The sequence below is a fragment of the Canis lupus genome, chromosome 30, assembly GCF_048164855.1.
Source record: "Canis lupus baileyi chromosome 30, mCanLup2.hap1, whole genome shotgun sequence".
Lineage (NCBI taxonomy): Eukaryota > Metazoa > Chordata > Mammalia > Carnivora > Canidae > Canis > Canis lupus.
The window spans coordinates 24,650,589-24,794,767 of NC_132867.1; the positions used below are offsets into that span (position 1 = coordinate 24,650,589).

Sequence of the window (144,179 nt, forward strand, 5' to 3'; positions counted from 1 at the left end):
ATAAAACACTATCAGAAAGTATGGAAAGGAAGGGCAGGGAAAAGGAAGGAAGGAAGGAAGGTAGGAAGGAAGGAAGGAAGGAAGGAAGGAAGGAAGGAAGGAAGGAAGGAAGGAAGGAAGGAAGGAAGGAAGGGAAGGATTCATTTTGATCTACAGAGACCCCAGCATACTCAACAAAAAATAACACAACTAGTGTGGGAATATAAACATGATTGGATATGAGACTTCTGAAGTTGGAAAAATATAACCTAAATTCTTCAAATCCTTGCTTTTAATAAAACAGTAATTTTATTGAATTACTGTTCAACAGTAATTTTATTACTGATACCTGGGTGGCTCAGAGGTTTAGCACCTGCCTTTGGCCCAGGGCATGATCCTGGAGACCTGGGATCGAATCCCACGTCGGGCTCCCGGTGCATGGAGCCTGCCTGCTTCTCCCTCTGCCTGTGTCTCTGCCTCTCTCTCTCTCTCTCTGCTTCTCCCTCTCCCTCTGCCTGTGTCTCTGCCTCTCTCTCGCTCTCTCTCTCTCTCTGTATCTCTCATGAATAAATAAATAAAATCTTTAAAAAAATAAATAAATAAAAAATTAAAGACCATGACAAAAACATGATGATTGAGCAAAGCTAAATTCACTGTTTGTGTGTTAAGAGAGATTTCCACCTTCAGATGTGCCAATAGTGTTTCAAAAGAGGATATTTAAGACAGGACATTTATAAGGTTTAGGGACATGATTTTGAGCAACTTAAGGCTAATTTTTCAAGGTAGAGAACTGGAATTTGGGTTTGGGAAAGTTCACAAGATGGTAGTTTAAGGCTTGGTGGACATAGTCAAATGCCCTGGGTGAGTTTGATGAGCAAACTATTACATTAAAAAGACAGCTTTGTTCCCAGATTAGCAAACTGTTTGCTTGAATAATTTGGTTAATAAAAATTTTCTAACATAGTGAGATTATTTACTGGTTTTCAGTCTGGTATTCAAACACAAGAATTTCCTGTAGCAAACCATTGATAAGTTGACAGGTGGTCTTATTTCTCTCTCTTCGTCCAAGTGAGATATTTGAGTAGCCTCAGTCCAAACTACTTCTCTCAAGCCTCAGCTGTCCCTTCAGCCATGACAACTTGTCCAATTCTCAGAGTTTTTAATTTCCTGAGTCAACTTTCCCATTGCGTATTCAATGTCTCCTTTTGATAAACACCTCAGAAAAAAACAAATGTGGTTGTCTAGAACAGTGACCCATATATTTCTTATAAACGATGGTTTTGGATTTTTTTCAATGGTTCTTAATTTGGTTTTTGATGATATTGCCATTACTAAAAGTCTACAATGAACTGTCATTCACAGAGAGAAGGACTTCTAGTACACATACATGCGTACACATACATGCGTACACATGTGTTTGTATGTGTGTGTGCATGTATTTCTAGTTTATATTAAAAGGTTGCATTTTCAAACTTACTGAAGAAAATATATACACCCTGTAATATGAAATTTTATAATTGTCTGAATTGTTTGGAATAATTTGTGTCAGAAAAAAGAAAAAGGTGCTTTTGTCTATCTCATGAGAAAGTCCATGTGCTTTTTAGATTCCAACAGGGGTGAGATAAATCATATACACTTATTTGGCTTCTGATTTGCTGCTTCAAAAAAAATGCTAAATATATCTTTCTCTTCAATTCAAGTAATTTTCCTTTTGGATGCATGCCATTAAAAAAAGGTGAGTAAAAACAGAACGTACTTGATGAAGACAGAATATGATGAGAGCTACCAATTTGGAAGGCATTGACTGAAATCTAATTTTAAAATGTAAAATCAGAGTAAGAGCCAAGAAAAGATCATTTTCATTTCTTTATATGCCCAACAAGTTCATGATTGTGACTTTATTGAATATTTAATGCATCAACTTCACTATTTACCATAGACTATTTTGAGAGCAGCTACAGCATCTAAAGATACAAAGCATCAAGTAAGTATGTGTCGAGAAGCCCTAGATGCTATTATAAGCATAAAGCAGAGATTTACCCTGGATATTCTTCACCCTAACTAACCCTTTATTGAAACATTGAAAGCCTCTAGTGTTTAATTATAGATTTCTAAGACCTGTTTGTAACATATGGGCGAATTAATATTTTTATAAATTAAAAAATACTTTGTACAGGAAAGCTTTGTGAAGTCTTCTCAGATTACATTTACTTCCATGTAATAAGCCCTTTACTTTAGATTATTTTAGCATTTATATATTTGGATCAAAGCCTCTATAATATACTTAATGGTGAATTGTCTTAAAGTTATTTTTCCATCATTTCCCACACATATGTTGTCTTTCTCTAGTTAGGTTGAAAACTCCTCCAGAACTAAATGTCCTCTGTGGCCCATTTTTTCCTCTACACTGAATATTATATCCCCACTTTATGAGTCACTCTTAAAGGACCAGCTTTTCCTTTAAAAATCCTGAGAGAGTGAGTTCATAGATTGGCATTTTACACTTTTAAAGAACATTCTAAACACCTCACAGCCTTGTTATAGAGCAACTCTTGGGGTTCCTGCCACAGAAAAATTATCATAAATCAACACTGCAAATGCTGGTCTGTGGACACATATAAGTGTCAATCAAAATTTTATGCCGCCTGACAAATAGAAAGAAATAAGGAAAGAGTAATAGATTTTCATGACTCTAAGGTCTGAAATGTAAAGGGTTCTGCTTTATTCTAAGATTATATTCATTAAGTGGTGATCTTAAGCATCACTCTCCAGCAAAGTATAGCAGCTAATTTCTCTTCTGACTGGTCAGTTAATACGAGCACCATACCAGGTGCTTAAATTTTGCATAGAACCCAGGGAGTGAATTATGCTTTTATCTAGTAAAAGTTCTTTCTTCTATGAAACAATTGGCAATATTAGAGTTTAGTTATTTTCTCTGTTCTTTTTTTCTTAAACACGGACTTAGTTGAAAAGCAAAATTGACAACGCTTTCTTAGTCCTCTCTCTCTGTAGCACAAAAAATAATTTTATAAACCAACAAAATCCAAAAGCCTGGGAGCCACATGAAACTCCTTGTTTCACCTCTCTAGGATCCCTTCTTTACAAAAGTAATGTGTTTATTGCCTAGCTTCCAAAATTTTATCACATTGTTCAGTTTTCATGCTTGCATAGTGTCCAGGAAATTGAACGGAAACAAAAGGTTTCAAACTCAATTTCTTTGCAAAATCCTAGTTGTCTAGAATTTGACATAGGAGTCATGCCATAGAACAAAATGGAAATAAGCACAGCTACTAAAAATAAAACTCCATCTGTAACTTTACACTTTATGCACCTTCTATGTACACTACTTTAAATGTGGCATCAAAAATTCCAGGTAGTGAGATTATGTTGAAGCATATGCTAATTTCTGCCTTCAGATACTCATAAGCATAGCTGTGCTGGTATATTTAAGGCAAAATATATTTTATTATCAGGGAATATATTATCAGGGAATCATAAAATCTTAAAGTCATCTAGCCTAACTGCATTAAGTTTGGCCACAATGCCTGTATTTACTTCCCTGGCCTTATTTATTATTTTTTCATGTATAATACTAGAATGCCCACCACCTCACATGGCTTCCCATTAGTGCCAAGTGTTCTAAGACTCTGCCAGAAATGGAAGCTAACTCCTCATCTATTGGCAACATCTTGATCTCTGGTTTGTCCTTAGAGTGACACAGATTGCATAGTTCTTGACCACAAATATAATCACATTTTAAATATCTGGAATACTATCATGTCCCTTGTAAAAGTTAAAGTCTTTTGGAAAATCTTCCACCAAGAATTGTGAGCCCTTACCCTAAAGCTGGTTTCTGTTCTGAACCCCAAGCAACGGAATGCGTTCTCCGAGAATGGTTTTAACTGTCAGTTTTCCTTGCAAAATTCCAAACCACAACCTTGCTTATGCTTAGGCTATATATTTCTGAGAAGTAGGACTGGATCATCTGCCTTGCCTCGTACATCACATTCTTATTTGTTGGTTCCTTTTAACTCATGACTAACACACCTGCCTGTAACGTATAAATCTTGTGCTAACTGCCAAAAGGTAGGATAATCTCACTTCAGGATATTTCAAACCCTTCATCTTTATTGTTTTGCCTTGTTTCTGTTTACATTATTGTCTTACCAACTTTAATGAGATATAATTGACACATAACACTGCATAAGTTTTAAGTGTACAACATGTTGATTTGATACATTTATATAAACCCTTTAATTTTCACTTTATTTTTTCCTTCTGTTATCAATCTCCATTATTCTCTTACTATCCCTATGAGATGTCATTTATTTTGGGATATGATGAAACCTCGAAGGGGAAAGTTATGCTGTCCTTCTATCTAAAGGAATGTCTTTAACAGAAGGCCTGTTATGACCAGTTGCCTATGGATCTTTTCAAACATAGCTTTTGTATGTGTAATCATGTACATGTTTTTATTTCCACATAGTAATACATTATACAAACCATTTTATACCTTTTTTACTATTAATATTTCATGAAGATGCTTCCATACAAGTACATACAGAGTGATCTCATTTTTTTTCACAATTTGTTACCATAATTTTAACTACTGAAATTCATTTAGGATATTTATGCTTTATTGCTCTGTCAAACCATGCTGAAATCACAGTATTCCAAATACTGTGTGTGTGTGTGTATGTGTGTGTGTGAAAGTTATAATTTATCTATACAATATAATCATAGATGTAGACTTTCTGGGTCAAAGATTCATATCTTTTTTTAATTTGTGAAGTAATGTTATGTTATTAATATAACAAACATTTTTTTTAATTTGATTAACATATCTTGGTACCATTCTGATATTTAAATAATATTTATTATTATTTGGTGTTTGTAGTCCTATATCAGTATAGGTTATTTTCTATCCTTGTCAAGCAACTAATTTGGAAATTTGTGATTCCTGATACTGTTACTATTCCCAACTTGCTATTAATGGAGTAAATCACTGAAAAACCTTTCAAACTAAAAGTGAACTATTTGGGGATGGGCTAATAATATCACCATAAGAGGTTAGTGGAAGTAGGATTATAGCAATAGCTGCACTCTTGTAAAGCTCAGAGACGTGGTTAGAAACTCACATAATGAGAGAATTTGTAGCTACATCAAAGAAGGGTGAAAATCTTATTCTTAGTGAAAATATTTTGAATTGTTAGGTAAGTCAAATCTCATAGGAGACCTCAAAAAGTGATTGAAAGAACAAGCAGAGCTGCTTTTCCTAAGAATAGATTCATTTTGTGTTTTGATTTCCATATAATCCTAAGAGGAGGAGCTGGACCAGTGTTTGATGTTGATCGTGTTTTAGCTCTAACCATTCTCCTTTGTTTCTTCTCCCATCCTCTTTTCATAACCAGAGCTTCTGCCAATCCTTCTGCTTCTAAGCAGTTTCTTTTTATTTTGTCAATTTGAAGAGAGAGAGAGAGATCACTGTACCTATACTGACAATGACTACACTTCATGGCAATTTCGTTTTATGTGTTGTGCACTCATCCAGGATGAAATGTTGGTAGAATTTCAGACACTTTAGCCAAGACACCAACACTGTGGGGTGATGTAAGGGCAGGAGAGCCTTAGCCTTTGTGAATTTCTTCCTCAAACTTTCCCTTCAATCCAACACCCATGTTCATTTTATTTCCTAAATAGCCCTCAAATCTACCCACTCTGTTTTCGTTTCCACTGTTTTCCATGGAAAACCTTGTCATTGTCTTCTTTCGTCTTCACTAACAAATCTCCCTGAGTCCATACTGGTTTCCTTTCTACTTAAAATGCTCTGGTGACATTCCTGTGCCCTGAGAATAAAGACTTACTAAACTAAAGGCCTTTCCCAGTAAGAAGAAAGCTGGAGCCCATCCCAGCCCCAGCACCACCACTCTGATTGCTCTGATGTGGGCTGGGGCACTGGGGCAAGATGGCCATATGGCTTCTTATTTAGGACAATTCATTACCTACCAGGAGTGTCTCCAAGTGTAGACATTCCTTCCCTGGGTGTTGTGGTTTAAGCCACAAAAAGTGCACCCAAGATTGTTTGACGTCTGTCCCTTCAAGTGTCCATAATGCTGGGACCCAAGGGAGGTGAAGGCTTTGTGGTCAAGCCCTGTGGCCTGGCTTGGTCCTGCTCTGTTGTTGAGGATGTGCAGAATGTGCTTTCTGAGTGCACAGTCCATGACAGGACTGCAGGCATTCATTTCATCTACTCTAGAGAAGGCAGGCAGAGTGGTCAGGCTTTTGTTGAACTTGAATTAGAAAATGATGTAAAAATGGCCCTTAAAAAAGCCAGGGAAAGCATGGGATACCAGTATATTGAGGTGTCCAAGTCCCACAGAACCAAAAGGGATTAGATGTTGAGGCACACCAGTCCAAACGGTGTCAACATCTCCAATGACTCTTTGTGTGGCTCCAAGGATTCCCATTTGAATGCACCAAGAAAGAAATTGTTCAGTCCTCAGGTTGAAAATTGTGCCAAATGGAAACACATTGCCTGTGACCCGAAGGGCAAGTTTACAGAGGAAATCCTTGTGCAGCTTGCCTCTCAGGAATTAGCTGACAAGGCCCTAAAGAAACATAAGGAAAGAATTAGGCACAGATATAGTGAAGAAAGTGCTCAAGAGCAGTCAGGAAGAAGTTAGGTCAGACTTGGATCCCCCTCTGAAGTTCATGTCCATACAGCGGTGGAGGTGGGAGGGTCTTATGACTGCCCTGGCACAGTCAGGGGGTATATTGGCATTGTCCAGCCAGTGAACCTGGAGAAGATGAGGTCTGAATAATTAAGCCTGCTTAATAGTGCAGGCTATGGGGGCAACAAAGAGTACTGCAGCCTTAGCAATGGCTACAGCTTCACCATCCATCTGTTTGGAAGAGACCTCAGGTTCTGTCTCTCGGGGATGTATGATCACAGATACAGAGATGGAAGTTCACTGTCCGTGGTACCACTGGACGTTGCGTCCACATGACAGAGCTGCCATACAAAGCCACAGAGAATGACATTTACAAATTCTTTCTCTTCAAGCCTGTGAGAGTCCACACTGGGATTGTCTCTGATGGAAGAGTGACCAGTGAAGTGGGTGCTGAGTTTGAAACTCATAAAGAAGCAATGCAGCAATGTCCAAAGACCTGGCCAACATGCAAAACTTATAGAGAGCTTTTCCTGAACTCCATACCTGGAGCTAGCAATGGGACATCTAGTAGCCAGATGATTCAAGGCATGAGGACATCAGCCCCGTCCACTTGCAGTGGCCTCGACAGCCAGCACTGTGAGTGGCTGTTGAGAGGCTGTTACTTTTATGGAGGCCAGAATAGCATGGGTGGATATGACTAGTTTGGGAGGAGCATTTTTGAGTTATTGCAATCAAATTTTCACAGGCAGCCAACAAGCAGTGAAAAGCAATTATTACTCTAGAGGAAGCTGTAGGGACCCATTTTGCACCGTGAGTTGTGAAATCTGGATTTAAAAAATCACCTCTTCAGGGTTTTCTCATGTAAACTTTCTTCTAGCATGTGATAATGAGTAAACTAAAACTCCTTTCAGCTTTTCTCAATTAACATCTTGGTGGTGTACTTCAGAGTGCTCCTACCTGACTTAAAGTGGTTTTAAGTACATTAAATGGATCCTTTTGTACCACATCCCTGTGGACACCTTGGTAAGGCATGCTTTTTTTTTTGGAAAACTCAAGGTGTTATATCCCTAATTGAAAGAGGAACATTTCTCATGTTTGTTTGTTCTAGTTTATTTTCATTTCAAATCTTTTAGGTTAAGTTGAAGCTTTTAAAAATAAGTTTGTTTTGAAAATTGAGACACATTGCTGATATTGTAGGAATTGGTGAGGCCTTGATTTAAACCTTGCTTTGTAGTGTGATTTCCTTTTGAGTATATTTTCCTAAGTGAAATTTGTCATAGTTTTCATTACCTGTTGTTTTTTCTTAAAGATTTTTTTTCACATACACAAAAAATTTAAATAATAAAATAAAGCCTAAACTAAACTCCAAAAGATGATCTTCTATACTGAATAATCTGGTCACTGACCAACTCTCCAGCTTCATATGGAACTACTCTCTCTGTCTTTTAATTCCCAAATCTCAAGGCTTCTTTAGGGCCTCCTGCTACTTCAAACTCAAATACGTAAGAAGGTATCAGCAAAAATGGCTGAGTCAAGACTTCCAAAACTTTTCCTCTTCCATAAAAGAAGTGGAAAAACTCACAAAGATTTTCAAAAATTAACTTTTGCAAAACTCTGAAAATTAATAAGATACTTTTAGTAATTCAAGGAGTATGTATTCAGGAAAAGTAATGGATTCTTGGTAAGAACAGCAAGCATTATAGTGATTTAATATGCCCACGTTGCATTCACCAGGTTCCAGTTCTGAGAAAGTCTTGAAAATAAACAGCCCAGAAACATAATGAAAATCTGCAGTCTTGTAGCCATTGGAGATGGCAGAGTGGGATCAGAGCTCCTTCAATATCTTATTCCAGAAAATGATTATTTAATTATCCAGTCATTCCCTGGAAGAACCAACCCCACTTGCAAGTCTGTCTTTAACTAACCTGACTCTGAGCACCGTGTGTGAAAAGTCGTTGCCCCAGTGCATTTTGTTTTTGATTTGTAAATCTTTTCTTTTCCTCTACCTCATTTACGATACAACTGCATAAAGAAATGATTATAAATCTATATTGCTGAACACATGGTGCATAATAATGGGATTTGTATGAAAATAACAGTACAAAGGGAAGCAGTGGGTAATGAGTTATAGAAAAGTCAAGTTTTTATATATAATTGAAATTAAGTTGATATTAATCCTAACTAGATTGTTATAAATTAAGATATTAACTGGACTCCTCAGAGCAACCACTAAGAAAATAACTCAGTAAAGGAATATATAAAAACACTATGATATGATAAATAACTCAAGTAAAAATGAGCAATTTTTTTCAATAATTTCTCTAAAAAAATACAAATGGCCAATAAACACACAAAAGGATATTCAACATTACTAATGATTAAAGAATGAAAATCTAAATGACAATGAGTTCGTATCTCCTATTTTCTAGGATGACTATAATAAAAAAAAAAAAGCTACCTGTAGTAAATGTTGGAGAGGCTACGGAGAAAATGGAACCATTACACATTGCTAGTGGGAATATAAAATGGTATCACCACAGTTTGGTAGTTCCTCAAAAAATTAAGTATAGGGCTACCATGTGATCCAATAATCCCACTCCCAATTATATGCCCAAAAGAATAAAAAAGAATGTTCCCACAAAGAATTGTACACAAATGTTCATAGCAGCATTATTTATAAGAGCCGAAAAAAGAAATAAGTCAAATGTCCATCGCCTGATGAACAGGATAAACAAATCCAAACAATTAAATATTACTTAGAATCACAAAATATTATTTAGATTTATAAAACATTATAATTCATAAACAAATGAAGTATTAATATATGTATGCTACAATATGGATTAACCTCAAAAACTTTATGCTTAATGAAAGAAGCCAGAGACAATGGCTCCATATTGTATGATTCCATTTATATGAAATGCTCAGCATCAGCAAATCCATTTTGACAAGGTAGATTAGGGGATGCGAAGGGGTAATCGGAAGTGACTGGTAAGAAACATAAATTAGGGTTTATTTACGGGGTGATAAAAATGTTTTGGAATTAGATAGTAATGATAGTTGCACAATCTTGTGAGTATACTAAAGACCACTGAATTGTATGCTTCGAAAAGGTAAAATCTCTTTTTACTCTATCTCAATTAAACTTAACTTTAAAAATGTGTATTATACCTCAGTTTCATAGCACTTGTCAGTGTTGTATTTTTATTTCATTTATAATCATTTAAAAATGCTTTTTCTCTTACTAAGCTATAAGCTTCCTGAAGGCAGAAATCTGATCTGTTTTTGATTAGTGTTATATACTCAGTGTCTAATTCAATGCATTACTCATAGTAAGTGCTAAATAAATAATAGTGTATTATGGAATACAACTGTTCATAGTGAATAAAGGTGATATGGCCCCAAACAATGTCTGGCAAATGGATCAAAGGCAAAAAGACTGTATGTTCAAGCTATGGTATATAAGATTCGCTTACATCAATCAAGTAGTACAATGTCTTTTCATCTCTGCATCTGATTCAGTTTATAGATTAATAATCTGCAATTCACTTTCACCTATGATAAATGCATTATTTAAAATCATTTCACTTGCGGTGCCTGGGTGGCTCAGTCAGTTGGGCAACGGAATTTTGATTTCTGCTCAGGTCACAATCTCAGAGTTGTGAGATTAGGCCCCACATTGGGCTGTGAGTGCTCAGTGGAGAGTCTGCTTTGAGATTCTCTCTCTCCTTCTCCCTCTTCTCCTCCCCTCCTCATGCTCTCTCTCTCTCTCTCTCTAAAATAAATAAGTGAATATACACAAAAAGTTAATATATAAAATCATTTCATTTGCTCAAATAGAATTTAGACACATAATCACAGGCTTCTGAAATGGATATTCTTTTCAAGGAAAAAAATAATAGACTAGAGGGTCTGAAAGTTTTTAGTAAACAATGTTAATGCATATAGAGTGAATATAATAAATGCAAAAGAGGCAAAATTCTATCATTTAGACCTGAAATATAAAATTTCTATAAATAAAAGGATATTGCTAAAACAAATTTTTGCTAAAACAATTTAAAAACAAGTTTGAATGTCTTATTTAATATATTTTTAAAGATTTTATTTATTTATTTATTTATTTATTTATTTATTTATTTATTTATTTATGAGAGAGAGAGAGAGAGCCAGAGGTTGCAGGAGGAGCAGAGGAAGAGGGACAAGCAGACTCTGTGCTGAGCACAGAGCCCAATGCCAGGCTTGATCTCAGGACCCTGAGATTGTGACCTGAGCCAAAACCAAGCGTCAGACACAACCTATTGAACCAATTAGGAGACCTTTATTCAATAAAGGTCATTCCGCATTTGCCGAATGAAAACCAAAGCTATTTGTATTAGAAAAAGAATACATACATTGGCATTATGTTGTTAGCTAGAATGTTATCCGTTCATATAACTTAGAAGATCTTGATATAATCTGAAAAACGATGCAGCAAGGAGACAGTTTCTGAAAACTGATTGGGTAGAGACTCATCAAAAAAAAAAGTAGAAATGTGAATCTACCCACTATCAAGTTATGAGCCAGGTGAAACTGTCTGATCTGGAGTAGGAAAAAAAAAAAAAAAAGATATCAAGAAAAGAACCACGGCTTCTTTTTGACTCTCATGCTGTCACCTTTCCTCTTTCTGCAGACTCTAGGAATATTCAGCATGTGCAAACTGGGCTCCAGGAAGAACAAAAGAAACTCAGACAGATAAAAGTAGTCAATGTATAAGAAATGTATCTTCCTGCAAGAGAGAAGTTTTGTACTGGGGTTCCCAAGGATTCCTATGACAAGTTTCTGAACACAGAAGGGATATTGAAACCCAGTTGATACTATGACATTTCCCGTATCAACAGCTACTAAAGGAAGCAAAGGACATTCAAAAGACAAGTCATTCTTCACTGATGAACTTCTGGGCAATCTAAGGATGAGTGTTTATCCCCACCACCAAATTTGTGAAGGCCTAGGGTAGACACTCTCCAAAAGAATCAATGAAAAAAGATTCTGGGTTCTGAGTATTAAGAGCAAGGGATTGAGGAACTGAGTTGTCAGACATCTAGGGTCATATGTTTTTCCAACTTTTTTGAAAGGAATTTAAACAGAAAAGTTCAAAGAACAATATAGCCACAACAACGCTAAGATGAAAAGGTATTTGACATCACCGAAAACAGGCTTTCTGGGTTTCATGTTGTATACATTCACTTTTGTTATGATATAAATTTTTTTATTTTTTAGTCGGCTTTTTATAACTCTGTCAAAACCATGCAGGAAGAAAATAAGCTGCCCGCTTCTGTATGGTCTCTATGAATCACTTCCTAAAATGTTGGGAAATCCATAAATTCATTTTAAAAAGCTATCATTTCTAGCAGTCATAGCAAGTAGTTTGCACGTAGTAAAGAACAACATAGTCTCCATCCTCAAGGGGATTGCAATATAATGGTGAGCCTAGAATATGGACATCAAAAAACAAGGCATTGACCTTATTAATAACAAGTCATATTGATAGAATATGCCCTTAATATGTATGATGTGATGAGAAGGACATTTCACATCTGTGTTCTCTTTCCCCAGAATCCATAATCCTGGTTTAAAAACATCAGGCAAATTCCAACTGAGGGGCATTCTACAAAATACTGACTAGTACTCCTCAAAACTGCCAAGATTAGAAGCAAGGAAAGTCTTAGCAACTGTCCCAGTCAAGAGGAGCCTGAAGAGATTGAACAACCAAATGTGAGGTGATGTCCTTGACAGACCCCTCGGAGAGAAAAAGTGCACCAAGTAAAAACTAAGGTAACCTGAACAAACCATGGACTTTAATTCATAATAGTGTATCAATGTCAGTTCCTCAGTTATAGCAAATATTCCATGCATAAGGTAAGATGTAAACAGGAAGACTAAGCATGGAGTATATGGGAACTATGTATCATCTCCAAAACCTTTCTGCAAGTCTAAAACCAGTCCAAAAATATAAATTTAAGCACATAAAGCAAAGGAATACATAAACCCTGTAAGAAAAACTCAAAGCCATAAATCTATGTGTAGCTTTTCATCTAGACTTGTGTTAATCAGATATCATCTGGGGTTGCTGTTACTTGAAATTTGTCTTTAGAATTATCTCCACTAACCAAACCCACTTTTTGTGCAAAACCTACTCTTGTCCCAAGATTTCTCAACATTTCCAGGCAGCTTCAGGACATCTGGTTAATTCTAGTTGCAAAAGTCCTTTTCTGATCAATCACTGATATTATTTTGGTTTTTCTCCTGTGACCAATTTCTTCTCTCCTTTCTGCTAAAGAATTCATATATTCCCTCATTCACAAATACCACTAAAACCTAAAAGTCATAGACAGACACCCCCTTACTCACCTCCCAAACTCCCACCCAAAAACTCAGCAGTTTCTAGAGGAGGAAGCTTGGATAAAATTAGATTGGTTTTTGTTTATTTGTCTAAATTGTTTCAATAGAGAAGCCCCTGGAGCAAATGCCTATAGTATTATATTCACAATGTTTGTATAGTACAGGTAAGTAACACTGAAAGTACACAAATGATCTCTTCCTGCTCTTTGGATAGAGAAGGTCATGAGGTTTCATGTCAGTAAATCAGTATAACCTGGGGGCCATACCAACAATGAACTCAGTATCTTTTCTGTAACACCCCACCACCACCACCACTACCAACAGCAACTTTCTGTTAATCAGCGTCCTGGTGGGAGGTGAGTCTTCTCAGAAAACAGACTATTTAAAGGCTTGAGAACTAAAAATGGATATGGTGATAGGGATCAACAAAACAGGGAAGCCATTGCTTATCCTAGGCCTAAAGGGGCAAGGAAAGGAAGCAGTGGTATCGGATCCAGGTGTTCTCAAGGATATTGAGGTTTTGCAGAATCCTGTCTTGAAGAGGAAAGGAGGAGGATAAATAGGCTGCATTCTTTCTCCTTCTTTCACCCACTCTTCTGCAAGTGCTTCCCACTGACCAAGTCCAGCTGGAAACGTAGAAAAAGAAACTCTACAGGAACCATTCTTCTGTGGCACAGAGCAGGGAGAGAAGAGCAGAGGATGGAACCATGAACCAGCACATGGCCTCACTGTAAATACCAAAAGCATTCGAATACAACAACCTTTATTAAAAATTGCCAGCCCCTCTTAAGAATGTATCTTGTATCCTCCCAACCATCCAACTTATTTCCTCTCATATCATCACTTGGAAACTTTAGCTTTCTACTCTCTGCTTGCTTCTAGGCCTCCACTGCCTTCTATACCACCAAAGAGCGATTATTGAGTGGTTCTCCAGTGGCCATTTCTTCAGGTTCTCTTCTTCTATAGTAAAGACATAGCTGTGACTTAGGAATTTCTAACTTTCTTGCTGCACTCTAGACTCTGGGAGAGGAGGGAAAGAGTAATAAAGTAAAATAAAACTCATTCCCCATCCACTGGAACATATACGTGACTGCTATCGATTTTACCTTCAAATATTTTTCTCTGTTATGTTGTCTAATGGAGAAAATTGAGCAAAAGCATGAAGACGGAGATAACTGTGCAAATGTACTCCAAAACTAACAATTGATGAGACCTTGGTATTTTTAAATTAAAAAAAATAAATTGGGCAGCCCGGGTGGCTCAGCAGTTTAGTGCCGCCTTCAGCCCAGGGCCTGATCCTGGAGACCCGGGATGGAGTCCTGCATCGCACTCCCTGCATGGAGCCTGCTTCTCCCTCTGCCTGTGTCTCTGCCTCTCTCTCTCTCTCTCTCTGTCTCTCATGAATGAATAAATAAAATCTTTAAAAAATAAAATAATAAAATAAAATAAAATAAAATAAAAATAAAAAAAATAAATTAACGAAAAATAAACATCTACTATAAAGCATTGGTGATGAGTTGAATGAGCAAAGCAACCTAGAACTTACTAACTTTGTATCCCTATTATAAAGGAAAATGTTTTAAAGAATCATAGTAAGAAAAAAAAAAAAAGGGATCCCTGGGTGGCGCAGCAGTTTGGCGCCTGCCTTTGGCCCAGGGCTCGATCCTGGAGACCCAGGGTCGAATCCCACGTCGGGCTCCCGGTGCATGGAGCCTGCTTCTCCCTCTGCCTGTGTCTCTGCCTCTCTCTCTCTGTGTGTGTGTGACTATCATAAATAAATAAAAATTTTTTAAAAAGAGAAAAAAAAATAAAGAATCATAGTAAATCATATGCTACCATGTGATTAGTAACCCCTCCTTTTTATAATGAAAGTATTAGTTTGGGCAATATTAATTGCTGGAATGAAAAGAGGTTTATTTCCCACTTACCTAATAGTTATTGGGCCATAGATGCATCCATTTACATAAAGACACAGGGACCTAGATTCTTTCCATTTTGTGGCTTTGCTATTCCTTAGAGCCTTCCTGTCATCTCATTTGGGCAATAGAGGGAAAAATCCATCTTTCTCACTTGGAACCATAATTTCTTCCAAGAAGCAATGGCACAAAACTGGCATACAGCAGTCTTCCATGCCCATTCTATTGGCCAGAACTCATGCATATTGTCACATTTAGCTTTAGAAACTAGTAAATGTAGGTTGGCTGTGTGCCCAAGAAGAGGAAATTGATTTTTGGTGGATAGCTCTATTACAGAAGGGTCATGAGAATGAATACTTAAACATTTAACAATGTCTGAACAATCATTTCACCTTTTGGTATTTAAAGTTAATATTTTTATGAAGTTAAATATGACAAGATAAAGTAAGCCTCTGTTTATATACGTTAATTTAAAATGTTCATGTTTAATTGGCATAGATTGAGCAAAATAATGTATCTTTACTTTAACGATTGGGAAGCAACTGGGACAAAATGTCCTACCATATGCTATTTTCCCATTTGGGCTCATCCCAGGGAAGCTGGGTTATGAAGCAATATCGACAATTACAATAACAGAATAAAACATAAAAGAGCATACCTTTATTTCTACCTATCTAGATAAAATAGTTTATTCTCTTAGTACTTCTGAAAACTAGAATAAAATTTCTCATCATTAATGAATTACCTTCAATCATTTAATTGGGAATAATCAAATATCTCTGCTAAGGAAAAGGAAAGAGTGAAATAGCCAAGCACTCTAAAGTTCAAGATTAGTAACCAATTCCTCTTTATACTTGCCCTACTTCTTGTTTAAGTAAGAATCATTAATGAATCAACATAAAAATCAATTAAGTTTTATCTGTTTTTTAGTAATATAATCAACTTCTACTCTGCTTTTCTAGGTCAGGCATTGTGCTATTTGGTGATCATAGATGTCTTATTAAGATGATAACCAAGGGGCAGGTTAGGTGTCTTACTTCAGCTCAGGTCATGATCTCAGGGTCCTGGGATCAAGCCCCAAACCCCACATTACCAGGATCCCCGCTCAGTGGGAGTCTGCTGGTCCCTCTTTCCATGTCCTTCTCCCTCCTCTTCCTCTCCTCTCCCTTCCTCTTGCTTTTTTTCTCTCTCTCTTTCAAATAAATAAAATCTTTTCTAAAAAAGATGATAACCAAAAGCTTATAGTTTAGTAATTGCTAATAAACTTTTACTATGTGTGTTGTGCCCAAGATTGCGAATTCAAGAAACCACCAAGGAGCTGACACTGATGCAAGTACACGAAGGTTTATTTACAAGCTCGAGCTTGGGTCCAAGTATACTCCACACAGCAGAGCAGGGGCTTGGACCCCAAAGTGGATTATAGCTGGGTTTTTTATGGGCTTGTCTAAGGGATTTTCAGAAGAGGTGGAGGAATTTTTTTTTTTTTTTTCCATTCCAATATGGGAGGAAAGGGTGGGGGAGTTTCTTAAGATCTGATATGGGATTCTCTGAGCTCTGTTGTCTTTCTGATATGGGAGTTCCTGCTGAGGGCATTCTGAGCTTTGTTCTCATTCTAATATGGGGCTTAACTGAAGTAAGGTAAAGTTCAGCTCTTATTCACAGGGGCCTAAGATGGCTGTACTTATGTTAATGCTAAATTTGAGGTGGAATGGCCTTAATTTTTCTCGGCCTCCACAATGTGGTTATTCGATCCACAAATATCCTATGGAATAGGTGCTATTACTCCCATCTTATAGTAAGAACATTTAGATTCATAGAGACATCAAACAACTTCTCAAGGTCTAATGATTGAGTTAGGACCCACACCCAAGTCCCTGGTTCATCCCTCTACTACATGTGACTACTGTTGCATTCTATTTGAAATGCACTGTACTTGAAACTTCAGTGTGGCCTGTTTTTTTTTTTTTGTTTTTTTTTTTTACCTTGTCTAATTTTAAATTTATATTTTCTACTGTAATATTAAAAAACAGTACTCATTATATATGTAGTCTTACTTCCAATTTCTAATATTGTATGTTTTCCTAGCAGGGCAAGCATGGTGTATTTTTCTTTAGAGTGTGGGGTTTGCTGACCTTTTCTAATGAGTAAACAGTGCCATCTTCTGTCTATGTTCTCATAAGCAGGTGGAAATACAGTCTGGAAAGACTAGGCTAGCAGAGATCCGTGACAGGAAGCAAGGAATCTGGAGAGTTTATCATCTTGGCAATATGTAGCACATCTTTGAACACTTGCAAAGAGGCTAATTGTTTGAAAGGCCTCTCAGGGCAGATTCGTGTGAAAAAAAAACACAGTTCTGTGTGATTAATTATCTGAAACCTTTGGATGTGGAAGGAAGAGGTAGGAGGCAGGAGGGAGACAGAAATAGGTGGCAAGTGGTTATAATGATTCAAGGTTGACATCATTGAAAGAATAAAGTAAGCAATTCTCTCATTTGTTCTATAATTAGTTTATTCATTCCCTTCCATATCCACCTTCAGAGAAATGTGCTTGATGTTTGTCACAAAAGAAAAAGGAAAAAGATAGAGGTGGAATAATATATTAAATCCTTAAGATTTAATACTAGAAAAAATACTTTCTCTCTCTGCATATTAAACACAATTGTCAAAACCTGGGCACACGTGACAGCTTATATAAATGTGAAAATCTAAGTTTGGACATTCAGCCAGGAAAACATGTTTGTTTTTGTTTTTGTTTTTGTTTTGCAGTTTTTAGGTATTTGTTTGCGAATCTATGCTATTTTGCAAAAAGTATTTTTAGTCTCCTCATACTTTCTAGCCATCTCATGAAAGAAAAAAAAATAGGTTAAGTTTTATCAAGATTTACATGGGTTCATTTAAATATTTCTATCTCACAGTGCTTACCTTTCAGGAATCTAGATGAGCTTTAAGCTTTAGGAGTAGCAGCTCCTTTCAGAAATGTTTATGATGAGGGCTCCTGGGTGGCTCCGTTGTTTGAGAGTCTGCCTTTGGCTCAGGTCATAATCCTGAGGTCCTGGGACTGAGTCCCTCATCAGGCTCCCCACTGAAAGCCTACTTCTCCCTCTGCCTATGTCTCTGCCTTTCTCTCTCTCTCATGAATAAATAAATAAAATATTTTTTTAAAAAAAGAAATGTTTATGATGTTAATCATGTTAACTGCCCACAATATAGTTGTTTTTCTAAGAAATTGGAAGAGATGGTGGGAACCCCCAAGGGAAGTAACTAACATTGCTGAAGTTCTCTTAGTCTGGGGAACTCCAGACAGTGATAAATCGAGAGCATGAATGAAAGGCAGCTTAAATCCATATCCGAAAATTATGGCTTCTGTGAGGATATTGCCCTCTATATCATAGTGCATATTCGGAGATAAAGCAGGGACAATGACTATGTGTGTGTAAAATAAATGTATAATTAGAAATTTCTCCATATTGCTCAATTTTGGGCAAATAATTATAATCTACTTCTTTATTATGTCCATCTGCTTTTCTCAGTCTTTTACCAAAATGATGTAAAGTGAGTTTTCCTACTATGTATGAGGTTAATTTTCATTATGTCAAGAGTTACTCCAAAGATTCTCCAAATCCCCAAACACATTTCAATTCATTTGAATTTGGGTTTTATGTGATGCTGCAGAGTGATCAGTGCTGGACAGAGGTGCTTGGACTTTGGGGGCTTAGTGAAATTAACAGACAACTTACTAACATGTCTCCAAGAAAGCTGGATATCTAAGATTTGAAATGTTATCGAATCTGAAGAGAATCTTTCATCCAATGCTGAGTATTCTATATGGGCATCCTTAACCCACTCCTAGTTGTCCCCTAATATCTCATTCTATTCAACATTAGCCAAGAGGTATCACACTTTGACTTTATGTTAAACACATTTTGGAAAACCCAGTATTACCTGTTTATTTGAAAGTCAACACAAGAAACTTACCTTTCTAGATTGGCATATCTATTTCTATAGATTCATTAATGTGAACATTTAATTATTTCTGTTTGCAGGACAGTCATCATGTGATACCACGGGCATAACATGTCAGCATATGACGTGATTACACTGATCTGAAAAAATGGATGTATATATTCATTTCTCATTTCATAAAACTGCAATACTCTCTACAATTATTTTTCTTTTAAATGAAGTCATTCCCTAAGCATACATAATGCAAATCATTATGAAACTCTTAATATCCTGTTGCCTCTCTCTGGCTGTTGGTGAGCAGGAGTAAAGGCAACAAGGGTTCCATTTGCTGCAAACACTCCAAATGTCCTTACACAGGTCCCCAGGAGAATGAAATTTTGTCATTACTCCGTGGCTGTGATGCCTTGTGATGGAAAAAACCCAGGGTACATGCCACAATATGATTGAGTAATTATACTGACCAGTGTAATTAGGCTTGAGTTTTAACCAGAAGCTCTCTCAAACATATGATAACCTTTTCATACATGAGTCAAGTTTGCTCTCCTGTGAGCTCACCTTTGTTCATGGCTCTGGCCCATCCTAGTCACTTCACAGGACTTTCTCCAAAAGGCAGCTCATTAGACCACTTGTGGTATTTTTTCTGACAACTGTTTATGCTTATATCCAACTTATCCTTATCTCCAATAAGTTTGATATATATAGATTGGACTATTATCTCTTGTGTTCTTATAGGTAAGTCACTTATATGTGCATTAATTTCCTAAGGCTGTCATAAATAAATATATACATTTATTTACTATAATAGCCTTAAGGTAAAAGTCCCATGGCCAGGGAAACTGGGAGTAGTGTTGGCATAGCTTCAGTCTTTGCTGACACTTGAACTTTACTGAATTAACTTCCCTTGTGTGTTCTTAACTCGGCTTTGTCCTGAAGTCAACAGAATGAAAATGACCATTTTCCATAATTCTACCGATACCTTCTCCTCTCTCTCAGTCTCTTGCTCTTTCTTTTCCCTCTCCCCCTTGGTCCATCTTTCTCTTTTTTTAAATGAGTAGCTAGTATAATTTCTCCTAAGTATTCTAATTAACTAGCCTCATTTCATTTCCAATTAACCTTAATGACTTTCCCGCTTGCTAGAAAATATACTCATCCTTGAATACATACAGCCCATTCAAATGTTGACTCTATCTGTTACAGGGTTATAGATTGTAAGCTTCTAAAGTATTCTTCCTCACTGAAATTTGAGAAAAGTGGAAGGTTATATATTACCTTTTATAAAAATAAAAGTGTTACCAACACCTAATAAGATATAGCTCAATAGACAAATATGTTGAAGAAAGTAAGTGATACATCATAGACTATAAGCATGGGAAATCCAGAGATAGTTGGTAGTTATTAATTTTCTAGTGAATATAGTGGTTTTTTTTAAAGCCTTTTTTTTTTTTTTTTTTTTTTTTAGTAATCTCCACATCCAACATGGGACTTGGACTCACAGCATGAGATCAAGAGTCACAAGCTCCACTAACTGAGCTAGCCAGGCACCTCGACATATTTTTGAACCACTCTTACATATCTTTAATTTTTTCTTCATTACGTCACTTTGACTAATGTATTTGGGGACAAAGTTCCCTCATCTTTAGGCTGCCTTGGACTCCTTCTCAGGATACCAATCAGTAACTCATCACAATTCATTCTACCTACAGTTTTCTAAGTAAAATAATAACAGTTCTATTTATTGATGGGTTGTATATATTAACAACTCTATTCGATGATAATACACACATATAATCCTATCAATGGCCTGGGAAGTATTAAGAAAATTTTTTTTTAAATCTTTTATTTTTTTATTTTTATTTTTTAATTACTTATGATAGTAACAGAGAGAGAGAGAAGCAGAGACATAGGCAGAGGGAGAAGCAGGCTCCATGCACCGGGAGCCCGACGTGGGATTCGATCCCGGGTCTTCAGGATCGCGCCCTGGGCCAAAGGCAGGCGCCAAACCGCTGCGCCACCCAGGGATCCCGTATTAAGAAATTTCTTTATGAAGAAATAGATATTCCAGTTTATTATAGTCCAAGCAGAGAGGTCAGTCTACCTCCCCAATATGGTGCAAAGCATAGTTGAGTTTCAAGACCAGGTATGCTATCTGACTTTAATGTTCTTTCATGTGCATTAAAATGGCTTGAAGACCACATATTAATTCTCTTCTTCAATAACTTTTTCCCTTAAACTATTCTTCTTTTTAAATAAGCATAATCTAGGGACTCTTGCAATCCCTCCATAGAAATCAGTAGTTGATATTTCCCATTAATCTCTGCATTAAAAATAACAAATTCAGAATTTATTTGAATTACATGGTCTTGATACAAATGCTAGTAAAGGAAGCCCAATGGCTCACACACAACATAATGCCTGGGTTTAACATTTTATCTGTCTTATTTTTTTATTTATCCTACATTACTTATACCTAATTAGTTTGATACATATAAATTACTGTGTTTTTATTAGTAAGTCATTTATGCATGTATTATTTGCTAGGATGGCCATAATAAAATGACACAAACTGAATGACTTATACAATACAAATTTATTTTCTCACAGTTCTGGAAAATCATGGTGCCAACAGTGTTGGTCTCTCCTGCGGCCTTTCCTGGGCTTGCAGATGGCCACCCTCATGCTTCCTATTCACTCACATGCTTGCCTTGCACACATGCCTCCAAAATTTCTTTCTGTGTCCAAATCTCTTCTAGTAAGGATACCAGTCAGATTGGATTAGGGCCTACTCCTATGACCTCATTTAACCTTAATTACCTTTTTAGAGGCCTTACTTTCAAGTACAGTCACATCGTGAGGTGCTGGGAGTTAGGGCTTCAATACATATATTTTGGGTTGGGGCAGCACACAATTCAGCCCATAACAGTTTGCATAATCAGAAAATTATAGCATAGAGTATTAAATTTCTATTTGTGTAAAGAAGGAAAATATTACTGCAGGTTTTGAAGCAGTTCAAAGAAGGAGGTACAATTTGATCTGGTAGTCAAGTTTGCAGTAGACAAACAGAAGATAGGTGATTTTTTTCATGTCAGGGAATATTTCGAATATGTGAGTAACATAGATGGAATATGAGAAACACTACTATGGCAATGAATAAAAGTATGCTGAAGCTAGGAAGGCTGGAACTAGGGATGGCAGGAGTTTTAATCAAAGAGAAATAACCACTGGTTTAACAAGATACGTCTGGGGAGTTTGGTAAGTTACAGCTACAACCTAAATGATAAAGAAAAAACTTGTAAGTCTAAGAATAATCACTCCAAAAGAGATTGAAACCAAGTAAAGCAAGTTAAATAACAACAGTAGCAGGAACTATGAAACCTATTGAAAAGACCTTATCATAAGCACCTCAGAATTATTTAAGAATTTGATGTTCCACAAGGAGTGGGAAGGGGTAGTGGAGAAAGCTTTCCAGTAAAGAGTTTCAAGCTTTCCAGTAAAGAGTTTCAAGTGTTTGTGGTGTAAAGCTTTCATGGGGATGTGGGCACAGCATCAAAAGCATCTCTCTTGTCCACAATTAAATCACTAACACTCCACTCCCCTACCCTTTGAGTTTCTCCCCAACTCCATAGTCTCTTTTCCTTTTATTACTTTTCTACATTTAGAAAAAGGAAGACCATTCATTTTGAGTCTTTCACAGATTTATTTGTTCTAATTGAGAGATTTCCAGTCAGTGGGACTTAGAAGCTTGAAACTGGAAGTAGAAGAGAGAGAGAGAAAAAATAAATATACTCAGTATTTGTCATTTCTTTTTACACTTCTTATAGACTTGTGCTCAACACTTTGTACACATTTTTTATCTTGTTGGCTTGCCTCATTGTTAACACTCTCACCTCTATACCTGGCTCTGGCTTCTCATCTCCAGGGAATAAAAAATAAGCACAAAAATATATACACACTTTTGGGTGGGGAATTGTGAAATTAAATTAATGGATTTGGCTTTCATTATTCTGTTGAAAAATACATTTTCACAAATGGAATAAATTTCAGTCTTTATATATAGTTGAGAATTCATCCTGATATGCTTAAACTGGAAAAGGAAAAACATAGGAAGAAGAAAATTGAAAGGACCTAGGATATTAGCATCCTGTTGAAATAAAAACAAAATTTGGAATTTTTTCCTCCTACCTATCAAAACATTCTTATGAGGCAGGCATTAAGTAGCTGGGTAACTTTATTAGTTGATGTCATTTTAGAAGAAAAGAAGATATGAGTGACTTTAGCCTGGGATAGTCACATAGAGGAGATCATTAAAAAGATATTTGATTATGCACAACCTATAAGTGTTCACTCTTCTAACATGCTTTTTGTGAAAATACACCAGCCTATGGGGACTGTTTGAAATTAAACAGTGGTTCTTTGGGAATAGGAAGGATTTAATACCCAGTCAGAATCCCCTTGAAGGCTGCTTTGGGCTTTGCCTGGGGCTTTCAGGAAGGAGCCTTCAATAGGGAAGACCTGCAAACCTAGCATAAAGTGCCCATTGAACTCTGAGGAGACGATTAACTCATTTAAAATATCTCTGAAGGAACTTTCCAGAATTTTGGAAGAGGAAAACTACCTAGTTTATATAGTTTTTACTAACTTCAAGCATCCATGATATCCTTTCTCTGGAGCAGAGTCAAAAGGGGTCATTTGAGCAGCAGGCGTATTTGGCCATCCATAGCAGTCTCCCCAGAAGATTACTTTGCCCTCCTGATAAGAGTTCTTTGTCTAGGGTTGAGGAGTCATTTTTAAAATTCCCATGGGGATCTTTTTCTCACACACTGAGAAGAGACATTAGAGTCACAGAAACTGATTTTATACTGTTTATGTGGAGTCAAGTATGTTCAGAATTATACATTTGATACTCTGTGGAGTGAGACTTGATGAAGTTTCTGAGGTCTTCACTTTATATTTGCAACAATATTTTGAACCGCGGAAGAGACAAAATAGGACCAGTCCTCCTGCCCCATCAGATATTATTTAACAGCCCCTAAAGCTGATTAACTCACTGTAAACTCTACTGGAGAAAGAACTGGACTCACCTGCTTCAAAAGGGTAATCACAGAAAAATGACAGCTGGGATAAACAAGTTGTCTGAGACAGTAGAAATGATTGCATTTTTTCTCTACTAAAGACAACACTGGTGAGTTTCCCCTTCTTGGTATGAAAAAGATGATTTTTTTTTTCATCTATATTCTAGTCAGTAACTATCCCATCAACCAAAAAGCCCAGAGCTTTTGCTACAAACTTTGGTGACATTTTGACTTTCGGCTCCTACTGAGATGCCAACAAATTTTGTTTAGAAAATTGACTTTCTCATGATGAAAACCCATGATAGAAAAGTGAGGAAAATATTGTTTTTCTCACCTGAGGAACATCAGCATAACATTTGAGGCCTCTGACTTATTTGTGAAAACCATTACTCTGTTCTCCTTGGTCATGTCTACAAGGCTAAAAATTATGGCCAAATACTTTTAATTTACAAAAAGAATAACATTCTTTTCTTTTTGAAGTGATTTATTTATTTATTTATTTATTTATTTATTTTTTGCTTTTTTTGAAGTGATACTTTGCATATGAACTTTAAAATAGTATAGATTTGTAATTTGTAAATTTATTATTCTTGCTTTTTCCTGCATTGAAAAAACTCCTATATATTCCTGAAATATATAACACATATCTTTAGTAATTAAAGTGTTTTGAAATACATCAGAGTAAAAGCAGTTTCTGTACATATAGAACGTGTCAGCATCTGCATAGTTTTTTTTAGCATCTGCATAGTTTAAAAAGAAATATTACCCCAGCTTTTATATAAAAAGAACAACACTTTTTTGACATTTAGATTTTCTAAAATAACTTGAACAGTTTAGATTTTAAGTATTAGGTATGAAAAATAGAAAAACGCTGCTCACGGTTGAAGCTTTAAGACTAGAGGATAAAAGTTATAAAATAAATGGCTCTGAGTTACAATAAATGTGTGACTCTAGAATTTCAACTCTATTGGACAAGGAACTTTACTTTGATACCCTAAATTAAAAACATGTTAAAATCTTTAGTTGGCTTACTTCATCATGTTCTAGGTATGTTTCATACTGTTTTAAAAAATTAGCCTTCTTTTTACCCTTGACTCCCATAGAGCTATCTTCCTATTTCCCATAATGAATCAGGGTTCTTAAAGAATTTTTCATATGTTGTTTCCTCTTTCTGATTTTGCAATCTCTCCTCAACTCATGCAAAACTGATTTCTACTGCTTCCATATCAGCAAGAAAGGCTTTTGAAAAGATTGTAATGTCCTCTATGATGTTCATTCCAATGTGGCCTTTTCAAGTCCTCATCTTTCTTGATCTTCTGCAGCATTTGACATGGCTAATCTTCTTTAGGAAAAAAAATATATTTTATTTTACATTTTATAAGAAAACACCTTTTGGTTTTGCTCCTACCATTCCAAGTCTTTAACATCACCTAAAGATTTACACGATTTTGTTTATATCACATCTCTGAGTTCACTCTGCATCGAATGCCATCCTTAGTCACCACGATCCAAACTTGCTTTTTTCCTTTCTGGAATTCACCACATTCTTTCTCAACTTAGATTGTTCACAAATATATACTAGACTAGAATATTCTTCACCACATTGTCCACATAACTAATTCCTTATCATCTTTAAAGGTCAACTTAAGTGACTGTAAAGGAAGACCTTTCCTGAATTCCAATTCAAAATTAGATTCTATCCTATTATCACATCTACTCATAGATTTATTTATTTGTTTTTTTTTTTTTGGTAACACGGAAAAATAATCCCTTCCATTCCTGTATCCCAGCACCTATCCTATTACATAGTAGGTACTCAGTAAATGTTTATTGCATGCATTAAGTATAGATGATCTCTACTTTCAAGGAATTTGGAATCTAATAATGGATATAAACAATAAAATTTGAATTAAAATGTATTATACTATTCTATTAGAAAATATACAGGATACTTTCTGACCCACACTTGATGAAATCCAAAGTGAAAACTAAAGGATAAACATAAATCAGTCAAGCAAGAGGTGTAGGTAAAAAAAATGTTTCATGTAGATGCAAATAAACATTGAAAGAGCCAATGGCAGAGCATATGAATAGCGTGATTAAGCCTTGGGTATATCACTACCCTGTATGTGGTAAAAGCTAGCCACTGAAAATTGTTTATCCTTGACATTCTTCAAGGAATGAAGAATGGTATGGTACTATCAAGTCTTAGTCCTATGGAGAAAGACTCAGAAGAGAGTAAGCAATAACCAAATATGCCTGTACCTGCTACTTTATGTCAGTGAAAAAGAAAAATACTATTGATTTTTTTAATAGAATACTTAAATACCATTTACCTACACAGTCCACAAATTATGAATATATTGTGTTTCAAAACTCATTTGCAAGTCAGTTTGGATATACCAACACATACAGCAACTAGTCATATCTTACTTTACCTAAGTAGCTTTTAAATCATTTAATAAATAATTGTGAATATCATATATCTAATGCAAACTGTATTAGAAACAAAGTTTGGTGCATTACATTAATTAGCTTATTTATATTCACCACAACACAGAATGGTAGATAATGTCATCATTCCTTTTTAAGGAGTGTGGGAAAGAACTTAATTAATGTGCTTAAAATCACAGAGGTTGTAAGGGTCAAAACCAGGATTTGGGCTCAGAGTTGTCTCATTCTAACTCTTCTGCTCTTGTAATGCCCGCCATGACTCCTTAACATAGTTGGGTCCTAACTCTCGATAACTGACACCAAAAAAAATACATCTACCATTGCCCCCAAAACAAGAGTGGAGTGTCCAATGATATTTGTCATGAATTCTGGACAGACAGGGAGAAAGAAGGAAAAGTTAGATTCTTTGGGAATCCAGTGTACTTTTAACTAGTTCTGTCTTTTTAAATTGTTCTCAGAGGGTGTTGTTGGAAGCAGCAGCATTGGCATCATCTAGATCTTTTTAGAAAATGCAGATTCTCAGACTATATCTCAGGCATGCAAAATCAAAGACTCTGCAAGTACTTCAACAAGCCCTCCAAGGGGATCTGAGATGGGCTAACGCTTGGGAATCACATCCTTAGGTCATTTATATTTTGAGTCTAGTATTTTGATGAAGATAGTGTCATGGGTTCCACAAGTGGGCAGAGTTTGGACCATAAAAATTATCTAATAGAGTCTCATTTCTCATATTTTCAAGGTATTAGAAAACCAAATATTTGCAAATTGTCTATCAAAGAAGTATTATTGGGGCACTTGAGTGCTCAGTGGTTGAACATTTGCCTTTAGCTTAGGTCATGATCCTAGAGTCCTGGGATCAAATCTTGCATCAGGCTTCCTTTGGGAAGCCTGCTTCTCCCTCTGTCTATGTCTTTGCCTCTGTTTCTCATGAATAAATAAATAAATAATTTTTAAAAAAAGATAAGAGAGAAGTATTAGTTACATAACTAAGTCACAGTTCTGAATTTCCACAATGCCCTCTAGCAATTCACACTCTCTTAGAAACTTGTGAATGTTTGGGGTGAGCAGGTTGGGAAGGGTTGGGTTAGTGGAAGAATGAAATGTGGCAACCATATCATGATGGTTTTCCTAAAATATTAATTTATAGGCTATCAGCTTCAGATTTTCATAATTCAATCTAGTATTCCCAACTTCATAATCCTAATTATCCAAGTCAATTAGTATCTTCCTCAATGAATTTTAATCCCACAATGAGAGAAGAGTTTCAAAGAAGGAACATCTGTGCATGTAACTCTCCCAAATCTCATTTTTTCTGTCCTCTTTTCTAAGCATCTTTAAAAGCTATTTATCTAACATTTCTTTTTAAGAGATCGTTAAAGCAGAATTGAACCTTTAAAAGGTCAATTTTTGTGGTACTTTCATGGAACATTTGAGATAAAAATAATGGGAGAAGCAAGTTAAAAAAACATACTACTCTAGTTTTTGTTTTTTCTTTTTGTTTCTAAAGCATGTGATTGGTAGAAGTGCTTTCCTTTTGAAAAATTATTATATCTTGTTCCCTTGCTTGTCCACATGATGTAGTGACTGTTTCGATCAGGTTGAATGTATCATCTCAAGATGGATTTAACTCCAATCAGATAAATTGGAATGGTAAAAAGCAAGAAATTACTGTAAATCTTACAGTACATTTGCTTTTTACATTTACGGTACATTCCCTATCTCTTTAGGGAACTAACTACTCATTTCCTTGTGTTCTCAAAATGTGGCCATTTAAGGCAACATAATTATAATAATTTTGCCAGCATTTCCTTCCTCGTGTACTCATTAACTTAGCTGGAATGGAAATTTAATAGATACCACTATGAATAGAGTCACACATTTTATATGTAAGTAATTACAAAGTTAGAGCAAAGTTATAACAAAAATACTATACCTATTTACCATTTAACTTGCTAATTAATTAGTAGAATTTAGAGTCAGGTCAGCCTATAGAGCAAAAGTATACTAACTAAACTTAAAAAACATCCTCAGAATTTGAATTTTTCTTTGATTCTAGGATCTGTTTGTCTTTCTATTGTTGAGGTAGTGTTTAAGGTTCAGGAAATATCTTACCTCACCATTCACTATAGCCACAAATAAACAGAAGAAAAAAATACATATAATTGTTTTGGTAAGATTATTATTGAGTGAACTGATAGATTAATGAATGAATAAATTAATATATAAAATACAATAAGGGGCAGCCCTGGTGGCTCAGTGGTTTAGCACAGGCCAAGGGCCTGATCCTGGAGACCAGGGATCAAGTCCCATGTCGGGCTCCCTGCATGGAGCCTACTTCTCCCTCTGCCTGTGTCTCTGCCTCTCTCTTCTGTGTCTCACATGAATAAATAAATAAAATCTTTAAAAATAACAAAATAAAATAAGTAAATGAATAGTCTTTCTTTTAGTCCAATTTTTCAGATATTGACCAGGACTACCCATACTCTCCTTCCCAAATGGCAAGCCGTTTGGTCATCTTCTTTTAGGCACTTTTCCTTTCTTATCTGTGGACCAACTGTCATCTTTCTTAACAGAGACTGCTAATATCCCTGTAACACCTCTAAGATGACACCAGCATTTGGTAGATTTTCTTGTGTGAATGATAGGACATGCCCTCAAATTCTAGAAGTGTTTGCTTAAAAAATATATTTAATCCTTTGGTGTTTACTTTTAGTTTCACTGAGCCAATGATTATCTTAAGCAAGCTAATCAATTTTTGTAATGGCTGATGAAATTAACAAGGCATAAACTAGCTCTCAATTGTCTGTACAGTAGAATAGCAAAGATACAAATAATCTGAAAATTAGATAAAGTCAAATATGCTATCTTGTACTGTAACTTTTGTCCAGAGATGTGTCTTAATTTTTTCATTCTTCCTAGGCCAATAGGCCATAGAATAATTTCATTTAATTGTAATAGATCAACTGATTTTGACTAATATTAGCACCAACTAATGAGCACAAGATATACACTAGATTTTTAATGTTTATATCATCTTCATGCAACTAAATTAGGGCCAATGAAAGATGTTAACAATTTTTAAGTAAATAGTATAATAGGGAATAGTTCCTGGATGTGAAATTGCAATATTCTACAGTTAACAGGACAAGTATTAAAACAAATTTATCTTCCACGGAAAGCAAAAAAAAAAATCAGTATGCTAGCAGTATGTTGGCTTTTATAATGAAGCTATATTGATATTCAATATTTTTATGGATAATCTACCAACTGAAATATCTAAATAGGTAAGTTAACTGCATTTATTGATTTCTCAGGAAGGTTCTGCTCCTTGTGACCTTAGTGATCACCACCTTTGTCATACTTACAAAGGTGCATTTACTATCCACATTTAATTTAATATGGACAGTGTCTTTCTGTTGGGTTTAATGATCTTAATTTTATAAGTAATAAAACCGGCAATCAGAAGTATTAAGTAATATGTCTCAGGACACATAAGTACAAAGTCGCAAAAGCCATGACTTAAACACAGGTCTATTTTACAGCAAATATCTCATGAAGTCCTACACAGTGTATTTGAGGCGTTCACTTCACAGAGGCCTTACTGGTTGCATTCATAACCGACAACACTGATGCCTTGCAAAGATGACTACTGTGGATATTACTTTCGGGCACACTTCTATAGTCTAAAATAAGAATGTAGTTCTCAAGCATGGATAGAGAGTGACTTCTGAATTCCTCTGTATGGCAACTTAGCCTTTGCTGAGGAATGGTTCTGGGCACTTTTTGTCATTTTTCTACATTTTCATTGCCAAGTGTATCTTTTGCAAAACACTGCAGGGTTTTCCTCTTGCCACAATGCAAATGTTTGCCTCCTTTTCTAACGTTAATTTTCCTCACCTACTTCCAATGTACTCTAAGATTTAGAAATGAAATACTGCCTGAAGCTTTGAGATATATAATCGAGTTAACTTTATCCCACACAGAACCTGTTCTCCAGGGTCCGCATAATCTTTCATATCTCTACAGTCCTGTTGCCGATCCACAGGAATGAAAAAAGAAGCCAATTCGGGAAAGAGCTGGTTCAGGATGTGCAAAGGGCAAATCCCATTAGAATGGATTTACAATTCAATTACATAAGGTCCAAGGTACTGGGCAAATTATTGAGCATATTATTTTATTAGAGCAAAATTTCACTGCATTGAGAAAAGAAGTTATTAGCTAGACCTTGAAAAGACAGTTAAAGATCATTGTTCTAACATGATTTGACTTGTTTATAAAGTATTTCCTAAAGCTACTTTCATCTGTCATAGATTGTTACAAGAAGTTTCATTTTAGCTTTTCAAAAAATAGGAAATTGCTAAATAACAATGGGGAGCCTCATGTGTATATTTCTGCTGAGCAGCGACTACATGTGTTTTAATTTGTAAGTCTATGAATACATAGCATTTTCTGAAAAATTACAACTCAACAGATAACGCATAATACATCAATATTTTATCTCAGTGAATAGAACACTAATCTCTATTCAAATTAATTTTATTCAAAAATTTCATACAACAAGGATTTTCTGTTTATCAACATTCTTACCAAAATGTATCCAAGAAATCAGTTGAGAAAGAGGTAAGATTGAAAAGGCAAAATAGTAAAACAATATTTGGAAATTATAAATAGCATGGTTCATATTTACAGTTCAAGTTTGTTTCCTTCATTTAAATGGATAGTCTTCCAGTTTAGGAAAAAAACAAAAGACATACAAAAGGATTAGTAAATCCTTGAAGGTGTTGTGTAGATATGTCTTGTGAGGAATCACATCACATTATGTATGGAAATATTTGACTTCTAAATGGAGCTACTGCCCAATTTTGAAATGAAGCCTTATGATTTTTTAGAGGCCTAGATAAGGAACCTGAAACTCCACATTGACCTTTCACTCATGATGTAAATTTTGAATTCTTTTATCATTTCTTATGGTTCTTTTCTTTCATTCCTTCCACAGAGGAGAGTTAGTGCTTTCCCTTCTAGTCTTTTCAATGAACTGAATATCAATTCTTGCTGTACATTTATTCACTCACTCAAAGAATCATTATGAGCTAGCCACCTTCTGGCACTGATGACAAAGCAGTGAACAAGAAAATCAGGTACTGCTCCCATGGAGCTTTGCAGAGAGGCAGGGAAACAAATAATAAATGAGTTTAAAAACTAATCAGAGGAATGTGATAACGATTGGAAATACATAAAAGGCTTTGCTAAAAGACAGAAAAACTAGTGATGATTTTGGCTTTGGTTTTAAGATTTTATTTATTTGAGAGAGAGAGCACAAGGGTGAGAGGTAGAGAGAGACGGAGAAGCAGACTCCCCACAGAGCTAGGAAGCCCGACATGGAGTTCATCTAGGGACTCCAGGATCATGACCTGGGCCAAAGGCAGACGTTTAACTGACTGAGCAATCCAGGTGCCCCTAGAGATGATTTTGAATTCAGCATTAGGTAAATTCTCCCTGGGAAGATTGCATTTAATCTGATGCATGAATTTTATGAAGGTTCCACAAATATTATAGAGAAATGGTCAATGTAAAGATCTAAGAAGGTATATGAAATTGGGACATTTAATAAAAGAAGAAATTCTAGTGTGGTTAGGGCGTGATGGACTTGACCTCGCTGGGCTTCATTTATATGGCACAGAGGAGACCATGACAAATTAAGGAGAAACTGCCATCTTTAAGATTAACTACCTCTCAGTCCCACACTACTGCTTTGGTCCACTGTTCGACTATATTTCCCAGCCTCTTTTGTGATCAGTTATCATCACATGTCTGAGTATAACTGGCAAAACATGCGTATAAATGGTTCATGCCATGTTCAGGTTTAACTTATAAAGGTGTTTCATGTAATACTCCGTGTTCTTTCCCCAAGCTTGATTTATATATTTTTTAAAGATTTATTTATTCATGAGAGACACAGAGAGAGGCAAAGACATAGGCAGAGGGAGAAGCAGGCTCCCACTGGGGAGCCTGATGAAGAACTTAATTCTGGGACTCTGGGATCACACTCTGAGCTAAAGTCAGATGCTCAACAACTGAGTCACCAGGAATCCCTCCCCAGCCTTGAATTAAAAGTTATTTGGTGAAGCAGACTGAGCCACAAAATGAAAGGAGTTTGTGTTACTAGTTTACTGTGACGGAAACCCACAACCTCACCAGAAAAGCTGCTTTGAACAACATGTAGACAAAAAATAAACCACTACTGTGTTAAGCCACTGAAATTTGCATGTTTATCTGTTATAACAGCTACTGTTACCTAAACTACTACAGTGAAGCATTTGGGTTTTACTCTAAATGGCAACAGAATATATCAATAGATTTCATATAGTATACTATAAAAATTCACATATTTTTATAAGTTTTTATTTATTTATTTATTTATTTATTTATTTATTTATTTATTTAAGAGAGAAAGAAGGGGCAGGGGAAGTGGCAGAGGAAGAAGCAGACTCCCTGCTGAGCAGGGAGCCCAATTCCAGGCTCCATCCCAGGACTCTAAGATCATGACCTGAGGTGAAGGCAGATGTTTAACTGACTGAGCCACCTAGGCACCCCTAAAAGTTCATATTCTAAATATTTTCTTGATAAGTTGTAGAGAATGGATTGGAAAGAAAGAAGAAAAAAGAAAAAAAAAGAAAGAAAGAAGAAAAAAAAAGAAAGAAAGGAAAGAAAGAAAGAAAGAAAGAAAGAAAGAAAGAAAGAAAGGAAGGAAGGAAGGAAGGAAGGAAGGAAGGAAGGAAGGAAGGAAGGAAGGAAGGAAGAAAAGAGAACAAGCAAACAAGTTAGGAAGTTAACAGAATAGACCCAACAAAAGATGGCAGTAGCTTTGTTGAGGCAGGTAATCTTACAGATGGAGGGAAATGAACACATTTTTGTATACTTTGAGGCTAAACAAACAGATTTTGCTGATATATTGGTGGAGCAAAGAGAAAGAAATAGAATTTCCAAGGATGCTTCTAAGTTTTTATTTTAAATTTATTTAAATAATAATTTTAAAAAATTAGAATTTTTTTTGACTTACAGAAAAGTTACAAAAATTGTACTGAGAATATTGGTGTACCCTTCACCCAATTTCCCCTGTTGCTAACATCTTACATCACTATGGTATATTTGTCACAACTAAGGAATCAAAATTTGTACATTACTATTAAATGCTAAACCTTATTTGAATCAAAATTTGTACATTACTATTAAACGCTAAACCTTATTTGAATTTGACTACCTTCTTCCCTAATGTCTTTTTTCTGCTCCGGGAAACAATTATATTTAGTTGTTATTTTCTTAGCCTCATTAGAGGCACACAAATTTCTTATTGTTCTTTGTTTTATTTACTTATTTGTTTGTCTTTGCCGGTCAGAGTTTTGAGATGTAGGAGTCAGGTATTTTATAGATTGTTTCTTCATTTGGGTTTTTCCGAAAACTTTCCCATGGTTGGACAAGGGTAATGACTATTATTTTTAGAGGGCAATCATAAAGATAAAATGCCATTCTCATCATATTATATCAAGGGTATGTACTAATGACTTTTCATTGATCATGTTAACCTGATCACCTGCCAAGGTAATTAGCCAAATTTTTTTCCATTGTAAGGTTGCCTTCTCCTTCCCATATTCTGTTCTTTGTAGACAAGTCGCTGAGCACAGCCCATACTCAAGGGTGGAGAGGATTGGTCATTTAAGCTCCATCTCCTTGAGAGGAGAATATCTATCTAAAGTATTTGGAATCCTATACAGAAGAGTTGTCACTCTTCTATATGTTTGTTTATTCTCTCATTAATTTATTAATTATTATGTACCATTAATAAGTATTTATTTTATACTTGGGGTATAATTCTCTACCACTTTATTTTCTTCCTCACATTATACCAGCTTTGGCGACTGAGAGATCTTTCACATTGGTTCCCATATCCCACTGACAAGGCCAATATTCTTGTTGCTTGATGATATTGTTACTTTTTGTCACTACAATGTGTGCCAGATTCATCTTGTATATTCCTGCCTTAGCTCTAGAATCAGCCATTTCTCCAAGGATCCCTATTTTATTTTATTGGAGAATGAATTTAGAAACCAAGACCTAGACATTCAGTGTGTTCATTGCTGCTGAGTTTTCAAGCTCGAAGACTCTCTGTGGATATAAAAATTTATGTATGTAGACTAACCCATGTATATATACTTATCTATACTTATGTATTTATCCATCTGAATCTATATTAAGCCAAACCTGAATTCCTGCTGATAGCTGAGACTCTAATTTAGTACTGCATTTTTATTCTAGCTTCCCTCTGGCTAATCTGCAATTTCCCTTTCCAACAGTGAGAAACCTGACACCCACCATCTGTCATCCATTTACTTATTTGTTTAATCCCAGGATTTATGTACAACAGTTTCAGAATTATCAAATTATCAGCCTGTACCTCAGTGAGAAACAACTATACCAACCGGAGTAGAGTGTTCATATGTAATTCCTTTTCACTTTAGCCTCCCAACTTCCATTCCAAACATGATTTTCCAATGTTACTTAAGTTAACACCTTAACCCCCACTGTCTTCAGTGAAGATGTGTCATGTGATTGTAATTATAGTTCATTCTTTTGCCACAATCTGCATTCCTTCCCAGTATCCTCTGACATTCTGGTTGAGTTCTTTATTTTTTTTTTAATTTGCTTATATTACATTTACTCTTTTAAAAAAAGATTTTATTTATTTATTCATGAAAGACACAGAGAGACAGAAACAGAGACAGAGGCAGAAACAGAGGGAAAAGCAGGCTCCATGCAGGTAGCCCGACATGGGACTCAATCTCGGGTCTCCAGGATCGTGCTCTGGGCTGAAGGTGGCACTAAAATGCTGAGCCACCCAGGCTGCCCTAGATTTACTCTTCATTGTGTGAAGTGCTCTAGGTTTTTGACAAATTTATAATGTAATGTATCCACTATGAGGACACCATACAGAATATTTCCAGCATCTCAAAATTCTCCTGTGCTTTCCCTCATCAAACACAACCCTTCCCTCCCCAAGGCTCTTGACTTGGGCAACCTGATGAATTGTAGTATTGTCTTTGAAATAGGGAAGACTATGAAATTATTCAGTTTAGATTTATTGAGTCAGATGGACTTTCATGACATTCAGGGTCAGGAAGTCATCATTGTACTACGCTCCTGCCATGACTAATTTACTCTCTGAATTTCAGTAGATGTGCCCTGGATGTTTCCAAAAGGGTGAGGTGGAAGAAGAAAATTATTGAGAGAAAGTACAAAAAGTTAAGTGAAATATAATACATGGCTTTTCTTAATTCAGAGAATATATTAAAACGTAGAATGACTATACTCAACGTCTGCAAGAAGGTAGATAAAATTTGTGTGAAAAATTAAGCACTAATTTTAAAACTCACTGGTTTCAGAGTCCTAAGAGAGAGCTCCAAACAAGCTTGTGCAGTTTTAATTGTCACTCATCATATCTAAGCCAGTGTCACCTATAAAAAAGTGTGCATTATTTTAGATCTACTTACCTCAATTAGCTTATTAAAAGATAGAGAACTTGGGATACATTTTAATTTTTATAAAAATAGGTTATGACTTTTAATTGTTAACCCTATTAAGAAACAGAAACACAGATGTTGTAGTCACTTGTAAACATGGATAAAACAATATTTTCCAGCGAGGACATCATATGGAAAACAGTACATATTAGCAATGTATATGATGTTTCAGACTAATTCTTAAAGAAGACAAATTATCTGTAGCAGTTCCCAACTGAATTCTCTTGAAAGCAGCAATTTTTCAAAAACTATATATTTTGGAAAGGAGGAAATAGCATCAATAGTATACTTAACTAAATGACTAATTCTCAATTTTACCATAAGCAATTCAGGTCTTAAAATTAACATTTGCAAAGAAGAAAAAAAAAACACAGATGATTTAGCTTCAAATTTTTCAAGGAGAAATATTATTCTTGACTTAATCTTCAAAACCTGACTCGTGATATTGACAGTATTAAGCAAATGACTTGTAACTCATGTGCTATGTGCCCACATTTGTGTGTGTGTGTGTGTGTGTGTGTGTGTGTGTGTGTTACATTTTGGAGACAGAGTGATTTTGTTGATAGATCTGGGACATAGAGCTGAGGGAGGGAGCTGCATGTACCTCAACCCTCCCACCTATGGTCCACAAACTAAATACTAACTTTGCTTGCGATCTGGCATAAGTGGAGCCAAATAAATACAATGCATGTAAGTAGTGGTAGTTGTGACTATGTGGGATGTCAGGCCACCACAATTCTCCCTGGCATGCTATAGGGATGAAGCCATTGCAATAGGCCTTTTGTCCTTGCCCAACAACAGAAAAATGATAGAAGTTTTGTTAGAAGGTACCTTTTTATATATCATTTTACATACAGTACGCATATCCCAGTGAGTGAGAAAAAACTTTGGGATGTTTCTAGGTAAAATATAATAAATTAGTCAGCAATGCTCCATGACATATAAAACATATAAAAATATCTGAACAATATTAGGTCACACTCAAAGCACATGTGAAAAATCAGAAGTGTATATTATTTTTTTCCACCATCAGAATCTGAAAATTTAAAGCATTATTTCAGTGATAGACGCAGATGTTACAATGATTAGTTTGAAAATTAGTAAGTAATTACTGGAAATAATTTGTAAAGTCTATGTAAGATTGTTGAATTATATGTATATAGATATTTGCAGCTTGAAAAATAAAATTACTGTTTCCTAAACCTTTCAGCCTCACACTACACACTGCTATAAAGATAAACAATCTCAGAAAGTGCCTCATAAACAAGTTAGCAGTAAAAGAGCTTCTAAATAAGAAGGTGGGATGTTGTAGCTCTAGATAGCTCTAGATAATGGCAGGAGGACAATATACTTGCCAATATACGTGCCAAATTCTGCAGCAGTCTTCTGACCTAAACTTACGGAGACTGGCAGTGGATCAAATGCTGGATGGGGAGTTAAGAAGATTGTCACTTCAGTCGCACATATGTGCCAAGGTTCTGTTGCCAAGAGGAGCCTCTATGTTTAATGAATCCAAGAAGAGAAGGGAAGAAAGGAGTGTCCTGACCATTTGTCCTAATTAAAGATAAAATGGGACAAACAAACAAACAAAAAAAAACAAAACAAAGAAAGGTTTTCATCATTCCTAATAATGATTTCTCAGCAAGGATGGTCTTGGAAGACTTCTTTTATCCCTCATGGATGGAATTTGAACCTCTTGCCTCCTCTGTCGACGGGGCTGCTATAGACTGAATGTGTGTGACCCCCACAAATGTCATATATTAAATCCCAACACCCATCGTGATGGTTTATAGGATGTGGGGCATGTGGAAGGTGATTTTTATTTATTTATTCATGAAAGGCACAGAAAGAGAGGCAGAGACATTGGCAGAGGGAGAAGCAGGCTTCCTGTGGGCAGCCTGATGTGGGACTCGATCTTGATCACAACCTGAGCCAAAGGTAAATGCTCAACCACTGAGCTACCCAGGTGTCCCAAGGTCGAATCCTTATAAATGGCATGAATGACCTTATGCCATAAGAGACCCCAGAGAGTTCCCCCATCCCTTCTGCTATGTGAGAACACAGTGAGAACATACCCCTTTATGAAGCAGGAAGTGAGTTCTTACTAGACACCAAATTTGCCACTGCCTTGATGTTGGACTTCTAGCCTCTGGAACATGAGAAATAAATATCTATTTTTATTAAACTACACAGTTTGTACTAGTTTACTCCAGAGTCTGAACAGACTAGCACATGGGCCTTCCACCTGGTTAGCTTCTTTGGACACAGACACAAAAGACATCTTACCATCAGTCCTGACACTGGGATGGGATATAACACGCAATTTTAGTATTTGAACATGACTATAACAGCCTGATGTTTTTCCTTCCCTATCTGTTTATTCCCCTGAATCATTGGCAGCTCCTAAATAAATGTTATATATTACAAATATCTGGCCCTTAAGAAATGTACAGGAAATAAACTCTGGTGGAAGAATGTAGATCAGTGTGAGTGGGCTGTGCCCTCAAAGAAGCTCTTTTGTAAGGCACAAGATAAGTAGCCAGATTTCTGTAACGGAAGAGAGGCCTAGAAACAGACCCAAGTCCAACTCTGAACAAGCAGATCATAAAAAATGCATTCCAATTATGGAACAAATAACCAATTATTCAAGAAATAGTGATATGACAGTTGGGTAACTCTTGAAGACAGAACTATATGTCATCCAGAGTGGGTTCTGAAATCAGACTCCGGACATTGTGAGTCCTATTTTTGCAATCTATTTGCTTGGTGATTTTGGAAAATTATTTTAGGTCATTCTGCTTCAGTTAATGCATCTTTAAAAAGAGGAATCTAATCTACCAGCTGAAGAGATTGGCAGAGTTTAATGACATTCTATACATATACACATACTTAGAAATGCACTTAACCGCAGTAAATGTGCCATAAATGTTAAATATCATAATTATTAGAACTATCAGAGCCACATATTTAAATGGATCAATGTTACATGTAAATATTTAATACAATAAAATAAAAGTTTTATCTTAGAATGAGGAAAGTTTTTCTAAAGATGATAGGAATCATATCACAGAATATGATAGAAAAATAGAAAAGAAAGGTAGGCTAATAATATTCTCTTAAAAAATATTCTCTTAGAGTTCTTGAGATTATCACAATAATAATACTATAAGGTTTTTAGTAGGTTGCACAGGGTAAGTCGGTGTCTTGTCAGTGTTCACTTAAAATATAATTTGTGAGAACTGGAAGAAAGGATGAGACAAAGGTGATAATAAGAAAAATATATTAAAACCAAAGTGGAATTTTTTACAATCTAATAATGGCAGCAATCATACGGAAAATTTTAAGGAAGAAGACACGTATGGGATTCTAGAATTAGAGGGCAAAATGTAACACTATATACATTATGGTCCCACATTATAAAATTATATTTTTGCATATAAATGTGTGTGTTTACATCCTTACTAGCAAATATATGCATGTATATATATACTTTATATATTAAAATATATATGTATTTTTAGAGTGCCCCTGAACTTCTACCATGAATATATATTAACATTAATATATATGAATCATTCAATCAGATAAGGTATCTTTTTCTAAAAAGATTTTATTTATTTATTCATGAGAGACACAGAGTGAGAAGCAGAGACACAGGCAGAGGGAGAAGCAGGCTCTTTGCAGGGAGCCCAATGTGGGACTTGATCCCAGGACTCCAGGATCATGACCTTAGCCAAAGGCAGACTCTCAACCACTGAGCCAGTCAAGGCGTCCCATCAGATAAGGTATCTTGATGTAAGAGAATAAATGTTTCTCTAAAAACAATGGCAAAGGAAAACTGTTAAGGTATTTCCTAAAGTTCAAATAAACTTGTCACCTCAGAAACAATGTCTCAGATTTTACCTTACTTGCAAGCTAACAAGTTAGCTCTTCATAGTTTCGTAGGTACTGGCAGAAAGGCATGAGTTTTCTGGGACAGAGCAAGGAAACCGTTTGTGACACACAGCCTTAGCACAGACCAGAGTAACATCCCGCCGTTGTTCTCTGAGCTGCCCTTCCCACAGAGCGACGTGGTGAGTTTGAGGCATCATCACCAGGGCAAACACTGGCATGAACTACAAGAGAAAGGCCCTGACATCAGGGAGCCCTGATCAGGTACTGCTGGCGAACCCACAGGACGTCCTCTCCAGGGAGAGAGGCGTTACCTTTACTACTCTGCAATTCAAATCTGCTCCAGGGGTAGACCCTTTCTCCCTTTCAAGTTGACTTACTTAGACAAGCATCCTAAAAACATAGTCTGGAGAGAATTGGCCGATAAAGCTTTTGTTCAGAAAGTCAGACCTGCAGAATAGGAGAGATCAAGGTAAAAATGTCTCCCATTAAAACCATTTTACTAATTTATAAAGACATATAAAGTGGATCTATTTGAAGGGACAAATTCAGTAAAGTATCCCATACAGGGACATTCCTGTCATAGATGTCTGACTATGCAATCTTTGTTAGCATGTACTTAAACATATGGTTTTGAACTTCTCCGTTTAGCTTTTTTTTTTTTTTTTTTTAACTGCTATTTCCATACTTTATCCATTCATGAGAAATGCCCTAAAATGTTTCTGGTGGTTGTCTGAATTTGAATCCACATTTTTTTAAGGACTTAAAAAATTAAATTATTGCTACAAAGTTTTTTTTTTTTTGACTGGAAATTCATATTCACTATAAAGATAGAGATCTTGGCCAGCTCTATTCAATACTCTAAATGTGTTTATCAGCCTTCATTGTATTGTTCACTCTTGTCCACAGGCACTGCATAAAGCTTAACCTGGACAAAATAGCAAACACGGCAGCATCAATGGTGCTGGTGTGCCTGAGGCCAAAAGGTAACAGAGATCAAAAATGAAAGCTTTTGCATATTGCGTTGAATGCAAAAGACTGGCTTTTGTTGTTTGTTGTTTGCAAAAGCCAAGATTTGTTTTGCCATTCTTCATTTCAAAAATGCATACCCTAAAATAATTGTAGGTGAAAAAATGCTATGCGTAAGAAGCAAAACTACTTCTTTTAACTTTATACCTGTGGTTTTTCACTCATTCAGAAATACATTATATGCTTGACCCTGCCCAATGGAAGACAAAGAATTGTACTTTCACTTATAATCCGTAGACATGGGTTTGGTTGACTGCAGAGAGCATTTTTTCCTTGATGCTGTAGGGCTTAATATATTTATTGTGGACTATAAACCATGGCAGAACTAAGAAGTCAACGCTAAGGAGGAAGTATGAGCTAATCTCTGTGAGCACGGACAGGCTTCCTTATAGTCAGGTGGAGTCAGGGAGAGAAATAGCGCAATACTTCGGGAAAGGAGCTTTGTGTTATTTCCAGCAGATGCTAACTTCAAAGGAATTGCAAGAGCGCAACATGAAATTGCTAGGTCTGCAATGCACAGCATTCATCTGAGCACCGAGAAGACCAAAAAGCCAAGTGTGTCAATACTATTCTCTCCTGGAAGCTGAGAAAGCAAAAAAGGCCTAAGGTTGGCATTGAGTTAACAAGATGACTATTTTTCCAGACACCATGAACCTTGTTGGTAAAGATTTAAGAGTGGAATTTGGCAAGATTCTCACTTTCCACATGAATCAACATATTATATTCTCTTTACTCATTCTCTACAACCTCGGTTTGAAATTGCTTACAACAGAGGATCATTAGAATATCCAAAGTATATTTTTCCAAGACATTGTGGATATAGCTATAGCCAAGTAAATTTTCCCGGTCACCTGCTTGGGTAGCAGTAAAGCCATAATTTGAGTCCCTAAAATAATGACTCAGTCCCTTAGCCTCCCTCCTTGGTGATAAAATTTTCTTTCAGCAACTCTCTGCTGCTGGGTGGACTGGGGAGACCCCGGGGCCCTGAGGTCCCCACCCAGCCTATCCCCCAAAATGCTGTGGGAGGCTCTTGGTCTCATCTTAAGAAAGAATTCAGACAGACCAGAAACAACAGTTGAGGAGTACAAGTAAAAGTGTTTATTAAAGCAAGAGTGCACTCTTACACACCTGGGTGGGGTAGTCAGGTGAGCATCCAACTCTTGGTTTTGTTTCAGGTCTTGATCTCAGAATCTTGAGAATCATGGGCTCAAGTCCCACACTGAGCCTCAGGGTCTGCTTGAGACTCTCCTTCTCCCTCTACCCTCCCGCTAATGCTGTCTCTCCCTAAAGTAAATAAATAAATCTTTAAAAAAATAATAAATGTAGTGAGAGTACACTCTCCAGATGAGAACATGGGCAAGGTCAAGAAAAAGCTGCACATTCACTGGGTCTGAGTTTCAATCTTTTATTGACAGTTGTTAAACTAGGATATGCAATATTTATTACCTGGGGGGAGGATGTTTGGAGAATAGGATTTCATATCTTTTTTCCCTTACGTGGTCAGGATTTCCAGTCTTTGTCTTGGGCCTTGTCTGGCTTCTTGTGGCTTTATTTTTGGATTGCTGTCAGCGAAGACCTCTGGCTTTGCCATAGAGCTAGCTACCACTTCCTCTTTGCTGGTCTCCAGCATCTTATTAAAATCTAACTGCCTACTCTAACATCTCCCCCTCTCCTATCCCTTTGTCCTGACATTTAGCTTCCTTCGAAAAACATGTTAGTGATTTATTACATACATTAGGTAAAAAAGAATGGGAGGTTTTCTTTTTTCAGGAAAGACTAGAATTTAAGCATTTATAAACAAGTATCTTTACAGAAATTAAGACATATAATTCTCTAAACTTTATTAATACCAATTCTTCTAAGCAGAGATGATCTTAAAATTGTGTGCACAGGAGGTCAAGGGAACAAGGGAAGGCAACACTGATTTGACTGAGCACTTCAGTGGGTTTTAATTCCTTGTTTCCTTTCACTAGTCTTGGGTACTCCTGTTCCCTGAAACCATGTGCAGCCCCTGGTAACTCACTAGCAAATTCACCTCCAACATGGTGCAGGATGAAGGAGAAATACCAGAATCATCCCCCTACTTTCAGAATTTCACTTTGGCTCTTTTGCAGACATTATCTTCATTTCTTTCTATTATTACTTAGGTTCCCCTTTGTAGCCTGTCCTAACTTCATGCCTGCTTCTCCATTATCCCACAAGTATAGACACCACAGCTAGATCTCAAACACAGGGTCTTTTGCTTTCTTTTTTTTAAGATTTTATTTATTTATTCATGAGAGACACAGAAAGAGAGAGACAGAGACACAGGCAGGAGAAGCAGGCACCATTCAAGGACCCCGATGTGGGACTTGATCCCGGAACTCCAGGATCATGCCCTGGGCCGAAGGCAGATAGATGGTCAACCGCTGAGCCACCCAGGTATCCAGAGGATCTTGGCTTTCTAATGCAATTTTTCTAAAACCACTCTTCGAGAGTAATATGTCATATTGACAATCACCTCCAATGGTGGCTATTAAATTCAAGTACCTAGGAAATATTGATCAGGTTATTTTTTTAGCAGACTTGCCTCAACTTTTCAAAATTCATTGATGTCTATGTGTCTGCTATGAGGTGTTCAGGGACTAGTTCCATGGACTAGTCCCTAGTTCAGGGACTTGTGTCATGGAACCAGCTCTGACCAAACTGCAATGGCAACATTTCTCTTTGCCAATCCCTCACCTCAGTTTGACGGATCTTCTGATTTCTCCATCCTTAAAACCTATTTCAGAAGAGTTTCTGCCTTCATGTTCCATTTTTAGCCACTTTCAAATGAAGTCAACAAATAACCTCATCTGCAAATAACATGTAGCATCAATTGTAGCCTCTGCTAAAATCATTTGTGTCTGAAACAAAAATTTTGCAAAAACTCTTCCTTCCCAACTAAGTAAAGAATTTTAAGAATTTCTAAAGAAGTATTTGGAAAAATAAATTTACTTCAACGTCCCTAAAACTAATCATCATAGGTGCTACCTTGCTCCACAATAAATTAGATGAATATCTTATTATATAAGAATGTTGCTCAATGTTTGTTTGTTTGTTTTTTAAGATTTTATTTATTTATTCACGAGAGACACAGAGCGTGCTGGAGAGAGGCACAGATACAGGCAGAGGGAGAAGCAGGCTCCATGCAGGGAGCCGGACATGGGACTTGATCCCGGGTCTCCAGGATCACTCCCTGGGCTGAAGGTGGCACTAAACCATTGAGCCACCCGGGCTGCCCTGTTCAGTGTTTTAAATATATAATCTGCTAATAATAATGGTCATTGAATCATCCATTGACTCATCTAACAATTGGTAACCTATTATGCAAGAGGTCTTATACAAAGTATATATGTCTGTGTGTATATATGTGTGTTATATACATAGATATGTATATGCATAATGTGTAAGTAGTTAGCTACGTGTTTAGGAGAAAATTGAATAACAATTAAAAAACCGTGGGGTACAGTAAGCAATGCCAGTTACATTGATAAGTGTATTCACTTGAATTTGGAAAAATACAAAATGAATTTTTGTTCTACCTATTTGTACAAAAGGAGCACTTTATTCTTAGAGATGTTTTATCTTTATTTAAATCTGCAGAGTTGAAATTGATAATTCATGCACTTTTATGAATTTATTTCAAGAGAGCAATTGTTGATTTGTTAGTTCCTTTTGTTGTCACCTTTAATCTCAAGATAATAAAACATATTTCAATCTTATTTTCATTTTACCCAGTTTGGTCTCTTCAAAATTAAATTGTACAGTCTTAAAATTCATGATACAAATTATGAAAAATGAGTGTGGAAAGTCCTCGGATACCATCAATAGGCAATTAGTCACAGAAAACGTGTGACAGAGATTTTAATATTTACATAGCACTTGGAAACATAGCTGCAGTTTGCATCAGAATCTCAATGTCCTGTCACTGATCTTTTTCTAGAGGCGATTAGTAAATATTCTGGAATATAATTTGTTTGTTTGTGTGTTTTTTTATTTACTTGAAGTATAAAGTTGTAGCTGGTTGAACCATTCACCGGGTTCAACCACCTACCGCTGGCAAAATCCAAAGGTAGAGAAACAAATGATGGTGAAATGAGAAAGGAATTTATTTCAGTGATGCCAGCACTGAGAAGACAGTGGACTAAGGTCTCAAAGACTGTTTCCCAAGTGCTGAAAATACTACCAGGTTTACATAAGGAAAGCGTGAGGCAAAGGTGGGGGGGTATGTGCAGGTGGCCAGTGCAGATGGGCAAGCCACGTGAAATCTGTCTCTGTCTTGGAGTCAATCAGGGATGGGACCTTTCTGGCTCAGTGCAGTCCATATTGCTTAAGGGTGTAGTTTTGGTTCCCATCGAGGGATGCTTTGCCCTCATGGTCTTGAAGTCAAAATGGAGGAGCCAAAGTCCTCTTTTATAACAAAATGAACTTTTTCATCTCTGTTTTCTAAACTGAAAAGAACATTTACCAGAAAGGGAGACAGAACATGAAAGACTCCTAACTCTGGGAAACAAAGTAGGGGTGGTGGAAGGGGAGGTGGGCGGGGGGGTGGGGGTGACTGGGTGACGGGCACTGAGGTGGGCACTGAACGGATGAGCACTGGGTGTTATTCTATATGTTGGCAAACTGAACACAAATAAAAAAATAAATTTATAAAAAAATAAAAACATTTATTACACACACACAAAGTATTATTCAAATGTCTCTTTCTTTCCATTTTGTGATAAATATATTGCAGAAATGGACTAAATAAATCCTTTGCCCTTCTCTATATCATGTTTGTTACTTATGGTTTTGAGGTGCTCTATTGAAACTGCTTAAAACCATAAAGTTGAACAAAAATCAAAATGGCCACACTAATGCTTCAGCGAAGGCTTGATTTTAAAGTAACTTTTTTCCCCTCTTTTGCAAACCTCCCCTACTCCCTTGTTAGCCCTTTGCTTCAGGAACCTGGTAGACCATAAGATACAATGAAGGAAGGTGGCAGTATTTACATAACTCCTTCAAAACTGACTAGATCCTGTATTTCCCCGTAAAAAACCCCAACCCTTTCTCCAGGGGTGTGCAGTTTTTGAAAGCCAGAGACTGCTGCAGTCTCCGTTGCCTGGCAAAGCAATAAAGCTATCGTTCTTCTTTATCCCAAACTCTGTCTTTGAGATATATTCTGGCTCCAAAGCATGGAGGTCAGTTTTTTTTTAATTTTTTTTTTTTAGTTTTTATTTATTTATGATAGTCACAGAGAGAGAGAGAGAGAGGCAGAGACACAGGCAGAGGGAGAAGCAGGCTCCATGCACCGGGAGCCCGATGTGGGATTCGATTCCGGGTCTCCAGGATCGCACCCTGGGCCAAAGGCAGGCGCCAAACCGCTGCGCCACCCAGGGATCCCTGAAGGTCAGTTTTCAACAACACTGTCTGACTCTGAGCTTGGCCATGGCACTTGCATCATCCAGTAAGAAGTTAGTAGGTATGATTCAAATAGAAACTCGTAAAAAGTCCTTGGTCTTTCTATTTTGCTCTTGTCCCCCTGCCATTAGCATGAGAAATGCCAAGGCTAGCTTGCTAGAGAATGAGAGATTTAAGGAGCTCAGTCAAGATGCCCTAGTCATTTCCGCAAAGGCCATCCCGGCTCAGTATCAGTCAAATGGTCATGAGAAGTACGTGATTCCAGCCAAAATCAAGAAAGCTGAAGAATATAGGGGAAGAAAATAATTTTCCCTCTACTCTTCTAAGTTCTTGGCTGAGATTCCCCCCTAAAACTAAAGGCAAATTAACAGGCAACAAAAAACAAAAAACAAAAGTTCAATAACATATAGTATGATAACATGTATCCATAGGGGATGTGGAGGGTGGTCACCAAATATGGGGCGATCCGATTGGGTGGAGGCTGATAGCACAGGTGGTGAAAGAATTCACCCAAGGTGAAACAAAGGAGATAGAAGTCTATTGAAGACAGCACAAAGGAGCAGTGGGCAGGACACCAAAGGAGAGACTGTCTACCAGGAGGCAGTGGTGAGGGGCTGTAGTTAAAGGAAAGGTGAGGAGGTATGAGAATATACGGAACTTTCCTTTGTTGGTACCTGTGTCTGAGTATAACTCATTGGTCAGCTACAGTTTATGGATATTTTGAGGTAGGTCACCTAATGGGCCTGTTTGTATTCAGCAGGGGCCAAAGGGTCGTTGTGGGCCCTTCTACCTTACTCAGATTTCCATCATTCAGGTTGGTTGCCTAAAAGTGGCCTCTACAGGTAATACCCAGAAAAACTGAGTAAATCCACTACATGGCTCAAGGGGTCACCCTAAATGCAATCTCCAACTAAAGACAAAAGAAGATAGTCAGAAGGTGGGGAGCCAGTTATGGGAGGTTTTCAGGTAAAACAGAAAACAAAGATATCACTGCTTTGCAGATTTAAGTCTCTGCCTCCTCTATTGGTAAGAATTTCTAGAGAATTTGTCATCCTCTCCATGTCCTCTGACAGCAAGGAAGACATCCTTATGAACTGACATTTCTGTTATAAATGTAAATGTTTCTTACAAAAGGGTAACTTCTACTTGGTTTTCAGAACTTCTTCTGCTCTGTTGTCTCTTAAAAATAATCAACCTAAAATAAACCTTATGCCAAAGGTATATTCTGGAATGACAAATTCTGCTCTTCTTCAAGAGTAACCTGGGTAGTTAACTAGCATACAAAATACTTAATTTCTATACTATTGAGGTTTTATGACCATTTATGACAATTAATAACCTATATACTTTCCTCTTACATGATTTGATAGAGGAGTTTCTTGAAAGAGGACTACCTCCATTTTGACCTCAGTATGACTTTCTAACTCATTAAGTTCTTCTTTCCAGTTTATCTCTTAATTTAGGCAAAAGACTCAGTGGGCAAAGCATCCCATGATGGGAACCAAAATTACTCCAGCAAGCAATAAGGACTGCCCTGAGTCAGTTAGAACCTGAGTCACTGATCCCAAAATATTGATCAATCTGACCTTTATTTCCACTTGCACGTACCCACCAACTTTTATCCCACATTTTCTTTATATAAACCTAGTAGTAGGGGCACCTGGGTGGCTCAGTGGTTGAGCATCTGCCTTCAGCTTAGGCTGTGATCCCAGCGTCTTAGGATCAAGTCCTGCAATAGGCTCCCTGCACGGAGTCTGCCTTTCCCTCTCCCTCTGTCTCTGCCTCTCTCAGTGTGTCCGTCATGAATACATAAATAAAATCTTTAAAAAATAATAAAATAAATAATAAAATAAAATAAAATAAAATAAAATAAAATAAAATAAAATAAAATAGAATAAAAACAAAAACCCTCTTTGGAGACAGTCTTTGAAATATTAGTCGGTATTTTCCCAGTGTTGACCTCGTTGAAATAAATCCCTTCCTTGTTTTACCACCACTAGCCTCTCTGCCTTTGGATTTTGTCAGCAGTGAGTGGCCAACCCCAGTTTATTGAGATCCCCAAGCTGGTGCCTTTTACCCCTATGTCCTGGTTACATTATTATATTTATCTGGGTTACAATTACATTAATAGGATAACTAATCTTTCACCAACATTCCTCATCCAATTCATCTTTCCCACCCCTGGGGTTCTTCTTTCTTTTTATATAATAGATAATAAGATGTTTCTGCTCAAAACCTCTAGTAATCTTCTGTGTCTATCAGATCAAGCCAAACTCCTTCCTCTGGCATTAAAGCACTCCAATGTCAGCTCACAAATGCTAATACTTGTGGCATCATCTCCATTAGAATGCCCTTCCCCCTCCACTCCAATGTCTACAAATATTACCCATTCTAGAGAATGGAACTGAAATCCCACCTCTTTTTTGATTAACCAGCCAAGAGTAATATTTTTTTCTTTTCCAGATGATCTCAACTTGTTCTTTGTTCATACATGTCTTATGGCACTGACCACATTCTGATTTATAAAATAGTTGATATGTGCCCAACCCACTTTATGCCCTGCTTTACAACTAAGGCAGAGATCTGGGTCATCACCCTTTTTTCCTCAGTCACTCTTCTTGCATGCTCCTCGGTTTGTCTTATCAAACCCACTACTAATGGGATGCCTGGGTAGCTCAGCAGTTGAGATCCTCCCTTCAGCCCAGGGAGTGATCCTTGAGACCCACGATCGAGTCCCACATCGGGCTCCCTGCACGGAGCCTGCTTCTCCCTCTGCCTACATCTCTGCCTCTTTCTGTGTGTCTCTCATGAATGAATAAATAAATATAATCTTTTTTTTTAAAGAAATTTTTAATCATGTTAATCATGTTAACTGCCCACAATATAGCTGTTCTTCTAAGAAATTGGAAGAGATGGTGGGAACCCCCAAGGGAAGTAACTAACATTGTTGAAGTTCTCTTAGTCTGGGGAACTCCAGACAGTGGCAAGTCGAGAGCATGAATGAAAGGCAATTTAAATCCATATCCAGAAATTATGGCTTTTGTGAGGATACTGCTCTCTATACCATTGTGCATATTCAGAGATAAAGCAGGGACAATGACCATGTGTGTGTAAAATAATTGTATAATTGGAAATTTCTCCACATTGCTCTCATGAATAAATAAATTAGATCTTAAAAACAAAACAAAACAAAACAAAACCCCACTGCTGCACTCCTTTCCTGACTTGAATTTCAAGTGTCCCAATCTTGGACGACTGGTTCCTCTCTTTTTAGCTCATTTTTTTTGGTCTCATATCCCACCAGTTCTACCATCTGATGAGTCCTGTACTTTCTCACTGCGCAGAAACATCTTTTTATTATACAAGCTGGGTGGCATGGTTTATTTTTATACACGCGTGCATTTTTTTCTCTACTTCCTTGGACTCTCTCTCCTGTCTCTGTCTTAATCATCCGGTAAAACCTCAGCTCAGAATAAGGCACATTTTCTGCCCCTTCCACAGCTGCATCTTATAGCTGTATATGGCTGGAAAAAATCATACAACCATTGTATTGGTTAATTTTATGTGTTAACTTGACTAGACTGGGGGGTGCCCAGATATTTGGTTAAAGGTTTTTCTGAGTGTGTCTGTGAGGGATATGTCTGGATGAGATTAATATTTAAGTGGATAAGCTGAGTAAAGCATAGTGCCCTCCCTTGTGTGGGTGGACCACATTCAATCCATTGAAAGCCTGAATAGAACAAATATGCTGAGGGAGAGAAAAATGCCCTCTCCTTCTCGCCCTCTGTCTCTGACCATCTTCCAAGCTTTCAGCTTGCTTTCAAACACAGACTTGGACTGAAACTTAGATCATCAGCTCTTCTGGTTTGGAGGCCTTCAGATCCAGACTGGAACTTACACCATTGGCTCTCCTGGATCTTCAGCTTGCCAACTGCAGATCTCGAAAATTCTCAGCCTCCATAATCACATGAGCCAATCCCTTATAATACAACTCTTTTTTAATAGATAGATAGATATCCAAAATATAGAAATAGATATGTTTTTATACATATTACTCGTTCTGTTTCTCCAGAAAGCACTGACTAATACAATCATGTTGATTCATCTCACTTTAAATTCATGACCAATATCTTCAATGTAGCTCTTAGTACTATATAAGCATATATTCCCTTTGTTAATTCACTGGTTTATTTTTTTATTTTTAAAAATATATATATTTATTTATTTGACAAGAGACAGCGTGCACGCATGCAAGCAGGAGGAGGGACAGAGGGAGAAGGAGAAGCAGACTCCCCACTGAGCAGGGAGCCCAACACAGGGCTGGATCCCAGAACCCTGGGGTCATGACCTGAGCTGAAGGCAGAGGCTTAGTTGTGTGAGTCACCCAAGTGCCCCTAGTTCATTCAGTTTTAAGTGGCCAAATCATACGTCCCTTTTCTTTTTAGTCATCCCAATGTTCTTTTGCTGTGCTCATGATCAGCTATTGGCCTTGCTTCTTATTTACTTAGAAAACGGAGACAATCAAAAATTAATATCCATATGTTCTTGCCTCCATCCTATCAAGGTATTTCTGTCTTTATTGTATACTTTGTCTAAAGCTTACTTTCCTTTCTAAGGAAAAACCTTCTCCATATTCATTGAATGGAAGCCCTTATCTGCTACTGAATTAATCTTACAAGCAATCTTCATGTTTCATATGCCATCAACTCTTCCCATTCTGCCAGATTAATGCTATCGGAATACCATGCTTCAATATTCATTTTTATTATCAATATTAATTCTATTATCATTTTTTTCAACAAGGCTTCCTCAAGTATCTCTCCCCCTTTATGGTTAAACTTCTCTCCTCTGCCCCCATAACAATTCTATTAGCTAAGAATAGTTTTTCAAAATCTCTGCCTCAGTTTCATCATCTGAAAACTGTGCACAATTATAGCATCCACCTCTAAGAATTCTGTGACAATTAAATAAGTAAATCACCTGATTGGCACATAATTAATAAGTGTTAGATATTTTATAAATAATCTTTTATACTACAGTAGTAGAATAGAATATTATATAATAAAATATTGTCTTTACTTCTCTTTCTTCTCTCTCTAGAATCCACTCTTAAGAATTGAAGAATTTGTAAGAATTTGTTGCATGAGTGTGTAAGAGGGTCCTGCTCAAGGTCCAGTTAAAAAATAGAGAAACCAAGCTAGATATTTCCCCAAAAAATGGGCTTAACATAGGATGTTGGTAATACGGGACAACTGGGTGGCTCAGCAGTTTAGCGCCTGCCTTCAGCTCAGGGCGTGATCCTGGAGACCTGGGATTGACTCCACATTGGGCTCCTTGCAGGGAGCCTGCTTCTCTCTCTCTCTCTCATGAATAAAAAAAAAAAAATAAGATTAAAAAAAAAAAAAAGGATTGTTGGTACTAGGGGTGTTACAAAACTGGAGGACTGACAGGATGACTATCATCCCTAGAGCTATGGGAAAATGAGGAAGAAATAGTGTTACAGGCACTAGAGACTAGGGATAGAGTGGAACTGCTGTCTCGGAGATTGAGATTGGAAGAGATACGCAAGAGATACTGTCCACAAACAGAGAAAGACACAACCAGAGATGAAAAATTTTGGGTCTCTGCTGCTTATGCCTTATGATCTCCCATTAGTGCCTCCACTTGGAGAAACCCAAGATGGAGCCCACTGGAAAAGTCACCTGGAAATTGTTTGCACATACCTGGTTCACGAATTACCTAGCAGAGTAGGAGTTAAAAGAGACTAAGTAAGTTTCCAGTTAGGAGGCATTTCGATAATTGTGGCTACACGAAGAAATATAACTTTATCCTAATTCTAAAGAAGTCAGAAAAAAATCGCTGAAAATCATTTCATGATTTAAGATCTAAAATTTCATCAATTATTTTATTCATCCATATGGTTATGGCACAATATGACAGTGGAATTTTCTGCATGGAGAATGATTCTGGCTCTGGTTGTAAGGACATGGAAGTAGGTAGTATTGTAAGCACCATCGATAAGAAGAGAAAAGATATCCAGAGATGATGGATGTTATTTGTTATACATAGTCAAATCCATGAATGACTTTTGGGTGGAAAGAAACTTGTTTCCACTTGCATGTGGCTGTCACCTTTTTCTTTTACCAATTGATTGTTGTAGCTGTCTGTGTGTATGTGTGCGTGTATAGAATCATACAATATGGGGGGCAGAATGATACCTGACAACTTGGTTTTGAGTTCTAGATTTGGCTTTGTTATCTGTGCGTTAGGCAGGTGAATTGATCACCTTAGGCCTCAAATACCCTACAAAGAAAATAAGGAAAATGTTAGTACTTATTCATAATGTTGTATTCAATGAGTTGAAGTATATGTAAAATTATTTAGAACTATACCTGCCACTGGATTAGCACTACATAGATGTTACCTGTCATTTTTGCTGTTTCTGTTGCTAATTTTGGTGTAGGGTTTTACAATTTTTCCTATTGTTTATTTTATCACATATTTCTCCAGATTATTTAGATTTCCACAAATTAACATGATATGTAAAGGTTATCAAATAGTCCATTCTATGGCTTGATAAATAATTTCTTCATCCTGTAATTTATCCTAATCTAAGTTTCTCAGTGGCAGCTTGGAGTTACTCAATTGTAAATGAGCCCATATGAAGTAGAAATATAAACACAACACTTGCACTGGTTTGAATACCTGATTGAATATACCCATCATTCTGTCTGAAGAATGGACCACAGGATATAATTTGATATATATATATATCGATATAAAATTTTTTCTCCCTGATATTATGCTCAAATCTTTAATCATGGAACTAAAACATTTTCCTAGGAAACTTCTCTGAGTATTACAGGGCCTGTGGAATAGGCCGTATCCCTTTTTCATCAAGAATATGCTTCCCAGAAGGAAAAGAATTGGGTCCAAATAGAGCTTATATTTCAGTTCCTTCTTTTATAACCTCTACTTGTGTCAAGGGGACTCTAATACCGTCAGTCACTTCACTACCAAGAACAGTGATTAAAGTATAAATTGCATGAAGTTCACAACTCATCAGAGATTTTTACAGATGACAGGGATTGATGTTATATTTTTTATTGGCTAACCCATAGCATGGGAATAAAAAGTGTACCTACTTCCCAGATTGAAACTTTAACAAAATCATAATAAAATGTGTTTAGATTCCTTCTAAGACATTTCCGAGAATATCTGCACACACTGTGTATGTATTGCATATTTTTTCAAGTGCTGACTTTCTATCAGAAAAAAATAAAAGTACCTTCTCAGAATCTTCCTATTCCCCAATGCCTTTCCAGTATAACTCCTCCATTAAGCACCTAGTTATTAATTATTGCTTATAATAGGTAATTTAGTTGAGACCTATTCCTGTCCTTCCAGAAATTTTAATGCAACGATATCCAATAATCATCAAATAGATGTTCAGCCTTTTTACTATTACCAAAAAGTTTTTTGTGTGTGTTTTATTTTTTTAAATTTTTATCCAACAAAATGCATAGATTCTACATATTCAGCTCAATACATTTGACAAGGCACAACACATTTCTTTTGCTACAGAGTTTCCTTGTGCTTCTTTTAGTGTTTGAGAGACCCATCCATGTTGTCACATGTTTCAGTAGTGGTTTCTCCTGATTTCTGAATAGTACTACATCATGAGGTTTTACCACAGTGTGTTTATCTGGTCTCATGCTGACAGGCATTTGGTTTGCTTTCAGACTTAGACTGGATTTATAGTTACCAATTACTGATTATTAATTTGTGGTGATATGAGTGTATTCAAATATATATATGTGCTTCCATGTGTGTATCCAAAAATCAGATGTATTTCCCCAGTGGACAAACTTGTAAGCCATTGATTCATTCCCTAAAAAACAAAATAAATGATATTTTTTCAGGAGAGGAAATTATTTTTTTTTCCATTATGCATAGTTTCTTTTTATACCATATTCATAAAACATTTGTCTGTCCCTATGGTCACATATAGTCCCCTATATTTTCTTTCATAAATTTTATGGCTCTAACATATACTTAGATCCATGATCCAGTATGAAATAAATATTGCTTATAAAATGGGCTAGGGGTTGAAAGTGAGGTTTATTTGTTCCATATGAATATCCAGTTAATTCAGTACCATTTGACTTGGTATCCACACACAAAAAAAAAGTTTTAATGATGTTACAAGCATAACAACTTTGGAGCTTGATACTCCTCATTTAACTAGCCTAATTTGAATTAATTTTTCATGTCATGGGAAGGATATCATATTATGGGTTTTTAAAATTTTTTTAAATTTTTAAAATTTAAAAATTTTTCGAAGATTATACTTATTTATTCATGAGAGACATAGAGAGAGAGGCAGAGACATAGGCAGAAGGAGAAGCAGGCCCTATGCAGGGAGCCTGGTGTGGGACCCAATCCTGGGACTCCAGGATCATGCCCTGATAAAAGGTAGATGCTCAACTGCTGAGTCACCCAGGTGTCCCTCATATTATGGTTGTGGGACTATCTTTACCTAAAGACATATAATAAATATAACATATAATATAATATAATATAATATAATATAATATAATATAATATAATATAATAAATAAATTTAATATAATATAAAATGATAGTTGTTATGGACTGAATTGTATCTTTCCAAAATTCATATTTTGATATAAAGTCAATTCAGACTTTATTTGGAGACAGAGCCTTTAAACAGGGTCACCTGAGTGGCTCAGCTGTTGATCATCTGCCTTCAGCCCAGGGCATGATCCCGGATCCTGGGATGGAGTCTCGCATTGGGCTCCCTGCAGGGAGCCTGCTTCTCCCTCTGCCTATGACTCTGCCTCTCTCTCTCTATGTCTCTCATGAATAAATAAGTAAATAAAATCTTTTTTTTAAGAATCTTTAAAGAGGTAATTAAGTTAAAATTAGTTTGTTTGGTGGTCCTTACTCCAATGATCAGTGTCCTTATAAGAAGAGAAAAAGACAGCAGTGATGCATACACACAGAGCCAAGGCCATGTGAGGATATTAACCAGAAGGTGGCCATCTGCAAGCCAAGGAGAGAAACCTCAGGAGAAATGAACCTGTTGACACCTTGATCTCGGATTTTTAGCCTCCAGAATAATTAAAAATAATACATTTCTGTTGTTTAAGCCACCCAGTCTGAAGTATTTTGTTATGGCAACCCTAGTGGACTAAAACAGCAGCCCTAGTAAACTAATTCATGGTGTTAGCCAGAAACAGATTTTCTGAATATAGGCATAGGTTGGCTTGAGAACAATCCCTAAGGAAATTTTATTCCTTAGCCCTTTTGATCATCCAGAGACGATGGTATGTGTCCAAGACAGGCTAAGACAGCTAACATAACCCTTTTCCATTGTAAGAAGCAATGATCATGGACCTACCATAGTCCTTTCTTGCCCACCCATTGTGTCCTCTTGTCGCCTGCCTTCCCACAGCAGACACTTAAGCCCAGATTCTGAAAATTTGTCTTTATAAGTTCAAGCTTCAAACGATTACTCTATCATATTCCTGCCATTGGGTTAACTTAGGCCCAAACAGAAGAAAACAAAAGGAGTATCAGTATAACCCTCTCATTTTTCCCCATTTATGACCGATTAAAGGAATAGGGAGACAATAAAGATAACAAAGGAGAGAAAATTCTTTCCCCTTCAGTCTTCCTGGTGTGGGCAGCTATGAAAGTCAAGTAAAAATCGTGTAGAGCAGCATAAGCAATGCCAGCTTGAATTTTGTCCATGCCAAGTTAAATAACAGAAATTACCATTTCATGAGTGAATATAAACTACTGGGGATGTGGGGAATAAAGGCTAGAGTAACCCAAGATCCTTTCCACCATGATTCCATTATCTTTAGTAGTTTAATATTTTCCATTTTAAAAAAGGAGCCTGTAAAGGATGTTAAAGCTTTAATTTAAGTCTTGACTACTAAATTTTATGTATCTTGTATTTTAACACAAAATACACCATTTAGGGGAAATAGAGATTCTAAGGCCTCTGAAATAGAGTATTCTAAGGCCTCTAAAGCCATCCCAAACATCAAGAGGATCTTGAAAAACTAATTTTGGATGAAATTAATATAAACAAATGAATGTAAAGTACCAATTTAATTGGATATCAATTCTAAAATTAAGAGCTATCAAAAATTCAGAAGTTGTATGAATTAAGAGTATTACTTAATATTTATGACAGAATAGTTGTTACATGAGGTGAGTCTGCAATAGCCACATTTTTAGCCACATCAGCTTCTGAAAAACTTTAGCATTTTTTTTATGTTGTCTTCTTATTTGTTTAATAAATTTCATTTGAAACCTTACCAAAAAATACTATATACAAGCAATATTTTGACATTATGATTTTAGGAAAAAGCACACATACCAGTTTACTTAACACAAAGATTTTCTTTGACAAATGTTTTATGAAACAAATTTAAATTGTACAACTTATATGGAGGAGTCCAAAACTCTTTTTGTTTTGTGTACTTATATGAAATGGGAGAGATGATGGGATACCATATGCTATGACTTTGGTCAGTTGTGTGCATTTGGTTTTTCCATGATTTTCCAGGCCTTCAGATTTAGCCTTTATTTTTCCCTAGAAGTATTATCCTATGGTAAAAATCTATTTTAAATGTATTTTAGCTCCTAAAAGATTGAAAAATTTTCAAAGAACATGATATGAAAAGAAGAAAAAGGAAAGAAAGCATACATTAAACTCTACCACATTTCATTTATGGAAAAATTGTATTTAATTTCAATTTATAACTTATATAAACTTATTTTCAGTATTCACTTGACATTCGTTTCTGTCTGAAAATTGTTTGGGAATTTTGAGTTAGGATGGTATGTATCTTTTTTAAGATTTTATTTCTTCATGAGAAACACAAAGAGAGAGGCAGAGACACAGGCAGAGGGGGAGAAGCAGGCTTCCTGCAGGGAACCTGTTGTGGGACCAATCCCAGGACCTCGGAATCATGACCTGAGCCAAAGGAAATGCTCAACCACTGAGCCACCCAGACGCCCAGTATGTATTTGTTTAAAATTAAAGCTAAAAATCTTTTTTACTTAATTTTTTTCACTTAGGTGTAGAGTCCTCAGGAATGAATTAAAGTGATAAGAAAAGGTATGGGTATTTTATGATTTTAAAAAGTAGTTCTACCTTTAAAATATTTTACAAATGGAATCAGAATAAAACTATCTTTACTAAGTAGTAGAATCCATAGCACTGGTGTGATATAAAACATGTGTGCTATTATTTTTTCTCTGAATGGCCATAGACAGCTGGTGCTGGAGGCATTATTTGATTTCCAGTGAGGTGAAACCCAGCATCTGAACATAGCAACCCCTTGTAAAATGACACCTGTTTCAAATCTAAAAGCTTCAAGGCTATGTTTTATTGTTCCATATATTGTCCTAAGATCTCGATAAAATACTCTTAGGGGTTTGGATTTCCCACAATTCCTGATGGTGACAGAGTAGCACAAAATTCAACTGCCACTCAGCAAAAATGTCACTCAATATTCTTTACCTCTTCAGTCTCTTTATGTATATTGTAGACCTCAGTTTTAACCTTTCACATAACATGCCAAAGTAACTGCTTTTATAAACTGGTTAGCACAAGACTCCATAGCATATTATCTTATCCAAAGAAGCAAATAACACAAATTTATCTAGAATACTTTCTGTTAAAAGTAAATAAAATGCATTATGTTATAAAAGCTTAATTTTAGACTATAGTCAACTTTTTTTTAGTACTTTCAACATAACAGTAATAATGGTTTACTCTAATTTCCTATTTAAAGAAGACACTTATTATCTTTGTGTAGTTTGAGATTTTACTGTTGAAAAAGAATTCTGCAAATGCCACTCAGTAAATTTTCAATTTGGGACACCTGAGTGGCCAGCCTTTGGCTCAGGGCTGGAATGCCTGGATTGAGTCCCACATGGGACTGCATGGAGCCTGCTTCTCCCTCTACCTGTGTCTCTGCCTCTCTCTCTTTTTGTGTCTCTCATGAATAAATAAAGTCTTTTTTTTTAAAAAAAAGGAAAGTTTCAATTTTAGATATCTGAGAAAATATTATCACAGTTTTCTTAGACTAACAAATTTTTGCTGATTTTTTAAAAACAAAGTAATAGGCAATATTTTTCCTATTTTTATACCATATAAACGTATATTTGCATAAATTTGGTAAATTTATATATACTATATATTATATGCTATAATTACCATAATATTTACTGTATATGCTATAAAATGAATTCATATAAATAAATTTGAGTATTTACATATTACATAGAAAAGAATTAAAGGAAAAATATAAAATATATAAATATATAAATCCAGATGGTATTTAAGCCTTCTTTTTTCCCTTCACATTTATAAATGTGAAGGGCAAGCTAATATTAATTATTCTTACAAGAATAAGATAAATTCTTCTTTAAAAAAAAACACATGTTTATTTAGTCTTCCCTTTTGGAACTGAAGGTAAAGAGAAACCAGTATTCTGGCGACATTAAAAAATATTGAAAATGTGAAGTTTTGGGATGCCTGGGTGGCTTAGTGGTTAAGCATCTGCCTTCCACCCAGGGCGTGATCCCCTGGTCCTGTGATCAAATCCCACATCGGGCTCCTTGCATGGAGCCTGCTTCCCCCTCTGCCTCTGTGTCTACCTGCCTCTCTCTCTCTGTGTCTCTCATGAAAAAATAAATAAAATCTTTTAAAAAAAAGTGATGTTTTGTAATGACCAGAAGAGTGTGCTATCTGGTTTTAAGGTCATTCCTTCTATATCATTCAGTTTGAGTGCATTCAGGTCTTTTTTAAAAGATTTTATTTGACACAGAAAGAGAAACTGCACAAGCAGGGAGAGAGGCAGAGGGAGAAGCAGGCTCCCCACTGAGCAGGGGCTCCATCTCAGAATCCTGGGATCATGACCGGTCCAAAGTCAGATGCTTAACCTACTGAGCCACCCAGGCACCCCAGAGTGCCCTCAGGTCTTGTTTGTCTTAATCAACAGATTTTTTTCAGGGAGCATATATATAAACATATATATATATATATATATATACACACATATATATATATGTGTTTACTTGGTTTTACTAATATTAGAATATAAAGAGAAAATAAAAATGAGTCAAAAAATATCAACCTATGTTTAAGTAGTTATATTAGTTAAGCATTAAATTTAGTTCTGGGGGGATCCCTGGGTGGCGCAGCGGTTTAGCGCCTGCCTTTGGCCCAGGGCGCGATCCTGGAGACCGAGGATCGAATCCCACATCGGGCTCCCGGTGCATGGAGCCTGCTTCTCCCTCTGCTTATGTCTCTGCCTCTCTCTCTCTCTCACTGTGTGCCTATCATAAATAAAATAAAATAAAATAAAATAAAATAAAATAAAATAAAATAAAATAAAATAAAATAAAATAAAATAAAATAAAATAAATAAATTTAGTTCTGGGCATCCTGGCAAGTTAAAAATGAGAATATGATAGATTATCTGTCATTATCTGATTAAAAAAAAAACAATATACCTATTCATCAAAGGAGATCATTTTTCTCCTGGCATTAAATCATCCAGTCAATGTATCAATTTAACAGACAATATAACATTAAATTGAATTCTTAAGTTATATCATAATGGCTTATTCAGGAGATCTATCAATATGGAATTGAGAACACATCAAAGGAGTCTATTTCTAATCACTTACCCCATCATTATGCAAAAGAGTAGCCGTTTGGTTTAAGAATATTCATTTTACAAAGTATTATTTAAATAAGAGTAAATACATTCAGTCTTATTTCTAAGTAAATACATTTATTATCTTTATTTATTATTATTATTTCTAAATACAATTAATAAATAGATTAGTGTCTTCAAGCATTGTCAAAAATATTACAATGTCTTCCACACTTTAATGTTCTGTTTTGTTTTGTTTTGTTTTGTTTTGTTTCTCTCTGGGGCAAATTGCAATCTGTAATCAGCTTGACCTTCCTCACATAGGTAATTCAATGCAACAAACATTTATGAAGCAAATACTTATATTTTCCAGACATTTTGCTAGGGTCTGAGGACATAAGAGGTTGGGCACTGCTCACTGTTTTCAATTGTGAAGCTAGGTTTGGATTACCCTTTGTGTTGACACACCCACTGCGGTAAATGTGTCTCTGCCAGAAGCATTATCAGTACTAATACATTTTAGTACATTTTAAAGCGTTATCTCTTTTGCAAGAAAATTTGTAGACACTTTCTGATAAACAACACTGTAATGTATGTTTCTAATTATTTTAATTTCATTCCCAAGTAGGAATTGTACTTATGGAAATGCCCATTTGACATTCTAAATGTTCCTTTTATTATTGACATAACATAGCTCTCCTCCTGCCTGCATGATTCAAATGCACAGAAAATCTATCAGAATGAACATTTCTAAACTCGAAGCAAAGTTTCATCAGTATTTTCCCAGTGTCCAGGTGCACAGTTGGATGAATCTGTCATTTCTCTCTCTTCAGAATTACTTGGCCTAAACTGGTGGTTTCCATGTATCAGCATGTCATCCTTAATCCTCCAAATATAACACTGGGGAGAATGAAATAAATTGGAGACTCTAATCCCTCTTTTTGTTGCATGGTCATTTTGAGAGTGGGCAGATCAGCTTTGATAGTGGATTACTGGATGCCACATGTTCTCATTGGAACATCACAAATTGGATTTAACACAAAAATACATTTTTCTGATCTCTAAACAGCACCAGCTGAATCCATATTTTTCATGAATGTCCCACTATGGTACTTGGTGTTCTCTTCATGACGTAGCCAGTTTATTAATTCCCTTTTAGTACAATTTCCAAGAATTTTTGCATCTGTCATTTGGAGCTGAGTATTATGAAGCTTCACCACTATTCTAGGCAATAGGAACATGGTCTCATTGCTGCATTTCCTGACTTTAGATGCCAGTGAAATGTCTTTAAATGGCTTTAAGTTAGTTGGCTTCAACTTACATAAAGGAATGCAACCAGCTATCTTTTGGGAGCTTACCTTAAGCCTCAAATTGGCAGTTTGAGCACATGTGTTTGTAGGAGGTAAAGACCCTGATTTCTAGAGCTGCATTTTGACAACATTCTATCACTATGGCTAGGTGTAAACAAAATGGAATTGATTAGGATTACCCATTTTCTCAAAGTTCATGTATTTTTTGGTGGACAAATAAGAAGAATTTGCTCCCCCATAACATTACCTGACTGATGTATAGGAAAGAAAATGTCATTTATGCCAACTCAAACCCAAACATATCCACATGTCTGGTCTATCAAAGCCATTTAACTGGCCAGATATCATTGAAGAAAGAGGGTTTCCATCAACTCAACTGAATTTTAAAAAATTGTCTTTATTCACCTATTCACTCATTAATTCAAAAAATATAAAGCATATTATGGAAAAGTGAGTTTAGGAGAATACCTAAAAGATGAATCAATGTTTCCTCAGTCCAAATGGTCTTAGAATTACAAAAAACCATGTAAGTTTCAAGTTTCTTCTCAAAAGCAGATGCTGTGCTAGTTACTCTACATTCTACTCTACTTTCAAAGATGTATCTACCATACTCACTATTCTCCGGAATTCCCCTGGTAGTGGAAGAGACAGTCCTCTGAAGAATAATAGTAATGGAATAACTCCTCCAATAGAAATGTCAATACAAGGTGATTGGTATTTTACATTCATTCATGTAAAAATAAGTTTTATGTATGATATTTTTGTGCCATGCACTTCCATTTGTGCTCATAACCTTATTCGAAAGGTATGTTTTACTTCTCTCCCCTGGAAAAGGGAAACTATTTCCTGCAGTTCTTTTCCTATAGCCAAATGATATTGAGATTTCTGTTGTTGAGATCTTAACAGCCTAGTAACCAGGAAAGGAGATGAGGGTAGATCTGGAGGATGAGATACACATGTTCCTACAGCAGAGATATTCTACTGAGAAAGGAGTATGCAAGCCTTTAATAGGGAGGAGTAGGCTAATTCTTTTTTAAAAACTATTTATTGGGATCCCTGGGTGGCGCAGCTCTTTGGCGCCTGCCTTTGGCCCAGGGCACGATCCTGGAGACCCGGGATCGAATCCCACATCGGGCTCCCAGGGCATGGAGCCTGCTTCTCCCTCTGCCTATGTCTCTGCCTCTCTCTCTCTCTGTGACTATCATAAATAAATAAAAATTAAAAAAAAATAAAAAATAAATAAATAAAAACTATTTATTTATTTATTTATTTATTTATTTATTTATTTAGAGGAGAGAGAGAGTGGGGGGGGGCAGAGGGAGAAAGAGAATCCCAAGCAGACTCCCCACTGAGTGCAGAGGTCAAAGTGAGGCTTGATCTCACAACCTCCGGAACATGACGTGAGCCAGAATCAAGAGTTGGATGCTCAACTGACTGAGCCACTTAGCTGCCCCAGGAGTGGGCTACCTGCATATGAACAGATGGGATGGGGGAATCTGAGAAAAAAAGATTGTTTAATCACAAGACTATTGTGATACATTACCCTAGCTTTCCACTGATTCCTTTCCACTGATCCCACCACCACTCCCAACCCTCCACCACCGATTCACTGTGAGAGAAAGTTTTAAAAACAATATGGCTCCCTTCTGCCAGAGTCATCTGTGCTAATATAATACTAGTGACAGGACCTAGATGTGAGCTAGCAAAGGATTAAGCTCCTGAATTCTCTTATTTCTCTGAACAGTCTTGGCAATAATGATTGCAGGTTGGGGTCTGGGAAACCGAATCTAAGAAGATTAACATGCAAGAACTTTATTATAGAGCACATGACAACCTCAAAAAGAAATGCAATGAAGCACAATTGGCCAGAAGGAAAGGATGACTGTGATGTCATCTAAACAAAGCCCTAAGTAATCTACAAGGAACTCTGGAGCTAATATGGCTCTTCAGCATTGTATGTGTTGTGGTAAAGTGTAGGCTTTCTGTTCTTGCAGCTATCATCGTTACATGCAGCTTATCTCTAGGAAAGCAGTATGACCTTTGCCAAACCAGTTGATTCCAGCATGGGGCACTTTCCAGAAAGGACTGTCACCTAAGAATTGTTAGGTAGCAACATTATGAGAATCTGAGGGACTTGGTCTTTTTTTTTTTATGATTTTTATTATTCACGAGAAACATAGAGAGGGGGAGGGGAGAGACACAGGCAGAGGGAAAAGCAGGCTCCATGCAGGGAGCCTGATGTGGGACTCAATCCCGGGACTCCAAATCATGCCCTGGGCTGAAGGCAGATGTCCAACTGCTGAGCCACCCAGGCATCGCAGGAACTTAGTCTTTTAGCCCTGAAAGAGAGTCTAGGTGGCTTATTACAAAATCCATTCTAGAAATTTCCTAGGTAGTACTAGCTTCTAGTACATGCAGCCACTTTCAATAATATAGAGAGAAGTGGCATTCCAGAAGCTCTGGCAGATGGACATATAAACCTCAAGCAGTGTACCCAGGTCCCTGTGGTTTTCAGGGGACTCAGATTAACTGAATCATCTGGATAAGGACCATAGGCATTCTACAAAGGCTAAGGGTGCAGCCCTCCACAAGACTACTCTTAATTCAGACACCAACCATAAGCCTGAGAGTTTCCAGGGCCACCCTTACTTCTGACAAACTGGCTACAAATTTGAGGATTATTACTCCCTCCGCAGGTTTGAGTATTCCTACAATTGACTCACAGAACTCAGGAAGGCACTACAGTTAGTGCAGTTTTATTGCAGCAGAGGAAACTCAAATCAAAGCCAACCAAAGAAAAGACATAGATTAGAGTCTCAGAGGATTACAAACGCAAAGCTTCCAGTGCCTTCTCCTTATAGAATCAAGATATGTCGCCCTCTCCACACATCAGTGTGTAACAATTCACACAGCATATTGCCATCCAGGGATGCTTTCCTGAGTCTAGGTCTCCAGAGTTTTTATTGGGGTTTCATTATGTAGGCATGATTAATTGACTCATTGACTATAAGAGTAAATTCAATCTCCAACCCCATCCTCCCCTCCCCAGAAGTCGAGCTGATACAAAGCTGGAATTCCCTAACCATACTGTTGGTCTTTCTGGTCAGGTCAGCCACTATCCAGAATCTTCTCTCAATAGCACTATCTGGAGTCCTACCATGAGTCAACTCATTAGCATAAGTCACCAGGCTCCTCTATAAGTAACCATAAGTACTTAGAGAATTTCCAAAGATTTAAAAGCTACTTCCAAGAAGTGAGGACAAAGGCCAACCAAATCCTTTATTATAGAGAAACCATCCACTCCATTGAGCAAATAGGATCTAAAAGACTTCATGGCTTAGAAGAATGCATTTGTTCATTACATATGTGACTCAGCACTCTCCTTCATATAACTTTTTATCAGTTTGGAAGGAAAGAACAGAGGGTAGAGAGTGGGGGAAAAGGGGAAAGGACTTAGAAAAACTGACCTTCCCCATAAAATACTTTAATACCAGTCCTGAGACCAATTTGAACTTGGAAAACATAGTGGGGGGAAAATGGCTTTTTTTTTTTCAGTTCAAGCTAAGATTTGTCTGATATTCAGTGAAGTTAAGGCTCTTAAGGAAAGTCATAGAAAATGAAGAAGTTAATGTTTCCTCATTCATTAGAAAATAATGAGTGTGTTTGAGATGATATTTTATATTTATTGAACATATATCAGCCTCAAATCTAGAAGCTTCAGATACAATTAATAAACAAATATAATTCCCCCCATAACCTTCACACTCTAGTGTGAAATATAAACATTTGCACAAACAATTCTAAAAAGGTATAAAACTTCTGTCATAGTGTAGTAAAGAGTCCTATAGGAACATCTAAGCATTCTTGGAAGATGTAATCAGAAAGATTCCCAGAAACAGTGTCTAAAATGAGACTTGAAGAATGAATCAATATTCTATCAGTGAATGAGGTCGTAGAATTACCCGCAAACCAGAGGTTTTAGTGTTTCATTTCAAAGATATTGATTATCTGTAGACTCAGATCCAAGAATGGGAAAGCATCGGACAGAACTTTCCAAATTACCCAGTTTTCTCTCATGTATCCAATATAAACACATGTGACCAAATGTTGCTAGTATGATTGTAGGTCTTCTGCTCCATGGCACAAATTCTCTCCTTAGGCCCGTTTAGTTCTAAAGTCCATCAATAATCAAGATTTAGAGAATATAATACTAAATCTGTGAAAACCAAGGAGAATGATTAATATAGCATTAAACAGAATCAAGATTTGACAAGAATTTGAGAGACTGGAGTAGTTTAATAATTAAATAAAATAATTAGATCCTGGTCCAGAAAACAACAATAGGAGTAGAAATACTACAAGATATAACTTTGTACTATGGATGATGAAAAAAACAGACATTAAGAATTTAGTTAATTCTATACCTGATAGGAAATACAATATGCCTATCAAATACCAATGCAATCTTTTGGGTTTTATAGTAAAAATAGAGTATCTGCAACATGAGAATGAAAGCTCTTTGTTGTGCCCTACTTGGAATATTAGATTTGGTTCTGGGCACTATACCTAATTTACACAAATTGGTTCTGCCCTCTGGTTTAAAGAATTAATGACATAAATACAACTAACACAAGAAATGAAGCAGTACATGTTGAAGGATAAAGTCAAGAATTTTGTCAATAGCATATTCAATGAGATTCACATCATATTCAATGATTAACATCATATACATTTCATGGGGGTACTTACTGTGTAAAACACTGTCACAGATAGCAGACACACAGTCTCTTTATCTTAAGGAGTTCATATTCCTGTATATATGTGAAATTTAGCCTGATTATGAAACTGAACTGAGAGTAAAAATAAATCAGAACAGAAAAACTATCCTTGAAATATTGGGGTCAATATTGAGCATGGCTGCAATTTGAATAATCAACAGTGACTTATAAATTAGTTAAGACAAGTAAAGAGCAATTAGAAAAAAAAATTAAGAGTTTAAGGAATGTGTAATATATGTTAATTCGAGACTTACCACAAAGATCACATACCCTCAAAGAAAAAAGGACTATTGATCAGTCAAAGCTCAGTTTATTTTATTAAAAACATTTAGACATGGAAAACATCACCTTTATAAACTCTTAATAGTATTAAAGAGTGAGAAAAGGAAAGGATATTCATAGTTTTAACTTCCTGGACTCCAGGGGCGTAATGTAGGACTTAGAAGACAAGAGAAATGATTGAGAGTTCATGTCAGAGTTCATGACATAATAGCTTAAGATTAGTGGACACAGCAAAGCCAAAGTCTGGAAACCAATCTTGGTGAGCCACTGTCCTGACATGCAAACTGTTTGTCCAAGTGAGCAGTTCGTTGCCATGATTAGATGTCTATTTGCCCAGACAAGCCAACTTGGGTAAGTTGGTATGCAGATTTCCTGAAGTAAACAATTTTTTCACTAGTTTGCAGTCTTATCTCCCTAAGAATTTCCTGGGCAAATAGCTAGGTTTTGTTGACAGAGGTTGTCTTGGTACTGGGTCATTTTCCAGGTGAAGCTAGAGTATATATATATATATATATATATATATATATATATATATATATTTGAGAGAGAGAGAGAAAGAGCACAAGCAGGGGCGGGGGGGGGGGGAGTGCAGAGAGAAAAGGAGAAGCAGACTCCCCAATGAGCAGGTAGCCCAATGCAGAGCTCGATCCCAGGACCCTGACAGATCATGACCTGAGCCAAAGGCAGACACTTAACTGACAAAGACACTTAACTGTCTGAGCCACCCAGGCACCACCATTTTAGTGGTCATTCTGTAAGTATACAATCGATTCCACCCCAAATTTGATTTGGGTATTGAAACTGGTGACACAACACATATACCCAGATGATTAGAAAGGTTTATGACTTGAAGTCTCAGGGAAAGCAGAGTAAACCTCTTAAGCAAGTCCCAAATGGCTTAAAAGAGTAAGGAAAGAAGATTGGTTCAGATCTTTTACTGTGGTTGTAAAGTAGGGCTGACTTGAATAGACATTTCTTCAAAGAAGACATACCAATGGTCAACAGGTATATGAAAAGATGTTCAATGTCACTAGTCATCAGGGAAATGCAAATTAAAATCACTGTGAGATATCGTAGGACACCTGTCAGGATGATTATTATCAAAAACTGTAAACAAACAAAGATACCAAGTGTTGATAAGGATGTGGGGAGATTTCAATCCTTCCACAGTGTGGTAGGAATACAAAATGAAACCCGTATGGAGGTTCCTCAAAAAATAGAAAAATAGACCTGTCATATGACCCAGCAATCCCATTCTTGACAGATATCCAAAAGAATTGAAATCAGATCTCAGAGAGATATTAACATTCCCATGTCAATTGCAGCACTATTTACAATAGCCAAGATGTGGAAACGCCAAGTGTCTATCAACAGATGAGTGGATAAGGGAAAGGCGGTATATACCAATAAAGGAATACTATACGAACTTAAAAAAAGAAATTCTGCAATATGCAGCAACGTGGATAAACCTGAAGGACTTTATGCTAAGTGAAATAAGCCAGTCACAGAAAGACAAATACTGCATGATTCCATACATATGGATATTTAAAATAGTCAATATCATAGAGTCAAAGAGTGAAGTAGTAGTTGCCAGGGGGCTGAGGAAGGGAAACCTGGGGAGTTTCCTAATCAATGAGCATAAAGCTCCAGTTATATAAGATGAATAAGCTCTAAAGATCTGCCATACAATTTTGTACCTATAGTCAACAATAATGCATTATATACTTAAAAGATTGTAGTAAGAAGGTAGAGCTTATGTTAAGTTTCTTAATACAGTAAAATAAAGGTCTTTTTTTTAAATAAGAAAGTAAAGAAAGTGCCAAAAGACATGAAAATAAAAATGCAGTTAAAGTGAATTTCTTGAACAGGGGCAGGAACTTACATGGTCTGGGTCTCCCTCTAGCACCAAAGGAGTGAGCACCCAGATTTTCTTATCAGTTTGCCCAAGAGTGGAGCAGAAGAGCAAGAAGAAGCCTGGAGACTTAAAAGATGTTAGTAGTCAAATATCAAAAAAATATAGTAAGACTTCCTATTATGTCCTGATCCATTTTCAGCCAAAAATGTAACTTGGGAATGTTGAATAGCTCTATAAAGTTTAGGCATCACTCATCAAGAAAGATCCAGGAGATAAATCTCTTGGTAACAATATCACCACAGAGATCTAAAGTAAAAGAGTTTGAGATTGAGCATAAATGGGGCATCATTTTTTTGTAAGCTTTATAAAAACAAGACAGTTTTGGAATATACACCATTAATTCCTTAATTCTTTACCAAACTCTAATTTGCAAAAGTTTGGTTAAAAAAAATCTAGCAAATAGGAACTGTCCACATGGATTGTTTCAGTGCAGAAACAAAACTCCCACCCTACATATGTCATGATTTCTGGATCTCTGGCCTCTTATGTTTGCCATCTGAAAAAGTCACTTAGGAAACTTGCAGATTTGTTACAAGAAACTGGTACATAAGAAAAACAAGCACCAAAATGAAAGAACACAAACCCAATAGTCTGTTCATGACACATTTTAGCCAAAGTATGATCAAATACTGCCCAGGTATTAATATTTATATTAAGGAGCGATAGGGGTTGGAAAAGGCAATATTAAGAATAGGGACCTTATCATTGTCAAGAAGTATCATGTCTCTATAAAGAAGTCACGAATATTAAGCATAAAAAAGAAAAAGTTTTGTCATTTGCAGCAACATGGAAGGACTTAGGAAGCATTAAGTGAAATAAGTTAGAGAAAGACAAGTGACATGATCTCAGTTATACATAGAATTTAAAAAACAAAGAAAGAAACGAACCAGAAACAAACTCTTAGGAACAGAAAACAAACTGGTGGTTGGTAGAGGGGAAAGGGGTAGGAGGACAGGTGAAATAGGTGAGGGGATCAAGAGGTACAAACTTCTAATAAATAAATAAGGGGCACCTGAGTGGCTCAGTGGTCTGCCTTTGACTTAGGTGGTGATCCCGGGGTCCTGGGATTGAGTCCCTCATTGGGTTCCTCACAGGGAGCCTGCTTCTCCCTCTTCCTGTCTCTGCCTCCTTCTGTGTGTCCTTCATGAATAAATAAATAAAATCTTTAAAAAATAAATAAATAAATAAGTCATTGGAATGTAAGGTACAACATAGGGAATATAGTTGATAATATTTGAATAATTTTGTATAATGACAAATGGTAACTACATCGTTGAGATGATCATTTTGTAATATATAAAAATATTGAATCAATGTGTTGTAAACTCAAAACTAATATAATATTTTATGTTAATGATAATTCAAAAATATTTTATCTGCAAAAAAAGGAATAGAGACTATCACTATCAAAAGGTATTATGTGTCTGTAAAAAAATCACAAATGTTAAACAAGGAAATGGAAGGAAGATATCTAAGAAATAAAGGGACACAAAAGCACAAAGATTAAGGCATAGCAATCCATAGCTCTGTTTATCTTGTTCTACAGAACCTGGGCAGTAGGGGTCCACTTCAAGCTGTGAGTGAGCTATGTGATTAGATAGTATCATGTAGAAGCTGTCTCTTTTCTGCAGTCAGATACTTCTGGAAGCTTCTCCCCAAATCCTCAGTTTGAGTTTTCTTACTGATACAGTTCCTATAATTTGAAGATGACTGATGTTTATTTAATTGAGGGATGTGAATCCAAGGATCAGCACCCTAACAGCCACTCAAGGCTCAGGGGCAGACATCCTTGAATGTCTTTTCCAGACTGTAAATTGTGAAGAAATTATTTCAGAGGATATTCACAGAAAAAGTTTCTGCTATCTTTTAGTAATATGATCACAGGAGGCCTTTAAAATATTTTACTATATTAGTCTTTATTAAGGCAGCCTCTGGGATTGGGAATGATATTCAAAGAGTTCAAAAGTTTCTGAAAGCTGGTTCAAGTTTAAAAATTCCATTTGTCCTTTCTAACGCATCTGAAGATTGACAGTGACATGGACATTAGAATTAACGTAATGACTTACAAAACTCCTTACCAGTTTTGGTGCAGTGAATGCTGCTATCTATCCTCAGAAAAAGAGCACTGAGATGCCTTAAGAGAGGAAATTAAAAGTCAAACAAATTTTTTAAAAAGTGAAACAACTTTTTTTTTCTTATCCCTGTAACAGCTGAGCCTTTTATCCATCTTGACTATAAATATGTAATAAACAAAACATATTAATAACCCCAATTGCTGGAGCAATTGTTTAAAATTCATTTGAAGGTGCTCAAAGAAGCTTTAAGGGTTTGACTCAGTCTCTATCACACCTTCACAATTTTGTCGGCATAAGGATGCCTGGATGGCTCAGCGGTTGAGCGTCTGTCTCCCTTTGGCTCAGGTCCTGAATGGAGTCCCTCATCGGGCTCCTAGCAGGGAGCCTGCTTCTCCCTCTGCCTCTGTCTCTGCCTCTCTTTCGCTCTCTCATAAATAAATAAAATCTTAAAAAAAAAAAAACTTGTCTGCATGGTGTTGCAGGCACCTAGGACATTGACAACAGCCACTCTTGACTATGCATTTAAAGTTTCTGCAGAATATTGTTCTAATATTTTTTAAGTTAATTCTAGACCCAACATGGGGCTCAAACTCACAACCTCAAGATCAAGAATTGTGTACTCTACAGACTGAGCCAGCCAGGCACTCTTCAGAATATTGTTTTAAGATAACAGCAAGTGTACCTACTGTGAAGATAATATTGAAGAGCCTTGTTCAATATAGTATGTTAACAAACATTATGAGAACGGGGGAGAATAGGATCTTATTTTAAGACATAACATAAAATCAATCCATGAAAATATACTCAATAATTACCTTGCAAGTAAGAATATGTTACAAATAGTAGGAGCATTGAAAAAACTCCTCAGAGCCTTTATACCCTAAAATATAGTATGAGTATTTCTGGTTAATAAGATCATTGAAACCTAGGGAGACTTGGGTGGCTCAGTTGGTTAAGTGCCTATCTGCCTGTGGCTCAGTTCATGATCTCAGGGTTCTGGAGTCCAGCCCCTGAATCGAGCCCCTGCATTAGGCTCACTTCTCAGCAAGAAGTCTGCTTCTCCCTCTCCTACTGCCTCTCCCCACAGTTTGTACACTCTTTCTCTCAAATAAATAAATACAATCATTTAAAAAATCATTGAAACCTATGGGGAAAACATAGACAACTATTGTACCAATATGTGTGTTTAAATTTTAGTATATTTTTAGCTTTAAAAATGTGCAATCACAGATGCCTGGGTGGCTCAGTAGTAGCACATCTGCCTTTGGCTCAGGTCATGATCCCAGGGTTCTGGGTTTGAGTCCTCCATTGAGCTCCCAGAGGGGAGCCTGTTTCTCTCTATGTCTCTGCCTCTCTCTCTGTGTCTCTCATGAATAAATAAAATCTTAAAAAAAAAGTTCAATCACTGAAATGTATTTATATTAACACATTTTACTTATACAAAATTAATCTAGAAAACGTAAACTTCCTTTGAAATTTGTTTATTTTTAAAGATTTTATTTATTTCAGACAGAGAGACAGAGAAAGAGAGAGGAAGAATGAACAGGGTGGGTAGTGGTGATGGGGGGTGGTGGGAGTGAGGCAGAGAGAGAAGCAGACTCCCTGCTGAGCAGGAAGGCTAAGGTAGGGCTCAGTCACAGGACCCTGGGATCATGACCTAAGCCAAAGGCAGTCGTTTAACTGAGCCACCCAGATGCCCCTGTTAAGATTTTTTTTTAATCCTAAATTCTTTAAACCAAAATATGGAGAATGTCAAGCAAATCTACTAATTTACATTATGCATTGTTTTAAAAGGTAAAGGGTTAAAGTTTCGTATTTCTTGGTAGCTTTTTGTTTTTAAGATTTTAATTATTTATTCATGAGAGTGAAAGATAGAGACAGAGACATAGGCACAGGGAAAAGCAGGCTCTCTATGGGGAGCCCAAGACTGGACTCAATCTGGTGGGATCACGCCCTGAGCCTAAGGCAGATACTCAACCACTGAGCCACCCAGGCATCCCTTTTGGTGGTTTTCTCAGAAAATCCAAAAGTAGTTTAAGACCTTAATTATAAGGATCCAAGATATCTTAATAATTCTACTGTTTGGAATTTATGACATGAGACAGGAGTTGTCAGAAGAAAAAAGTTATGAATCTAAGCTATAAATATCTAACGTAAGAAATAACTAAAGGTGAAAATTGAAAATGCATAGAAATGACAATGATTGGAAATTTTTAACTTTTGTGGGCATCTGGATGGCTTAGTTGGTTAGGTATTTGACTCTTGATTTCAACTCAAATCATAATCTTGGGGACCATGGGATCGAGCCCCTTATGGGCTCCAAGCTCAGTAAGGAGTCTGCTTGTCTCTCTGCTCCTCCCTCTGCTTCTCCCCCTGCTCTCTCTCTCATAAATTAATTAGTTAATTAAAAAATCTTTTTTAAAAAAATAAACTTTTATTTTTCAAGAATAAGAATTTTTCTAAAATAATTCAGAAGTATGTCAAAAATTTAAAGATTAGAGGGAATATTTTAAATGATGAAATTGAAATGATGTGAAATAATTTTTGCTCATTTTATTTACTTAAGAGTCAATATATAAAGCTACCTGGGTAAGTTTAGTTAACTAATAGCTGATGCTTATTATCAAGCCAAATTATTTTCTTTCATTATTACAACAGAAATCATTTGAGATGAGCCCTTCATTATTTTGGTAATCTTAATAAAGATAAAAGATTCATAAAGATAAAAGGCTGGTTTAATCAATAAGTGAGATAATAAAATTCAGTAATAGTAGATTTTTAGTTTTACCAAAATATTAGCTAATCCATGAGATCTAGTTACACACTAAATAAGGGACAATGCAAAAAAAGAAGAAAGAAGAAAGACGAAAGAAGAAGAAGAAGAAGAAGAAGAAGAAGAAGAAGAAGAAGAAGAAGAAGAAGAAAAGGAGAAGAACAAGGAGAAGAACAAGTAGGAGAAAAGGAAGAAGAAGAAATATTGCAGCTCTTAAAAATAGGGAGCTTGGATTATCAAAGAGAAGAAGCTACCTTCCTTGATTTTTTTTTTTTTTTTGATCCAGGAAATTTTAAAAACTTTTTTTCTTATTTTATCTATTTCTTTAAATCTTGCTTTCAGCAACATTGCATCTGTTATATTGATCCCTATAATAAAGCAAAAACAAAGAAATAAAATATTCTGGGTGTTAAAATTCAGTTTGTGGGAATATATCTAGAAAATATTACTCAACCAAAAGAGCCCTAAAGTATAATCAACGAAGTGAGGTGGCCTCTAATGGCTTCAGCCAGACCTCACTGTTGTGTTATGATGCTGCAACATGAGTCTACTGGCTAGGACTTCCCAAGGTCCGGATGATACTCGAGGCTACTTGATCTCTACCTTCACTTACTGAATCTGCAAGGAATGCTATCAATTACTCATTCAGCCATTTTGCAAACATCCTTGAAGTCCTTGCATGCACTTGTACCTTTGTAGCTGAAGGGAGATATGAAGAAAGATATCTCACTCCTTGCATCCAAACACTCCAATCATCTACTTTTCAGATATGTAAGCTTCTCTAATGTGATGCAATCAAACTGTAAGAGGGATAGACAGAGTGAAGGCGATGACAGGCAAACCAGTCTGAGTGTGGATGGAGGGATGGCTCTTAGAGGGAGTGCTTGAAGTGAGTCTTAAGTGCAGGAGCTGTCCAGGAGACTCTGGAGAATGGAGATCACCTCAGTAGGAACTCCACAAAATCACATAGGCATTTGAGGTGATTGACCCACTATTGAATTTTAGAGATGGTCTTCAGTTAAGTTTCTCTTAATTAGGTTTCATTTTGGGAATTGAAATTTTGTGAAGCTGCGAGTAAGCGGTGAGTAGCAGAGCTGTGAGGAAAGCCGGGAAGCAAATGTTAAAAACAACACAGGGTCTGATTTTATCTGTATTACCAGAAAAAGCTGGTCATTTGTGTTTTTTTTTTTAACATAATTATTGCTACTCCAGATCGTTCTACAAAGATAACAAATTATCAAGTGGCTATAAAATACTCTCCCAAAATATTTCAAGTTGAGAAAAATAGGAAATAAAGAAGGTGCATGTTCTGACTGAATATGTCATGCTGCCCTGACCAAAATCTCATTTTTTAAGTACCAGGGATGTATCTGCTTTTTTACATTTAAATATGCAAAAAGAAATGCAGAGACTATAGTGATAGGACAATAAAGTCATGTTGAACTTCTCACACAATTGCTTTTGTTATGTTCAAAGCAGTTATTCTTGCTGTCAGCAGGAATAAAATATACTACCATTGAAGAGTGCAAAAAAAAAAAAATCAAATGTGTTCCTGGGAATTACAACATAAACTGAATGCAAATAACCTCACAATTTCTAAGACCTGTCTCCTATTTGGTACTGCTGATGCTTCAGTTTTAATTTGTTGAGGTTTTCTGGTTTGTTTTTAATTTCCTAAAAATTGAAGCAGAATCTATCAGCTTAAGTTTAAAAAAACTGTGTTAAAACTGTGGCCCTGAGGTGAGAGGGTGGGGAGGGGTGGAGTGCAAGGGTGGAATATTACTAGTGCACTTAATAAAAATATTTCTTTCTAAAAATGAAAAGCAAATTTTACAACATATAGTCTCTTGAAGACTAATGTTTGGATATAGGCTTCATAGGCCAAAGTCTTTTGGTGTTGTGACAGTGTATCTCACAAAGGGGCATATGGGTCCTTCAACAAAATATGTGACTCCTAAAGACCTCTCATTTATTTATGCAAATATTATTTAAAAATCAGGTAATGATCTGTTTGAAATTCTAATTTTGCTTATGGTTGTAACTACTTCACCAACAACAAAGTCTTATCCAGGTCTAAGATCATTTATTGTTTTAAAAAAGTAGTAACTAATAATACACACTCTGATTATAATAACATATGCACAAATTTAAATATCCATATAATCCATAATTTTTTGAGAACACAATACTCTGTGGGATTGTAAAGAAAATGTTTTTTATATTTCTGCATAGTTAAAGCTTTCTGGGTAAATCTTATAGAACTTTACAATATGACAAAATTTAAAAGCATAATTTATGACTGATTTAGATTGTAAGAGAATTCCGTAGAAATTTATCTGGAAGGTTGGGGATTTGTGAACTAGGACCATAAAGATATAGTACAAAGATGTTATAAAGCTAAAGGCAGTGATCTTATCTTCCTCCTGGAGAAATTTATACTTACTGAAGGGTTAGAGCAAAATCATCCTTCCAAAGGAGCAAAGCACCCAGTTTCTTTTTTTCTGGGTTCCTCACATATTATAGAAACCAGTATACATAGGATAACATCTGAATTTCATTGTTTTACTACAGCATTGAGAAATTAAGGCACTGGGAAACCACATGCTTTGCCATGCGTAAATAATATTCGCTGCCTTAAAATTTTTTGTGGGCATTTAGAATAATATTAATAAATATGGATATTAAAAAATCTTACTCTCTCACCCATTTTCCAAGATTTACCTTATTAACTGTTTCTTCTCATTTTGATTTCCTTAATTCAAATACAAATTTTGTACTGCTTATTTAGGTACAAAATCAATTAGGTAAGTAGAAACCAGCTGACATCTTTCAGTGGTTATAATACAAGAAATTAAAAGTATTTGTAACTGTTGTAAAAGATGGGGAGAAAAAAATCTGGAACAGAGTTAATGAAGACAAGTGGGTCATATTTGCTCATCCCAAAGGATCTCTGATAGCTTTCTAACTATGAATGCAGAAGAGGTATGGCATGGGAAGAACTTAGCATGCCAGACTAATTATCAACTAGTAGGCTTTATTGAAAGGTAATCTTATGGCAAGTAGGATCTCACACATTTTCTCTACAACCACTTTTTGTGGAGAATAACATACTGAGTAAAAGAAATCATATCTGTCTGTATGAGTTCTAATATCAGGTGGAAAGAGGGACTGAAGTTTCTACCATTCTGTAAGCAGACTTTCATTGAATTCACTTATTGTCAACCATCTAACTCATTGTTGATTTCCATGACAACTGGTGTTCCTGAGCTGTTGTCCTGAATGGTTTATTTCCTTAGAAGATACAAAATGGTCAGAGACTGGGGAAGGGCTAGAGTGAGGAAAGAAAGGGAGAGTTAGTTGTCTGGCTTCTGGGTTGGAGAAGAGCTCAAGGGTCCACTATTTTTTATAAAAATTTTTACTGTCCACTAGTTTTCATCCCAAAACTCAGCATCCCTTCTCTTTCTTCCATGGTAAAACTTGTAACAAATTCAGAGCCTGTGAGTTCATTATTCATTAATTTCCCTTTGGATTATCTGAGTTGGTTAAGAGTTGCAGCTTCCATTCCACTCAAACAAGAGTTGAGGTCTCAGGTTTAGACTGTCATTCAAAGTAAAAGGCACAGAGCTTTTAAAAATAAAAGCATAAGTACTGAAAATCATTTTCTCTTCCATTTTTGACCCAAATCTCTCTGTTTAATCAAGAATTCTTTATCCAAACATTTAACCTGGTCAGTTTATCTATGAATTTGTGACCCTCTGGAAGAATACAAGTCATAAAGTTTTCATTTTTTGATTGCGATTTTGAGAGTCAAAAAGAAACAGTTTCTGGCTTCAAAGCATAAACCATCCACACAAAGATTTACACTAGAGAGCTTGTACTAAGGAAGAAAAACATTTAAATATCCCACATGATAATTCAAATCATTAACTCTTAGAAAACTCCAAGCCCAGTGATTTTAAATGTGTCTGGGCAATTTAGCAAAACACACCAAAGCTCTGTTAAGTAGATAATTTTATTGTTCCAACATTTTATTAGCTTAACAGATCTATTTGTTTGAAAAGACCCTGCAGCCTTATAAAAGGCATTTCATTTTGTTTACCGTAGCTGACTGCCATTATGCAACTATTAAATTGTCATTTTACTCCAGTGTGTATTTTACCTGATAAATATGAATTATAGTAATAGGTAGACAGGTGTAATTGATGGAGTGTTCAATTTCTTTATTTCATAATACAAGAGTAACCAAAAGTCATACTTGGATGTTTACTATAACTGTAGTTTTTTCAAACCCTCATTTTAGTTTTTATTTTAATATGAAAAAAATTAGGCTATTTTTACATCTATAATATTTATGCTGTCAGAGGCATGACAAAACATTTAACAACATAGTGAGAATTTTTCAACCACTCAAGAAGTATTTGGTTGATTCTTAAAAGTTTAACTGCAAAATTTGATTTACTAAAAGTGAGCCAAAAAAGGCTGAAAGAGAGCCACAAACACAGTTTTTTAAAAAGTCCTTTTTGTAGTCCATGGAGAATATAAAATAAAACTTGTGATTTCACTGTTGCTAATTTTAAAACCAAAGCTATATAATTCAACTGCATATTTAACTGTGCTACTAAAGATTTTTCTTTCTATTCTCTTTACCTGTGTTAAGTAAAATAAACATGTTCAGGGTGAAAAGGAAGAAAGGACAGAAGATGAGAGCTAATACAGAGGACAAGTAGTATTTGTGATAAAGTTCTTGGTGTTGAATATGAAAAAATGAATCCTACACCTATTATTTTAGGTGATGAGAGGAAAATTGTATGAAACTCAATCTCAGTCCTTTCCTGAGCAAGATACTAACCCTGCTGTGTGGACATTCCCTCATCTGTCAAAGTGGAACAGCAGTAGGATCTACTCATGGATTTGAAGTGGACAATGAAGGAGTATAAATCTGTAAGGCAGTTCAAGCAGCATGTGGAAATTGGTGTCATATAAGCATTAAATAGAATTTAATTCTCACAAACTTATAATTAATTGAGGAAAATATAAAATAGATAAGTATGGGATCCTAGAATTCTGACACATTGGCGTTTAAGTAAGCAATAGCTCATGGACATAACCAGGAACGAGTTATTGAGAATATTAGTTATCCAGAATCAGAAATGTAATACTGGTATAAAGTTCATTCATCATGTATGAATATTTGTATAAATATATATTCAAATATATCATACACATCCACACTTCCTATATCTGTTCATGGAGACCTGTCCACAATAAACTCTGAGAGATCAAAAATTCCAGAGCAATCAAAAGACTTCTTGACTACTGAAGTAAAGCTACTGAAAACATCGGAATTAGAAGTTTTAGAATAGGTGTCTAAATCAATTCCATTATTACCATATATTCTTTGAGTCACTACTGTATAAATATTCCCTACTCAAATACATGTCAGCCATAGCACAGCATTTTTTTTAATCTTTTCAACTACTGAGAGAGTAGCTAAGGACTAGAAATAATTTTGAGCCCAGGTAAATGAGAGTTTTTGTTTTTTGAAGCAACACCCAGAAAGCCACTATTAGATTTAATTGCCAATATCCAGGAACATAAAATCCTTAAAGGGTATAAAAAGTGGAAGCAATAACTTTAGAAATAAAGCCACTATTACCCCTGAAAAGGTTTAGTAAACAAAGAACATCTATACCTGCCCATTAGTTATTGATGACTATTTGATGTGAACTTTATGAGCAATAAACCAGAAACACAGGTTTATTTGGTTCTTTACTATACTTATATTAGCTCATATGTCAAATAAAAAAAAAACAGAATGTAATCTAATGTTTTCACCTTTATGAAAGTGTTGAAAAAATATTATGATAGATTGAAAGCAAGTAGATTACTCTTTTCTATCTGCTCTGTGGGGTATGAAAAATGTGTTGTTATTCAGATAAACTTCAGGATTCCTCCAGCTTTGTTTCCTCTTAAATATTTACATAATTTTTTACACAATGTTCTCAGAAGAATGTATCATTAATTTTCTTTATCCAGAAGAGCTGCAACCTTACCTGCTATATTTGCAATGGACACTCTGAATATTTCAGACCCAACATATACTTCCCTTCTATAATCCTCCTCTTTTATAGATAGGTAAGATTGGCCAATATGGAAGGCAGCGTTCAGCTAATCCCAAGTATTCTGGAGGATTAGAATTATATATAATGACTTCTTTATGCTACAGGCTTTCAGACATTTTGGAAATTTTCTCATTATATATTTTAGATTTTAACTGAATCTTTGTGGAATACAAACATTTTATATCAAATTAAAAAGCAAACATTACGTAAATCAAATTTGAGTATATTACAAACAAACATAGAAAGTAAATATAACAAATGATCTAGTCAAGAGGGTTCCTTCTACCACAGTAACTTTGAGAAATGAAATCAAAGTTGTGTGTAAGTTAATTGCTTTAGACTTTTATATATTCGAATAGTCAATTCTGAAAGACATTATTTAGGATAAGTTGCAACTCGCTCTCTGAAACTTTATTTCCTCTGGTGTTAGATGAGAATTACTGACTACATCCCTCCTCCTCAAAGGATTAACATTGGCACCAGTATGAGTAAGAATCTCATGCTCTACCAAAGACCTAATGAATCATAACTTTTACAGTATCTATGGATGATTCACACAAGCTTTAAGCTTGAAACCTTAAAGTTGAAAATCACCAGCTCCTTAACATTGTATACTTATACGATTCTTTGAATTCCTGAAATGGAGAGTTATAGGGAAAGATATTCTCCTTCTGTGATGACGCTGAATAAAGGTGAATAACAAGTTTTGCACCAATAAATATAGCCAAGTTGTATCTGAATCTTTGGGTTCAAGCACTTTAGTTAACATGTAAGTTGAGGCACACATCTGTGCCATAGTACCCACATTATTTTAAGGGTAAGAGAACTTTTTGTGGAGGGAAAAATGCATTTTATAAGAAAAAACACTGAGAGACTTTGGATATATTGATTTTCTCTATTTTATTCCTATTTTTAGTATCATTTAATTTTGCTCTAAATTTTATTTTTCATTTTTCTTCTGCTTTCTTTATCTTTAACTCATTCCTCTTTGTCTTGCTTGTTAAGACAAAAGGTAAGATTATTGATTTTACATACTTTATCTTTCCTAATATATGCACTGAATGCTAAAAGATTTCCCTTAAATAGAGCTTTTAATACATCTCACACATTTGATAAATTATATATTCATTTTAGTTTAGTTCAAACTATTTTTAATTTTTCTTGAGACTTCTTTGACCCATGTATTATTTAAGTAGATAAGTTTTTTAATCTCCAAATATTTTAGCATATTCCAGTTATCTTTCTGTCATTGACTTCTAGTTTAATTTTATCTTTACCAGAGAACATATTTTGTATGATTTCCATTTTTTAAAACTTGTTATGGTCTGTTCAATGCCCAGAACTTATTTTAGTAGATATTCCATGTGAGCCTTAGAAATGTGTGTGCTGCTATTGTTGGATGGAATACTCTATAAATGCCAATTAAAGTCATATTATATGTTCCTATTAAAAAACAAAAACAAAAAACAAAACTGTATGTCCTTGCTAATTTTATTCCTGATTGATTTATTAATTATTGAAAAAGGACTGCTGATATTTTCAACTATGGTGGTATGTTTGCCTATTTCTCCTTACAGTTCTATCGTCTTTTACCTTATGTATTTTGATGATCTCTTGTAAAATGTATAAACACTAATAATTGCCATGTCTCTTCATAAAAATGTACTTTATCATTATGTAATTCCTTTATTTATTCATTAGCATTTTCTTGTTCTAGAGTCTGCTTTGTCTGAAATTAACATGGTTATTCCATCTACCTATGACTGGAGATATCCCACCCTCAGGGGAGGAATCATAATCCCCCACTCTTTAAGTGTGAACTATGTATGGATACATACATACAACCATGTATGTATACTCCTTTCAAAGAGTAATGTATAGAAAGGGGATGTGGGAATAACTCAATAGTAAAGCAATCTGACAAACTCTACTTCACTGGGTGATCAAGGTTCATATCAACAGTAATAAATCATGATGACAGTATGAACCCTTGATATGAGGTAATAGAAATAGCATCTTACCTAGTCTTTCTCTCCAAAATTCATAAGTCCAGTTATCCATGGAAAACAATGCCAGACAAATTCCAATTTACAAAATACTTGACCAGTGCTCCTCAAAGCCACTAGGGTAATCAAAAACAAGGAAAGTCTGAGAACCTGTCACACTCAAGAGGAGTCTTAGGAGTCCTAATGACTAAATGTAATGTAGTATCCTAGGATATATTATGGAACAATAAAAAGAATATTGGATAAAATGAATAATGTTAGATAAAAATGAATAATGATTCATTAAGCATAACCAATATATCACACTAACATAAACTGCTAATAATAGAGGAAACTGGATGTGATTTGGAAACTGTATATTACCATCTTGTTTTCTCATACATCTAGAACTATTTTAAAAATAAATTCCATAAAAATCATTGAACTGTAAAATAATCTCTCTTGGGATAAACAGGGTATTTTAGCATTTTATATATATATATAATTTATATATAAATGTATATATAAATTATATATGTATGATCATATGTATTTAAAATAGTTCTAGATGTGTGATAAAAGATAATTTTTAATAATATTGTTATCCTGACTTCATTAGGATAAAAAGTTTTTGCACAGCAAAGGAAAGAATCAACAAACTAAAAGACAACCTATAGAATAGAAGATATTGGGCAGCCCTGGTGGCGCAGTGGTTTAGCGCCGCCTGCAGCCCAGAGCGTGATCTGGAGAATCCTGGATGGAGTCCCACGTCAGGCTCTCTGCATGGAGCCTGCTTGTGTCTCTGCCTCTCTCTCTCTCTCTCTCTCTCTCTCTCCCTGCATCTCTATGAATAAATAAATAAAATCTTAAAAAAAAAAGAATAGAAGCTATTCACAAAAGACATATCAGATAAGGGGCTAGTATCCAAAATCTATAAAGAACTTATAAACTTTACAAACTCAGCATCCAAAAAAAGAAAAAATACAGTCAAGAAATGGGCAGAAAACATGAATAGACATTTCTCCAAAGAAGACATACAAATAGCTAACAGACACATAAAAAAAAAATGCTCAACAGGGCAGCCCTGGTGGCTCAGTGATTTAGCACTGCCTTCAGCCCAGGGTATGATCCTGGAGACACAGGATGGAGTCCCATGTCAGGCTCCCTGTATAGAGCCTACTTCTCCCTCTCTCTCTCTCTCTCTCTCTCTCTCATAAATAAATCAAGTCTTTAAAAAAAATGCTCAACATCATTCATCATAAGGGAAATACAAATCACAACTACTATGAGATATCACCTCACACCTGTCAGAAGAGTTAAACTTAACAACCCAAGAAATGGCAGATATTGGTGAGGATGCAGAGAAAGGGGACCCTTTTACACTGTCTGTGGGAATGCAAACTGGTGCAGCCACTCTGAAAAGTAGTGTGGAGGTTCCTCAAAAAGTTAAAACCAAGAACTACTCTATGACCCAGCAACTGCACTACTAGGTATTTACCCAAAGAATAAAAAAGAGTGATTCAAAGGGGAACATGTACCCCAATGTTTATAGCAGTAATGTCCACAATTACCAAAACATGGAAAGAGCCCAAATGTCCATCAATGGATGATTGGATAAGGAAGAGGCGGTGTGTATAGCCATCAAAAAGAATGAAATCTTGCCATTTGCAATGACATCAATGGAACTAGAGGGTATTATTCTAAGTAAAATAAGTCAGTCAGAGAAAGACAAATACCACATGATTTCACTCATATGTGGAATTTAAGAAACAAGACAGATGAACATAAGGAAAGGAAAAGGAAAATCAGATAAAAACAGAGAGAGAGGCAAATCATAACAGAATTAAGAAACTCCTAACTATAGAGAACAAACTAAAGGTTGCTGGGAGGAGCTGAGGGCAGGGTGTAACAGAGTGAAGGGCATCAAGGTGGACACTTGATATAATGAGAACTTTGTGTTGTATGCAACTGATGATTCACTAAACTCTATACATAAACTCTAACATACAATGCACTATATGTTAACTAATTTGAATTTAAATAAACATAAAATAAAATTCCCTACTCTTTCACTCATTAGTTATGTAATTTTTAAAAAAGTAACATCCTTCTTGAGGAATAGATTTAGCAGTTATAGAAATAATATCATGATTGTTATTTAAGGAGTAATAAGATAACATTTAAAGGTACCAAATATAGTCCCTGTGGTTCAATAAACAGACTTTAATCATCTCCTAACTCTCCTAACTTACCTCTCTATTCCACAAATAACTGAGAGTTCACTTTAATACAAATAGCAGCAGTTCTTAAGAGGCATCTTTTGGAGCAGCTAAATATACTGGGAAAGTAATAGCAGTACTAGAAGAAATATATCAAATTATGCATAGGTTAGTGATTGATATAGCAAGAGAAAGTACGTGTAAAATTGTAAAAAGACATCATTTAAATATGCTGGAAAAAATATAAAGGTTGTCCAAAAGGATGAAAAGAGTGAGAGATTTTTCTGAAAATAAACACCATGTAGAAAGGGATCCATGAAAGAGAAAAATCAGAAGCAGCTAATAGCTGCTCTGTGACAGAGAATCACATCAAGTCATCTCCACTTAGAAACAGGTGCAAATAGGAACATGGCAATGCCTTTTCCTCTTTCGTCTTTACAACTAAATGACTGACTTTGTGAAGAATCAGTCATAAACTTGAGATTGTAGACTCATTACCCAGTTATTCGCTTTATTAAATATTAAATTCTGCCTTATGGTGACAAAACTGAATTTCATGAATATGTAAAATAAAGCTTGCTATTGTTAAGAATGTAGTTACATTATAATTCTCTATTTTATCTACAAATTCATGATTAAAATTATGGGATAAAGAAATAGCACTCAGATTTTAAGCCCTAAGAAAAATCCTAATATCTGAAGGAGAAACTGTAGTATTTTTGAGAGCAGGTTATATAACCACTTGAATTTTGATAATTAGATTATTGTATGATTTTTTGCTTAACACCGGCATCAGCTTTAGAATATGGTGAAGCCCAACATATTGTGAAAAAAGTTTTTGATTTTAGTTCATCATAAGATTTTCAACTTATTATTTTATTTAGTATTATATGTTGCAGGTCTCAATAGTTCAGAGACAGATGACAGAGCAATATGCTTAAGTCAATGAATCAACTCTAGTTGTTTCTTTCTACATGTGACACATCCTTTGAAACACTACTGAGAATGCTGAGAAGTGAAAAAAAACCCTACTAAGTCCAGTTTCTGGGAAACATAAAGTCATGACATATAAGAGTTGCTCCCCTGGATGAAATGTTTTGCTTAAGGTATATTTAAAAAAGGCTGTATTTTCTCTGCCAATTCATAGAGTTTCTTAAGAGATACATAACGATTATATTGAAATGAGAACAAAAAAAGAAAAAAAAAGAAGAGAGTCAGAAGAAAGAGTGCATGTACACGGAGAAAAGTAAAAAAGAAAGGAAGGAAGAGAGGAAGGACGAGAGGGAGGGGAGGAAGGAAGGAAGGAAGGAAGGAAGGAAGGAAGGAAGGAAGGAAGGAAGGAAGGAAGGAAGGAAGGAAGGAAAAAAGAGTCTGACTCCATTTTGGGGTGTTTGACTGCTCTTTCTCTTATGCCTACGTATGAGTATATGAGAAGAAAGCCTGGGTACTTCCTCCCTAGTGCCATCAGGAGATTCAAACTGTGCAAGCCTCTGTGCTGGGAACCCTCATCCCTGTTAAAATCCAAAGTCAGTATTCTTTCTTGACTCCCTCAAACTGTGTTTTTTGTTTTGTTTTGTTTTGTTTTGTTTTGTTGTTTTGTTTGACCGGCTTGGAAGCCCATCTTGCTCTCCAACACAAAACTTCACTATGAGAATAAAAAAGTCATTCACACCTTCTTGGTGTGTGTGATGTCATCAGTCTTGACTTTGGAACCTGATTTTAGGTGAAAGATCCATCTTGCATCTGCATCTGTGAGGTAACTACAACAGAAAGGAAGGAAAGAAGATGAGCAAAATGAAGGAAGAAAGAAATCTTGAGACATATAGAAAGGGAAGTCAAATGCCAAAGTTTTTTTAAAAGAGCTTTTCCTCCCAATCAACAGAAGAATAGTCCCAACCATCTTCCTTCCTCAAATTCAGGGAATGGTCTCAGCTCTCCTCATAAGAACTAATGGAACATTAATAACAATATGGAAAGAGAGATTTAAGTGATAATATTATGGGATGCCTTTGAGTTAGAGAAATAGAGCCAAGTCAAAAGATAGAAAAGTCTTTTTTTATAATTTGTTGCCAAGTGCTTAAGTAAGATGAGCTCAGTGGCCTACAGGAAACTCAGTTTGTGTCCTTACAAAATTATCATCAAAGACATTTAAATTAATTGGTCAAGTTAATATTAATACCTGAAGAATAGTGGTTGCTATTTCACCCACACTATGTGTTGAGTTATTTTCAGGTGACCTTTCCCATAAACAATTCCCCACTCAGAAATCCCATCAGTGTGCTGAATATGTCTAACATTATGAGTATTTGAGTTACACAGAATTAATACCTAAGTGAGTATATGCAAAATTATTTGTAACATTATCTCAATGTTTCTTTGCAAATGAGCAAATAAATCTATCCCCACAGTACCTAGTGGAGTGTTTTGCATCTTTGGTGTTCAATACATTTGGTGAAGTAATCACCCATTGCTTTCTGCAATCTAAGTTCTGTCTGTCCAGTATGATCACTGAAAGGTCACATACTTTGACTTCATTGTCTTTGGAAGCCACACAAGGACATGAAACAAATCCTTCGTTCATTATTATTTCGATTTTAGTGTGCTTTTAGCTTCTATCATAGTGCATATGAAACATAGGAAAGGAAAACTGATATCTCTCCAAATCAGCTGTTACAAATAACTTTACTATTTTATCCAATCTGCAACTATAAGGACATTTGTGATATGTTTTATAAGGATATATTTATATGTCAACTTATTAAATATATTTACTTATATAAATATTTATATTTTTACTCCTTAAATGAGTATTACTTGAGCATTTATTATGTGTAATGAAGAGTAAACTAAAAAACAGAAAGTCTTTATCTTCATGAAGCCTATAACCCAGTGGAGTAACAAACATATAAAATAAGCGTATTTTTTACAAACTGCAAAAAATGCTAAAAACATATATAACAAGAAACATGACTGATAATTAAGTTGAGCTCAGGCTTCAGGCCGGAATGGGTGTCATAAGGTAAAGGGAAGTAGTGTATTGAAGTATAGGCAAAGACTATTATTGTAGTGGGGGTGTCGGGTTCTATGTCAAGGGCAGCATGATTTATTGAAAGAATTGAAAGAAAGCCATGAACAGTGAGAATTCTTCAAGTTCCTATATGTTCTGGTGTGCACGTATATGTGTAAATGTGTATCTTCCAGAAATATTTAAATTTAATTAATACCAAATCATGATAATTATGTAATGCCAGTTTTTTAATATATATTTATCATTCCCTTTCTTTCTATGAGAAATTTTAGGCTAAATTTCTTTATGTTACCTACTGTGTTTTATAGTAAGTCACTTCTATTACCCTTTAGAATTGGTGGGGGAAATGAAGAGAGAAAGAAGCCATGGAAGAAAAATTGTAAACTTGACATCGTTCTAGTTGGAAGGAGAAACAGAAATGATGTTTTAATACATGATCCTAGCACATGCATAATATTGTCTTATATACTGTCAAGGCAAAATAAAACTAATTACACTGAACCATGTCTTTAAAAAATATATATTTTATTTGTTTATTCATGAGACACACACAGAGTGAGAGAGGCAGAGACATAGGCAGAGGGAGAAGCAGGCTCCATGCAGGGAGCCCGATGTTGGGGCTCCATCCTGGCACCGCGGGATCATGCCCTGAGCTGAAGGCAGACACTTAACCACTGAACCACCCACGCATCCCAGGAACCATGTTTTTGAAAAAAAAAAAAAAAAAAATGTTGTGGGCTGAATGATTCAGTAAAAACAAACAAACAAAAAACATTTTTTTCTGGTATGCTCTATCTACTTCTAAGATCTGGCTTAGCACTGGGGGATTAATTTTAGGTATAAACATATTGTATCATTGAGTCAAAGTTCTAACAAATGCCTCAAAGGACCAAAATTGGCTCCTTAGATTCCTTCCAAGGGAAAAGATCAAAACTATTTAGAACCTTACAATTTCTTATAATTGAGTAACCTGCAGTCTGATTGGCAATTTAACATTGCAAATAAGAGGCAAGCTTTAATTTGCTGGCTCAACACGATTTTAGAAAATTAAATCATTTCCACATTTGCATAACAAAATTTATTATCTGTAATTAACTAACCTTTAGAAAATTTATTTTTAATTTCCTCCTGTCAACATATCTGGAAAACGCCAAGTTAACAAGCATTAGCACAGAAGCAACTATATTAGTGTAGAAGCTACAGCAAGTATTAGATGGATGGAGTGGTCAAGTCCTAAGGTAATTAGAGAGTTGTCATCTGGGACACCTGGGTGGCTCAGCAGTTGAGTGTCTGCCTTTGGCTCAGGGTGTGATCCTGGAGTTCCAGGATCAGTCCCACATCTGGCTCCTCCTATGGAGCCTGCTTCTCCCTCTGCCTGTATCTCTCCTTCTCTCTTTGTGTCTCTCATGAATAAATAAATAAATAAATAAATAAATAAATAAATAAATAAATAAATAATCTTTAAAAACAAATAAAATAAAGAGTTGTCATCTGATTACATTCTACACTTAAAAACGTGGAAAAATATTTGATATCATTACTGATCGACAACAAAATCATAAGGCACCATTTTGTATACACTAATCAGCTAAAGGAATATGTTTAATCAGAACTGTTTACTTGGAATTCCTTTATAGTTATAACACTATGTTTCATACTAAAACAAAACCAAAATATGAGAATCCAATTTTCCTAATTCTAATTGCTCTAATTTAATTGTAATGTGCATACATTTTGTCATTTGATTTTAGAAGCAACAGTTCTACAATAGCATTGTAAAAATCTTCAACATTTTATAAATTAATTTCTTGTCCCTCTCCACTCTTTTTTTTTTAAGATTTTATTTATTTATTTGAGAGAGACCAAGAGAAAGCTTGAGTGAGGGGAGGGGAAGAGGGAAAAGCAGATTCCCTGCTGAGTAGGGGTGCCCTAGGGAAGAGCTCAATCCCAGGATCCTGGAAAGAGGACCTAAGCCAAAGGTAGCCCCTTAGCCTACTGAGCCATCCAGGTGTCCTTCTCCATGCTTAATATAAGGAGTCATATAAGGGCAAATTACAATGTATATTCCCTCATCATAAAATTTGATTTAGGGCAGCCCTGGTAGTGCAGCGGTTTAGCGCCGCCTGCAGCCCAGGGTGTGATTCTGGAGACCCGGGATTGAGTTCCACGTCGGGCTCCCTGCATGGAGCCTGCTTCTCTCTGTCTCTCTCTCTCTCTCTAGAAAATCTTAAAAAAAATTAATTTTTTTTGATTTATTAGGTTTTCTTGTAAATATGTATATTTAATTTATATACATGTGAATATATGTGTATACAAATGCCATTTGTCAGATTGTATTGCTGTAGAATTTTAAAAGATCTTTTCCAAAAACAAAACAAAAAAAAATAACAATACACCTCTCTTCTTTTCCCTAGAGTTTATCAAGCTCTACTAAATGCCCTATCTAGCCATTACAATTCATAGAAAAAAGCAATGGTAGCAGGTGGCATTATGAATTTAAATTAGATCCAATGTGCAGAAGGATAGCAGGGGGTCTTCTGTATCAGTTTTCTGAATGCATGATTTCAACAATATTGTATGTTTTCCAAACTATTCAGGCCATTACTGTTCTACAAACAATTTTTTTTTCTATTTTACTAGAGTGCTTTATTTCCCTCAAGATACTAGTTTGTAAACTCATCAGACTCTCTTACACAGACACAAGAAATCTAGGATACCAGTGATGAAAAACATAATATGAAACTAAACATTTGTCTTGTAAGAAAGTTTTAGGAGGGTAAGTCATCTTACTCTATCTCCTTTTTAATATATAGAGATGATCACATATACACATACAAAGCCAACATCTAAACAGCTACACATCTTACTCTTGTCAACAAAGTTCACTTAGATATACACTATACTTAAAATTACATAAGTTAATAATAATATATTACTTTTTAAAATTCGGAATATTGATGGAACTTAGCTTTTTTAATATCATGCTTCAGAAAATTTAAAGAGGTTACAGCCTCTAGAGGAATTCAGTACTCATCCCTTATTTCCAGCCCCAAGAATGGGCAACACCATCTATTTAGATATTAAAGCCAGTAACGGGATTTATCCACCAACATGCACATCCATATTCTTCAGATTTTACCTCTTAAATTCTGTCCAATACTCTCACTTATTTCCATTTCACTAAAGTCCCATCTTGGTCCAAGCTAACATCCTATGTGGCTGATTACTGGGATTATTGCAATACAAATCACAGCTCTAGTCGGACATTTAGTGTTTTGTTTTGTTTTGTTTTGTTTTTTTAAGATTTATTTATTCATGAGAGACACAGAAACAGAGAGGCAGAGACATAAGCAGGGGGAGAAGCAGGCTCCCTCCAGGGAACCCGATGTGGGACTTGATCCCAGAACCCCAGGATCATGACCTGAGACAAGGCAGATGCTCAACCACTGAGCCACCCAGGCACCCCGCTAGTAGGAAATTTGAACTGGTCAAGAGTTAAAGTGTTTCTTACTTTTACAGAAATATTTTAAAATGGTATTCTTGTTCAAATCTTATAGATTATAAATGAGTGAGAAAAATAATGAAACCACATGTTATTTAGGTCGGGACAGAATTTAACAAATATTATTATCCAAATATACCAAAGCACATTCTTCTCAAGTCAACATAATAGGCTACTGTTTCATAAAATATTGACTCATAGAAAGGAAAAAAGGGGCAGCCCCAGTGGCTCAGTGGTCTGCTGCCGCCTTCAGCCCAGGGTGTGATTCTGAGGACCAGAGATCGAGTCCCACCTCTGGCTGCCTACATGGAGCCTGCTTCTCCCTCTGCCTGTGTCTCTGCCTTGCTCGCTCTCTCTCTCTCTCTCTCTCTGTATCTGTCATGAATAAATAAATAAAATCTTTAAAGAAAAGAAAGGAAAAAAGAAAAAAATAAATTATATGTTATAATTTTCACTGTTTCATTAACATGATACTCACTTTTTATTTATACAAAAACTGTAGGAAAATGGTCAAGGTTAATAAACTATACTTTCTAGTAGAATAAACAGGATTTATTTCTGTTTTTCCTACTGGTTTCTTTTCCCCAATGTCTCATTCATTTGGCAAAGGAGGACTAATAGAATTAATTAAAAAAGCCTAAAAAATAATAACATAGAAAGCAAAAATCCAATCATAGCAAAAATATACCACTGAATACCCAGCCATATTTCTCACAGAGATTTCTGTACTCGGCTCTCCTCCTTCAGACATCCACTTCCTGTCATGCATTACACAAGTCACCTCTTTTCCAATCTCTCGTCTTCTCAAGGTCCAGAGGCTCCTCTAACTCCTGCCCTCTCAGTAGCGATGGGACACTAAACATTTCTTCACATGAAGCAATCTCCATCCAAGAACGACCCCTTAAAAAGTATTATGCACAGTAATTTACCATCCCATTGCCTTGACCATCCTATTTTCTTTGAACATGGCCCGAACATTTTACCACCACAAAATGAAAGGGTCCATTGAAGTGCTTTCCCACATCAAATGATTGTGATCTTTCAGCCACTTCTGAATGCAGAAACAACTGTAATTTATTTTTAAATATTTTGCCTTTTGTTTTTCCAAATTTCACCATTATAATTTTTTTCAGGCTCTGATATTTAATTTCTTTTTTTTACCCTTATTCTAGAATTTCTGCAAACAATATGAAAAGAAAATGACAAAGTCAGTTGGAAAAAGACAAAAAATAATATTACATAGTGTTTTGATTTTGTGTCTAAAAGTCACGAAAATCACCTAAACAACATAATAAACTAGGAAGGTTTTACCCAGCAATAATCCAAGTGTTAGGTATGTATGAAGAAAATTATAAAACTTTGTAATAGTATGTGTAAAAAAACAAAACAAAAACAAAAACAAAAACAAAAACAAAAAAATGAAACCAAAACAGACAGACATAAAAATCATGTTCTTGGGTTAAACTATGAAACACCAGTCCTTTCCAAATTAATGAATCCTTCTTTCGTTCCTTCCTCCCTGCCTCCCTGCCTTCCTGCTTTCCATTCCTCCTTTATCTGTTACATAAAATAAATATTTCATGTAGGAGACTATGTCACTTACTATAGTAGATGGTAAATATACTAGAGGCAATAAGATAAATATCATGACCTAACTAAACGTGGCAAATACATGTAATTAAACAGTAATTAGAGTGGGAGATCTGGGTGGGTCAGTGGTTAAGCATCTGTCTTTGGTTCAGGTCATGATCCTGGGGTCCTGGGAAAGGATCCCAGGGTCCCCAAAGGGAGCCTGCTTTTCCTCTGCCTATGTCCCTCCCTCTCTGTGTGTCTTTCATGAATAAATAAATAAAATCTTAAAAAAACAGTAATTAGAGTAAAATCTAGTCTGTATTTAGACATATATAGATATACATACATATATTCACATATACATGAGCATATATGTACAGTTGTATATGTTTCTTCTCTTTCTTTGAAATAGAAAATGAACAAATAATGCAAACAAAGATTGAAAAGGCCAGATACTTACTTTGAAAAGTTGTGAAAGAAGAAAACTATAAAGTCTGAAAGACTTCTGAAAGAAGACTTAATTAAATGGCAATTTTACTGAATAAGTACATGGAATATTTCTCAGATTCTAATTCTACCAAAATTGTATGTATAATTTTAGCACCATTACCATCAAATTTGACTAGGAATCTTCTTTGAATTTGGCAGATTCTAAAAATCCCTCTAAGCATTTTTCACAGAAATGGAGAAAAATAATCCTAAAATTCATGTGGAACCTCAAAAGACCTTGCATAGTGAAAGGAGAGCAAAGCTGAAGGCATCATGTTCCCTGTTTCAAACTATTTAACAAAGCTAAAATAATTAAAACAAGACAGTATTGGCATAAAGACAAACACAAAGATTGGTAGAACAGAATAGAAAGCCCAGAAATAAACCTATGCATACAATCAACTAATATTTAAGAAGGGAGCCAATAACACTTAATAGCAAAAACAGTCTCTTCAGTAAATGGTGTTGAGGAAACTGGTCACAAGTAAAAGAATGACAAGATTTACATCTTCAAGGGGCAGAAAAGATTTCTCCTAGGAGTTTCAAAGCATATTTCTCTCTTGTCAGTCATCTAGGGTAATTGATATTTAAATCTTCCTTTATATTTGAGGTCAGATGGCATGTGGTACTTAATCTATTTCATTGTCAATCACCACAGCATCCTCCTCTCGCTTTCCTCACATCTTCAGGGTTTCCACCCTTACCAATTCAATCAGGCTTCGTCATAAGCACCCAGATCTTAATCCATGGCAACTCCTTCCCTCTAGCTTTATCAAACTGCACGTTCAGGTCTCTATCCCATTATCTTACTGTCACCCTTTATTTGCCAGCCCCAAAGCTGGCAGAGTAGAGGACAATCGCATGGCTTTCTCTAATTTCAGCTCTTCCAATTTTCTAACCCCATCTTTGGCTTCTAGCTGAGCATCAGTGGCCAACCAACTGACCACAGCAGAGTCCAGACCACAGCATCCGCCTTTCATATGCCTTCTTTGCCATATGTGAAGTGTGAAGTGCTTCAAACACATGCATTATGCCAGTCTGCATCGTGAAGGCATCCCTAATACTCACATAGTGGTCCTCAAGCCAGCCCTTCCCACAAAGAGGTTGAAGTCAATGCAGAATTTCCCCCACAGATGTCTCACTTCCTAAGACTCATTTCTTTAGTCTCCTGGTTGGCTTGCCAATCGTTGGTTCATAAACTTTGGGATTTTGTGGATGAAATCTGAAATTGATCATCATACAAGAGAGCAAAGAGAGATGGAAGAAAGAGGCAGGTTGTGTCACATTGGTAGACAGTAGGTGTAATAAGCAAGGGGACTTACACATGAGGCTTGTCATGAGTGGCTGCAGGATAAGTAAATCCCCACACCTGCCTGCCAGAATTTTAAGTTATATTGAAACTAGTCATATATTCAGTATAGATGGTCTCAACACCTTACTCTCAAGGCCATGTCCATAAAATGGCTGCTAGTAAGTGGACAAATACTCCAAGAACAGAGGCGGGGTTGAAAGGCCTCAGACGCACAGGTCCAGCTTATGGGTCAACAGTGGTCATGTCCTCTCAGTGCTCCCTTCCAATAGCCTCCTGTCTCACTTACCTCCCCACTTTACCATCTCATAACTTTCCTCTGCCCCTAGGACTCCAGAGTTTTCCCCAGGCTCCTTATAACCTCATGCTTACCTCTATCTTTGCAATTATTTTGTTACACTGTCAGTATCTGTTTAGATGTTCACCTCACACACTATACTTCAAATTCTAAATGTTAAGGATTTTTCATATTCTTTTATTTTTTTAGGGCTTTGTGATATTCTTAGCATTTAGTAGGGGCTTAGTTAAATGCTGGTTAAAATTACAAATTAGCTCTATTGTTTCACTTTTTGGCACATTTGATGCAAAAGGACTTAATTAAAATCACTTAAAATTGCTTTTCTCAAGAAAATAAAATGATCAGGCAAATTATTTTATAATCCTTTATTTCTTAGGAATATGAGAGGCTTTTTTTTTCCAAATTAGTGTCCTACACCGATTCTCCAGTTCTCCAACACCAACTGGGTACCCAACAGTTCGATTCAATTCTGACACTAACTCCTGAAGTTAGCATCAAACCCTAGAGGTTAATGTCTTAGTCTCACAAGCATGATCCCACTTCAGATGCCAAATATAAATGGAGTGTCTATGCTGCCCAAGGGGCCAAGGCCGTGAAAGGGAGGACCTCAGGCCCTCTCGGAGAAGGTTTTGGGCTTTGGGTGAGAAAAGAATTCAAGAGCAAGCCATCTAGAGAAGGGGACAGAGATTTATTAAGTATAGAAGTAAAGAAGGGAGATATTTCACAAAGTAGCGTTCTCTCCTCCCAGATGGGGAAGAGGACCTCCCCTTTGCCTCTAACAAAGGATCTTATACGTTTTAAAAATTAGCCAACTATATAAGGAGGGACTTACCTTTTAACTCTGCGTTTATTATTTACATTAAGCTGTTAGCTTTTTCCATTGTCTTAGGGTTGTGGAATTACCTACAGGGAGCAATTTTAAAGAATGTTCAGGCTTTGTGGCTTTTACTGCCAGAGGGTATAGGGTCTTGTTTTCCATGAATCAGATCTTGTGATTCTTTTTATGGTCTGCTGACTTTTGGGTGAAAGATCAGCCTAAAACCAAAATGTCTTTACTTTGGTCAGCTTGTCTCCTGAGCCTACCCTTCCTCCCATCTCACCTACATAAACCTCATTTTTGCCTGGCTAATGACAAATTCAGGAGTTCCATGACACCTCCTCGGGTTTAACAATTCACTGAAATGACTCTCAGAACTCAGGAAAGTACTTAATATCGTTGGTTTATTTTAAAGGATACACATGCTGTTTCTGGGTGCAGTGCATTCCCAACTCTCTCATGTGTTCACCAACCCATAGGTTCTGCCAATCTCATTTAGGGGTTTTTATGAAGGTTTCATTACAGAAGCATGATTGGTTAAATGATTAGCTACTGGGGACTGCATTCAATCTATAGCCCCTCTATTCTCTGTGGAGGCCACAGACTGAAAGTTCCAACTAACAACATGTTTGATCTTTGTGGTGATCAGTCCCCATCCTAAAGCTTTCTAGGGCTTGCACCTTTACCCTTCCCTCACCCACTAAGTCTCTATTAGCATAAATTCAGGCATGATTGAAAGAGCTCCTTTATATTTATATTTATATATAAATATTTTTATTTAAATTCAATTTGCCAACATATAACACCCAGTGCTCATCACATCATGTGCCCTCCTTAGTGCCTGTCACCCAGTTATCCCATTCCCCTACTCTCCTCCCCTTCTGCAACCCTTTGTTTCCCAGAGTTAGGAGTTCCTCATGATTTGTCTTCCTCTCTAATTTTTCTCCACTCAGTTTCCCCTGCTTCCCTTATGGTCCCTTTCACTATCTCTTATATTCCACATAGAAGTGAAACCATATGATAATTGTCTTTCTCCAATTGACTTATTTCACTTAGCATAATACCCTCCAGTTCCATCCTAATATATGGTCAGTATTCATTCTTTCTGTTGGCTGTGTAATATTCCGAGGGCTTCTTTCAAATAACAAATGACTATTCATCACTTAAGAAATTCTGAGGACTTTAGGAGCCCTGGGACAGTAACTGTAAACAAAACCCAGTGTGTGTGTGTGTGTGTGTGTGTGTGTGTTTTATGATATTATAGATATAAAACACCTTTCATGCAAATAACTCAGTTCATCTAAGTTCATTTATTATAAGGCTCTCAACTTTTATTTTGTTTTCTCCTTTTTCTGTATTTATTTTGTTGTTATAAGCATAAACAATTATGTCAAAATTAAAATTACCAATAACAGTTACACAGAAGTAGGCAAAACCTTTAAAGAAAAATTAATCTATAGGATAATTATATGAATAGAGTTCAGTCAAAATAATGTTTATTTATTAGCTGCTTTGAATGGTCTTTGCTCTATAAGCAAAGGAATGGAATGGCATTCAAAAGACCAGTTGAGCATATAGCAAAATCAATTTATGTGCATATTATTTAAGTGTAAGGACTGAGTTTTATCAATATTTTATAGACAGCATATACCCCAAGGCTTGACATAGATTATACTTAAAGAAAATTGACTAAATAGGACAGCACGGGTGGCTCAGCGGTTTAGCATCTGATCCTGGAGACCTAGGATTGAGTCCCGCATCAGGCTCCCTGCATGGAGCCTGCTTCTCCCTCTAGCTGTGTCTCTGCCTCTCTTTCTCTCTGTGTCTCTCACGAATAAATAAATAAATTTTTTTTAATTGACTAAATAGATGAATGTATTTAAACTTTTAAGCATCATTTTGAATACATATATACAATTTAGATGTAAATTATCTCCATTTACATTTTCAGGGCTCATAAGAAAGTTCCCTTTCTCTGCTTTCCTTAATATTATCTTAATTTTTTTAAGATTTTATTTATTTGAGAGAGAGGGAACACAAGCACAAACCAGGGGAGAAGCAGAGAGAAAGAAAAAGGGAGAAGCAGACTCGGCTTAGCAAGGAGCCTAACATGGGGCTCTCAATTCCAGGACCCTGGGATCATGACCTGAGCTGAAGGCAGGTGCTTAATGAATCATGGTGGTATAGCCTGAGTTTATGACATTGGGTAGGAGAATGGGAGATGACTTCTCTGACTTTCAAGCTGAACATGATCAAAGGGGCAATACACAAAGTATAAGTCAATACTATCCAGGATACATTTAACTTAAAGTTTATTTACATATTCATTTTTCTTCATCCTAGGAAAGTTTATTGTAGTTCCACTCTAATTGTTAGCGCATAGAATCTTAGCCCTATGAAAAGGTCTTAGAGGCTATTTTGTTCAACTATTATCTATGCAAGAACCATGTCTGCATCATGCTTACATGTAGTCTTCCAAATGCAATTATGCAGCTTAAAATTCACTGTGAAGGCCAGATTTATAACTCTGGTTGTTACTTGTTCAATTGAGGTTTAGAGGATAGACATAAATGATGATTGATAGATACATAGATAGATACATAGATACGGATAAATGGATACAATAGATGAATGTCTATCTTAGAAAAAGACTGATTAAAAATAGAAAACTCACAAACATTAACGATTTTTTAATAGCTGGGTGTTAAGATTATATAATAAATAAATCAAAACTTTTTTTTTAAATTATATCCACTGTTCCTTTAGAAGAAAACAGAGAATTTAAGCCTATTTCCTGTATAAGTATATTACTAGTACTGAACTATAACAATTATTGCATATCCTGACTTAATCTACTCCAAGTTAATGTAACTTTTTTCTACTCTATCTACCCATGGATTTACTTAAGGAACTTTCCCTAAGGTAATGTTGAAATGGCCAAGATTTTCTAATGGGCTGTCCATGTTTTGTAATATCATTTTTTTAAGAAAACATTTCAACAATATATGCTCTGAAAAGATGTAAGAATTAAAGTGCAAAAACTAAAATTGTCCCTCCTTTAGGAATTTTTCCAAAATAAATGAACTGTAGTATTTAATATTGTTCATAATTAGCAGCAAAATATTTAATTTGAAAGGGCAATTTATAGAAATAACTATCTGACTAAAATGTATTCTAAAAGTAAGATTCCAAAGTCTAAAATAATGACAAATAATTAACCAGGTTACTAAAAGTGCCCTGACTAAAGATTTCAGGGGAAGAAAAATATTTATTATTTCTGATAAGAATTTATGTTCTGGCTCAAAAACATTTTGTGAAAATACCACGTAAATCTACATCCCTGTTAAGAGAGTAAATGACAAAGATTGCATGTCCATGATAAACTTAATCACATTTTTTCCTATAAACAATATATCTAAGGCAGGAATGATCAAGAAAGTTTGGTTTCAAGCAGACAGAAAAATATTTTGACTATGTTGAACAAATATCACACTACAAAATTACTTTGCTAGTAATTCTTTGTAACATCTAACATATTCATATACATTAATAACACCAAAATATTCTATTGGTTGCTCATATTATTACTTACAGATAGTTACAACCAATGTTGTAACAATGTTGTAATGTCATATATGAAGACTGTGAGAAATTTTATTCTTTAAACATAGTCTTCATATGTATATAAATTATTTCTTACTTACTTTTATATGTGTTTAGTTCATTTGACAGTTGATATGCAGTATTTTTCTTGTCACTAAATTAAATCTGCCCAGCTAAGAAAGAATCAGCTGGAACAGCTACAGCTAATGAATAGCTAATGCTGTTTACCATGCAATTATCTTGCCTGAAATAACAGGATTATGTACAGCAGTTGATAGGATAATTTATCAGATATTATCCCTCTTTTTAAAGGTTTCATCTTAAATCATGCAAAATACATTTGACAGCATCTTTAAGTTTCTAATTAACTTACAAAGAGCTTTTGAAATATCTTTTCTCACATGTCATTTTCCCACATTTTCTATCAGTTGCTATTAGCCTTTTTCTAGTAAAAGCACAGTGGTACTATATTTTAATTTTTATGAAAATTACTTGTGCAAGGAGACTTGGTTACATTTGTGAATGAAGCATGGTGAAACAGATTACACATGGTTTATTCAGTCCTTGGATACTCAGACTTTATATGCAAAAACTCAATTGAGAGTTTATCCATTAGTAATAATGAATTTCCCATGGCCTTGTGAAAGACAGCAGGCATATGTGGTCCACAGAGGGATGTTTCTTCAATCACCAGGCTTTGGTGGCCGGGGGCTTATCTTCCTGTGTCCCATAGCACTGTAACAATTAAAAGACAGTTCTTGCAGCCAAGTAACCCCAGAGCACTGCACGGACAGTAGGCCAAAACACATCGGCAGTCTTTTGATGAAAAACGCCTACTTACTAATCCTGGAGTTTTGGCCTAAGAGGCAGATTTTAGGTTTGCCACACATCTAGAAGCTGCAGAGCTGCTCTCATGGAATTTAGGCTGGAGGAAGCCAGATTTGTGCTCTCCCTTGGCTTCACCACAGCTCCCATGAGTACCTCTCAGAAAGGATACACTAGTCAGAAGAAATAGGAATATAAATCTTCAAATAAATCTGAATAGACTGATTACTAGTAAGGATATGAAATCAGTAATCAAAGACCTAACAAACAAAAGCCCAGGACAAGAGAGCTTCACCTGTACAAGGATATACACACACACACATAAAAAGAAAAGTAAAATATAGGCTAATGCTTCCTAATAAACATAGATGCAAAAATCCTCAACAAAATATTAGCAAATCAAATTCAAATATGATAAAAGGATTATATACAATGATCAAGTGGGATTAATTTCAGAGATTCAAGGATGATTCAGATTTTGCAAATCAATCAACATGATACACCATTTTAACAAAGTGAAAGATAAAATCATGTGATCATCTCAATAGATACAGAAAAAGCCATATGGCCACATTCAATATCAATTTATGACTAGGTGTAGAGGGTATACTTCAAAATAATAAGGGACGTATATGACAAGCCCACAACTAATATAATACTGAACAGTAAAACCTGAAAGCTTTTCTTCTAAGATCAGAAACTAGACAAGAATATCCACTGTAGCCATTTTTATTCAACATAATATTGGAAGTCTAGACAAAGCAATTAGGTAAGAAAAAGAAATAAAAGAAATCTAAATTGAAAAGGAAGAAGTAAAACTGTCACGATTTGTGGATGATATGATATTTTATACAGAAAACTCTAAAGACTCTACCAAACAACTGTTAGAACTAACAAATGAATTTGTTAAAGTTTCAAGGTACAAAATCAAAATACAAAATCTGTTGCATTTCTACACACTAACCATAAACTTATTAGGAAAGAAATGAAGAAAACAATCCCATTTACTGTTGCATCAAAAATTTTAAAAAGCCAAAAACCTAGGAATAAATTTAATCAAGAAAATGAAAGACCTATACACTGAAAACTATAAGGCAGTGATGAAAGAAATTAAAGAAGATACGAATAAACAAAGAGATATTACATGCTTATAGATTGGAAGAATATTGCTAAAATATTCATACTACCCAAAGCAATCCACAGATTCAGTGTAATCCCTATCAAAATCTCAATGTTATTTTTCATAGAAATGGAACAAATCATAAATTTGTATTGTACCACAAAATATTCCAAATAACCAAAGCAATTATGAGAAAGAACAACAAGGCTGACGGCATCATGCTTCCTGATTTCAAACTATATTACAAATTTATAGTCATCAAAATAGTATGGTATTGGCATAAAAATGGATATGTGACCAATAGAACAGAATACAGAGTCCAGAAATAAATCCACATATATATGATTAAATAATGTATGACATAGCAGACAAGAATGCATAAGGGGAAAGGACATCTCCTTTAATAAATGGTCTTGGGAAAACTAGACAGCCATATGCAAAGAAATGAAACTAGACTACTATCTTGTACCATAGACAAAAATTAAGTCAAAAAGGATTAGAAACTTAAATATAAGTCCTCAAACCATAAAACTCTTAGAAGAAAACATAGATGGTAAACTCCTTGACCTTGGTCTTGGCAATGGTTTTTTCACTATGACTCCAAAAACAAAGGAAACAAAAGCAAAAATATACAAGTGGGACTATATCAAATAAAAAAGCTTCTCCACAGTAAAGGAAACCATCAACAAAGCAAAAAGACAATCTGCAGAAAGTGAGGAAAAGGTTGGCAAATCATTTATTTCATAAGGAGTTAATATCCAAAATATATAAAGAACTCCTACAACTCAATAGGAAAGAAAGCCAAACAATCCAATTTAAAAATGGTCACAAGATCTGAACAGACCCTTTTCCCATAAAAACATATAAATGGCCAACAGGCACATGAAAAGATGCCAACATCACTAACCATCAGGGAAACGCAAACCAAACCATGAGATATTACCTCACATTTGTTAAAATGTCTCTTATCAAATGGACAAGAAGTAACAAGCATTGGCAAGGCTGTGAAGAATGGGAACCACCTGTTGGGGAAATATAAACTGGTACAGCCACTATGGAAAACAGCACAAAGGTTACTCAAAGAATTAAAAATAGACTACTATTTGATTTAAGAACTCTGCTTCTTGGTATTTATCTGAAGAAAATGAAAATACTAATTCAAAAAGATATATACACTTTTATGTTCATTGAAGCATTATTTAAAATACCCAAGACATGGAAACAATCCAAGTGTCTATCAATGGACGAAAGGAAAAACATGTAAGATATAGATAATCACATATATATAATCACACATATATAATAACACACACACATATAATCACACACACTAGAATACTCTTCAGCCATTAAAAAGAATAAAGTACTGCCATTTGTAACAACATGGATGGCCCATTAGGATATTATGCTAAATAAAATAAGTCAGTCAGAGAAAGACAAATACCATATGATGTCACTCATTTGTGGAATCTAAAAAACAAATGAACAAAACAAAAGTCATAGATATAGAGAAGAGAATGGTGGTTGCCAGAATGCAGGGGGGTCGAGGGTAGCAGAAATGGGTGAAAGGGTTAAGAGGTACAAACTTTCAAGTATAAAATAATCATGGTATGTAATGTATAGCATGGTGACTATAGTCAATATCATAGTTCATATTTGAAAGTCACCAAGACAGTAAATCTGAAAAGTCCTCATCACAAGAAAAAAATTTTTTTTTAATTTCCATGATGATAGATGCTAACTACTAGACTTAGTGATGATCATTTTGCCGTGTACATAAATATCAAATCATTATTTTATGCACTTGAACCTAATATAATGCTGTGTCAATTATACCTTGATTCAAAAATAATAATAATGATAATATATTGACTGCTTACATTTATTGAATGCCTACTATACATTCAATGCTTACTATGCCAGGCTCTGTTCTAAGCACTTTGCATTTATTAATTACTTACTAATCAATTTGGGAAGGATTGATCTAATCTGGTTAAACACCTGCATTAAGACAACCAGAAAAGATTGATAATCTGTCAGTAACTTTTGATACTTGAAAAAAATTACCATTTTAAAGAAAGATTGAGCTGCTTGTGTCATCATTCCAGGTACTCACTGGAGGTAAAGGGCATCATATTGTTTCTTCCACTTTCAAGATTTTGTTTTCCATAATAATGTATTATTTTAGGTCAGAACATTGAAATAACATCGTAGGATCATCAGTGAGTTTAATTAAATTGTGAAAAATGTGATTTCTCCTTTTTCTGTGGATTTTGTTCATTTTCTATAATGTACAAAAAAAATGCAAGTTCAACAAAGGTTTATGGTGCAGAAGTTTGTCCTGAACAACATAGTACAGGTTTGCTTACCCAGCAAACTCTTTCTCATCTATTTGGCTTCCAGCAGTTAAGATTTTGTTAATGCCTTAAGCCAATTCAATTTTTCATCTCTGTTCTCATGGAAGCAGAGGATAAAAGAAGGCGAAGAAGAAGCCCATCAGCAAATTATGTACATTCAAAGGAAATATACAAATAATAGCTCCTAGCTTCGATGACAACTACACAGAGTTGATGTGTCTGAACCTTCAAGAAAACTCTCAGATGTGTCTGAACCTTCAAGAAATCAGAATATTTTCTTTAATACTTAACATAAGTGATAACTCACCAAACATAATTTTTAAAATCCAGCAAGAAATTCTCTTTATTTTTTTCCTACAGCTATGACAATGCTTTGTTACTAGAAATGACACAAAATATATCATTCTTAAAGCCTCAAATATTGATCCCAAAATATTGAGCCTAGAATTCTAAGTAATTGAAAAGACTCAATCTAAACAGCACACAGATGTTTAACAAATTTTACAAGATATTTTCATTATTTTAAAATTATTTCAATCCATTTATTTCCACAGGCTTTCATGTCATAATCTCTTCCCCCTTTCAAAAGTCTACTATGACTTCAATTTTCCTTCACAGTTGTTAGTCATTCTTCTCAAGAAGAGAAATGATTTGGGAAATGATGTGGAATAGGATTCCCCTGCTGCTTTCAATCCAGAAGATGCTATGAGGTGGAACCCGCCTGAGGGTCCCCGCTGATCCTTAATGTTCCATCAGCATTACCAAAGAGTCACCCTAACCAGCAGTTTTATCTATTACTTTCCCCACGTAGGAAATACAATTATTGTCTCTGGGTGAGATTTTCATAGAATAATAAGACTGCACCTTGAGACCTTCTGAAGATTATGATTAAAGAGGTCATTCACTTAGTCATTCATTAATTCTCCTATTTGCACATATGTACAAGCATAAATATACTTATCATGTACCTTCTTTTCCTCTTCTAGGATTTATGTGAAAATAGTGACAGTCTTTTTTATGAGACTGGCCACCTTTATTACCTACTAAAAATATGATTTTAACTATTATGATTGGACTAAATCTTAACATTGAAATAGAGATGGGTATAAAATTTATATCAAAAACTCATATGAAACTCATTATTCAGCTTACTTTTCACAAACTGTGTCTTCCAAAATCTTTAATATCTGAGAATAAGTCAATCTTTAGAACATCTCTGGCTATTTTTATTGGTAGTATATACTAACATAATTTAAAAGACTACAGGAGGGCAGAGGTTTGGCTCAGAGGATGGCATCTGCCTTTGGCTCAGGTCCTGATCCAGGAGTCCTGAGATCGGGTCCTGAATCAGGCTCCCCAGACGGAGCCTGCTTCTCCCTCTGCCTATGTCTCTGCCTCTCTCTGTGTGTTTCTCATGAATAAATAAATAAAATCTTTAAAAATAAAATAAAATAAAGAACTATAGGAAAAGAAGTACATGTTAGCACATATATTGAATGGTGCTGAGATATTTATTTTTTAATTTATAATGATTTCAGCAACTATGTAGTAAAGTGAAAACAATTTTTTCCATTCCCTCTTCCCTTGATTTTTCTATTTCTTTCAGACCATTTATCCCCAATATGCCCAGTAGTGCTTCAAAAATATGTGATCATCTCAAAATATATGCATATACTAAATCATTATATTTACACATTAAACTGTTATACGTCAATTATATCTCAATGAAAACTAGATAGATAGATGATAGGTAGGTAGATGATGATAGATAGATGATAGATAGATGATAGATAGATAGATAGATAGATAGATAGATAATATCTGATATAACAAATTAAATTTAGTTGTCAATACCAATGTATTTTGCCTTGCAAAAGTGTCTGCATTTTATTTTATTTTATTTTATTTTATTTTATTTTATTTTATTAAGATTTTATTTATTCATGAGAGAAGCAGAGAGAGAAAGGGAGAGACAAACAGAGGGAGAGGCAGGCTCCCTGTTTGGAGCCCGATGCAGGACTCGATCCCAGGACTCCAGGGATCACAACCTGAGCCAAAGGCAGAAATTCAACCACTGAACTACCCAGGTACCCCCAAAGTGTCTGCATTTTAAAAAGAGTTTCCTAATGAATCTCTGAATGCCTAAAGACTGGCAAGTGTCAGGGCACTTTTGAGGGACAATATTTTAGAGAATGAACAACATACAAGATTGCTGCTGTACATAACAAGGCTAGTAATGAGATGAATGTAAGCAAGACATTGCATAAAAGCAAATGATCCTGACAAGGAGACGATTGAATGCATGTGGGCTACATACTCAATAAGAGGATCAAGCCTAAATCAGTCTGGCAAAAGTCATAAATTTGAATTTTGTAGCATTAGGACTTTAGAGACAATATGATACAATAAAAAGAGCATAAACCTTAAAGTTTGGGCGACTTTATCTCTGTCACTTATTGGCTCTCTAGTCTCAAACAACTAACTTAAGTTTTCTTGCCTCAATTTTTCCATGTAGCCGGCAACTCTGGCCCGTGGCCTAAATTTGAGCCACTTATTGCATGAAAAGTTTTGCTGGAGCATGAAACCACCCTCATTGATCTATGTATTCTTTATGACTGCTCATCCCCTGATGATGGAGTTGAGCTGTTACAGCAGAGACCCTATGATCTTCAAAGCCTAAAATATTTACCAACAGGTACCTTGCAGAAAAAAAAGTTGGCTAACTCTGCTCTGGCAGAGTATTTCCGTAGGAAATACTTCCTTATAGAACTTGCCTTCTCTCCTACAGGTTGTGCTTTTGATCAGTACCCCCTTCTGTAACTTTCTTTGCCTAGGGTTCTTTAATTCCACATTCTCCTGTATACCTCCTAATGCTCTTAATAGTTTTCATTCTCTTTCTCTAATCTTTCAATTTTGGTGATCCCCAAATTTTCATCCCTATGTCTCTTAATTTTTAATCTCACCCTTTCTTACATAATCTCCTTTACCCCTCTAGACTACAATAGTCCCTCATAGGTCTGGACATCCCATCCCATTCTTCTCTCAACATACTTAATTCACTGCAAAAAAAAAAAAAAATGATTGAGAGAGTTCTTTCTTTCTTTCTTTTTTGCTTTTCTAAAACCATTTAACCATGCACCTTGTACCTGATCAGTAACCAAAACACATGGAATACTCAGTAAATATTTGTAGGCAAGTAGACTGGATCTCTACTTTCGCTTTCATCTTTCTCCTGAAACTGACCTATAGATGAGACTCCTCCTTCCCATTGTGAGTTCTCATCAGTGTCATGTACCATAAGACAAATAAAAGCGTCCTAGTAGGGCTGATCCTGCAACACGTGGGCACTAAGAATACCATTAAGTTTCTCTCCCAGGAGTTGATCAGGTAAATACAGCAATTACACAAATACATCACACCAAAGTGAATTTAAAATTTTCTAAGAACAAAAGAGAGAAAACTGGAGAGATCACCATGGAGGTAGCATAAGGGAAATAAATACTATGCATTCTTGATAATAAAGAGGAAATAATACTAACAAAACAGCTTAGATCTCAGTGTCTATGCCTAATCAAGGAAAATAACACAGCTGCGGAATGTTAATTGTCACTTCCCTTGGACAGAAACAAACTGTCAAATGTATAGGATAAAATAGTTCAATTTTCAACTTCTCTGTGCAGTTCTATACATGATCACCTGCTTTTTACCTCCTTTCTAGAGAATACCCTACTGCCTTAAGGCATAACTAAAAACAAAAAAATATATATGCTTCTTGTGATACACAAAACAATTTCCAGTCGAAGAACTTTCAAGAATGATCGCCGAATACATAAAATCTCCCCGAGCAATTGTGAAGAGACTCAATCTTAAAACCAGACTGAGATGCGGTTCAACATTGCAGTTGGCATTTGAAATAAAGTTGCCTTTCTTCCCTAGCCCCTATTTTTCTGAACAAATTCACAGAGTCTGGATTATGAGTGATATGGCTGAGTCAAGAACACCAGCCAGGTCAGAATTATAGTTTGCACTGCAGAGTTTGTTTGCAAATAAAATACAAGCAAGGAGAAAAATGGAGACATAATTATGAAAGACACTAGAATATGGAAAAGAGATTAAACCTTATTAAAATATCATCCCTAGGCATTAGCAGCAGTTCTATAATTAATAATATAACAGTTGACTGCACTAAGCACTGTAACAGAAATTAAATTTTCATTTATGAACAGGAATAATGAGGTAACATAAAAAGATTGAGCTTGGGTTTTTCTGCCACTGAAGATTAATAATTGCCTAAGGTCTATATTCAGAATTAAAACACACATTTGGTTGTAGAGAAAAATAATTCATAGGGTGTGCAAACACTATCACCCTGGACTGGAGTCATGCCATGAGCCAGATGCAATATCCATTTCCCACTAATACTGGTGTCAGACTATATCCACTATTACCTATTTCATTATATGTACTGAGAAAAGTAAGTGTATCCTTTCTGGTGGAAAAAAAAATGAACAAAAAATTTATGGTTTGCTTTTTAAAAAGTATCCCTGGTAATATAAATATTTAGTACAGTGTTCTTACAGCAGTTGATGACAGACCTTAACATCTCCAAAGAGATTTTATTTTCTTGAAAAAAAAAATGATAGCAGAGAATAAACAAGAATTGTGTGGAATTTCTTTTGGAAACCATTTAAAGATTGCTGTAATGTTTTATCCTGGTTTTACTTTCCAAGGGTTTCAAAATTTGCTTTATAGTGTTTAAGTTCTGTATATGTAAACTGGATATATTCATCCTACTATTCGCACAGTTTAGCACATCCATAAATAAAAAGCTAAGGAAACATAAAAGCATTGTTTTCATTTATAATTACAGTGTTTATTTTATAAAAAGGGAAATCAGTTGGTTACTTATATCAAAATTTGAGAGTTGAAATTATAATTGTTCCAAATATTCATTTTATTTTTAATTTACTTGTAACATTGTATTAGTTTTAGGTATATAGCGTAATGATTTGATATATGTATATGTTGTGAAATTACTATAATAAGTTTAGTTAATACCCATCAACACACAGTTACGAGTTTTTCCATGGTGATGAAAACTTTTTAGATGTCCTCTCAGCAACTTTCCAATATGCAATGTGGTATTGTTAACTATAGTCACAATGCTGTGTGTTACGTCCCCAAGACTTATTTATAACTAGAAGTTTGTACCCTTTAATTATTTTTAACCACATTTTCACTTTTAATTCATCAAATGCCACTTGGTATAATTCTCCTGTGGATTCACTTCTTGGCTTTAGTTAGATGCCTCAGTAAGGTCAAAGGAATAGGGAGTTAATATTCATTTAAAGTCTAATTTATGGCAGATACTTTTGATATGGCACAGCATCACATCCTCAAATATCTCTGTGTGTTGGATGTTCCTGCCTTCCCTATCTAGATGAAGACAGTCAGTCTAAAGGAGATGTAGGACCACAGGATTTGATCCCAGATCTGCTTGAATCTAAAGCACTATGCATTTTTTCCACTTTACTATATGATTCCATTAGCCCTTGAGGTACCTAAACTACTAATAATCATAAGATAATTTCAAAAACATAGTTATTTTTACCTAGAAAGATACATACACACACACACTCCCCAGACCCTAGGTTACTGGAACATATATGGAAAAAGGATTTGTTACGATTGCTGTGATTTAGCATTTTGGGACCTTGACTGAAGCAAAATAATACTGGACCAGCCAACACTTCTCACTCCTAGACTCTGATCTAATGAAGCCTTGTTCAGGTATTTGAAATCATTTAGAACTAAATCTAAAGACTCTTAAGAATGGGTCACGTTTTGGAGAAAGAGGTATTGGAACCTAGCTGCCTCATATTCTGGTTCTTTTAAAGGTTGATAAGTTAGACTTTATTAAAATTAAGAACTTCTTGGATGAATTTTTAAGACATTCTGGGAAGTGAAAGAAGCCAGATATAAAAAGTAATATATTAGATAATTCCATTTATATGAAACATCTAGACAAGTAAATTCATAACGAAACAGATTGTTAGTTATACTCCTACCAGCAATGTATGAGTGTTCTGGTTGCCTTCAGTCTCCTCACTGACATTTGGTATCGTCACTCCTTTAGTTTTACATATTCTGATGGCTATGTTGAGGTATTTCATTGTGGTTTTAATTTGTATTTCCTTGATGCAAAATGATATTGAATACATTTTTATTATTCTTAAAAAAAAAAAAACTTTTTTAATTCATTCATGTTAGACACACAGAGAGAGAGAGAGAGAGAGAGGCAGATACACAGGCAGAGGGAGAAGCAGGCTCCATGCCGGGAGCCCAACGCGGGACTCAATCCAAGGACTCCAGGATACCGCCCCAGGCCAAAGGCAGGTGCTAAACCGCTGAGCCACCCAGGGATCCCCCCCTTTTATTATTCTTATTGGCCATTTATATCTTATCTTTTGTAAAGTGCTTGTTCAAGTCTTTGCTAATGGTTTTATTGTGGGCTATTTTGCTTATCATTTTGTCTTTTCTTTATATATATTCTGGATACAAGTCCTTTGTCAGGTATGTTAATTCCAGTTATTTTCTTCCAGTCAAATTCTGATTTTTAACAGATTCACCTTTATTCTGTCCTCCCTTTCATCTTGTCTTTTTGGAGTCCATTATGGATCCAATTTCTGGGTTTTGCCAGTTATTTCTGTTGAATACTCATGGCTCTTTTTATCACCTTCTCTAAAGAAACTGAGGTTTTCATTTCTCCCATTCTGCCATGTCCAGGCTCACCATTCATTCAGCCAACATCTGTCTTCAAAAATGTGTTGACTACTGTTTCATCCACTTTGTTCCAGTAGGCGTGGTCTTTAAAAATTGCCTCTACTCTCATTTTAATAAGGTATGCAAAAGAAACAAAGCAAAATGCATATATTTAAGCCACTATGTTTGACTCCTCCCACCCACTCTCCCACCTATTCTATCCTTCCTTCTGTTCCACTGAATCTTTTCCTGTCAAGATCACCAACAGAGGCCATGCTGCTAAAACTACTACATGTACTTCTATCCTCATCTTGCTTGTCTTCTCATTCATACTGTTGGTGTTGTCTTTTTCTTGAAACCTGCTTCTTTTTGAGCTTTAGCAGCACTATTCAATCCAAGTTATTCTTTTACATCTCTAGCTGCCCTTCTCACTCTCCTTGCTGGCTCTCCAATGAGCAAAAAGTGTATGGCTATAATGATCAGAAAGTTCTTCAGACAACTGGACAATTCAAGAGAGGTTCATCACACTCCAAATAGTGGCAGATATAGGAGAAGTAAATGACAATACATTAATAGATAAACATAATATCTAAACTAAATTGACACATTTATAAATAAAAAGCAGGGCATGATTGCTTAGAACTATGCAATTGTTAACCTATTCTTTTGCTTCATGTATTTTACTCCCTCATTCTGAAACACATTCCTTATTAGTTCTTTCACTAAGTTTCTCAGCGACATTTTTTCTTTGTTTATCTGAAAATGGCTTTCTTTCATACTTATCCAAAAATGATAGTTTAGTAAGAAATAGGTGAGAGCTATTTTTTCTAGCATTATGAATATTTAGTCCAACGTTTCTATCATTACTTTTATGAAACCTGATGTCAGTTTTAATTTTCTTTTCTTCCCTAAGGAAATGCCTTTATTTTACAATAGTTTTAAGATATTTTCTTTATCTTTGATGGCCAAAAAAAAAAAAAAAGGCAAGAAAATATTAAAACCCATAGAAAGTTTAAAGACATGGAAAACCATGTTTCATATTGTTTGTGGATGACACATCACTGGATTTCTTTCATTTTCATCAAGTAGTGATACTCCAGCTTACAATCAGCAGATGACAAAGACACGTCAGAAGAGGCACTGTGGTTCTAGCTTGTCAGTCTATTCAGATCATTACTTCAGCATGGTTTAAAGTTCATCAGGACCTTCCTTCTTAAGGACAAATTTTTGCAAGAGTTGGAAATGATTTCAGGATTCTAGTCAAGGAAGCTGTAATTAAAAGTGTAATTACCACTGAGGGGTTGGCAAGGAATGTATTGCAAGTATATATTTAATAACAGATCCACAGAAAAAGCCATCTCATTCTAAAATATTTGTTGAGTATCTACTATCTGCCAAGCATTGTATCAGAACTGATGGTACATAAATGAAAACAGTAATGTTCATTCTTTCGTGAAGCTTCTATTCTTTAATGTGGGCAGATCTGGGGAAATAACAAAAGCATATAAATATGTAGAGAGTCTGCATCAGGCTCCCCGCAGGGAGCCTGCTTCTCCCTCTGTCTGTCTCTGCCTATCTCTCTGTGTCTCTCATGAATAAATAAATAAAATCTTAAAAAAAAAAAAAAGAAAGAAAGATGGGGATAGAGGGTGTGGTGATGGTGGTACAGTGCTTTCTATGGAAAACTCAAGGAAGACTTAGTAAACCTGGACCTGAAGGAAACATGGAAGAAAGCAATGTAGATAACTGGGGGAAAATATTCCCCCACAGAGGGACTGACAAATTCAAAAGCCAAGAGAACCTATGTGCATGGCATGTTTGAGGAATGGCCTGGAGACCAATGTTGGAACAGAAAAGAGAAGGGGACAGTGGTAGGAGAGGAGAGGAGATGAAATCAGAAATTTGGTAGGCTGATGGGGTTTACGAAATGGGAGAGGCAGTAGTGGTATAGGTTATGTAGGGCTTATGAACCATAGTAGAAACAAATCATGAGTAAGTTCTAAACAGAATAAAGTGACATGAGGAGACATGTATTTAAAGGAAAACTCTGGCTGCTGATATAAAGTGATAAAAATAAATAATACAGACAGGGAAATTAGAGAAATGTTGTAAGGTAATGAGTCTATGGTGACCCAAAATGACTTGCCCTAGAAACCACAGTTCTATATACCCCTACTGCTGCAGATTCACTGCCAATTTTGGAATTGATGCAGTGGCTGAGTAAAGCAGACTGCCAACTACATCTGATCAGAACTGGGAAGCTGTTGGGTAGAAGGTTCTGGAAACAACCATATAACTATGGCAAGGAGAGTTAGCCTTGTACTAGTGAGAATATGTTTTGACCCACCATGATTTCAGAAGTACATAAAAAAATATCTTCTCTAAATGTTTTGCTCTTTGGTGCCTCAGGTTCTGAAATTAGTGGTTTATACCTTTCATACTAAATTTTGACCTCTCTGAAGTCCTCTTCTACAGATTGAATATCCATTAGAAGAGTAATATATTAAGCTGCATTCTTTGTGAATGTATTTATTTAATTATGGAAAGGATATATATAAGGAAGTTTTAAAAATCAGCAATAAGATAACAAACAACCCAGTATTTAAAACCAGCAAAAGATTTGAACACTTCACCTTAGAAGGTATATGGATGGCAAATAAGCAATGAGAGTATCATTTGCCATTAGTGAAATATAAATTATAATATAAATTAAAACCATAATCAGATACCACTATATATTAAAATGGCTAAAATTAAAAAGAATTGTATATGAAGTGTTAATGAGGAGAAAAAGGAATTTTAATGCACTTTTGACAAGACTGTAAAATTACAACTACTTTAGAAAATAATTTGGGATTTTCTTAAAATGTTAGAAATATACCTAACCTATGATCCAGCCATTGGACTACAAGGTATTTGCCTGAAGTAGAGGAAACCATATATTCATAGAAACTTTATTTACAGTGACCAAAAACTAGAGATAATCCAAATGTTCATTAATAGACAAATGGATGGATAAACAAATTGTGTTTTATCCATATAAAAATATACTATTCATCAATAAAAATTAATGAGCTCACAAAAGGGCACATAATATAGGATTCCATTTTATCGAGTGTCCCAAATAGGCAAATTCATAGAAATAAAGAGCAGATCATTGTTTTTCAGGGTCTGGAGAGATGAGGCAATGGGAAATGCCTACCAATGGGTATAAAGTTTACTTTGTGGGTAAGAAAAATGTTCTAAGAGACGACAGTGATAATGGTTTCATAATTCTTTAAATTTACCATAAAACACTAAATTGTACACTTTAAAGGGGTAAGTTTCATGATATATTAATTATCTCAATAAAATCTTTATTTAAAAATAAGGAAATAAACTATTCACATATGCTACAACACAGGTGAATCACAATATCACTTTGTTGAAAAAAGAAACAGATTTTTTACATTAAAGTGCATTCTATATGCATCAATTCATGTAACATAGAAAATGCAAAATAAGTTTCTGTGACAGAAAGCAAATCAGCCCTTGCTTCTGGAAGCAGAAGTAGAGAGGGGCCAGAGGAAGGGATTATCAGTTGGCATAAGCACATTTACTGATATGATGGATATGTTCATTATCCTGACTGTGGTGATGGTTTCCTGAGTGTATACAGAAGTCAAACTGTAACCAAGTCATATAATTTAAATATGTGTGTCATATAGTGTATCAATTATACTTCAATAACCTGTTCCAAAATTGAAAGGATAAGGAGTTACATTTAAACTTTGCTTACTTCACAATTTTGCCAAGCACTAGTCAGAAACGAAGTGAAAACTTTTGGCCCAGGAACAGTGAAGTGAGAAAATTTTGTCTATAAATTTGACATGAAGCATGCATTTCTGGCAGTTGTCTGGGAAATCTCTGCTGTAGAAGTAGACACTATTTTGACAAAAATTTGCCAAAAAATAAGGATAATGAATGTTTATTGAGAACTTACAGATATGTGTCAGAGTCTAGCATAAGCACCTTTCATGTATTTGATCATTTAACATACACGACAAACCCCTGAGGTCGCCAGTCCTATCATTCTGATTTTATACGTGTGGAAATTGAGTGACGGAAAGGTTAAGTACTTGGACATGGTTACTCAGCTAGAAAGTGAGATAACCAGGAGTTGGACCAACATAGTTTCATTCTAGTTTATTCCCCAATAGAGCATTTAGTCTGAAAGTAAAGTAGCCACTAGCCACATGTAGCAACTGAGCATTTAAAAAGTAGCTAATGAAACCAAAGAACTGAATTTTTAATTTTGTATTTAATTGTAAATACATTTAATTTTAAGACCTTGTGCTCAAAACAAAGAAGATAAACAAATGTGCACAAATACAATAATGAAGTTATGTCAAAGGACCACAGCAGCCAAGTGAAAGAGCTCCCAACAGCCAAAGTTGGGACAATTTTGGCAACAAAATAAAGAGTATTAAATTAAAAACAAAACATACAAGAACATCCATGAGTCCATATCAATATAACTAATTAATCAATAGATAGATGGATAAATAAATAAATAAATACTAATTTCCCTTGCAGAAGAATTCTTAATTACTTACATAATTCATAATTCATAATGCCCCACATCGTAAGTGTGGGCTGTGCATAGTGACTTCCTTCCAGAGAACACAGTATGGAAAGGAGGGGAAAGAATATTTGTACTATAGAGAAACCTCACAAACACTACCTCAGCTATGTCATCAAAGTCAACATTAATAGAGATAATTTATGTTGATAGCATATCAACTATGATAATGTATCATAAATCACATTGACCCTATGTCATGTTGGTAGTATACAGGTGATATCCCTGATACGATATTATGAGCATGACACTTTACCTCTGTGGTCTTCCTCCCCCAAAAAACCATAATCCCAGTCTAATCCATGAGAAAAACCATCACATGAATACCAATTGAAGTACATTATACAAAACATTAACCAATACTACTCATAAATATGAAGATCATGAAAAATAAGAAAAGACTGAAAAAATATCATAGTCAAGAGGACCCTAAGAAGACCTGATAACTAAATGTAAGGGCATCCTGGATGGGATTTGGGAACAGTAAAGAGACATCTATAAAAATTAAGAAAATCTGAATAAATTATGGGCTTTAGTTAATAATAATGTAACAATACTGGTTCATTAATTATGATTCATATTGCATATTAATGTAAAATGTTAATAATGGAGGAAACTGGATGTTGGGCATATGGGAAGTCCTTGTGCAATTTTTCTGTTAATCTAAACCTATCCAAAATAAAAGGTTTATTTTAAAAGTTTTTGTTTCTTTGTTTTGTTTTTGTTTTTGTTTTTGTTTTATACTAAAGTCTGGACCACAAAACCCAGAGCAACCTGGCTATTTGAATGGAGGCTGGGATGCTGTGTTTAATAAGCTCTTCACTGGCTCTGATGATGAGCCAGATTTAAGTGATGGACAGAAGAGATTCCTTTGTCATTTAGTGATGTGAACTTTATTGCTATTGAAACCAATGTTAATATTTCATATTTGTAAAAATTTTTAAGAACTGATACTCAAAAATTTTAGTATTCTTGGAACAACTGGATAAGTGAATCTTTTTTCAGTTGTAAAGTTTATGAAATCTAAATACAGATCTATTCTTTCTGATGAAAATTTAGATCATTGAGATGTATAGTTAAGTGTAATTAACACATCAGATTTGAAGATACTATATGAAAAAAAGTAAAATGTCACATTAAGAATGTTTTCCCTGTTGAAACAATATTTGGAGCTTTTGTGTTAAATAAAATTTATTCTTAAAACTAATTTCACCTATTTTGTTTTTGAGAGAGAAAGAGAGAGAGAGCACGAAAGCAGGTAGGGAGGACAGAGGGAGGGTGAGAGAGAATTAAAGCAGGCTCCACACTCAGTGGAGCCACATGAAGATTGATCTCAGGACCTTGAGATCATGACCTGAGCCAAAATCAGGAGTCAGACACTTAACTGACTGAGCCCCATGTTTCTTTTCTTTTTAATATGACTATTAGAAAATGTTAAATTACATATGTGACTTTCTTTATATTTCTCGTGCCCCATATTGGTCTACACCATTATGCTTTATGACCTGAAGTGAAAACCTCTTGCCTGCCGCTGTTACAACTCTCCATCTCCTGCTAACATATTGAGTGTGACAATAAAAAACGTTAATAATTGCTATAACATCACAAATATAAACCCCTCCAGTTCCTTTCCCCTTCCCGACATTAGTAGAAGAGGAACAGTTCTAATATATCTTTTAGAACTGGATCTGTAATTTTAAACTCCATTAGCACCGAGGGGTGTTGGGTACAAAGAGAAAAGCTTAGGCTTTGGAGAAAGCTAAGGAAAGGTTTGACTATTTGTCCAGTGACCTCAGCTGTGGACCTCATGCAGCCTTACTCAATTTCTCTTATCTTCATTTCCCTCAACTACTTGGTAAGAATAATGTTAAAACTTACCTTGCATTATTTTATAAAACATAAAGAGCACATACAAAATAACTGGCACTTTATAGACAGTGTTAATTATTCTTTCCAAGGTTAGTAATTATTCACTCTTTGCGTATTTCTTTTAAAGTAAAACTGATGCCGTTTGAAAGCCATTTATTTTAATTGCTAATTTTATTCTTTGATGATAATATGTTTTCAAGTGGACTCTCCCCCAGGAAAACCTACATACAGTTGGAAAGGAATTGGTTCTCTCATGTAACAGAGAAACAAGGCAACCAACCTGAATAAAATCCTGCTTTTAAAGCTCACTCAGTTCCATTCATTTATAATAGATCACATGAAAACAATCGAAAACCACTGAAATCCCTACATGGTGACTACACAGATAACTCTCAGGAATCTCTCTCTCTCTCTCTCTATGCCATAGATACACAGTAAAAACAATCACACTATTGCTTCAATATATCTGTTGTTGAATAAAAGCAGGATTGAATTCTAAGAGAAATGGAATTCTTGGCAATTAGGGTCTATATTATCAAACTCAAAATTAAATAGCAATTTCCCCACAAACCAATCACACATTAGGGAGACAATGACTGTTATAAATTATGTAACAGAGATAGAAAAGCACTTCCAAGGAGCTCTCAAATGCTTCACTCAAAATGCAAGTTTAAAATTACTAGAATTTTAAGTAGAGTAATGTAGACTTGGGGGGGGGAAATATTTCTAAAGTTCTGATCACACAAAAATGTTGATACCCAAATATTTGACATAGGAAATAGAAGAACAAAATGAAGGTCACTAGTTGCTTTTATTTAAATCCACCATATTTACCCCACAGTACCATTACTTGACAGCTACAATTTGCTTTTATTTCTACTTTAAAATCTGTAAGAAGCAGCATCAGTCTCTTTATGATTAGCATCAGCACTGCATGAGTTACAAAGAAAATGCATTCCTTTTGTTAAATAAGAATGTATTACATGTTGCTAGCTTAGTATTTTACTATGAAAAAAATGTAGGGCACAGAACAATGCATGATGTTCTAAATATATGATCTTAAGACAGTGTTGATCTGTAGAATGGCAATGGGAAGCAAATAATCATTGGTAAAATTGAGCCCCTTGGCATGTTTTAAACTTTATTTTTTATAATTCATTATTTTTCTATAAGCCTTTAAGAAACTTTAAATATCTTGGCCATGGCTCTGTTATAATGCCAAGGATGGGGATTCATAAGCTTTTACATAATTTTTTTGCTCTATAAGAAATTAAACTTTAATTATTACCTGTGAGGTTCAATTTGACCTTTCTGTCAAACATATATAATTTGCTTCCTGATGAAATCATATCTAATCTTCAATGTTTAAATGACAAGATTTACTTTGGTTTTATTATCAGCTTTTGCTTTCACTATTAGTCACTTTGAGTATCTGCTATATCTTTCATCCGTGTGATAAATCTCTCATTTTTTAAAGGAAGACCATACACATTTAGAGATTTCATGACCCAAGCAGGCTTTCATAATATCTCAGTTATAACTGTAAAACAGATTACAATTAACCATCTCCCTGTTTGCTCAACCATGTAAATGCTTGTTATTCTTGCTGATTACATAAAATAGACTTTTTATTGTTTTGGCAAACAAGATACAGAGGCTATAAACCAAACACCAGAATGAGCCATGAAATTTTTCTGTTAAATCAAGCTCTATTGCTGGCCTGAGAATACATGCATAATGTGGATTCGATATAGTTTTGAAGATATTATGCCAATTTCAGTACATTTGCTTTCCTTTAATAAAAACTGTGTGACAGATGCACTGAGTTCAACATGCAGGTGACAAAGATCGCAGATCAGGCCTTAATCAAAGTGCCCCTGGAGTCAATCTGCTTCACGGGGCAGAAAAATCCAGCAGTGCAGCAGGCCTTAATGCAAGGCAACTTTTTCATCTCTGATTGAGAAATCTTCCCTAGCTCCACCAGTCAGTTGCCATGTAAGGAGAACTATAATACAAAAAATAGCAAGGATCATGGAAATTTGTGGATAGCAAGATTAGGTGACTCAGGTTGAAGAAAATTCTAATTTGGACTTTAAATATTTGGCTTAGTTTAAGGAATTGATTAACTTGACCAGAATAGCTGAAGAGGCTGCCAATTATTTCTTAATCGCTGGCAAATTCAATTATTACTATTGAATCACCAAATTCATTGTTTCTGTACACAAAACAATGGAGAGCTGTTTGGAGGTTAAATTTTCTAGTTTAGCAAATTAATTCATATAACTTGGATAATTTCCCATCTTCTCACTCTTTGATTTGTGTCTTCCAAGTATAAATTACTCTCAGTTGCTTTACATTTATTTTGACAGTAAAATTAATTAAAAAGCTGTGGTCATAGCCATGCCAGTGCCCCCAAATGCCTTTCAGCATGTTTCAGACCACTTTTCTGTAAAAAAAAAAAAAAAACAAAACAAAAAAAAAAACTATTAAATACAGCCTTCTGTGAATAAACTATGTAAACATTTAACTCATCTTGTGATGACTGACATAATTTGATTAGCAAAGCCATTAGGAAAGGGTATGAACTTAGAGAGTATGAGCTATATTTTCTTTATAATTGGATATTAACTGTCCACAACTTTTGAAACTGTGGTTTTTGTACCCAAGCAAATGCACTTTACCTACCTCAACCATTGAACATTATCTCAATTTACTTTTGCTTTAGGAATAACAAATTTGTATCAATTCTGAAACAATAACCCTGGTAACAAGCAAGACATGGAAATGCAATTATTTTCTGGACAATATGAAACCCAAGGTTTTACAGCAAATACACTTTGTTCTAACCACCCAAGCTACCTTGGTGAATCCGTGAAGGGATAAAAACCACGATCGCAGAACACATCACTACTTCCTGACCCATCCCACTAACTCAACAGTACTGTCATTGAAAGTGATTTCTTCTAATGATTCTAATCCCACAAGATTATAAATCCTTCTAAGAAGTCTTTGTAATCCGTATATACTTAGAATTATGATTTCCCCATCCTGAGGATTTGTTCTGATAAAAGGTTTAAAAGTTTATGTCTCAAAAAAAAAAAAAAAAAAAGTTTATGTCTCTTTTATACTTCTAGAAATTGGTGAGGGAAGTGAAGATGAAACTCCTTCTATGTCTTGTATAACTAAAGATGACTATCAATAAAAGACACTTTTTTGGTTTGGTGAAACATTGTAACTAGTCATCAATTTTTAAGAATGGACGGCCTTTAGAGTTTCTCTGAAAAAAAAATGGGGGGAAGGAGAGGAGAAAATGCTATTACATTCAGACTAGAAATATCTTGGAATTTGAAGTTATAGTTAACAACAACAACAAAAAAAAAACTATCTTCCTTAGTCTGCAGTTAAAACAGGACAACTCATATTAATGCTACTGCTCCTTACAAAGTGTGTGTATGTCTTTTCTAAGATTTACTTACTAGAAAATTTCCAGCAGAAATATGAAGCATATCTTCTCTGGCAAAGTAACCCAAATATGTTCAAACCTTAGTTTAAATGGGCTAAATGTAGAGCATCCTCCAGTTTTATTGTTAACTGAGTAGTTTTCCTCCCTGAAATGTCACTTTTGTGAACTATTTTAGTTTTGGATTGTCATGATATCTAGAAGCAATTGATCATAAAGTGAAATCACTTCCTTTCAGTAATGGATAGGGTTTTTCAAAGGGAAATTAACAATTTTTCTTGGAAAGATGGGAAAATGAGCCTCTCAGAAGGAAGGATTGATGCTGGAACAAGAAAACAAGATTTGGGGATGCCTGGGTGGCTCAATGGTTTGGCGGCTGCCTTCTGCTCAGGTCGTGATCCCGAGATTGGGGATCAAGTCCTGCTCAGGCTCCTGCAAAGAGCTTGCTTCTCCCTCCGCATGTGTCTCTGTCTGTCTCTCTCTGTGTCTCTCATGAATAAATAAATAAACCTTAAAAAAACCTAAAAAGAAAAGATTTGGTTTAGTGTGCATGTATATGTGTGTGTGTACACGCAGGTGCGTGTGTGCACATATGCCAGCATGTGCCCTTTCTTCTTGGACTACCAGTCATGTTTTGGGGGTGCCTTGGTGGCTCTGTTGGTTAAGCATCTGCTTTGGCTCAGGTTATGATCTCAGGGTCCTGGGATGAGCTCCATGTGAGGCTCTCTGCTCAGCAGGGGGTCTGCTTTTCCCTCTCCTTCTGCCCCTCCCCTCACTCAACTCAGGCACATACATTTTCACTCTTTCTCTCTCAAATAATCAAAAAAATCCTTTAAAAAATCTTTAAAAAAAAAAACGGCTATGTTTTCATCAAGTTTCAAGTTCTATCTTCTTATATTGAAACTTCCCCTGTTATCCTAAGTCTTCAGTCAATACCACACAGTCATGATCCTATATTAATGGAATTCTGGACAACTAAGTGATAGAGATGTGAAAGTTTTGAAGCAAGTGTCCTGGTAGCAGCGTCTTGTCAAGGTAACATAGTCTCAGAGCTATGGGCAATCACCAGCTAAAAGATAGAGAGCTGCCGGCAGGGCTGACAATAGTAAAAAGGTTATGCTTGAGACATATAGCCTCCTGGCATGCAGCTTGGAGGCCGGTACCGGGATGGACAGCTACCTGTCAGGAAGGTAGAGCAGTACAGATGGGGTATCTTCATACCCAGGGCATCTAGAGGAGAAAGCAGATGTTTGCCTTGGCTGCTCTCTGATCCTATTCTTGCTCATTGATTACACCTTTGGTGCTGATACTACTGTGGTTTATTATGTCCTTATATGTAATCTGGTTCCTAGATCTATCCACTTTGAAAGCTTTCAGGTAGAGAGAAATGAGGCAACAGGACTACAGATATCTCTGCTGTCTCACTGTTTGCCCTCTCCACTTCCTTGACAATTCTCACCCTGAGGTACTGCCCAAAGATAAGCTGCTTCAGAGTATCCAGACTGAAAGATTTTCTTTATGAAACTAAATTGCCCTCTCTGTTTATGCTCTTTTGCTTTTTTTTTTTTTTTAGCTTATCAGGTAATATGTTAGTAAAATGTTGCAATAATGAAATATCAATATTCATTTATAAATATTACCAAGATGCTTTAAATGAGCCCAAGCAGCACAAAATGATTTGTGTATATAATGTTCATTGCCTAATCAGACTCATAAATATGAGTGAATATGTAATCAATTAGGTTTATTTGATTCATGAGCCATTTAAAAGTTTGTCTTGTGATATAAAATGCAGAATAAATAGTAGTTCATAGATCAGGAATTTTCAAATAAAAGTCACTAGGCAAGTTTGTTGCACAAAAATGAACATGAAATTAGTAAAAGCAATAGAGTAGTGAGCTGTATTCTATTTCTAAAAGTAAGCTGTTTTCTATTAGTTATAATATAGAAAAATAGTCAACTGTGAAACCTATAGTAAAGGTATTTGAATTTTTGTCATTTTGTCCAGCAGGAAGGTGGCCATTGCTATTGTATTTTCTTGCCATGCACTGAACATACATTATAAAATGTAACAAATGTTAAGTGTTCTATGAAACGTTCACATGATTGATCTAATTTGCCATTTGGTACCAATTAACTGCAGCTTGATACTCCTGGAATAATTACAGCAAATAGAACTCTCAACACATTTTCGAGCCTTAATGAAAATAACTGAACACTTCAAAGGGATACAACAACCAACCACTTAGCTGAAAGCACAACAGGGAAGTTGAAGAGGAAGGAAAAGAACAAGAGTAGTCTGAGGGACTAAACCATAGACCCAATCAATGTGAAGGCCAAACCTGAGATATTTGCATTAAACCCCGTCTACCGAAAGTTGTCACATGGATCGCAGGAAAGTAATGGAACTCTAGCTCTGGCAGACAAGAAACTCCAACGACCCTTGGAAAAAAAAGCTGCAATGTCAGCCTTCCAAACTGCTCAATATTAAATTTAAAAATACATATTTTAGGGGTGCCTGGATGACTCAGTCAATCATCTTCCTTCAGCTCAAGTCATGATCCCAGGCTCCTTGGATTGAGCCCCAGGGGAGCTTACTTCTCCCTTTCCCTCTGCCTGCCACTCCCCCTGCTTGTTCTCTCTCTCTCTCTCTTTCTGTGTAAAATAAATAAAATCTAAAAAAATGAAAATATATATTATATACATATATTATATATATGACGTTTTAATGTTTGTATGATGTGTTATTTATATTTATACATTTATATATATGTGTGTGTGTATATATATATATACATACACATTCATACATACAGTAGTTCCTCCTTTCATAGAGGATATATTTTAAGACTCACAATAGATACTTGAAACCACAGATCATACTGAATCCTATATATACTGTTTTATCCTACACATACATATCTAAGATAAAGATTAATATATAAATTAAACACAGCAAGAGATAAATGGCAATAACTATTAATAAAATAGAATAACAATCCTACACATACATATCTAAGATAAAGATTAATATATAAATTAAACACAGCAAGAGATAAATGGCAATAACTATTAATAAAATAGAATAACAAATAAATAAATAAATAAATAAATAAATAAATAAATAAAATAGAATAACAATGACAATAGACTATAGTAAAACATATGAATGTGGTCTCTCTCTCTCTCAAAATATCTTACTGTACTGTACTCACCCTTCTTGTTATGATGTGAGATGATAACATGCCTATGTGATGAGATGAAGGGAGGTGTGTGACACAGGCATTGTGATGTAGTATTGGCCTACTATTGACCTTCTGACAATACATCAGTAGGGGAATCATCTGATACTGGACTGTGGTTGACCACTGACAACTGAAATTGCAGAAATTGAAACCACACATAAGAGAAGACTATGTATATATACAAAATACACAAGGAAATAAAACACAATAAGTAAGAATCAGAAGAAAAGCAAAAACCTTATACTCCCAGGCATTAGCTTTTGGACATACTAGCAATAGGTAAAAACAGTAACAGACTATAAAATCACTACATATAAAATCTTCAATGGGGTAAAAGATGGAATTAAAAAAATAACCAAGTGAGAAAGGATTACCAATATTGGCCAGGAAGTTTAAAGCAAGCAAAATCACAAATATAAACAAAGTTTTAGAACTGGAAATAATAGTTAATGAAAAGTAAAACACAGCAAGTGGACTAAACAGCAGATACACTTGAACATAAAAATGTTGAACTGGATGGGGCACCTAAGTGACTCAGTCAATTGGGCAACCAACTCTTGATTTCAGCTCAGGTCATGATCTCGGGGTCTTGAGATCAAACCCCCTTCAGGCTCTGGTGCAGCAGGGAGTCTGCTTAAGATTCTCCCTCTCCGTCTTCCTCTTCTCCTTACCCTGCTCTCTCTCTCTCTCCCTCTCTCTCAAATAAATCTATCTTTTTAAAAAATGATGAATTGGAAATGGATTTTGAAAAAGCCAGACAAAATTCACGAAGAGATTGGTAAAGAGATCCTTAACTTAATATAAATAATCTACAAAAATCCTGCAGAAATCTTCACAATTAACAGTGAAAAGTTTGAAGCATCCCTTCTAAGATTGGGAGTATGATAAGGATAATACTAAGTATCACGACTTCCATTCAACATTGAATAGGAGATTCTCCAGTGTGGTGTGAAAAAAGAAAAAGTGTATGAAACTGAAAACAGATAATTGCATATGATGATTGACTACACAAAATTCCAAAACAAAAATTCTGCAGATCCAAAGACAAATTATTAAAATTCATATAAGATTTAGCAAGATAACTTAATAAAAGAGCAATTTGTACAAAATCAACTTCATTTCAATATATCAGAAATGAATATTTATAAATTAACATTCAAAATTATATAATTTGCAACAGTATGAGAATAACAATGCATTCTTTAATGATGAAAGATCATTGATGTTGTAGAAAAAGGAAATACATAGAGAAATGCATTATTAATTGAGATAAATACTCATTTTAGAAAAATGTGAATAACTGTGATATTGTGATTCATAAGAAATACATATTTCATTCTCCCTGTTTCTGGCACTGAGTTCCTAAAAATCTATGGAATTTCCTAAGTGATGAGAGCTGTGAAGATGTATTTCCTTAAAGAGGTGACTTTTTTTCAGGCTTTTCTTTTAAATTAACTTAGTTAACATGTAGTGTAATATTAGTTTAGGGAGTAGAATTTAGTGATTCATCACTTATGTACAACATCCAGTCTTCAACACATCAAATTCTCTCCTTAATACCCATCACTGATTTAACCCATCCCCCTGCCCACTTACCCTCCAACAACCCCCAGTTTGTTCTCTATAGTTAAGATTATGTTTTATGGTTTGCCTCTCTCTCTCTTTTTCCCCCTATGTTCATCTGTTTTGTTTCCTAAGTTCCACATATGAGTGAACTCATATAGTATTTGTCTTTCTCTGAGTTTTTTCACTTAGCATAATACTCTCTAGTTTCATCCACATTATTGCAAATGGCAAAATTTCATTCTTTTTGAAGACTGAATAATATTCCGTTGTATATGTATATATCACTTCTTCTCATGGACATTTGGGCTCTGCATAATTTGGCTATTGTTGATTACGCTGCTGTAAACATCAGGGTGCATGTGCCCTTTTGAATCAGTATTTTTTGTATCTTTTGGCTAAATACCTGGTAGTGCATTTGCTGAGTCATAAGGTAGTTCTACTTTGAACTTTTTGAGGAACCTCCATACTGTTTTCCAGAGTATCTGGACCAGTTTGCATTCCCACCAACCCAACCAAAGGGTCCAGCTTTCTCTGCATCCTCACCAACACCTGTTGTTTCCTGTGTTGTTAGTTTTAGTCATTCTGACTGGTGTGAGGTGATACCTCATTGTAGTTTTTATTTATATATCCCTGATGATGAGTGATGTTGAGCATCTTTTCATGTATCTCCTGGCCATCTGGATGTCTTCTTTGAAATAAAAATTCTATTCATGTCTTCTACCCATTTCTTGATTGGATTATTTGTTTTTTGGATGTTGAGTTTGATAAGTTCTTTTAAGATTTTGAATACTAACCCTTTATCAGATGTCATTTGCATATCTTCTATTCTGAAGGTTGCTTTTTTATTTTGTTGTTTTCCACTGTGCAGAAGTTTTTTATCTTGAAGAATTGCCAATAGTTCATTTTTGCTTTTCTTTCCCTTGCCTCCAGAAAGATGTCTTATAAGAATTTACTAGAGCTGATATTAAAGAGATTGCTGCCTATGTTCTCCTCTAAGATTTTGATGGTTTCCTGTCTCACATTTAGATCTTTTATCCATTTTGAATTTTTTTGTGTATGGTGTAAGGAAGTGTTCCAGTGTCATTCTTCTGCATGTTGCTGTCCAATTTTCCCAATATTATTTGTCAAAGAGGCTGTCTTTTCTTCCTCTGGATATTCTGTCCGGCTTTGTCAAAGACTGCATCAAAAAACTATAAAATAACCTAGGAATAAACCTAATCAAAGAATTAAAGCTCTCTTCTCTGACAACTATAGAATACTTATAAAAGAAATAGAAGGCGACACAAAGAAATGGAAAAATATCCCATGCTCTAGGACTGGAAGAAAAAAATATTTTTAAAATGTCTATACTACCCAAAGCAATCTACACATTTAATGCAATCCCCATCAAAATACCACCAGCGTTTTCCACAGAGCTAGAACAAACAATGTGAAATTTGTATGGAACCACAAAAGACCCCAAATAGCCAAAGCAACCTTGAAAAAGAATTCCAGATGATTCCAGACTTCAAGCTATATTGCAAAGCTGTAGTCATTAAGACAGTATGGTCCTGGCACCAGAAAAAGACACCTAGATCAACAGAATAGAATAGAAAACCCAGGAATGGACCCACAACTATACGGTGACTTAGGTGTCTTCTGAAAAGCTCTTAGGTCACCTAAGGGTGGGGACTGGTTACTAGGGGAACCAACCAAGAGATTACAGGGTTAGAACTTTCTATTCCATCCCAGCCCCTTGACCTCCAGGAATGGGAGAGGGGCTAGAGGTTGAATTAATCATGAATAGCCAATGATTTAATCAGTTATGCCTTTGTGATGAAGCCTCAGTAAAAATCCAAAGGACAGTGTTTGAAAGCTTCTGGGTTGGGGAACATGTGCAGAGTTGGAGAGAGTGGTGTACTCAGAAACAGCATGGAAGCTCCAAGCTCCTTCTCACATACTTTGCCCTATCCATCGCTCCCATCAAACTGTTCCTGAGTATATTCTTTCATAACAAACCCATGATTCAGCAATTAAAATGTTTTTCTGAGTTCTGTGAGCCATTTTAGCAAATTAATCAAACTCAAAGAAAAGATTGTTGGAATCTCTGATCAATAGCCATTAGGTCAGGAGCACAGGTAATATAACATGGGGTTTGTAAGTAGCATCTGAAGTTGGGATAATAGGGGGACAGTCTTGTAGGACTAAACCCTAACCTGTGAGATTTGACACTACCTCCAGGTAGACTGTGTCAGAATTGGGTCGAATTTCAGGACACCAGCTGGTGTAGCAAATAATTCCTTAGATGTATGGGGAGCACCCTCCTGCAGCACTGGATGTAGATTTTATGTTTATACTTATTTAATACAAATTCAATAAAATTTCAAATAGGGTTCTTTTTTCCCCCAAGAAAATCAGCATGCTGAATATCAAAACTGATAAGGCAGAGAAAATTTCAAGAATAACTGAGATATTTCTGTGCAGAAACTGTGTTAGATATTCATGCTAATTGGATTTGTTCTATTATAAATCAATAATATTTAGGACAGAATCATTTTTGGGACAGGTATTTTTTTTCCACTGGAGCAATGGAACAAATCTAGTGCTAGAAACAAGTATAGGGATAACTAGGAGATTTAACATTTCCACTTGCTCTTCCTAGTGTTTGAAAAGTTTCTCTCATTTTCTTCAGGTCTTGACTTAAATGTCACTTCTCAGCAGGGACTCGTCTCTGGCTACCCTATAAAAATTTCAACCTCCAAATATCCATCTGTAATGCTAATAGGAAACAGATTATTAAAGATTCTTTCCAAGATAGGCTACAGGAACCATCAAGAGCTTAATTAAGCAATGTATTTGAAACATAATGCAATATTTACACAATACAGGCCAAGTTGAACAACCAGGACCAGAAGTAATTATTTGTAGACCTTTCCTTTGGAGTAGTGATTAATACACTTAGCCATTAACCATATTCTCTTTCAAATGCTCCATTTTTGTGTGTGTTTGTTTTAGCTGTTCCTCTACACTTCACCTGTAGTTCTCACTCTGGCTTCCAAAGCTGTGCATAAATTGTAATCCTACCTCACTGTCAGATCTGTTTTTCCTTCCCCCTCCATAGATCCAAAAATCTGACCCCTCCACCCCAGCACTAGCTTCAGGGGTCTTGTCTTTCTCATCCAGCCCTTGATTATACCCCATTGTATACACCAAGCTGGGGACTGACATGGCTCTTTCCCCAGCCTCGTTCCAGGATTTCAGTGCCACATCACACTCTCTGCACATTTGAAATGGCTGGTTGCTTTACTCTACTCATTTTTTGTCTTTCTGGCATGTATGTGGATTCTACTCTCTGCAATTCGGTGGTGCTTTAGAATCCTGGTCTCCCTACCTGGTTCACTTAGCTTCCCCTCTTGTCACCAATTCTCCAGTTCCCTAATGCCAGCCCCTCATATGCTAGCATTTCACTTATTCATTATTGAACTCACACATGCATACATAAACAGCATAAAATAAGCACCCAATAATCATCTGCTGAATGAGTGAATAAGAGTGAATGTCTCATTTTCCACACATATAGTCTGGAGGTTGGGAACCAATTTACTTTTCTCAACACCTAATGCAGTACTAAGTATATAACAAATACTACTAAAGATTATTGGATTAAATAAATATTATGATTCTGGGGTTCCCTGGCTGGCTCAGTCATTTAAGCATCTGCCTTCGGCTCAGGTTGTAATCCCGGGGTCCTGGGACCAAGCCCCACATCGAGCTCCCTGCTCAGCGGGGAGCCTACTTCTTATGCTCTTCCCCACTGCTGGTGTTCTCTCTCTCTCTCTCTCTCTCTCTCTCTCTCTGTCTCTCCCTCTCCAAATAAATAAACAAAATCTTTTTTTAAAAATACTATGATTCTGTTTGTATGTGAGTAAATGAATCTGTTTGCATGTGGGAGAAGATAAACAAAAGCAGTTAAAGACAAGATGAGTTACTTATTCACCCTTGGAGAAGTCAATACAGTATTCAAAGAGAAGCTTCTCTTAGATGAAGATTAAATGTCAGCATACTATGATTCGACTTTTTGTTTTCTTTCCTAAGCTATTTAGATGAAAAAGTCAGTATTTCACTTACAAAAATTAAGATTCACATTTAACTTTTGAACATCGGTAGCTAATTTATTTCCTGGTCTCTTTCCTAGATATGTATTTCAGAGTAACATCTATAAACTTAGAGTTCTGAACTCGCTTTTATCATCTGAAAAATCAAAATTTTACATAACTGAGCACTGTATTCAAATATTTGTATTATTTTCTATATGAAGAACAGACACTTTTATAGAAGAAAGCCATCCTCAGACAAGTCAGAGAAAGGTACGAAAGAGGATAAAGAGACAGAGCATGTCACAAATGATCTTTCAGGGCGACATCATCTCTGTAAGTTTGAAGAGGTAGGTGGAGGAGCCTCAACACCACTCACCGAAGCAGTGGCAATGAGGTCCTCTCCTCTCTAGTCAGACAGTACACATGCCCCTTTGCAAGGGTCCCTGCTGTGCCACCTGTCAAAGGCAGCACACCTCACTTTCTTTGTCAGCATTAGGTGCCCTCTAGAAGGAGAGCTGGACCTTTCCTTCTTCACTTCCCTTTTCTCAGTCAATACTGAACCTGAGAATGTTAAAGCCCAGACTATTCCTTGCAGATCTGACCACTGCCACAGAACTCCCAGAACTTCTTGCGTTGTCCTAATGGTGCCCTCTGATGTTAGCCAGGGAGGAGAGGGCTGATGCCCCCGACGATGTGACAAGTGGCAAGAGTTTTCCTCTTGAGATATTGCTAGTTTTGGCCTATCTGTAAACCTCATACCTTCACACTGCGTGTACAGAGCAGACACACAGATGTTTTTGTTGAGTGAATGCAAGCATTCATGAGATGGAGTTTTGGGTAAGAATAGATGTGTATACAAATAGTCTATGGCCAGGACTGGTAGAAAGAGGAGATAATTAATCAGTTAGTACCCACTGTTCAGCCAGCACTGCTGGGTAGGGAATCAGAGTGCATGATCATTTGGCTAAGCAACAACAGGAAAACACAAGTGGTTTCTATTTTGGCATAAACTTCATATTACTTTCTGGTTGGTTAGTCAAACGCCCTACATTTCTTTCCTTAACATTTTCTTGAACACATTGTATTTTTCACATTTAATAGTGTCAAGACTTTTCACAGTAGGGTTTACATTTGATTTTGCCACACAATAGACAATTCCTAAGGCAGCCTATAATTCCAATCCATTAGGCTAATGGATTGCAGCTGCTGTGAGCAGTGGGCATGTCATCTTTTGATAATGAAGTCTAGTAAGACATAAAATATAAAAATAAATAAACTGAAGAAAAGACTACATCTGGCTAACATGGTTATTTTCTTTTTTGCCTTATAAAAGCCTAGTAAATAGGCAGAGTTAATAGAACTTCTATGAATACATATGACTAATTGCACAATAAAATATTGAAAAAAATTATGTTAGATTTTTGTTTGGGAATTCTTGGTTAATCAATATACTTTATTTCCTTTCTTTCATTTCTATTTTTAAAAAACCTATTATTATTATATGCCTTTGGTTATTTATTTATTACACCATTTATCAGTATAGATTTTTTTTTCAAGTGGCTATTAATTGACCACATTTCTGAAGCTTTCTGGGTATAAGAAACTGCTCATGGGGGAAGCTGACTTGCCACGAAAGAAAGTAAAACCCCACCTAAGAGAGTTGGTATTTTAAATTTCTCTGAATTGCAGGAAAGCAAATATGTTCTCTTAAATCAATTTCATGGAGTTAAAAAGGGGAATTTTATGTTCTCATAACACACCTGGCTTCTCTTCAGAACACTGAAATTGTATCTCTTGGGAGAAGACTGGAAAGGAAATGTGGAACACAAAATGCACATGGTCTAGTCTAATAATAAACTATTCCACTAGTAATTAGTGATTTTTGTTTTGCTTATGTCATCTGTATTAGAATCTGAATTCTTTCAAAGAAATATTCGCTTCTCCTATTTCCGTAAAAATGGTGCTGCTAAAATATATTGCTCATCTCCCATATCTGGAAGTTAATAAATAGGAAATACCCTTTTAGATGTTTATTCTGAAAAGTGTCATTCTAAAAGTACTTGCTTTCATGTCCAGTCAATGCCAGTATATTCTTTGTTTACGAAAAAAGTACTTTGTAAAAGAAAAGTGAGGAAAGAAGGAAAGGGAAGAAAAGGACAAAAGGATGGGGGAAAAGAGGAAAAGAAAGAAGAAAGATGAGAGGATGGGTGCACGGAGGGGAGGAGAAGAGAAATTGGTCTCCAAAGGAAAGACATGTGAACTCCAAAGGAAAGACATGTGAACATATGAACTCTAGACTTGGAAATCTAGATGCAGATGCAAACATATGAACTCTAGACTGGGAAATCTTGTTTGCAGATGCAAACAAGTCTCAGGTCAGAATCACCCTCTCCTGTGTCCCTCATTTTCACCAGTGCCTTGGGTTCCATCCATGTCCTATCTCTTACACAGGGTGATTCTGACCTGAGACTTGTTTGCATCTGCCAGATTTCCCAGTCTAGAGAGTGAGGAAAAATGTGAGAAGGTTCAGTAAATAAAGCCTTAGAAATAAAGCCTTATGGGACTCCTGGGTGGCTCAGTTGGTTAAACATCTGTCTTTGGTTCAGGTCATGATCCCAGGATCCTGGGATAGAGCCCCACGTTAGGTTCCTTGCTCATCAGGGAGCCTGCATCTCCATCTCCCTCTACCTGATGCTCCCCCTGCTTGTGCACTCTCTCTCTCTTTCTCTCTCTGTCAAATACATAAATAAAATCTAAAACAGAAAGAAAGAAGAAAGAAAGAAGAAAGAAAGAAAGAAGAAAGAAAGAAAGAAAGAAAGAAAGAAAAAAAAAGAAAAGAAAGCAAGCTTTAGAGGCATGTGTCTTCATTTAAACGAGGAAGGGGATGTCTTGGTAACAAGGTGTCTATGAGTAAGTCTATCTCTACAGTGACCGTGTATAGGTGTCGAGACACTATGAGTCTAATATCCTCTCCGCCCACCAGCTTAGGACTGTATATTGATGAGAAGTTTGCTCCAAACCAGGTTCAGGAAGGAAAAGCTCTGGGTGCGTGCTTAAACGCATATTAGAAATGCCTCCATGGGAAAGGAGAAAAAATGAGTGGGAAATATCAGAAAGGGAGACAGAACATGAGAGACTCCTAACTCTGGGAAATGAACTAGGGGTGGTGGAAGGGGAGGTGGGAGGGGGGTGGGGGTGACTGGGTGATGGGCACTGAGGGGGGCACTTGATGGGATGAGCACTGGGTGTTATTCTTTATGTTGGCAAATTGAACACCAATAAAAAATAAATTTATAAAAAAAAAAAGAAAGAAATGCCTCCACGTTCACCACTACAGATGGGCAATGCTGAGGGAGGTGTCTGAACACCCAGGAAAGGGCTTCTATGACATATACATGCTGTTCGGCACCACTGGACCGTCTCCCCTCCCCAGGCAGTGACGGGGTGGCCAGCACATTTGTTGGGAGGCTCTGGCTGGTTCCAGGAAGGGGAGCAAAGACAGCTTTGGGGTACAAAAGAACTAGGAAGCTGCCAGCAGAAGGGGTGGTCAGGTGACACTGGTGGTGGGAGCTCTGGTGAGCTAGCTTGGTCAGTCATCAGGCTAGACAGCACAGGTGACATAGAGGCTTTTCCCCCTCAGCAGCTCTTGGGTTCCTTCCATGTCCTATCTCTTGCACAGAGGCCAAATATGAGCTCATCCTTGCTGTCTGTTTTCTAGGGAGAGCAGGAATGAGAATCTTCACCCACCATTTTGCCTGGATCTGCCCCTGGTGCTACACACCAGAGGAGAAAGACACCCATGGGGTTGAGCAGAATAGTCCCAGAGAGAATCTTCAACTTCTCCTGAGGACAAATGATGAGGAGGCACTGGTGAAAATGAGGGACACAGGAGAGATGGTTTAAGGCCAGAGTGCAGCTTAATATATGCCTGATCGTTCTCCTTCCAAATTAAGGAGCAGTCACCCCAAGCAGGAGCAAGATCACAGGGAGAAGTGTCGATGATGAAGCAGCCCAGGCACTCAGTGTGGGAGGAGAGGGGTGCACTGCTCCACCCGACGGCATTGTGTGACCACCCTGCAACTCCTGACCTGGCTTCTCTTAGAATCACAGCACGTTTCTTGGAGCTCTTTAGGGAATTTAAAATAATTTACATCAGAAACATGGTGCTTTCTCCCAATGAACCAGTCTAGAGGCATCAGGGCTGTCACAACAGATACAATTGCTAAAAGATGGACTAGGATTTTCATGCTTTTATCTAAATGTTTTGACAATGTAGAGGCATGTATTGTCAATCATTCACCCTTCTTTCAAATTCTTCTCAATATTGCAAATAAAAGAAAATTCTCATTCAGTGGGGTTCTAGGAGAAGCTAATTCACATATTAAAATTAAAAAATTGGTGATTGTGTTGGTAGCAGCTAACTTTTCCTAAAATCTTTTGATTTTAATATAGCTAATACTCATAACTTTCTACATAATTCCAAAAAATAGCTTAAGCATTTCAATGAAAGTTGGATTTTTTAATATCAAACTTGATACAATTATCTTTTACTATGAATCTATGCTACCTGCAAAGAATCTAGATAGCACAAATATAAAATTGCAATAGTAGCTAGCACTGAGGCTGATAAAATTACAAATCTTGATAAATTGACTTATAGTTTTTAGCAGAGAATCTTTGAGGATATGTTCAATAAAATTATAACAGAGATCTTTGCATAGTATATCTAATTATGAAGAATCATTTTGATAAATTAGTTTGAAGTGAATTTATTAAAAATATTGATTTCCTTTTATTATATCCAAAATTAAAATGATCAAATAATAAAGTGACTTTTATATACACAGTAACTCAACTTCTAATCTTTTAATTATGTTATCATAAATTCCTTTTAATGAAAATAGGATCCAATAGAGCAAGATTTCACCTATATTTCAAACATGCTCTACATGTGACATAGAGCACTCTGAATCTTTTAAATATATCCATTATAACCAAACTATTAAGAGGTTAACGATTTTTCAGAAACAATGAAACTAAATTTTAAAAATACTTTCTCGAGGCGGTGGGGCAAGATGGTGAAAGAGTAGGGTCCCCAGGTCACCTGTCCCCACCAACTTCCCTAGATAACTTTCAAATCATCCTGAAAACCTCCGGATTCGGTCAGAGATTTATTTATTTTTTTATTTATTAAATTTTTTATTGGAGTTCAATTTGTCAACATATAGCATAACACCGGGTGCTCATCTCATCAAGTGCCCCCCTCAGTACCTGTCACCCAGTCACCCCCACCCCCGTCCACCTCCCTTTCTACCACCCTTTGCTCGTTTCCCAGAGTTAGGAGTCTTCCATGTTCTGTCTCCCTTTCTGATATTTCCCACTCATTTTTTCTCCTTTCCCCTTTATTCCCTTTCACTCTTTTTTATATTCCCCAAACAAATGAGACCATATAATGTTTGTCCGTCTCCAATTGACTTATTTCACTCAGCATAATACCCTCCAGTTCCATCCATGTCAAAGCAAATGGTGGGTATTTGTCATTTCTAATGGCTGAGTCATATTCCATTGTATACATAGACCACATCTTCTTTATCCATTCATCTTTCGATGGACACCAAGGCTCCTTCCACAGTTTGGCTATTGTGGACATTGCTGCTAGAAACATTGGGGTGCAGGTGTCCCGGTATTTTATTGCATCTGTATCTTTGGGGTAAATCCCCAACAGTGCAATTGCTGGGTCATAGGGCAGGTCTATTTTTAACTCTTTGAGGAACCTCCATACAGTTTGCCAGAGTGGCTGCACCAGTTCACATTTCCACCAACAGTGCAAGAGGGTTCCCCTTTCTCCACATCCTCTCCAATATTTGTTGTTTCCTATCTTGTTAATTTTCGCCATTCTCACTGGTGTGAGGTGGTATCTCATTGTGGTTTTGATTTGTATTTCCCTGAAGGCAATGATGCGGAGCATTTTCTCATGTGCTTGTTGGCCATGTCTATGTCTTCCTCTGTGAAATTTCTGGTCATGTCTTTTGCCCATTTCATGATTAGATTGTTTGTTTCTTTGGTGTTGAGTTTAATAAGTTCTTTATAGATCTTGGATACTAGCCCTTTATCTGATAGGTCATTTGCAAGTATCTTCTCCCATTCTGTAGGTTGTCTTTGAGTTTTGTTGACTGTTTCTTTTGCTGTGCAGAAGCTTCTTATCCCGATGAAGTCCCAATAATTCATTTTTGCTTTTGTTTCTCTTGCCTTCATGGATGTATCTTGTAAGAAATTGCTGTGGCCAAGTTCAAAAAGGGTATTGCAAGTGTTCTCTAGGATTTTGATGGAATCTTGTCTCACATTTAGATCTTTCATCCATTTTGAGTTTATCTTTGTGTATGGTGAAAGAGAGTGGTCTAGTTTCATTCTTCTGCATGTGGATGTCCAATTTTCCCAGCACCATTTATTGAAGAGACTGTCTTTCTTCCAATGGATAGTCTTTCCTCCTTTATCGAATATTAGTTGCCCATAAAGTTCAGGGTCCACTTCTGGATTCTCTATTCTGTTCCACTGATCTATGTGTCTGTTTTTGTGCCAGTACCACACTGTCTTGATGACCACAGCTTTGTAGTAAAACCTGAAATCTGGCATTGTGATGCCCCCAGCTCTGTTTTTTTTTTTTTTTAATATTCTTCTGGCCATTCGGGGTCTTTTCTGATTCCACACAAATCTTAAGATGATTTGTTCCAACTGTCTGAAAAAAGTCCATGGTATTTTGATAGGGATTGCATTAAATGGTAAATTACCCTGGGTAACTATGAGGCCAGCATCACCTTAATTCCAAAACCAGACAAAGACCTCACCAAAAAGGAGAATTATAGACCAATATCCCTGATGAACATGGATGCATAAATTTTCACAAGATACTAGCCAATAGGATCCAGCAATACATTAAGAAGATTATTCACCATGACCAAGTGGGATTTATCCCTGGGATGCAAGCCTGGTTCAACACTCATAAAACAATCTATGTGATTGATCATATTAACAAGAGAAAAAACAAGAACCATATGATCCTCTCAATAGATGCAGAGAAAGCATTTGATAAAATACTGCATCCATTCCTGATCAAAACTCTTCAGAGTGTAGGGATAGAGGGAACATTCCTCAGCATCTTAAAAGCCATCTACTAAAAGCCCACAGCAAATATCATTCTCAATGGGGAAACACTGGGAGTCTTTCCCCTAAAGTCAGGAACAAGACAGGGATGTCCACTCTCACCAGTGCTATTCAGCATAGTACTAGAAGTCCTAGGTCAGCAATCAGGCAACAAAAAGAAATAAAAGGCATTCAAATTGGCAAAGAAGTCAAACTCTCCCTCTTCACAGATGACATGATACTATACTTAGAAAACCCGAGACTTTACCCCAAGATTGCTAGAACTCGTACAGCAATTTGACAGTGTGTCAGGATACAAAATCAATGCCCAGAAGTCAGTGGCATTTCTGTACACTAATAATGAGACTGAATAAAGAGAAATTAAGGAGTCAATCCCATTTACAATTGCACCCAAAAGCATAAGATACCTAGGAATAAACTTACCAAAGAGGCAAAACCCTAAAAACTACAGAACAATTCTGAAAGAAATGGAGGAAGACACAAAGAGACGGAAAAATAGTCCATGCTCATGGATTGGAAGAATTAATATTGTGAAAATGTCAATGTTACCCAGAGCAATTTACATATTTAATGCAATCCCTATCAAAATACCATGGACTTTTTTTTTCAGACAGTTGGAACAAATGATCTTAAGATTTGTGTGGAATCAGAAAAGAACCCAATGGCCAGAAGAATATTAAAAAAAAAAAAAAAAAAAAAAAACAGAGCTGGGGGCATCACAATGCCAGATTTCAGGTTTTACTACAAAGCTGTGGTCATCAAGACAGTGTGGTACTGGCACAAAAACAGACACATAGATCTAGGGAACAGAATAGAGAATCCAGAAGTGGACCCTCAACTCTATGGTCAACTAATATTTGACAAAGCAGGAAAGACTATTCACTGGAAAAAAGACAGTCTCTTCAATAAATGGTGCTGGGAAAATTGGACAGCCACATGCAGAAGAATGAAACTGGACCATTCTCTTACACCATACACAAAGATAAACTCAAAATGGATGAAAGATCTAATGTGAGACAAGATTCCATCAAAATCCTAGAGAACCCTTTTTGAACTTGGCCACAGCAATTTCTTACAAGATACATCCATGAAGGCAAGAGAAACAAAAGCAAAAATGAATTATTGGGACTTCATCGGGATAAGAAGCTTCTGCACAGCAAAAGAAACAGTCAACAAAACTCAAAGACAACCTACAGAATGGGAGAAGATACTTGCAAATGACCTATCAGATAAAGGGCTAGTATCCAAGATCTATAAAGAACTTATTAAACTCAACACCAAAGAAACAAACAATCTAATCATGAAATGGGCAAAAGACATGACCAGAAATTTCACAGAGGAAGACATAGACATGGCCAACAAGCACATGAGAAAATGCTCCGCATCATTGCCTTCAGGGAAATACAAATCAAAACCACAATGAGATACCACCTCACACCAGTGAGAATGGCGAAAATTAACAAGATAGGAAACAACAAATATTGGAGAGGATGTGGAGAAAGGGGAACCCTCTTGCACTGTTGGTGGAAATGTGAACTGGTGCAGCCACTCTGGCAAACTGTATGGAGGTTCCTCAAAGAGTTAAAAATAGACCTGCCCTATGACCCAGCAATTGCACTGTTGGGGATTTACCCCAAAGATACAGATGCAATAAAATACCGGGACACCTGCACCCCAATGTTTCTAGCAGCAATGTCCACAATAGCCAAACTGTGGAAGGAGCCTTGGTGTCCATCCAAAAATGAATGGATAAAGAAGATGTGGTCCATGTATCCAATGAAGTATTACTCAACCATTAGAAATGACAAATACCCAGTATTTGCTTCGACATGGAGGGACATGGAAGGTATTGTGCTGAGTGAAATAAGTCAATCGGAGAAAGACAAACATTATATGGTCTCATTCATTTGGGGAATATAAAAAAGAGTGAAAGAGAATAAAGGGAAAGGAGAGAAAATGAGTGAAAATACCAGTGAGGGTGACAAAACATGAGAGATACCTAACTCTGGGAAATGAACGAGGGGTAGTGGAAGGGGAAGTGGGCGGGGGGTTGGGGTGACTGGGTGATGGGCACTGAGGGAAGCACTTGATGGGATGAGCACTGGGTGTTATGCTATATGTTGGCAAATTGAACTCCACTAAATAATTAATTAATTAATTAATTAATACCTTCCCAACCAACATGAATTTATACTCTGAACTGAAGCATCCATGAAACACAGCTTAAAAACAATGTCACAATATTGTATAGTCGATTGCCATAAGAGTCATTTAACAATTTAAAATACTGTTTTTTAAAAAGGATTCTAAAATCATCTCTACTAAGAGCTGCTGATCAGGAAAAGAAGATAGTCGCCTGTGAATATAACTCATTCAGAAATTACTTTACAAACGCTCAACATTCTCTTTAAATCCTCTTATCTTTAAATTTGAAAATGTGGACTCCATTTTTGTGTTATGTCACAGGTGATGTGATTTATAAAAATGGATAAATGTATTATGGATGGAACTGATCCTCTCTGATAAGCTTAGAACAAGACCTTTGTGTGAACACAAGTCATATAAATCTAAATTTAGGGACACCTGGGTGGCTCAGCAGTTGAGCGTCTGCCTTTGGCTCAGGGTGTGATCCTGGGGTTCCAGGATCAAGTACCACAGTTGGCTCCCTGCATGGAGTTTGCTTCTTCCTCTGCCTGTGTCTCTGCCTCTCTCTCTCTCTCTCTCTCATGAATTAATAAATAGAATCTTTTTAAAAAATCTTTTAAAAATCTAAATTTAAGCATATACCATCCCAGGGGTGCCTGGACAGCACAGTGGGTTAAGCATCAGGTCTCTGGGTTCAGCTCAGATCATGACTTCAAGATCCTGAGATGGAGCCCCAAGTCAGGCACCAAAGAGTCTGCTGAAGTTTCTCTCTTTCTATCTATCCCTCCCTGTATGCTCTATCTCTCCCTAAAATCAATAAATCTTTAAAACAAAATAATAAATAAATAAATGGACACCATTCCATTCATCTGGCTTTCAGTGAGTTTGATACACGTTTCTCTCACTTTCTCCACCTTTGTGAGCTACTCCTCTCATTTTTCTCTTCTCAGTCTTAATATGTTTTCTGTAAGTTCAGGGACCAGTATGGATGCATAGTATAAAACAAAATGTAGCTCATCAAAATCTACCCAAGTTACAATAGGCTACCTTTAAAGAATGCCTGTAAGTCACAGACTTACAGCATTCTACAGGGCCATGATCCACCGATTCTAATATCCTGGGAGAAAGATCACAGGTCTATATTATGTATCTCCCCATGAATTGAGAAACAGATGCTTGAGAAAAGAGCTAGAAGTTTAAACAGGCTATACACTGCTAAGAAACTTCGTGATTCCATTTATTGGCAGTCCAAACCACATTTATTGTGCTATGCTAATTGGGAAACAAAGGTAAGATTTTCAATGTAAAATATTCTTGTGTGTACACAAAACTTTCAGTTGACATTATGTCCTGAGAGAAATTATTTTTCATCAAAGACAACATCTGATTTAGAAATAAACACTTTTAAAATTAAAAGGTGCTTTTTAACTTCACAAACTGTGCCTGTAACAATTTATGTGAGGCTCTTAAAAGAATCCAGTCTTCTCCAAACCCTCTCATCCATTATGGTGAGGGAGGACAGCACCTTCTAGCAGAAACTGTAAATAAATGTGTGTCTCAGGCTTGTAGCTGAGATCATGTAACATTTCAAAACGTCTTTGTCCCCAAATGCACTGCCAATAGGATACACCCTGCTGTTAAAAGCTATCATGCTTCCCCACCTCCTTTCATAACTTATGGGGCAGGCTTGGCATGCAGGTGACAACTTAAGCTAAAAATCTGTCAAAACAAAGAATAGCTAATGGGCATCTCTAAGGCTGATTAAAAAAAAATGGAACACATGCCAACGAGAATGAAATGTATGCTATATGGATGCTTGTTCAGATAATAGGTACATCTGTGTTTAGTGAACTGAGCACATATTTCTGCACAACCATTGATTTGCCAGATATAGTGCAAGGTGCTCTGGATCCGTAGGGAAGACATTATCCCTGCCCTCAAGGACAAAATAGCGATAGCTGATGTTGCTATGCTCTCCGTGACCAGGCGCTCTTCCAAATGTTTTCATATATGCATTAATATTAATTAATGCCCACAACAATATTATGCAGTAGGTAAACATCTATTATACATTTTTGTAGATAGGAAAACTGAGGTGAAGAAGGTTTTTTTTTTTTTTTATTTGAGTTTGAATGGCCACAGAATGTTACATCAGTTTCGGATAACAACATAGTGATTCAACTTCTCTTACATTATGCTAGGATTTCCACAAGTGTAGCTCCCATCTGTCATGGTGCAACTCTATTACAATATCATTGGCTGTATTTCCTATGCAGTTGACTTTTATTCTCGTGACTTACTCATTCCGTAACTGGAAGCCTGCATCACCCACTTTCCTTCACTCCTTTTGCCCATCCCTCACTCATTTCAACCCAAGACAGTTCAATCTGGAATCTTTACTTTACCTATTCTCCCCATTCTACTTCTTTTGCAACGCACATGAAAATGCACGATTTCAATATGTTGATACGAGTGTTATCACTGTTAACAATACCTAACAGAAAACTTCCAGCTGTGGTGCGAACAAGAATGACTATGAAGGGGATGTGCAGCAGTAAAGGATGCCCTTAGACAGTAATGCTTGAGCAAAACCTTGAAGACACTGGAAGAATTCATTCACTGGAAAGCACAGTCATCCCAGGCAAACAGAAGACTACCTGCAATGGTGTTGAATATTTTGCAAATCACAGCATTCCATGCAGTAACTGAACTTGAGACTTAATTCATTTCAGAAAAAAATAATAAGCAGGATGTTTTCATTTATTATTGTGGCTGTTTCTTCTGCACTGAGCTGAATGATGAGGAATTCCAAAGGTATTGGAGTGACAATTGATTTGTCTCTCGTGAACTTTTACAACCAGGAATCTCCCCAAAATCAAAAAACAAAACTATAAGTAAAACAAACAAACAAAACAACAACAACAACAACAACAACAACAAAATACCCCTCCTATTTGTCTATGCATGCTTCTGTGTGTGTTATTTCTGGGCAGCCTTCTTTAATAAACATTGGCTCACCTCAGGCACAAACCCCCTCAGTCCAAGCCAAAAGAAGCTAGGTTGGAAAAGCAGAGGGTGCTCCTCTCTCTTAGTGAGCAGGAAGTAAAATTATTTGGTTATTCCTGATGCTGTTGTTTGTTCTGTCTTCCCATCTGGGAAGGCAACTGCAGCTCAATACTATCGCTTCACTTTGGGAGCACAACTCCCCAACTAACTCTTCCTAAACCAAATCTCATCTCAGTTCTCCACTGAGAACAGAATCTGATCAAGCAAAATGCTGGATGCCTTACCTAGTTCTTTCTAGCAAATCTCTCTGGAGCATTATCCGTTAAAGATTTATGGGAAGAGAACTCATGTAAGAATATCATCAGGCAATGTGGAATTTAAGAGACGACACACGTGCTGCAGACAGAACTGATATAATCCATTTCTAGAGCAATGTGACATCTACTAAACTTGAAAGTGTTTAGAGCTTATCCAGCTATTTCACTCTAGCTATAGAGCCTAAAGCAGCTTCCAGAAGTTTCTGTGCATAAGGACCCTTTCACAAAGAATTTTCTTACAACATGGTGATAAATAATAAAAATGCCCATCAATACAGGAATAGATGGATAAAAATGTAGTATGTTTATATGGTAAAATAGTATACAGTTTAATGGATAAAAGGAATCTATACACATAGACATGCATCGGTTTCTTTGTTATGGTATTGAGCAAAAACTCTATTTTCAGTCTGAAGCCATTTGTGTAAATTAAAAAGCAATGCTTTTTATTATTTATGAATACATATATATCACATATATATACATGCATCTTAAAATTTCTTATAAAATACATATACATACATAATCTTCTTATAAAATATAAGAAAGTGGAAAATGATGATGACTGCCAAAATTCAAAATAGTGTTTGCTCTATATATCTTCTTTGGAAAAATGTCTATTCATGTCTTCTGGCCATTTCTTAATTGGACAAAACTATGATGAGATAGCATTTCACACAGGTCAGAATTGCTAAAATTAACAACACAGGAAACAACAGGTGTTGGTGAGGATTCAGACAAAGGGAAACCCTCTTACACTGTTGAGGGGAATGCAAACTGGTCCAGCCACCCTGAAAAACAGTATGGAGGGACCTCAAAACATTAAAAATTGAATTATGACCCAACAACTGCACTACCAGGTATTTAGCCAAAAGATACAAAAATACCTATTTGAAGGGCACATGTACCCTGATGTTTATGGCAGCATTATCAACAATAGCCAAGTTATGCAAAGAGCCCAAATGTCCATCAACTAATGAATGGAGAAAGAAGAGGTGGTAACACACACACACACACACACACACGCACACACTGGAAATTATTCAGCCATGAAAAGGAATGAAATCTTGCCATTTGCAATGACATGGGTGGAGCTAAACGAAATAAGCCAGTGAGAGAAACACAAATACTGTATGAGTTCACTCATATGTGGAATTTTTTTAAGATTTTATTTATTTATTCATGAGAAACACACAAAAAGAGAGAGAGGCAGAGGGAGAAGCAGGCTCCATGCAGGGAGCCTGACACAGGACTCCATCCCGGGTCCCCAGGTTCAGGCCCTGAGCTAAAGGGGGCACTAAACCGCTGAGCCACCCAGGCTGCCCTGTATGTGGAATTTAAGAAACAAAACAGATGAAAGTGGTAGAGGTGGAGGGGAGGCAAACCACAAAAGAGACTTAACTATGGAGAACAAACTGAGGGCTGCTGGAGGGGAGGTAGGCAGGGGGATGGGTTAAATAGTGATGGGGATTAAGGAGGGCACTTGTAATGAACACCAGGTGTTGTATTTAAGTGATGAATCACTAAATTCTGCTCCTGAAACTAATATTACACTATTTGTTAATTAACTAGAGTTTACCTAAAAACTTGAATCTTTAAAAAAATACTTGCATTGATCTACTCACCCATAAACATCAGTGTTGGTTCATGAGATAATATATCATTAACTCATTCTTTTTTTTTTTTTTTAAGATTTGTTTATTTATTTATCATGGGAGACACAGAGAGAGAGAGAGAGGCAGAGACACAGGCAGAGGGAGAAGCAGGCTCCATGCAGGAAGCCAGATGTGGGACTCCATCCCGGAACTCCGGGATCACGCCCCGAGCCAAAGGCAGACGCTCAACCGCTGAGCCACCCAGATGTCCCTCATTATTAACTCATTCTAAGTTCTGAAAAATAAATTCCACCAATTTCATAATTTAGTAGATTTTTCTAATTTGTCCTGAGAGAACTTCTATAATTTCATTTAATTTCCCCTCCCCCAAAATTGCATAGAGTAAGAAAGGTAGATAGTACAATAACTGTGCCCACCTTAAATGTAAGAAAACCAATGCTGATAAAACTAGATGACTTGGTAGTATGCCTGCATCTGATAGACGAACCTATGGATTAAGTTTAAGGCCATTTTTCCAGTTTGCTGTGATGAGCTCGTAGTAGGAGTGGTCGTGCAGTATTTAGAGTGGTAGCATTAACAATAGTAGTTTTTATTATTTCAGCAGCCTCATTAACGATTTATCTGAAACATGATTATAAGGCAAATGTGACTAATTCTCTATTTTAGAACACCCTTCAGCTTTCTCATGTCACATAGATAGCAATGCAGTGGAGAGCAAGCAATCCACCATGATTGTTTCTTGGCAGCTTTTTCCAGTCAGTATCACATAAATAAGGAGTTTATTTTGATCATAGTATCAGGTATTTTATTATTTCATGGCTGAAAAACAGATAGCTGAAAGGGAGTTTCAAAATGAAAATTGTGACATTTACTAAGAGAGCAATGATCTCAAAAAGATGCCAGGTGGTGGCTTTTTACCATTCAGACAGATGGAAGACCTACGGTGAAGTTATTTTTCTGTCTTGTGGAAAAACAAAACCAAAAGAAAAAAATCAGCTGAAGTAATTCATGCTCTTTTCTCTGCTTGCTTTGTGTTTTGTGTACAATTAAGTATTAAAAGATTATTTTTCTATTGGGTAAAATTCAGCACTGTATTGATTTCTTTTAAAGTCACTGCAACTGTCTGAGCCATTTCAAGTTTTTATAGCACCATAATGTCCATTTAAAAATGACCAAAAGATGATAGGATCCTAAGCAAATATAATTATAAAGGTTTATACCAATAATTTGCTAAACTTTTGCTTTAGCAGAATTCTCCAAAATTGCCTTTTCTATATATACTACAGGCAACAAAATGCCATAAGAATATTAATTTCCCTAGGACTTTCAACCTATTTGCCTATGATTTTATTGTTGACCATATTGCTAAATATTCAGTTGTAGGAGTCTTTGCATGGTAGCCCCCAGATTTACTATTTCAAGTGGTTCATTGCAACCTATTTTGTTGTTAGCTTTTGCCTATATACCCTGCAGTTATAATCTGCGTAAAGATAGATAAATGAAAGCAATAGAGATTCATGGCTCACATATTTTAATTATTTGAATTGTAAGTTACAGCTGCTCATACAAACTGATAGACACAATCTCAGTACACTAAAGGAACTTCAAATAAATATCAAGAAGAGCTCAAAGGTTATGCTTTCACTCATTTCACAATGGGCAAGTCTCTTTTGACTTCTTATCTTCTAAAAGTGAGTAACTACAACATCTTCCTACGTCTTAACAGCTTGAAGCAAGGCCATGATAGGAAAGGCAGAAGGCTGGCATGTGGTCTTGAACAGCCTGTATGGGCCATAGTACAGTCCTGGCTCATCTGGCAGAAGGGAATGCATGCTATACTGTGGCCAAATGTTCTTTTAAGGAGCCATAATCATCTTAGGGTATATTAAGCTTTTCTTG

At 35.9% G+C, this 144,179-nt stretch overlaps 1 long non-coding RNA gene and 1 pseudogene across 1 annotated transcript; one reads left to right on the forward strand and one right to left on the reverse strand.

Annotated features, from left to right (window-relative positions):
* Positions 1–6,089: 6,089 nt before the first annotated feature.
* Positions 6,090–7,351, forward strand: LOC140621300 (heterogeneous nuclear ribonucleoprotein F-like; annotated as a pseudogene).
* A 46,117-nt stretch (positions 7,352–53,468) lies between these two features.
* On the reverse strand, positions 53,469–94,637 carry LOC140621302 (uncharacterized). The gene is made up of 4 exons (XR_012021026.1): positions 94,547–94,637; positions 85,189–85,276; positions 81,334–81,434; positions 53,469–54,239 (listed from the first exon to the last, which is right to left on the reverse strand). It is a non-coding gene; the product is annotated as an uncharacterized lncRNA (long non-coding RNA).
* Between the last annotated feature and the right edge of the window lie 49,542 nt (positions 94,638–144,179).